The sequence below is a fragment of the Phodopus roborovskii genome, unplaced genomic scaffold, assembly GCF_943737965.1.
Source record: "Phodopus roborovskii unplaced genomic scaffold, PHOROB, whole genome shotgun sequence".
Classification (NCBI taxonomy): Eukaryota; Metazoa; Chordata; class Mammalia; order Rodentia; family Cricetidae; genus Phodopus; species Phodopus roborovskii.
Window position 1 is genome coordinate 9,357,793 of NW_026126636.1, and position 119,711 is coordinate 9,477,503.

General features: G+C 48.1%; 4 protein-coding genes across 4 annotated transcripts; 1 reads left to right on the forward strand and 3 right to left on the reverse strand.

Annotated features, from left to right (window-relative positions):
* Positions 1–262: 262 nt before the first annotated feature.
* LOC127238937 (zinc finger protein 226-like) lies at positions 263–16,125 on the forward strand. The gene is made up of 8 exons (XM_051207712.1): positions 263–1,558; positions 4,740–6,187; positions 7,847–7,968; positions 8,083–8,239; positions 9,744–9,870; positions 11,238–11,315; positions 11,488–11,571; positions 12,217–16,125. Exons 1-8 carry the CDS (start codon positions 1,525–1,527, stop codon positions 14,232–14,234), a joined length of 4,068 nt encoding a protein of 1,355 aa, XP_051063669.1. The 5' UTR covers positions 263–1,524; the 3' UTR covers positions 14,235–16,125.
* Positions 16,126–26,933: 10,808 nt separating this feature from the next.
* On the reverse strand, positions 26,934–37,142 carry LOC127238839 (zinc finger protein 235). Its single transcript, XM_051207589.1, has 4 exons — positions 36,807–37,142; positions 36,043–36,103; positions 33,304–33,430; positions 26,934–29,665 (listed from the first exon to the last, which is right to left on the reverse strand). Exons 2-4 carry the CDS (start codon positions 36,055–36,057, stop codon positions 27,768–27,770), a joined length of 2,040 nt encoding a protein of 679 aa, XP_051063546.1. The 5' UTR covers positions 36,058–36,103; positions 36,807–37,142; the 3' UTR covers positions 26,934–27,767.
* A 3,684-nt stretch (positions 37,143–40,826) lies between these two features.
* Positions 40,827–51,230, reverse strand: Znf112 (zinc finger protein 112). The gene is made up of 5 exons (XM_051207714.1): positions 51,138–51,230; positions 49,092–49,140; positions 47,087–47,213; positions 46,444–46,551; positions 40,827–43,680 (listed from the first exon to the last, which is right to left on the reverse strand). The coding sequence occupies exons 1-5, from the start codon at positions 51,173–51,175 to the stop codon at positions 41,177–41,179; spliced, it is 2,826 nt and encodes a 941-aa protein (XP_051063671.1). The 5' UTR covers positions 51,176–51,230; the 3' UTR covers positions 40,827–41,176.
* An 8,693-nt stretch (positions 51,231–59,923) lies between these two features.
* On the reverse strand, positions 59,924–96,602 carry LOC127238857 (zinc finger protein 180). The gene is made up of 6 exons (XM_051207611.1): positions 96,393–96,602; positions 92,897–92,977; positions 89,851–89,925; positions 85,427–85,547; positions 80,217–81,904; positions 59,924–62,714 (listed from the first exon to the last, which is right to left on the reverse strand). Exons 2-6 carry the CDS (start codon positions 92,945–92,947, stop codon positions 61,848–61,850), a joined length of 2,802 nt encoding a protein of 933 aa, XP_051063568.1. The 5' UTR covers positions 92,948–92,977; positions 96,393–96,602; the 3' UTR covers positions 59,924–61,847.
* Positions 96,603–119,711: the final 23,109 nt, after the last annotated feature.

Consider the following 119,711-nt stretch of genomic DNA (forward strand, 5'->3'; position numbering starts at 1 on the left):
GTTCTCGATTTTCCTTTTCTTAGAGCACACTTGTTATTCACTGTTTTGTATATAGCTTTGTATCAAGCCTAAATCTTTTCTTTAGACTAAAAGGGGAATTGTAGCAAGATATTCACATTGTCACACTGACCACACCCATTGGGGGTGGAGCCAGGGGCGGAAGTGACCTGGGGAACTAGGTCTGAGGAGGAGCCCAGGAGGGCTCTTTTGCTGGCAGGACATGGACAGGAGAGCATCCAGAGGCATCCTTGGGACCAGGAACCTGCTGATGTTCATCTGTCTAGGTTGTAAGTTATTTCTTCCTGAATAAACATTTATTCGGCCTATTTGTTTATCCTGATCCTTATTAAGGATATCTGGTGTCAGAAGTGTTCTGTGATGTGCTCCTGAATGAGGACATGTCATACACAATGTCATTGCCTTCCTCTGACCATGGGTCAGCCGTGAGTCAGTGGCACGCCCGCTCCGTGTCCTCTGACCTCTCTCTTTCCTATTTCTGCCTTCTTAGGCTCTGCATCTTCCCGAAGGAACTATAAAAAGATGAGCGCGTACAAGGTAAGGAGAGCTTGCCATTTTCGCCATCAGATCACGGAAGTCATCCTCAGGCTGGAGACTGAAAGCTCTTGAGGGGCACAAGATGGGGCAGGAGTCAAGGTGGTTACCTCCAGGCCTGATGACCTGAGTTTGATTTCCCAGGACCCACATGGTGGACGCAGAGAACCGACCTCCACGGGTCATTTGCTGTCTTTCACGTGAGCACTGTGTCACATGCATTCCCGTGTCTCACACACACACACACAGAGACACATGCACGCACACACGCATGCACACTCACACACACACTAAATGAATGAATGTAATTTTAAAAATTGGATGTATAAAAGCACTTGAGGTCCTTAGGAGATGCCTGTTTGTCCCTGTAAATTTAACCCCTCCCTGCCTTTCCAGGGCCATTGTGCCTTTAGTGGACATTGGACCCTTTTCCTGGAAAGACACAAACAAATATCCACATACCCCAAGTAGGGAATCCATGACAGACTCAGGGAACAATACCACCCAAGTCCAAGTTGCTGAATCTGAGTTTATTGGTTTTCACTCCAAGAGCGAGATATGTCACAGTAAGGTCAGCCTGGAACTTTATGTATGACTTGCAGATACCTCAGTAGGTAGAAGAGTTCCTCCTGGGAAACTCTGCTGAGCCAAGTCTCCTCAGCAGTCCTTACTGTTCATATAATCCTGTAACCAGAGGGACTTTGTGCATCTGCTCAGTTTCAGGGACTTCCTGAGACTTGTGAGTTGTTTATTTCCAGAACCTAAAGGAGCCTTCTTTTAGAACTTCCTGGGTCTTTCCAAGCTTCCCCCAGGATGGACTGTTTCAATGTTGCTAACAGCAATTGGTTGTAAGGTTGAGGTCATTTGTGCTTATCGTAGGAGACAGTGACATTCAAGGATGTGGCTGTGGCCTTCACTGAGGAGGAGCTGAAGCTGCTGGACTCCGCCCAGAGGAAGCTGTACCAAGAGGTGATGGTGGAGAATTTTAAGAACCTGCTCTCAGTAGGTGAGGACGGATGCTCTCTGACACATACCTTTGTGACCTTGGAGTTGGGAAGCTTTGGGGCTCAGAATTGTCCTCTGACTCTGCTTAATCCTATGGGTGGAGATAGGATGTTTCTTATCTCTTCTGAATAGGATATTTCAGGACATTTAATTCATTTATTTGTTTATTCATTCATCCATTTATTTATTTGTATATGAGTATGTTGTGTGGTGCCTTTGGAGGCCAGCAGAGAGTGTCAGCTCCCTGGAAACTGGAGTCACATATGGCTGTGAGCCGCCATGTGGATGTTGAAAACTAAGCCTGGGTCCTCTGGAGAAGCAGCCAGTACTCTTAACAACTGAGTTACTTCTCTAGCCCCACATTTTATTATTCTTAAAAATTATTACATCTTATTTGTTTGTGTGTGTGTGTGTGTGTGTGTGTGTGTGTGTGTGTGTGTGTCCACGAGTGTGGGTACCCTGTGAGGCTAGAAGTAGCCATCAGTACATCAGTAGTTATAGGTAGTTGTGAGCCACGGGATGTGGGTGCTGGGAACTGAACTTGGGTTTCTCTAGAAGAGCAGCGACCACTCTTAACTGCTAGCCCATCCCTCAGCCTCTATACTGGTGAGTTTTTAAAAAGATATTTATTTTTATGTGTGTGTGTGAGAGAGAGACACCTTGGTGTGGGAACCCTCAGAGGCTAGAAAAGGGCATTGGGTCCCATGGAGCTGGAGTTAGGGAGTTGTGGGTGCTGGAAACCAAACTGGTCCTTTGGAAGAGCAGCAAGTGGTCTTAAGCAAGGGCCATCTCTGCAGCATCTGCACTGGCAACTAATGAAACAATAGAAACACCAGCCTTCCTTAGAGAAACATACTACATGCTGTAGGGAGAGCTGGCCAGTTGCGTGAGTAGATGTAGAACCAGTATGGAGAGACTCGACTGCAAGTGTAGTCACTCAGACTTTGTTTTTGCAGTACGTTTATGGCGGCCAGAGGGTCACAAAATAAATGGGGTTTCTTCACTGGGCTGTTGTAAGTTTTGAAACACACTATTTTCATTGTGTCGATGAGCATTCAGTTGCCACTGAAGTTTGCAGTGCGTTTTCGCTGTAGCGTGCCCTTTTTACATCCGTGCACGTTCGCAGAGCATTAATTTTCCAAAGAGACAACTCACACACAGAAGGGAAATGAAGCCTCTAATGAAGACGCCAACCAGAGGGAGAGTGTTGGCCTGTTAACAGCATTTCTTATCGGCTAGCTCTGTCTTAAATAGTAACCCTTTTCTATCAATCTAAGTAGTTCCACGTGGTATCATCTTACCGGGGAGAGGGGCCGGCGTTCGGCTCTCCCCGTCCTCCTTCTTGAATCTCCTCCTCTTCTCCTTCCTCTCCTCTCCTTGTCTCCTAGTCCCACCTATCTTGCTTTCCTATTGGCCAACAGCGCCTTATTCATTAACGAATAAGAGAAACGTATTTACAGCATGACATCTCCCATCAGGAGAGAGACTTAGTATCGCGTGACTCACCCGTGGGACTCTCTGGTCACCGTCCCTGTTGCTGCTGTCATGCTGTACAAATGTCCAAACTTGTTCCTAGGTCCTTGCAGCAGTCTTGTGGCTCTTGTCCTCAGACTGATCCCTCGCCTCCTTCTGACTTCTCAGGAGTGTGGGTTCGTACAGGTTGACCCATGGATGTCTTAAAGAACCTGTAGTTCTGTGGAGATGACCCAGCCCAAGCAAGATTTCTCTGGCGTGGTTAGAGCAGGTGTAGTGCTTCACATTCACTTAAGTAGGAAGTACCGTTTAAATATGCTTTTCACCATCCTCATCCCCAGCACCGGCATCAAACCTTGGGTCTTGTGTGTGCCAGACAAGTGTTCTACCTCTAGGTTCTGTCATCATCCCGGGAGCCGCTTCCTGTGAGAATTCTTAGGATTAGTTCTTTGGCTTTAACCATAAGAAAAGTCAAATTCTGCCTCCTTATTCCTTTTGTCAGAGAAGAAGTCTAAGAAAATTGCCATAGTGAACTTTGCCTCTAACAGGTTTGCCCAGACATATTCCATCCATTAGCCTCTTCCAAAGTTCACATTGAAATTAACATTCCATTGTTAGCCAAAGAAATGTATGGGGAAAATAATGTGTGTGTGTGTGTGTGTGTGTGTGCGCGCGCGCGCGCGACGCGCATGCACGCTCGTGTGTGCGTGTTTATATATGTGCATGTATGTGCATATATGCATATACATACATACATATACACACACATATCCAGTAGATCTATTTAGTGATACCATTGTGGTGGTTCTCTGGTAGTTTGTAGCCTGTTTCTTCTAAATGTTTACCACAAGCTATTTCAGTTTCTAATTCACAGGTATAGCACATCTTATCAAGTTGGAAGACTTTTGTTTGAGAACAGGGTCTCGCCATATACCTCTGGGTGTGTCCTTCACCCTCGGGTTCCATTCTCGGCACTAACTGGATGCCATCCTATCTAAGATGCGGTTTTGCAATTTCTCAACAGAACTTTGGTCCAGATCTCTTCCGTATATTTACTTTACAACGATCTTTGCTTCTGTGACTTGGGTTTGGACTTAGAATGAACCGAGAAGCCACCTGTACATACTTAGCTGGAACACATGCCAGCAGGGCTCTGGGTAGTGGCTGGGAAACTGAGCACCATAAACAGTTCCTGTTGGCACTGCCATACGGTAGGGAAGATACATCATTTTAAAAAGAAAACAAATTTCAGAGAGCATGTCGGTAATTGATTTAAAATGGCTTTTATTAGTTCTCTCTTTTAAAATCTAAATTATTTATCCGTGTGGGTGTTTTGTCTGCATGTATCTATGTGTACCACATGTATGCCTGGTGCCCATGGAGGACAGAGGGTGTCAGATCCTCTGCGACTGGAGTTACAGACCGTTGTGAGTGAGATGTTGTGAATGAACCCATGTCCTCTAGCAGAGTGGTCAGTGTTCTTAACTGCTGAGCTATCTCTCCAGCCCTGGTGTTATTGGTTCTTAATAGTTGGGAACTCAGTAGACTGTATTGGTTTCTGTCAGTATTGAAACCAGAAAACTTTATTCATAATAAAAAAGATAAGCTACAGGATCATCTTGAGTTGCATTAAAGGCTAGTGTTGTGACCTAAGTGTGACCTGGAAGAGTGAACAGTTTTCACTTGCCTGTACCTCTCTGTCTTTATAGGAATTAACAATCAGAGTGAGTTGAGGGCTGTCCAAGATGGAAGGTCCCATGAAGCCCTTTCCTGCTGGCAAATCTGGCAACGCGTCATGGACGACTTAACCAGGTGTCAAGACTCAGTGGTAGCTTCTACTCAGTTACAGGGCGATTCCCCCTGCCAGGTCAGGCGCCGGTTATCTGCTCACATTTCTGAAGATGAGAACTATATTCAGAGTCAAAAAGCAAAGGTTCCCATTGATACTGGAAGGCTCCCGCTTCCAACACTGAGAAGCCAGGGTTCTTGGCAGAAACATTTCCTGACTGAGCCACAGCGACCTAAGAATGGATACCAACCCATTTCCATGAGCAGTGACTGGGATGCTGGCTCTGCAAGTCGAATTTCACATTCCCCCAATGACCACAGAGTACACAAAAGTAAGGATTCTCCCCGTCCCAGTGGTTATGGGAGAGAGAGCATAAAGGCGGCAGCATCCTTTGATGAGGGTAGAACAACTCACACTGGACAGAAAAACGACAGGTATAAAGAAGCCGTTACTGTTCTCTCTAGCTTTGCCCCTCGCCAACTGTCAGGCCGGGGACAGGGGTCTTGCGCATGTGTCGAGTGTCGGAAAGACTCCCGTTGTAACACAGATGGTTGCGTCGGCCAAGGAGCTCACATGGGAGAAAGGCATCAGGGACTCAGCCATAACCCTCTTCCACACAACCATACGATAGCGAAGCCGTACGAATGTGAGCGGTGCGGGAAATTCTTCCGCTGCAGATCAGCTCTTAATGTGCATTTTAAGGTCCACACCAGGGAGAGGCCGTACGCTTGCGAGGCGTGCGGGAGCGCCTTCAGTCAGGCCTCTCACCTTCAGGACCATCAGAGACTCCACACCGGGGAGAAACCGTTCAAATGTGATGCATGCGGCAAGAGCTTCAGTCGGAATTCACACCTTCGGTCCCATCAGAGGGTGCACACGGGAGAGAAGCCGTACAAATGCGAGGAGTGTGGGAAGAGCTTCATTTGTAGCTCAAATCTTTACATCCACCAGAGAGTCCACACGGGGGAAAAACCGTACAAGTGTGTGGACTGTGGGAAAGAATTCAGTCGCCCTTCGAGTCTCCAGGCCCATCAGGGCATACACACCGGAGAGAAATCCTACGTGTGTACTGTGTGCGGTAAAGGCTATACCCTGAATTCAAACCTCCAAGTCCACCTTCGAGTCCACACTGGGGAGAAGCCGTACAAATGTGATGCGTGTGGGAAGGTCTTCAGCCGCTCTTCACAACTACAGTCTCATCAGAGGGTGCACACAGGGGAGAAACCTTACAAGTGTGAGGTCTGTGGTAAGAGCTTTGGTTGGCGGTCAAACCTTCTGATTCATCACAGAATCCACAGCAGCGGTAGGGCTTCTAAGAGCACAAGAGACGGCAAAAACATCAAGGAATCTGTTCAGGAAAAACGTTCTATAAAATAACGTTTTAAAAGACGTGCGTCCCGTGCATTCTTATTTCCCTTGGGTTACATTTTAAAACAGTGTAGTGTGTGAGCTTCAGAGACGGCTCAGTAATGAGTGAGGAGCCCTTGTCGCTCTTGCAAAGGATCCAATTCCAGGAACCCATATGGTGGTTCACAACCATTTTTTTTTTTAAGAATTATTTATTATGTGTACAGTGTTCTGTCTGCATGCATCCCTGCAGGCCAGAAGATGGCATCAGATCTCATTACAGGTGGTTGTGAGCCAACATGTGGTTGCTAGGAATTCAAGACCTCTGGAAGAGCAGCCAGTGCTTTTACCGCTGAGCCGTCTCTCCAGCCAGCCCACAACCATGTTTAACCTTGGCTCCAGAAGATCCAACATATGGCACACATAGATGCATGTAGGCAAAGAGTTCATACACATAAAGTAAAGCAATCTCAAAAACAATTTAGTGTGTTTGGGGACACACACACACACACACATGCCAGTGCATGCCATAGAGTACGTGTGGAGAGCAGGGATGAAACTCAGGCTGTCCGGCTTGGTGGCAAACACTTTTGCCCATTGAATCATCTCACCAGGCTGTTGTGTGGATTCTTTTAATCGTTTTTTCAAGAGGAAATACAATTATTTCATTCGGGTTAGTGTTTCCGCACAGTCTTAATTATCCTAGAAGGCTTTGGTTCAACCCCGGCCATTTTCAAGTGTCACAAGAACTTGAAGAAGGGTGATTTACCAGGGCTTTGGGGGTTAATAGATGAAAATTCCTGCTGTGCTGGAAAGATACTCGATATTTTCCAGCAAGTGGGGGGCTGTACTTTTGAAACTGTTGAGAAGTAAGTTTGTGTTTGGAACGGGAACCCTAACAGCCTTTAAAACTAGGGAATAGCCAAAATACAGTGTTGGAATACAGGTCCTGGGTTCAATCCCCAGTGCAGACAAAAGAGAAAGCCACTCAATACGGTCACCTGCACCATCGACTTGATACTGTCCTATGGTATCTGTCCTTCCCCCCACCCTTCCCTGGGTGCTTCCTGTCTTCTGGGACTGTCTCCTGTTTCGTTTGCATTATGCGTTACAGACTATCCTTTCTGACGGTGAGTTTTGTTAACCCGGCAGCAGCGAGATGCTCCCGCACAGTGCGTGGATTCTTTGTCACACTACGGACTAGATGGGCAGTGACTCCAGACTCATGTATTGAACAATTGGCCCCCAGTTACTGAAACTTTGGAAATGGGGCCTCGAGTGCAGACCTTCGCTTCTGGTGCTAGCCGTCCTTCTCTGCTTTCACCAGATGTGAAAGTTATTCACAGACCGTAGTGATGTGATATCCCTTTAAAACTGGGCCAAAAAAAATTTCCTAAAGTTATTTCTGTCCGGTATTTCGTCCCAGTGACCCCAAAAATATATATATATAAACTACGTAATATTTCAGGGGAAGATTAACATCCACGGACTTCCTTTGAAAGTGACCGGAAGCTGAATGGGGCTTCTGGAAATTGCAGTGGGGGAATTCTGGGAAGGTCCTCCCGATGCTTTCTGGGAAATGTAGTTCAGGAGCTAAGAGAGCAAGGTCGCCATCCTCTTCGGGCTCAGGGGAATCGAGCCCACCTCGCATCCTCCTGGGCTGCTTCCAAATCTTTTTAGCTTGCGGGACGGCGGCTCCCGGAGACCGGAAGTGAGGAGACGGGAAGCGGGAGCCCGGGATTTCGTTTCCCACCCCGTCTCTTAGCCGCTCCAGTTTTCTCCCTTGGTGTAGTTAGTCGGAGGTTGGCAGTAGCTGGCTTGCAGTGCAGTTAGAATTTAAAGGCGGCGACGGAATAAGCAGCTGCCTTCTGCCGTGGGCCCAGCCCTGTCCTCGGCCTTCTTCTCCCTGGCTGCAGGACAGTGCCGGGCCCTTTCCGCCGCTCTCCCCGCATCCTTTCCCTAACGCATCCTTTCTCCAAGCAACCGCAGGAAGGAGGCACTCGTCACACTTGTCGCCGCCCCAGGTACCGCGCCCACGACGCTTTCTCGTCGGGGTGCCCCTTCAATTCATCGGCATCCCTAGACCCCGAAAATCGGCCACCGGAAACATGATCGCATTTTAAATATTTATTTATTAGCGCGTGTTTATTTGTGTATGGTGGGGGAGTCGGGGGAGAGAGAGAGAGAGAGGGAGGGAGAGAGAGAGAGAGAGAGAGAGAGAGAGAGAGAGAGAGAGAGAGAGAGAGAGAGAGAGGACGTGTGCTTGTCCCAGGGGAGGCTGGTAGGGGTCCGCGGAGCACGGGGTCCAGGCGGTTGTGGGGCTAGCATGGGTGCTGCCAGCCTAACTCTTCTGGAAGACCTGCAAGTGCTCCTTAACGTTCGAGGCATCTCTCCTGAGATCCCAAGTGCTGGGATTGAAGGTGTGTGCCACCACCGCCTGGCCTCTATGGTTAACTAGCGGCTGGCTCTGGTGTCCGGGCAAGCTTTGTTTGTTAGAGCCAAACAAAGTATCAGCACACAATGATTGAACTGAGCCAGGCATTCGGATCCTACTTTCCCCCCATTTCCTTCCTATCATCCATCCATGCATTCATTGCCTGTGTGTTGTTTTACTGGCTCTCATGTCCCGCCATTTCCAGAATCTGAAACTCTGTGGTAGGAGTGCTGAAGCTGGTTGTACAGGTTGCACAGGCTGTCCGCTACCCAGATGAGCTAAGAGGTCTGCTAGTCGCTGAAATCCGATGTGTGCTTCTGACTTCTGAGCTATGTGGTGGCGTGTGTCCGGAAGTAGGGGGTCAGTGTTTCACCTGGGCCAATGGCAGTTCCGACTTTTGTCTTAAGGTTTCTTCATCTTTCTTTAGTTGTGCCTTCTCAGGACAGTGACCTTCCTCCAAAGAAACAAGAGAAGATGGCTCAGTTTCAGGTCAGGCATTTCTCAGTAATTTTGTATGCCAGTTTGTCTTTTTTGGGGAGGGTGGAGTATTGGTAGAAAATAACAGATCAAGTATGAGTTAGGTACACTCTGTGTGTGTGTGTGTGTGTGTGTGTGTGTTATCATTTGTTACTGAATAACAAAATTGCTGACAAAAATAACCTGTTACTTTGGCTATGACGTAGCCATCGGTGGAGCTGGAGCTGGGTAGAGCATTTGCTTAGTATCCCTGTAGCCCTGACCTTGATCTCTGGCACTGTATAAACCAGTATAAACATGAGCAAATTAAAAGCCAGGCTTGGCATGCATGGCCAGAATTCGAGCACCGTGGGAGGAAAGCCAGGAGGAGCAGAGGTTCAAGGTTATCTTCTGTGATTCTGCCTTAGAGTACAACCTGGGCTGTAGGAGACCCTTTCTTACCTCACCCTCAAGAAAGGAAACACAGAGAGACAGAGAGGGAGGGAGGATCGGGGAGCGGAGTATAGTCAGAGTTTAGGGTGTTGTTAGGAAGCTTGTGTGAATGCACAACAGCTACTGGCTCAGTCTGCCCGGACCCCTGAGTCTGTGACCCCGTGTGGCCCTGTTCACACCGCTATTCCTTTTCCGTGGGACCCGGATTGAAGTTTCTTGTGTTTGGTGTCACAGGAGGCGGTGACATTCAGGGATGTGGCGCTGGTGTTTACTGCAGAAGAGCAGGGGTTGCTGGACCTCACACAGAGGAGGCTGTACCAAGACGTGATGGTGGAGGTCTTCAAGAACCTGGTTGCCGTGGGTGAGGACGGGCGTCCTGTGACCCCAAACCTCAGCCTCCCAGAGACTCCCTGTCCTCAGATGCTCAAGGCTCTGGACCATTTGAAGGGATTCCCGGGGACAAGAGGGATTTTTCTGGCGTTTCTGCTCAGCGAAAATCTTTTTAAACCACTGATTCTCAGCTAGGGATGATCTTTCTGTTGGGGGGCATTTGGCAATGCATATGTGGAGTTTTCCTGTTCCGGGAGCCTCTTCCAAATTACCACACAGGGGGTTAATATTATTTATAAACGCTTGGCCGATAGCTCAGGCTTTTACTGCTCTTACATTTAAATTAACCCATATTTCTTATCTATGCTTCACCACGCAGCCATGGCTTGCTATCTCGTTTTCTATAGTCCAGCTTCCTCCACAGCTGGCTGGCTTCTCCCCAATTCTGCCCTCCCTCATCCCAGTATCCTCTGCCTGATTGTGCCGCCTAACTTTATCCTGCCTTGCTATAGGCCAAGCACCTTCTCTATTAACCAATAAGAGTAGCACATATTCACAGTGTACAGAAGGAATATTCCACATATACCGCTCACAATTCAGGGATGGGTGCCACTGACATTTAATCGTTAGCTGCCAGAGACAAGTCAGCTCCCGCAGCAGGATGGTCTACCATCCAGAGTGCCCGTCCGTTTGCTGCCAGGAAGAAACCCTGTTTTATATGAGCCACAAATGAGCTTAACTTCAGTACTTTGGATTTTGTTGAGACTAGAATCTAGGGCCTTGTTCATGCTAGGCAGGAGTCTGTTGCTGAGCCACACTCCCAGCCTTCTGGTGGATTCTAGGCAAGTGCAGTACCACTGATTGACATCCCCAGCCCCTCACTGGGGGATTCTAGGCAGGGGCTCTACCACAGAGTCATGGCCCAGCCATGTACTTTGTCTTTCTATTTATGTCTGTGATCCACTAATAGGTAAACAAACATGGTTCAGTATAGTAGTATTTTCTTTTTTCTTTACAGACAAGATTTCTCTTTCTAGTCCTAGCTGCCCTGGAACTCTGTAGACCATGTTGGCCTCAAACTCAGAGATCCACCCGCCTCTGCCTCCTGAGTGCCGGGATTAAAGGCGTGCGCCTCCGCCACCCCCCTGGCATAGTATTTTCTTTGCAATAGAATAAATGAGGATAGGATGTCAGAATCTGTTGCGGAGGACCTGCTGTAGCGGAGCCTGATGGTTTCCATGTGAGAGAAGGTTAAAAGAGGATGAAACAGATTCTGCCTTACATACACAGTCGTGGCCTTGCTTTATTTTAACTTCCTTTTGAAGTTTCTTTCAAACCTTTGTGTGTGGAGGTGCCTGTGTGTGCACATGGAGCTCATCAGGCACCCTCCTTTGTCAGTCTCCGCCTCATTTCTTCGAGTCACGGCCCCTCCCAAACCTGTGCCATCAGGAGAGTGTGCCCGGCCTGCCCCCGTGGGTGCGGGGACCCAGTCTCAGCCTCCGAGCTGTCTGCCCAGCCCTTGACTTTTCTCAGCACAATATACGATCATAAACATTTCCAAAGTAACTTCACAGGCGCTGAGCATTGTGCCACAAGTGTGCTTTAATTTTGTGTTCAACTTAAATGTATGTGTCTTGACTTCCCTTAGGGTGCCTTCCCCCCAGAGCAGATATGCTGTCCCTACTGGAAGCAGAAGAACGGCTTTGGCTGAAGGAAACAGAAGCCCAGAGAGGTAGGTACCCTGGCGGAGCGCTTGCCACCAGCCTCTCAGGTCCGCTCCGCAGTGTGTCCCTGTTGTCACCCCTGCCCACTGTCCTAACAAAGTCTGATAGAACCCGTTTGCATAAGTACGAAGGAGAAAGGGGGGGCGTGCTTTTAATTGAGGTCGTTGTATTAGAGCACGGACGCTCGAAGTCTCTGTGCCCATAGCGCTCGTGGTTTGGTTTTTTTCGTTTTTTAAAAAAAATGTTTGTGTTTATATGCCACGTGTATATGGTGCCCGTGGGGTTCGAGTCCCTGCAGCCCGAGTTACCCGAAGTTGTAAGTCCCTTAATGTGGGTACCGGAATCCAAACTCAGGTCCTCTGGAAGATCAGCAAGTGCTTTTGCTTTCAACCACTGGGCCATCCATCTCTCCAGCCCTCGTGGCGCTCACGTTCCACACAGGACATAGTTCTGTAAATGGGTCACACCAAAACACTCGGGAGTCAGGAGCCTGTTGATCCCGCCCTTGCGCCCACCTCCATGGAAACGTGGGGAAATGACAAGCGATGTCGCAAGGTCTCTGGCTTGCTCTGGCTTGATTCCCTCCCACGCATGCCCTTAGAACGGAGTCCTCCCGTAACCTGTCTTCATCCCTCACGACTGCTCTCTTACAGGCAGCAGGAATCGACGCCACACGGCGACTCTTGGGAGAACTGCACTAAAACGCCTTGCCCAGGGAGAGCTGTCTTGCTGGCACATCTGGAGACAGGTTGCACGGAAGTCGACCAGGTGTCTTGAGAGGAGGCCTTGTCAACCACGGCAAGGTGATTCCATTCTGGCATCTGACAATCGGGGCAGTGCAAAGAGCCACAAAGGAGGTCGCTCCAGCTGCCTTGAACAGGAAAACTTTTCCACCTCAGGAACTCGGGATCCTTGCCAAAATGGGTCCCTGCATGATTCCCAGGACCGGAGCGGAAACGAGCCTGTCTGTGGGAAACGTGACCTGTGTGTGCTGGAAGATGTGACGAGGAAGCCATCGCCTTGTGAGCCGCTTAGGACCAGCAAGGAACAGAAAGCCTGCAGAGGTGAAGAATGTGACAGACCAACTAAGGCCGGCGTTGCCCCGGAACTGCCCTTAGGAGGGGAACCCTTTGTGCAGAGTGAGCGTGGCCCGGGGCCGCCTACTCATCAGACTGTCTGCGCATCAGCGAGCAGCGCCAATCAGCGCTCACACCCAGGCGAGGAAGTGGACAAACGCCACCCGTCTAGCGATCACTTCAACAAGAGCCCCGTAGGTCCGCATCAGGCCAGTTGCACAGATGGAAAGCCCTGCGGACATGATGGTTGTGGGCAGAGATGCGGCGGCGGCGGCCTCAACATTCACCACAGACGCCGCCGCAAGGGAGAGAAACCCTACGTGTGCGAGACGTGTGGGAAGGGCTACAGTGAGCCCTCGAAGCTTCGCGTCCACCATCGGGTCCACACCGGAGAGAAACCATACAGGTGTGAAGAGTGTGGGAAGGTCTTCCGTTACGTTTCCAATATTAATCGACACCTCTTAACACACGCCAAGGAGAAACCATCGAAAGGTCCGCAGGATGGGCAAGGCTTCAGCTGGAAGGCAGATCTTCACCAGAGAGTGCTCTCGGAAAAGAAGCGCTACACGTGTAAAGGGTGTGGCCAGAGCTTTAGCCAGCCCGGCGAATACCGGGCTCATCAGCGGGCTCACGCCGGGGAGAAGCCGCACAAATGTGAGGTGTGCGGGAAGGGCTTCAGCCGGCCCTTTGGCCTCCATTGCCATCACCGAGTCCACACCGGGGAGAAGCCGTACCGGTGTCCCGAGTGCGGGAAGACGTTCAGGTACAGCTCTCAGTTTATCTACCACCAGAGGGGCCACACCGGGGAGAAGCCGTACCGGTGTCCCGAGTGCGGGAAGGGCTTCGGCAGGAGCATGGACCTGCGCCACCACCGCCGGATGCACACGGGCGAGAAGCCTCACAAGTGTAAGGAGTGTGGGAAGGCCTTCAGCCTCCCGTCCAACCTGCGAGTCCACCTGAGTGTTCACGTCCAGGAGAAGCTCTTTAAGTGTGAGGAGTGTGGGAAGAGCTTCAGCCAGCGCTCGCGCCTTCAAGCCCACCAGAGGCTTCACACCGGAGAAAAGCCGTACCGGTGTGAGACGTGTGGGAAGGGCTTCAGCCGGTCCTCCGCCCTCCATTACCACCACAGGGTCCACGCCGGGAAGACGCCGTACAAGTGCGAGGTGTGTGGTAAGGGCTTCATATACAGCTCTCAGTTTACCTACCACCGGCGAAGCCACACTGGCGACAAAGCTCACAGATGTCAGGCGTGCGGGAAGTGCTTTGACAGCGGCACGGAACTCCAGGACCACCAGAGGATGCACACGGGAGAGAAGCCTCACAAATGTGAGGAGTGCGGGAAGAGCTTCTGCTTCCCCTCAAAGCTCCGGCTCCACCTCAGTATCCATGACAGGGAGAAGCTCTTCAAGTGTGACATTTGTGGGAAGGGCTTCAAGCAGAACTCGAGTCTTCAAATACACCAGAGTGTCCACACTGGAGAAAAGCCGCACAAATGCGGCGTGTGTGGGAAAGGCTTCGACTACCGTTCCCGCCTCCGAACCCATAAGAAAACCCACACCCAGAGCGAGCAGCAGAGTGGGGGCGGTGACGCGTGACTGTGAAGCCAGCCTTTGGGAGGCAGGCCCCGGCGGGAGGATGACAGGTTTGTGGCCAGCCTCGGCTCCAAAGCATACTTTTTGTTTTGTGGAATTGTCCGTCTTCGAGTTTCCCAGGAGTGCATCCCAGAGCTCATCTCTAAAAGACCATTACAAGCAGGAACAGACTTCTACAGACTCGAGACCTAGCATTCCTTAAAACTATAATACACCGGAGTGGTAACACCTAGGACTCGTCCTTCAGGAAGAAAGACAGGCGGCGGCAATCGCCTTTCCACGCTGAGCCATCTCACCAGCCCCGGCCCATCCGGCCAGCAACCGTCTTTCAGTGGACTGTGCCAAAAGAAATGGCACCAGGTAAACTGATACTTGCCCAATGCTGACTTAGCTCTCTATACTTACTTTACAGTGGGCATTATTTTACTAAAGCCTAAAGGTGTGGAAAGTAAAACTCCGGACTAAACACTTCCTGTAGCCGTGGACTTACCCTGTGGGTTTTTTGTTTGTTTGTTTGTTTGTTTTTCTTTTCATGCAGTGAAATAGGCGGTGCCCACAATGCATCTCTGACCACCAAAGGTAAATTGATGCCGGCTGGAACTGTATGTAAGGAGCTGTCCATTGTATCACGGGTTGGCTTTACAGTGGGTTTCATAGTTGGAACTTGCTGCTTTGCGGCCCAGTGGTGCAACCATCGAGAGAGAAAAGGCAGCATTAGCTATGACCACTGCAAGTTGCTCAAAATGTGTTACCCTGGAAAACTGTGAAAGTTAGATGTGTGTTTTCAGAGAAGAAAATGGGGCTGGAAAAGATGTTTCCGTGGGTAAAAGAGCTTGCCGGACACACGTGGGAATCCGACAAGTTTGAATCCCCAGTGCCCATGTAAAAAGCTGGGTTTGGCCGTGCAGGTCCATAATCCTAGTGTTGTGGGAAGTGGAGACAGGAGGGTTATTGGGACTTCCTGCCAGACCACGTCTCTAGGCAGCAGGGGCAGTGTGACAGAGGAAGAAGACACCTAAATCATCCTCCAGCCTCCAGAGACACGCACATGGACATACATACCTGTTCATGTATGAGAAACACAGCATACACTACACACGCAAACTACAGATGTGGGGCTGGAGAGGTGCTCAGTGGTGTGTGTGTGCTCTTCTTTCAGAGTTTGTTACCTGCACCCACATCTAGTGGCTCACAGGCACAGACGTGTGCATGCTCAATTTAAAGGTGAATCATTTTTAAAAGATACAGATGTGAAGGCATAGTTGCCTCTAGTGAGATTTTAATCATGTGTGTACATTAAACTTTTTAGAAACCTAGGTTTTAGAAAACCTATAAAATTATGTAGAATTTTATACCGTTAACCCAGATTCAACAGTTGTTAAATTATCGAGTCGTCATCCTCTCCAGATACATGAATTTGTGCACACTCAAAATACTGACACCTACGTACACAACTTTTCAGGCGTCTTTTCTCTTATGTCGAATACTTAAGTGTGTTTCCCTTAAGCAGCTGTAATTATAATATTCAACCAAGCCTGTTATTGATGTACAGCACTATACAATGGAAAGAGCTCATTTAAAAATATGTCACCAATCGGCCCGGCTGGTACAATGTAGTGTGTCCCAACTTTGAGCAGCCTCGCTGGGTGTCTTTGTTCTGAACCTCCCTGTTGTATCTAGCAGGTATGGGTTCACACAGGTCGGTGGAAAGAAGACGGAGAGGCACTCTAAGGGTGATTTTTTTAGCCTTTCCAGCTGTAGGGGGATCAGCCTATGACTGACTCACTCACTGCCGCTTTGATATTGTAGAGTATTATTTTAAGGTGCGTTGCTTTTGTCTGTACTGTGGAACACTTGTTTAGCTCTGTGGAACATTTGTATTAAAGATGTATCGCTTTTATTTATGCTGTACGTGTTTAACTCTGTGGAGCTGGGATTCCCTGTCTAAAACACCCGATGGTCTAATAAAGAGCTGAACGGCAGCAAAAAGGACAGGCGGGGCTGGTGCCCAAAGAGGGTAAAGGGGAGGGGAAGGGGGAGAGGGAGGGGGAGAGGGAGAGAACAAAGAGAGGAGAACATCAGGACCCAGCTACTGAGCCAGAGTGAAAATGAAATGCAAAAAAAAAAAAAAAAAAAAAAAAAAAAAAAAAAATCAAGAGAGAGCTAAAAGCCCAGAGGCAAAGGTAGTCAGGATAATCCAGTGGAGAAAGGCTGTCAAGAATCAAGCCACACCGCCTCACATGTGTGGTTTATTTAGGAGCTGCATGATGGCCCCCCAGAAAGAGGTAAAGAGTAATGAAAACCAACAATATTTTCACATCTAAGCTCCCCAAAGAGACGAAGCCAATGCAAATTTTCAGTTAAGAGACGCCTCAGTTTGCAAAGCACTCCTGCAACCACATTTTGTGTAGGCTTTGAACCTATAGAAAACTCTCAGATAGGATTCACGCACTTCAAACAGAAGTATGTGAGACAAAAAGCAGCCACAAATGCAAGATCAAAGCCAGGTGCTAACACTCAGGGATCAAACCAGCTGCAGAGGCTCTGCAGGAACTCCCCTAACACGCCCTCCTTTGTTTACCGTTTTCAATGACCTCCACGTTTTTTAAGTTGATTTGTAGAATATCTCTGTTTGGATTCGTCAGGCATTTCCACATAAATGTATTTTTTAAACTACTTGTACGGCATGAGTGATAATGTTCGTGGTAAAGCTTGTCCACCTGGGTGCCTTGATGGAGAAGGTGCCGTTGGGATGTTTTTTTCTCTTCTAAATTACATCTCCTCACTTTTAATCAGTTCCCTGTGGGGAGACATGCTCTACAAACTGCACGTGTGTAGTTCAAGTTTGCATCCGCTGGTTTTAACATCCAATACTAATTGACCCGAGCAGTCTAGTGCTCTGATGATGGCTGTAAAAGGGCGATTTTTCTGCCTTTGTTACATAGTTCCTCGGCTCTCAGGAAGGGTTTCCCTAATGTCCTGGCTGTGTGTTTCTCATAGTTTGAACATTTCCTTACTCTGACGTAATAATGGTCATTTAGACGCGTTTTGTTTTGTGCTCCCTTCCCTTTCTCGAAGTGAAATGTGCTAATAGCACAGCTGGGATGCCTCACATCTGGGCTGGAACAGACTGGGGAGGGGTAAGACTTCAACAAGCGGTATGCGGTTAACACTTAAGAATTCCTTCCTTCTGGAATTCTCCATTTAATATTTTCAGCCATGATTGATTGTTTTGTGACAAATCATAAAAAGCAGAATGGACGGTGGGAGGAAAGTACCGTGTGTTTGTGCGTGCCTCTGCAGGAGTTAATGTAGGTCTTGAGAGTGAGGGGCCCAGGCCCTCACCCAGTCACGACAGGCTGCAGAAAAGACCCAGCAAGATGTAGGCCCCTGACTCAGCCATGTGTGCTGAGCCCCCAGCCTTGCCCGGTGCTGCCCTAATTACTGGGAATGAACCTCCAGATACCCTCCATGTGGCAAGGAACCAAGCGGAAGTTAGCTGGTGGGATAACAGTAGAATGAAGGGCATAGCAACTGCCCTGGGTGGACCTCTAAGTACAGCAACCTTTCTGCAGCTTCAGCTGACCAATCAAGCAGGACAGATGCTCCAATCCTGAGACTGTTGCTATGCAACTATCGGGCCCCCAGACACTTCCCTTGCTCCGCCCCAGTATATGCCCTGCCCCACTCCTGCTTGGGGTCCCTGCTACTCCATCCATCCCTGTGTTGGACCGGAAGACCCGAGTTAACTTGTGTTAACTTGTAAGTTAAAAAGAGTCTTTGCTTCTGCATCAGATCGGGTCTCTTGGTGGCTTTGGAGGTCCAGAGTCCGGAGACAACAGTGGGATCTTGAATGTTATATTAAAGAGCAATACTGGTCCCTTCCTGGCCTCTGGCTTCTTGTCTTATCGTGTGATCTGTTCTTGTACTCATTCCCATAAGTGATGTTTTCCAACTTTGCTTTTTCAGGGTTATCTAGTTCTTCTTCTTGTTGTAAGATGGATAATAATTTTTGTTCGCTTTTAAAAATAGAGTCTCTATGAAAGCTCTGGCTTTGCTGAAACTTGCTATGTAGACCAGGCTGACCTCAAAATTTCACTGATCACTTGGGATTAAAGGTATGCACCTGTAGTGAGATACCCGTGCTGTCTGCACCTGTGGCACTGACCACGCCCATTGGAGCGGGGACGGGGGTGGACAGTGACCTGGGGGAGCTAGGTCTGGGGAAGGAGCCACGGAGTGCCCTCTTGCTTGCTGGACAGAGACAGAGAGCATCCGGAGGCATTGGGATCAGGAACCTGCTGGTGTTCATCTGTCTCTTGTAAATCATTTCTCTCTGAATAAACACCTATTCAGCCTGTTTCCCCCGTCCTTATTAATCCACGATTTCTGGTGTTAGACGTGGGATATAGATTTCCACGGATCTGGGGAATCAGGTCTCACCCAGGAGGTGGCACACGGCCTCGTTGCTGCTTCTAAGTGCTCACAGGCGTCTGTGCAAACCTGAGGACCACAGCTGCCGCGAGTCCCAGTTTCCTTCCACTCCCTGGCCCTCTGAGGCCGCCGAGTTGCCTTGCGCAGCGCTCTGGGCCACCACCTCCCGAAGCCACTGTGGGCACTATGCTGTGGGCACTATGCCGCACTCCGGGAGACTTCAGCCTTCCCCAAGTGACTCTGGCTGTGCAGATAACTGCGCTACCGCTGCTGCAGCTGCCGCCATGAGTTTGCGCTGTGGTTTGGCGTCAGTTACTCCACAACAGTCCCTCTCCCGTCCTCTCAGGTTGCGCTGAGACTGCACGCAGAGCTGTCTCTGCTTCTAATTCTAGCAATCTGCAGAAAGCTTGATTTTACTCTTCCACCTAACATTTTTTTTAGCTGGCTAAGACCTTACAGGGACCAAGGGCGGAGGTATCCAGCTACCGGACACCATTTGGTGATACACCTCTGCCACCTATTGGCCAGGTGTAATTACTGCAGGTTGAGATCTGCAACCAAACAGGACCCTGCACTAGTCAGTTCAGACTCACTGATGATATTGGAATTCTTCCATCTGTTCCAGGACAACAGGATCCTGATAAGGTAATTGCAACATCTTTCCCAATGTAAGCTGATATAATATCTGAGATCAATTGTTCCATACCTATGTCGGATAATCTTACGATGCAGGATGTTAGGAATCCTTTCATTTCATGTATAGATGGAATTTTAGCAGAAAAAAATCATGACTTAACCAGTATACACATGTTCTTTGTAATAGCAAGAGGTTTCATGATTAATATATTCTTAAAGAAATGGTTTGAGATTAAAGCAAAAATAAGGAACTTGTACAAACCATAGGGGACTTAGTAACAAGGATTCAGAATATTGAAAATGACAATAGAGAGCTGAAAAACAGAATGCAAAACACAGAATGCTTTAAAAACACCTATCTCTGGAGTTCCTACATTCTACACTGATGCAAACAATACACAGAGAGAGTCATCTTATACATTGAGACTGCAGAATTTATTCCTGATAATACAGAATTAACTTCACTGTTTATACAGGTGCAAGATACTATCAGAAATAGGACTCATCCTATATATATAAAACACACATCAGATCCCATATGGGTCTGCCAGGTCCTCTAGCACAAGGCAATTATAAAAGTGATCAGTTATTAATAGGAAGTGTACTACAAGCCTAGAAGTTTCATAAGAAACACCACGTGAACAGCAAAGGTTTACAAAAGGATTTTTCTATCACTGAGCAACAAACTAAGAAAGTAGTAAGGAAATGTCCTACTTGCTCATTCTATAACCAAACTCCTTTACCACCAGGCAGTAACCTGAAAGGGCATAAATAAGAATGAAATATGGCAAATGGGTGTGTTTCATTTTACAGAATTTGGGAAATTAAAATATGTGCATCACACTATAGATACATTTTCAGGGTTTCAATGGGTCACTGCTCTGAGCTCTGAAAAGGCTGATTCTTTTATCACACACCTATTAGAGGTAATGGTCATTATGGGCATACCTGCACAAATAAAAACCAACAATGCTCTGGCATATGTCTCCAGTAAATTGAAACAGTTTTTTGAGCATTATAACATAAAGCACATAACCGGTATACCACACAATCCTACAGGACAAGCAGTAGTTGAGAGATCCGATTGCACTTTTTAAAAAAATGTTCTATAAACAGGCAGGAGGAACCAAGACACCCAAACACAGATTACATAATGTTTTATTAACATTAAACTTTATTAATGCTACTGAGAAAGGAAAAACAGCTGCAGAAAGACACTGGACAATAGAAAAATCTTCCGAACTAAACCAGCCGATGTACTTCAAGGATGTATCGACCTCAGGATGGAAACCAGAATATGTGCTACATTGGGGTAGGGATTTCACCTTTGTATCTACAGGAGAAGGAAAGCTGTGGATACCATCTAAGTTGATCAAGATCCAAGTTGAATAAGAGAAACATCTTAATGAAGAGAAATGACAAGTCATCCACCAAAGTATTTCCCATGACTTGTGCAGAGACCTCTCAAAAGTAGGGGAAGTGTTCTTTACAGGAAAACAGAAAACACCCATCTTCAAACAGCCAAAAGACACTGAACATGTAGGTGCCCACAGAAGAGAAGATAGCTTTCCAGAAAGAACCATTTAACGAAGAGGAATCTAATTTAAGGTAAAAATATTTAATTCTAGTAAACTATTTCTCTACAGGAATCTATTTCTCTCTATTAGTCCCAGTTTGTGTAAACCAATGCTGGTTTTGGAGTTGGATGTGGCTTTCCTTCTCTAAATTCAAGCATGTTGTCATTTGTAAATTATAGGTTGAGTTAACTGTTTATGAATTATTTCTAATGGTCATTGTCCAAAATATTGGCACATGATCCTGCTGTTTAATATCCCTTGTGGAAGAATTTTCTATTGATATCTTTTTTTTTTTGAGACAGGTTTTCTCTGTATTGCTTCAGAGCCTGTCCTGGAACTAGCTCTGTAGACTCAGAGATCCACCTGCCTCTGCTTCCCAAGTGCTAGGATTAAAGGTGTGTGCCACCAACACCCAGCTTTCTATTGATATCTTTTAACAGACTGAGAGTTATTATAAGAAGGTACCATAAAGGCAAATTTTTCTTTATCCTGTACTTATAAAAGTATAGCCACAAAAAAAAAATCAGCCTTTTAAATCAATCACCATAATAGATCATCTTTTAGGAAATAAAGAATTTCCAGGCTGTCAAGAGCCCATTGGCTGAATTACTTTATTTATGGCTACCAAATCTGTTAACGTTCTCCATTTTCTAGATTTCTTTTGAGTGACAAATACAGGAGAATTCCAAGGACTGGTCGATTCCTCAATATGTTGAGCATTTAGCTGCTCTTGTACTGGCTGTTCTAAGGTCTGTAGTTTTTCTGATGCCAAAGGCCATTGTTCCACCCAGACATGTTTATCATGTAACTGTTTTAAAGGTAGGGCTGTTGGTAACTTCAAAAAATCAGCAGCTATTGTGCCCTGTGTTTGTACAACCTGACTGCTCTTTATAATACCTTCTAATATTTTTCTCAGAAACATACACATTACTTTATGGTTTGTTTCTCAGGCTGGAGGAATATTAATCTGGGTATTCCAATGCTGTAACAAATCACATCCCCATAAATTCATTGGTATGTTTGCCACATATGGCTTTAATTTTCCTCTCTGTCCTTCTGGCCCTGTACATTCAACCCATCTTGGGCTTTGTTTTACCTGAGATAAAGTTCCATTCTCCAAAAGCTGAACATGTATGTACCTTCTGAAGAGGCCAATTTTGATGGCCACATTTTGACACAAATATTGTTACATCTGCCCCTCTGTCTACCAAAACCCCAATTTCAATACCATTTAATTGCATTTTAACTTTGATCTTTGATCATTTATAGAAGTTTACTAAAATACTTTTTTGGTCCCCCCCCCCAGAAAATGTTTTATCAAGTGAAGCTGTTCTGTTCTGTCATTCAGAGCAGTACAGTTTTTCACAAAAGAAAGGCATTAAGCCTTTTAATTGCTCTGTGGAGGAGTTTCTGCATTGCTGACAGGGAATGATTGAACCAAATTTGACTCTGGGGACTTTGAGAGGCTCCCTAAGGTATTTCCTGATGGCAAAGTGTTTCCTTCCTGTGCCATGTTAATCTGCACTCATTAGTTCAGTGTCAGCCTTTGTTACACAATCTGGTATTCCAGAAGGCTGGAACCTTCTGTTTGGATTGTCTCCAGGAAAAAAAAAATGTTTCTAGGAATGCCTTGCCTACAATGCCTTTTCAGATGACCTTGTTTACCACAACTAAAACATCTGACCTATTATTTTTTTCTGAAATTTTTTAGAAATCACACTTCTTCTATCCAAGTATCCCAAGTATGAGATCTGATAACAGCTGTGTTTCTAATGCATTCATCTATTGGTGCTGATCTGGCCTTTAAAGGCCTAATCACCCCCTTTGTATTCTGAATTATCATTTTCAAAAGCCAATGGTTCAGTTAACATTTGTCTAACTTCTGGATCTGTTACCATTCTATTTACAGCAGAAGTCAATCTTTGTTTAAAAAAAATCAATGAAGGCTCATTTTGGACCTTGTATAGTTTTAGTAAATGAAGTATTCCTTTTCCCGATTCTTCAGTTTTGCCCCAAGCATTCAAAACTGATGTATGAGATAGAGCCAAGGTATGATCATGAAATGTAGTCTGTCTTTCCTTCACTGAGGAGCTAATCTTGGGAAGAAGTATCAATACCTCTAGCTGTATTTATTGGTTTTTGACCCTAGCTTCTTCTCTCTACCATGATTTCCATTGTAACTGAAGACCAGCTTCCAATACTGCTGCAGTTCTGAGTTGCCTATGAATTCGACATTGGCTTCACAAAAGGTGAATTCATACCATATGAAACTACTGCTTCCTTAAATCTCTTCAAATGTAACATTTCTACAGGATCCCAGTTAATTTCTGAGTAGCCTTGAGTGTGCCTGTCATTTGGTGATCATTCTCGAACAATAACTGGATAAATTACGGTTGTTTTTTAAGATAACTTTGGGCTGTTCCTCTTCAGTTTCGTAATGCAGTGGGATGTGTTCTACACTTCCCTGTCTTTGTGTGAATATTTTCCTTACTTTCTCCAGTAGGTCTTTCCAAGCATTGTGTCTTATCAGTCAATTTTTTCATATTTGGCATCAATATCAAACCACCTTCCTAAGGATAAGACATGAATTACCACACCGATGCTTATAATTAGTACTGTGCCAATCCCAGCTAAGTTGATTATCCCTTCACTGAATTTTTCCATTTTCAGAGCATCCATTGTGGAACCATACAGAGACCTAACTCCCTACATCACAATATTGTTCCCTGTTCTTCACATGGCTAAACACCCTTTCCAAAATAAAAAATAAACAAAACCCTGATGGGAGATGTCATTCTGTAAATATGCTTCTCATAGTGGTTAATGAATAAAGCACTGTTAGCCATTAGGAAAGCAAGATAGGCGGGACTAGGAGACAAGGAGGAAAGAGGAAGGAGGAGTCAAGATGGAGAGTCTGGAGACAGCAGAATCACCAGCTGCCTCTCCCCTCAAGTGGAAATACATAGACATGGGTTAATAATTAACACAGAGCTAGCCGAAAAGTACCTGGCCAACAGCATTATATCAAATACAGAGTTTCGGTGTGTTAATTGGGGCTGGCACGGCTTCGGGTCAAGACCAGCGGCGGGAGGAAAAACCTTACTCCTTACAAAACCCTAATCCCCCCCCTTAAGAATTCCCAGGTGTTCCACCAGATAGGGGCTGGCATTGCATGCAGGGCCATTTCAAAATCCACAGTGGGGTCATGACGGGATGCTTGTGGGTGACTGCTGGTGGGCGTGTCCCCTAGAAGACCTCTGGGCAGACAGACGTTCTCTGCTGCTGGGAGAAGTTGGCTCTGAGCTCCAAGTCTTCCCCTGGATCCACCCCTACCTTAGCCGCCCACGCAGTGGGGTTACAGGTGGGACCCATCACACCCGGCCTCCCTCACCACTTTATTTGTGTGTGTATGCTGGGGTGGGAACAAGCTCATGGAGACGAGAAAACAGCTTTGCAGGAAGGACTCTTGGATTTCACTCAACCAGCAGGTTCGGGCAGCAAGTGCTTTCCCGCTGAGCCCCCTCATCAGCCCTCAATCTTTTATCAATTCCTCTTCCTACCCCTCTTCCTTCTCTTTTTTCCTTTTGGGTTTCTCTGTGTAGCCATGGCTGTCCTGGAACTCGCTCTGCAGAGCAGGCTGGCCTGGAACACCCAGAGATCCCCCTGCCTCTGCCTCCCGAGAGCTAGATTAAAGGCGTGCGCCCCTACACCTGTGGTTTGTAATCTTTTTCAGTCTATTTTGTCTGTGGTTTGGATTGAAGTCTCTACTTCATTCATTTCTCTTTCGTCCACATCATATTGTTGAGCCCGATTATTTAATGTTTAATATTTTTTATGCTGTAATGTTTAGCTCTGAAATTTACATTACAAGATACTAGCTTCCCATCCACAGCTACAGAGTTATTCTGCTCCTAAAACTCAGACTTTAAATTGCAATCCACCTAACACCAGCAGAAATCAAGGAAGAATTTTTTTTTTTGTTGTTTACTTTTCATGCAGTGCCTTCAGAGGCCAGAAGAGGGCATAAGATCCTGGAACTGGACTTTAACAGGCAGTTGTGAGCGACCATGAGGGTGTTGGAAACCCAACCTGCATGCTCTACATTCTTCCTTTTGTTTTTCTGGGACTGTCTTTACTCTGGCCTGTAGTTTTACACACACACACACACCGCCTCACCCTCTCCAGTGCTGGGATTTCAAGTGTGGGCCCTCCCGCACCTGGAGCCTCTTTTTCCTTCTTTTTTATTTAGTTATTTTTTGATAAGGCCTTTAAAATTGTGAATACAGTGTTCTGACTGCATGTACCCCTTCAGGCCAGGAGAGGGCACCAGATCTCATTGTAGGTGGTTGTGAGCCACCATGTGGTTGCAGGGAACTGAACTCTGAACCTCTGGAAGAGCAGTCAGTGCTCTTGACCTCTAAGCCATCTCTCCAGCCCTGACAGGGTCTTATGTAGCCCAGGCTGGCCTCAAACTCTGCTTCTTAGCTGACGATGACTTTCAACTTCTGATCCTTCCCAAGTTGCAATAACGGTTGGGAAACAAAAACTGAAGGCCCCTGCAATCTGCTTGCCATGGCTTGAATGTGTTTGTCAACTTGACACAAACTACAGCCATGTGGGGAGAGGAACCATCAGTAAGAAGGCACCTCCATCAGACTGGCCTGTAGGGAAGTCTGTGAGACATTTTCTTCACTAAAAACTGATGTGAGAGCTCTCTTTGACGGTGCCTCCCTTGGGCAGATGGTCCTGAACTATGTAAGTAGGCTGGGCCAGGCAGTGGTGGCACACACCTTTAATCCCAGCACTCGGGAGAAAGAGGCAGGTGAATCTCTGTGAATTCAAGGCCAGCCTGGTCTACAGCGCGAGTTCCAGGACAGTATCCAAAGCTACAGAGAAACCGAATCTCAAAAAACAAAAGCAACCAAATAAGCAAGAAAGTAGACCGGGCCAGTTGGTGGCATGTGGCTTTAACCTAGCGCTCAGGAGGCAGAGACAGTGAGGTCTCTGAGTTTGAGGCCAGCCTGGTCTACAGAGTGAGTTCCAGGACAGCCAGAGCTACACAGAAACTCTGTTTAAAAAAAAAAAGAAAGAAAAGAAAAGAGGGAAGGAAGGAGGAAAGGAAGGAAGGAAGGAGAAGTTAGGCTAATTGAGCCAGAGAGAAGGCCACCAAACGTTGCTCTGTTTCAGTTCCTACCTCCGGGTCCCCGTCCTGACTTCTTCCCTCAGGGCTGGGCTGTGACATAGACCGTAGAGTAAGCCCTTCCTCTCCAAAGCACGAGACAGTGTCTATCACAGCCATTGGAAGCAAATTCCATCAGCAGTGGGATTTAGGAGGCAGGACGTGGAGCCATGATGGTCAGGAGGGCGCTGCCTCGCACTGGAGCTCCGGCTGTGGGGTCCTGCGTTCTCCCTGGGTCTTCATGGTTTTAGATTTACTCATGTGAATGAATGGTTGTGTGTATATGCACCATGTGTGTGTGCACCGTGTGTGTGTGCACCGTGTGTGTGTGCACCGTGTATGTGTGCACATTGTGTGTGTATGCACCATGAGTGTGTGTGTGTATGCAGTGTGTGTGTATTCACCATGAGTGTGTATGTGCACTGTGTGTGTGTGTATGCACCGTGTGTGTGTGTGTGTGTGTGTATGTGTATGCACCGTGTGTGTATGCACTGTGTGTGCGCACGTGCGAGCCCGTGTGTGTGTGTGTGTGTGTGTGTGTGTGTGCATGTGCACACCCTCGGCGGTCAGAAGAGGGCACCAGACCCCACGGAACTGCTGTTAGACATGTCATGAGCCACCCTGTGGGTGCCACCAGCCCCAGCCCCCCCCCAGATCACTCCTGCACACCTCCTGCTATCAGGTGACACAATGAGACCCTGCTTAACCTTTGACATTCGCCATCTCTGGAGCTGTAAGAAATAACTGTTCTTTACACCTGATCCAGCCTTGGAGACTCTGTGGGAAGGGCACAGATCAGTCTAAAACAGGGCAGCTCAGCACGAGGTGCAGGGAGGGCAATCTGACCTAGGACCAGGGGGAAGGAGGAGAAGCAACTTCTTAACTAGTCAAGTTTACTAAGAACCTATTTGTCAACAGCAAATACTTTGTAAAAACATCTGCAGTGTTGGTTACAGTAAAAATCCCATCCCAAGGAACTCAGGGCCCATAATTCCAATGAAATATGTTGCTGTTCGTGTTATTAGTCTCATAAATACAGATTTTTGTTTTTTAGAAAAAAAGCAGTGTTCTAGTCTATAAAGTACAAATATTAAGAATAACATAGTACAGACTTGTTATGCCTCACAAAGCACCATGGCTGGAAGGGGCAGGCCACACACTACAGATGTGAGTGGGAAGCTGGTGCTTTCTGGAAGATGATTTAAGGCTCCTTAAGGGATTACTGACGAATATGAATCAGTATGAACGCAGGGTTGAGGACTGGCTAGCGTTTTCAAACACGAGTCTTATTTATAGAGTCCTTCTCCACTTCAGGAACTCTGGGGCCTGAGCCACACAGCTCTGTATAGCAGAGGACAGAGGAGCATTATTTCCTACGATGAAGTGGCGCCTGTCAACACTTGCCAATCTCCCACTTTGGTTAAAGCCCTTCCTGTGGCCTCTCTGCAAAGACCTGGATGGACGCTGAGATTTCCCTGCTGTGTCAAATCCCGAGGGTGGCAACTCTTGTACGTGGCGATTACACATGGATAGGGCCATTTCCCTCTCATCTGTGACTTCCGACATTTGTAAAGAACCGATCTCCAAAACAGAAGCGCATCTCCCCTGTGAAGTCTCCAAAGGCTCTGTGTTCTGAGGAACCCTAAACAATCAGCAGCACGGGTTTCCAGGGAGACGAGATGCCTTGGGTGGGTTGGCAACACAGAGCTCCTAAGGGTTCCCCGCAGTATGGACCCGCTGGTGGTATACCAGATGCGATCTCTGGCTGAAGCCCTTGGAGCAGATGCTGCAGATGTACGGCCTCTCCCCGGTGTGGACCCTCTGGTGCGTGTGGAAGTGTGAGGCCTGGCTGAATCCTTTCCCACACTGCTGGCACGTGTAGGGTTTCTCACCGGTGTGCACCCTCTGGTGAGCGCTCAGCCCCGCGCTCCAGCTGAACTCCTTCCCACACTCCTCACACTTGAACGGCTTCTCCCCGGTGTGGATGATCTGATGCACTTGGAGGTTGGATCTCTGGCTGAAGGCTTTCCCGCAAGTGTCACACTTGTAGGGCTTCTCGCCCGTGTGCACCCTCTGGTGGGCCTGGAGGTGCGAGGCCTGACTGAACCGCTTGGAGCACGTGTTGCATTTGAACGGCTTCTCCCCGGTGTGGACGCTCTGATGCGCCTGCAGGTTCGAGGCCTGGCTGAAGCCCTTGCCGCACGCCTCACATTTGTAGGGCCTCTCTCCGGTGTGCACGCGCTGGTGGTTGTGGAGGTTCAGGCTCCAGTTGAAGCGCTTGCCACACACGCTGCACTTGTAGGGCTTCTCCCCGGTGTGCACCCTCTGGTGGGCCTGGAAATACGAGCTCTGGCTGAAGCCCTTGCCGCACACGCTGCAGCAAAACGGCTTCTCGCCCGTGTGCACGCGCTGGTGGCTTTGGAAGCTCGAGGCCGAGCTGAAGCCCTTGCCGCACGCCTCACATCGGTAGGGCTTCTCCCCGGTGTGCACGCGCTGGTGGCTGTGCAGGTTGAAGCTCAAGCTGAAGCGCTTGCCGCACGCGTCGCACCGGTAGGGCTTCTCCTCGGTGTGCACCCTCTGGTGCGTGTGGAGGTTCGAGCTGCAGCTGAAGCGCCGGCCGCAGTCCCCGCACGGGTAGGGCTTCTCTCCCGTGTGCGTCCTCTCGTGGGCCTGCAGGTGGGACCGCTGCGTGAAGCCCTTCCCACACGCCTCGCACTTGTAAGGCTTCTCTCCGGTGTGGACGCGGCCGTGGATGCTGAGGTCGGTGCTGCGGCTGAAGCCTTTCCCGCAGCGCTCACACCGGTAGGGCTTCTCGCCCGTGTGGATGGGCGCGTGGGCATACAGGTGCGAGCTCTGGTTGAAACTCTTCCCGCACTCGGGGCAGCTGTAGGGCTTCTCCCCGGTGTGCACCCGCTGGTGCGTCTGCAGATTGGAGCTCTGGCTGAAGCCCTTGCCGCAGGCGGGACACCAGTAGCGCTTTCTCCCCGGGGGGCCGCCTCGTTGCGCGGGGGCGCGGGGGCTGTGCTCGGCGTCCTGGAGCGTGCTGGGGACCTGCGGCTGGAGTCCCCGGCTGGGGCTGTGCCTGGAGGCTTCTTCGCCCTCGCTGCACTGGTGGGCTTTCCATTCAGTGTAAATACGGTGCAGGGTGTGTGGTAACACCGCAAAGCTGACTGGGCTGCAGTCGTCGCCACTGCTGTGGGCTTTGTCGCCTTTGTCGCTGCCGTGGTGGGGAGTGCAAGCCGTCTGCTGGCAGTGGCTCGGATGGGTCGGCCTCTCACTAAGGTGAGTTTCCCTCCAAGAGCCCCGAGCTCTCCCAGACAGGCAGGCTCGGCTTTCAGTCATGCTGGAATGGTCTCCCGTGAGCCTCTCACGACAGCCGTCACCCAGGCGACAGCCGTCACCCAGGCAGGCCCAGGGCGGCTCTTCTGCTCCCCTGTGGCAGAAGGAGTTACATTGCTCCAGGAAGTGAGGCTTTCCTGCGGCACCTGGGGTTCTGACCAGGTTCTTGACGTCATCGCTCATCGTTTGCCAGCATGGAAGCCGCCCCGTTAAGAGGCACCTTAGTCCTGTTTCGTGAAGACTCTGCATCTTGTTTGGACCCTGGCCTCCTGAAAGGATACAGATGGAAAGTGGCATCAGCAAGGGGGGTCGTCAAAGGGTCGAGGCCTCATTTCTCTCTGGAAACATTAATTAGAGACCAGCGCGGAAGACTTCACTTGCGGGAGCGCCGGGAATAAGGGTCTATAACAAAGAGAGCGTGCACTCAAGAGTGTGACACGGTGTGAGATTTGGGGTGAGCCCAGGAGCAAAGGCACCCTCCGCCTCGCACCAGCCTCACGCGGCCTGTGTGATGGATAGTGGGGGAGGGGAGACTTTCCAGCATCTTTTTACCCGAGGGATGGCCAGGGTTGACTCCTCCCTGAGACGGGAGGGAGCACCGGAGGGAGCAGAGAGGACCAGGCCTGCCTGGTTGACAGGAAGACTGATCTGGTTCACCCTGACTCGGAGTCGGGATGAGAGTGAATGGAGGCACACAAGGCACGTCAAGGCGGAGGGCAAGAGGTGAGGTACACAGAGGCTGAACTGAACAGCGGAGGCTCAGAAACCGAGGTCCCGCTTGAGGAAGGCTCCGCTTGAGCACTCGTGTGTGTACGAGGGGACTGGAAGGACTTCGCCACGCACGCTCCCTTGGAAACGCCTAGAAGACAGCTAAAGTATGGAAAGAGCAAGGCTCCAAACACGCGTGCTGAGTAGGGAAGGCCTCCTCTGGGAAAAGGCAGAGTGTAGGCATGGGAACAAGCGGGCTCCCTTCAAAGGCCTGCGCTCCTACCTAAGATGTCCGGGCTCTCAGAGGACTGGGGGGGGGGGGGAGAGGCTCGGAAACCACAGATCTCAGATGCCAAGCAGAGCAGCGGATGTCCCGAGGTAATGACAACGGTTACAGCGCTATCCAACCGGCCCCCAAGGAAGCCGGACAATGGCACACGAGCAAGCTGCCAGGACGGGAAATATAACCAAAGTGAACCAAGGAAGCCTGAGGGAAGCCTGAGGCTGAGAAAGGAAACGGACGAGTACAAGTTCCGGTGGTCCCGGTCCCGGGATGCTGCTTGGTGGCTCGTGTGAGCACTGGGAACAAAGGCAGTGGGAGAAAGAGGCAGAGGAATGGGGATGGGGGTCAGGAGACGATGTTCCTGTGAGGAGCACTGAAGGTCTTCCCAGGACGGACCACACTGCAGCTGCACATGCGGAGCGTAACTACAACTAAACCCTAAACCCATGGCAAGGAGTCCCGTGGTGCTCAGACCACAGCAGAGGCTACAGCAGAGCGTGGAGAGTGAGCGGGATCCCTGGGGACCTCGGAGTAGACCAATGCAGAGTCTCCAAGAGAGGGGGCATGACACTTCACCAGGGAAGAACATTCTGGCCGGGGAGAAGCAATCAATGGTAGCGCAGACAGATACAGGAAGGAAGATGGAGATTGGCAGAGCTAGAGTGTGGGTCTGTAAGGATGGGAAAATACAGCCTAGCTCTGCAATGACCCCCAGGAAGCCAGAAGTTTAAAAATACTAAATACCTTAAATTCCAGACCCTGTCCTCAGCCAGTAAATAGGGGAAAGGCCACACTCCTTGCCACTTATCTTTGTAAACTGCTTGTGAAACCCCGGCCCCAGTGACCTAACCTAACTGCCATTTGTCACCCCACCTAGGAACCACGCAAATGCAGACCTCCAGGGCTATAGAAAACTGATTGGTCTATAAAGCTCGAGCTTAGACGGTTTAAATTGATTGACCCGCACTGCGAGGGCTCTTGATGCTATGAGATGATTGGTTTACGATGTGCAGGCTTTGTTGTAACCCTATAAACGCTGTCTCAATTCTGTACTCAGGGTCCTCAGTCCTCTACCCCTGCGTGGCGTGTGACTGTGGACCCCAGTGCACTTGGAATATAAAGATGCTTTTTACATCAAGACTGCTTCTCGTGAGAGATTTGGGGTGTCGCCTTTCCTGAGTGGGAGCGTGAAGGTCCATGGGTCTTTCAAGCCCTGGGAAGGTGGACCCCAGCCAGGCACAGTGGACCAAACTATCACCCTAGTGCTTGAGAAGCTGAGGCAGGAGGATCACAAGCTTTGGGCAAACCTGGACTACATAGCCAGCTCTTGCCACAAAACCAAAGCACTCCAGTGATGGCGCACGCCTTTAAACCCAGCACTTGGGAGGCAGAGGCAGGTGGAGGCCAAGGCCAGCCTGGGCTACAGAGTGAGTTCCAGGACAGCCAGAGTTGTTAAACAGAGAAACCCTGTCTTGAAAAAAAACAACAACAAAAACAAAAAACCAAAACAACAAATAAACAAAAAACCCTCAAACCAAACCAACCAACCAAAAACCCCAAAGAACTCAAAGTAACAACTCGATTTTACCGAGTAAAATGTGAAGCCAAAGTTCTGAGGCATGAGCAGCACAATGGGACTCTCTGGCTGGGGTTGGAGGAGGGGGAAGCACCCCACACAAGAGCCCTGGTAGCTGCACTTACCTCTCTGGGCCAAAGATATAAGGGCCTGTGGAATCTCCCTCTGCAGCTAAGGAAAGTTGCGGAGGCCAGGCCTCTGTCAGGGTGTCCCTGAATGGAGGCCCAGAGAGGCCATTGCATGAAGCTGTGATAGTGAAGCCTGGATTGCATGGAGACCTCAAGACGTTAGAGGTGTCAGCGTGTGGGGCACCTGCCGACGAGAGCCGCTGGCGGGGAACGGAGGGAGAGAAGTGTGTTGCGTTGACAGCAGCTACGGAGATGCAGTTTGGAGTCTGCCCAGCTGGTTTTAGGAATTGCCTTTGTCCAGTTTTTCCTCACTCTGCTCCCTTTCCTTCCTCTTGGAATGGGAATGTATATCCCGTGCCATTGTATGTTGGAAGCACGTGATCTGCTTTTCCGTTTTGATTTTAAGAGACTGCCGCGCGTCTACAAGAGACTTTGAACTCTGGACTTTTAAATAGAATTGACTGTGATAGAGTATGGATAAGGGATTTTGAAGTTGGACTAAATGCAGTTTTGCATTCTGATATGGCTAATAACAGGGCCGGGGAGTAGAATGTGCTGGTTTGAATGAAAATGGCGATAATGGGCTCATAGGGCGTGGCACTATTAGGAGGTGTGGCCTTGTTGGAGTAGGTGCGGCCTTGTTAGAGGAGCTGGGGGCGGGGCTTGAGGTTTCAAATAATCAAGCCAAGCCCAGTGCTTCTCTCTTCCTGCTGCCTTCGAATGTGGATGTAGAGCTCTCAGCAATTATATCTGCCCGAATGCCGCCATGCTTCCTAATGACGATAGTGGACTAAACCTCTGAAACTGTAAGCCAGCCCCAATTAAATGCTTTCTTTTGTATACGTTGCCATGGTCATGGTGTCTCCTCACAGTAACACAAAGCACTAAGGCACACACACACAGTCCCCACATACACTGAGACACACACACACACACCCCTGCGTGCACACTCACATATACACACAGAATGCCTCAGAAAAATTTCTGCTCTTCCAGAAGGCGCCCACACGACGGCTCCAAACCGTCTACTACTCCAGTTCCAGGGGATGTGATGCGCTCTTCTGGCTTCCAAGGGCACCATGCAGAAACACAAAACGGACAAAACACCCAGAAATACATAAAATAAAAAATAAATAGCCCTGACAGGAAAGCTGGGAACGCAACCAAAGACGATGCCGGATGTAAACTTGGGACACAGGCCGCCATCCTCACCCACAGACAGAAGGTTCCAGAAGTTCTCCAACATCACATCTCGGTACAGCTTCCTCTGGGCAGCGTTCAGCAGCCCCAGCTCCTCCTCGCTGAAGACCACAGCCACGTCCTTGAACGTCACTGCCTCCTGTGACGGCAAACACATGCCACCTCAGCTACATAACCGGTGCTACTAGGACCTGGGCAACTGTGTGCCCAGGGGGCAAAAGAGGGGAACAGCGGTGTAAGGGACATTGGTGCCTTTTGCAAAGATGCATCACTAGGACCACTGCTGTTAAAGAGGAAGCCACAGACTTTAGAGTTGGAGAGGGCAAACCCATGTGGGGATCAACATGCCCTGTGCTGCAAACAGCTGGCAATGCCCAGCTCCTCACCCCCTTCACCCCCAAATCCAAAATGCTCTGAAACCCATTTCATGAGTGATGACATCATTTAAAAGTGCTTTTTGCCGGAGGAACATTATGGATTTCAAGTTCAGAATTCTTTATTTGCGAAGTCTATGCAAGTATTTACAAATCCAAAAATTCTCCGTATGAAATGCTTCTGTGTCCTGGGGTATTTGGCAGACGGCACTCAGGTCTGAATTGCTCGTTATCTCCTTAGGCCGGTCAATCTAAGAGGCCCCCGAGAACCTTCTAGAACACGCAGTTCTCAGGAACACACCTCTGCCAACAGCAGCTGTGTTCGGGGTAACAGGCGTGAACACAGGTTCTGCAAATCTTAAGGGCCGCTGTTCATCCCTGTGCATCCCTGGCCTGATGAGCTAGGGATACTGATTTCTCATCTTCTCAGCTTCCCCGTCTGTGTGGTAGTACCTACATCACAATGTCCCTGAACGGATTAAATGAAACCACAGAAATGGTCTAGGACCACGTAGGATACACATTAAGCAGCCAGTATATGTCGAAACACCACCAATATCTGTATTATGTCATTCACAGCCACATAGTGTTCCATAAAGGCTATTTTATATGTGTGTGTGTATATATATACATATATATATATATATATATATATAGTAAATGTAAAAAATTTTAATTCAGTGAAAGTTTCAGAAAACTGCTATTTTTAATCACTTAGCAAAGCACCCAGAGCTTTTAAAAGTGCCCAGGTTAAGCCAGAATACAGAGAATGAGGGGTACTCATCCCAGATTAACTGGGAAACCAAGCATCCACTCCTGGGAACTGATGGGAGGCAGCTGCAGAAATTGGCCCAGCACCATGTAAAATGTGCCCCTTAAATCCATATTTAAATCAACTGGGACATGCCTCAGCCTTCTGGGCGCTTGTGACAAATGAAAATGCACTGAGTTTCTGAGCTGCTGGAGTGTCTCCCAGCTTGTCTGTGCATGTGTTTGTGTGTCTGTCTTTCCTCATTCCTCCATCACCCCAGTTGGGTCCACCTCTGACTGACGCGATGCAGATGGCAGCAGCCAGACACTCCCTGCCTGTTCAGGAGATGAATGCTCAGAGTGCCAAATGAGGCAAGTGAATATGGTCAGTGCAGGAGTGTACCCGAGTATGCAGGCACACAGGTGACCATTTCTCTCCTGACCACCCGGCCCCAAACAACCGACTCAGAGGTGAATATAAATCATAAATTATAGCAGCTCAGGCTTGTCACTAGATAACCCCTACACTTAAGTTAACCCATATTTCTAGTTATGATTTGTCTCACGGCTCATGGCTTCTTATATCGTTTTTCACACAGCCAGCTGGCAGGCGTCTCTCCTGACTCTGCCCTCTTTCTTCCCATCGTTCTCAATTTGGCTTTCCCGCCTAACTTCCTGCCCAGCTACTGGCCTGGCAGCTTTTACTTAACCAACGAGAACAATACATATTCATAGTGCAGAAAAAGATTGTCCCATGGCATCTCCCCTTTTTGTCTAATTAAAAATGAAGGCTTTAACCTTATTGAATGCATGTCCACACACGTATGTGTGCATGTGAGTGTGCACATTCTCTGCTGTCCTTCCTCGGGTGCTAGCCACCTTTTCCTGTTTTTGAGCCAGTGTCTTTCGCAGCCTGGAACTTGCCAGTTAGGCTAAGGTGGCTACCGATAAGTACCAGGCAATCTGCCTGTCCCCGCAGAGTCACAGACACAGGAGTTGCTGCTTCAGCAAGGATGGAAGAAGAGGGTCCAGATCCCAAAAGCTGCCCTTTGACATCTACATGCATGCCTTGGTATACTCACAACCAACCCCCACACACACGCACAATACTAATAGTACAAAATTTTAAAGTAAAAAATTCGTAAACCACACCAATATGGAGAACCCATACTCACTTGCAAAATAAATGCAGCAAACCATGGGAAATGATGCTACTTTTTAAAATGTATATGAACTTAATTTTTTTTTTAGAGAGAGAGAGAGAGAGAGAGAGAGAGAGAGAGAGAGAGTGTGTGTACATGTGTGTGCAGATGCACCAGGAGGCCAGAAGGGGGCATCCTGGAGTTGGAATTACAGGTAATTGTAAGCTGTCAGAAGCGCGTGCTGAGAACTGAACTTAGCCTCAGGAAGGCCAGCTTGGCTGCTGAGCCATCTCTCCAGCCCTCTTTTTCCATTTCAAAATGTGTCCTTTTGCAATTTCATGTGTGCAGCGTGCTTTGAGCACATGCTCCCCCATTATGCTCTCATATTCAGCCTTTTCCCAAGCCGTTCTTCTCAGCAACACCCTCTAGCACTTTCAGTGTGGCTTGTCTGTGGAGCGCTTGCCCAGCCTGTCTATGCAACTCACCTGTAACTTGGTCATTGTTCTCTTCTCCTCTCTGGGACAAGGCAGGGCTCTGGAATGCAAGCTGGGGAAAGAAGGGCTTCGTGAGAGCATCGCTAGCACAGTCGCTCCACACGACTTCCTGAGCTTGTCCATCAGCCCCAAGCGCTGGCATTCCAAGTCTGTGCGCTTCGACCTGGCTTTCCTACCTATTTCGAACTGAGCTGCAGAGTAAGTCTCCAGGGTACCAAGCCACCGTGCTCCGCCTCACTCACTGCAATGGGCTAGCACAGTTCACATTCTCTATTTCCAGCAGCTTTGGGGCTGCTCATAACTCTGATGAACGCTGTGTCACCATCGCGTTCAGAAGGTCTATTCATTTGGACCAACTATCTTGATGTAATTGTTTCCATCCGTAGAAGTTAAATTGTCCTCCCTCTGACTCTGGCTTCCAAAAGGTTTTAATTACTGGTAAACACTGCTCATCTGCAAGAGCCTCCACAATGCCTCTTTCCCCTCGTGCATTAAGATAATGACCAATAAAAACCTAAAACTTTTCTAAAGAAAAGGGGATTAGGACCGATGAGATGTCTCAGGGGTGACTGCCATGGAGTCTGACCACCTTAATTCAAGTTTCTGGACCCCATACTGAGGAAAGAGAGCCCAGATTCCCACAAGTTGCCTTCTGACCTCCTTGGTACACAAGCTGTGTCACGCCCCCCCCCAGTAAGTAAATAAATAAATGCAAAAATATTGCATTAAAAAACAACAACAACAGGTTTGCATACCACTTAAGTCTTCAGGACACTGGCCATCTGTCATCACAGCTGTTCTTCCAGGCTCCCGTGGGAAGCTAGACTCCCCCTCAGCGTCGCCTCAGGCAGAGTCCAGCGACAGCGGACCCGGCCGCCGCCACCCCGTTTCTCCCCAGGCCGCAGACCTGGTCCCTGCGGGGACCTCCGGGAGCACGAACACATAGGATGGGGCACAGGAAGCTCCAGAACCTCAGCTCCCTAGAACCACTACCAGGCAGCCTCGCCTTGCAGCAGCGGAAGCGACCCCGGACGCCGCTGGGGCCGGAACTACAATTCCCAGAATGCCTCAGTGGAGGCCGCCTAGCTCTGATTCCTCTCCCGGACTACATTCCCCAGAACGCTTAAGTGCCCACAAGTTTCACGCTGTTTTAACTAGAGTGAGCTCAGTGGAAATCGCTTTTCAGGAACTCGCTTTCCCGATTGCTTTTTGTTTTGATCATTTCTGAAGTGCCATAAAAGATTCTTGGGTTTGTGCCACAATTACTATCCCTCTTCCAAACACACACACACACACACACACACACACACACACACACACACACACACACACTAATTAAGAAACTACACATTACAGGAAGGCACCTTCTAAGTTTCAGGAAAACTCCACTTCAAGCAGCTCCATGCTGAAGCAACTCTGTTAATAAGCCTCTTGCCCAAAGGACAGTTCAACTCCGTGCCACTCTCTCATTCACACTCTGTCCCCTCTCCATAGATGGCTGCCTGACTTGCAGTCTCAGAATCTGCCCTAACTTGCTGCTGGGTTATTGAGCCAAGTCTGGAGGAGTGTATTGTAGAGGCAGAATATACACTACCAAATCCACTGTTACACACTCATTCAATTCTTTTAAAAACCAGACTCATTTGTGTGCTGAGACAGTGTTCTTTACTTATCATTCTGCCATCTTGTGAGCAACCCAAAACCAAGAGTTTGCATGAAGACGCCAGGCAGCAGCGGTGGTGTGAAGATGGAGGTTTCTGTCCTGCCTGGTCCCACAGCCACTTCAGCCCCAAATAAACACACAGAGACATATTAATTATTAAACTGTTGGCCGAATGTTGGCTGTCGCAGACTGGGGTTGTGGGTCCTCTATCGGAACCAATAAACACACAGCCAGCCCTAACAGTGAACGGTAGAGAGGAAGACCAACTATTTCAAGAATTCCACACCTATATGCTTAGGACAGGGTTAGGGTTTCTAATGAAACTGCTGTTATTTCAGATGAGACTATTGCTTGATGCCCTTCATTTCAAATATATATATATGCCTAGTCAGATCCCGTCTGATCCATTTTGAAATAAACTTTCAAATGTTGTATCTTTGCATATTTTTACATATAGAACAAAAGTCATTGAGTGATTACTTTGAGTCAGGAAAGATCATGGCTGCAGTGTACAATCTTTTTGCACGCTATGAATATGTATTACTCTCATTGGCCAATAAAAAGCTTATTGGCCAATAGCTGCACAGGAAGAGATTGAGTCCAAGAAACTGTGAGAATTCTGGGACGAGGAATGGTAGAATCTGAGTTGCCCTCATAGGCAAAGGAGCAAGTTGAGGATGTTCTGTGGTGATATTTTGTTTGTGTTCTAACAAATAAAGCTTGTCTGGCGATCAGAGTTCGGAACTAGCCACCAGCTAAGATAGAGGCCAGGCAGTGGCAGCACATACCTTTAATCCCAGCACCTGGGAGGAGGGGAGAGGAAATAATAGGGCTGGTTGGAGAGAGGATGGGATAATGCAGGGAGCAGAGGAGCTTGACCCTTTTTCAGCTTAGGAATTGGTGAGGTGAGAAGCGGCCTGTTCCCTTGTCTCTCTGATCTTTCAGCCTTTACCCCCATACCTGACTCTGGGTTTTTCTTATTAAGACCAATTAGAATTCTCACTACATCTGGCACTAATTCATAAAATAAATAAATAAATAAATAAATAAATAAATAAATAAATAAAATAAAAGCTTGTGGCTTTGCAGGCACTGGCACAGGCTGGAGCTACACACAGCTAGAGTCACTGCCCCTCTGGCTAGGATTTCCTTCCCTCTTTTCCCCAAGCCCTCTGGGTGGGTCTGACTTTTTCCGTTGCAGCCTCTCTGCAGCAGGTGTTTGGGCTCCAAATGCTACAGGTGTTAGCTGTATTTGCAAGTTTCCCTTGCCAATGACGGCTCCTTGGCTTCTTTTCTCTCAGTGGGTTGTGGGCTTTCCCAGGATCCTCTTCTCTGGACGATGCCAAACTAGGTGGCTGCCTTGAAACCTGCTTGGGCTTCTACTGTTCTACACAGCAGCAGTCAGTTTCACATTTCACTGTCATCTGAATTGTCATCAGCAGCAGATTTGGTGAGACAGTTTGGAATTATTAAAGGGCAGAGGGCAGAATTAAAGGAGAGAGTTTTCCCCCACATTAAAAAAAAAAATCCATTATAATGGAGTTAGGTTACACGATGCATGATTTAAATTTTGGAAGAATTAAATGAAGAGATAATCAATTTAATTGGGATTAACATAATGTTAACTATCATTTTGATCATCTTTATTGTTGGTTTGACAATTTTTGGTTTACCCTTTTAAAAAGTTGATGACTGCCAAGGTACAGGCCTTAGAAAAACTTAATACAGAGGTGTTTAAAGGAGAACTAATTTCAGCACTGCATTATAAGGTAAGAGAGGAACATCATAAGGTTTTCAAACAACCAACTTAAAAGAATTGCCAAATGACAGATATTCCCAAGGCTGTGCAAGAGCTGAATGGACTCCTGTGGAAATGTTAGATTTAAGGAGATTCAAGGAAGAAATAGTCTCTTATGGCATGTGTTCACCTTTTGTGAAGCGGAATTAAACGTGGTCAACTTGTAATAGGATCATCCCTCAAGATTGCAGAGACTTGCAGGGCATACTGGGACACACCTTTAATCCCAGCACTGGGAGACAGAGGCAGGCAGATCTCTGTGAGTTCCAGGCCAGCCTAGCCTGGTCTACAGAGTGAGTTCCAGAACAGGCTCCAAAACAATACAGAGAAACATGTCTCAAAAAATACCAATAAATAAATAAAAGATTGGAGAGACTTAGTTATAGCAGTCTTGGAACCTAGTCCTCAATTATAAGGGTAGAAAGATGTGTGGTGATATCTTATTTATGATTTATTAAAGCTTGCATGGGGTTTCAGAAAGCAAAGTCAGCCATAAGCTATAGAGATCAGGCAGTGGTAATACACACCATTAATCCCAGCAGCCAGAAGCTAGGAGGTGGTGGTACACACTCTAAATCCTAGCATTCAGGATTAAGAGGTAGAGACATTAAAAGATAGTCTTGGTAATACAAATTAGGGTAGAAGGTAAATTAGGGCAACTCAGACTCACCAAGATAGGATAAATAGTGGAATATCTTTGCTGAAGTTGTCAAATGCATTGCTGATGTATTTCCTGCCTTGTATAATGTATATAGTTATTGTACTTATTGTATATAGTTTTTCTTTTATGACAAAAAAAGTAAAATGTGGTGATATTTTATTTGTGCTTTAACAAATAAAGCCTGTCTGGAGGTCAGACTGAGAAGCGAGTCCCTGGTTAACAACAGAAGCCAGGCAGTGGTGCAGCACAGATTTAATCCCGGCGCCCACACTTGGGGGGAGGAAACAGACGTGGTATATATGACTGGATGGAGAGAAGTGAAAATGCAGGGCAGACAATGGACTTGGCCCTTTCCAGCTGAGAAGCTGGCATGCTGGGTAAGTCTGTGGCTTGTCCCTTTGTCTCTCTGATCTTTCAGCCTTTCCCCTGACATCTGACTCTGGGCTTTTATTATTAAAACCAATTAGAATGCCATACTGAGAAAAGGTACCAAGTCATGTAGCTAAACATGGACAAGTATTATGGGTTAATTTAAGTGTAAGAGTTAGCTAGTAACAAGCCTGAGCTATTGGCTGAACATTTGTACTTTATATGAGCCTCTGAGTGATTATTTGGGACCAGGTGGTCTGGAAGGAAACATACGACTACACATGCATGGTTTCATTCATTTATTTTCATGTATATGAGTGATTTGCCTGAACATATGTCTGGGTCCCATGTAGACAGATTCCATGTGGTCTTCTTCAAAAGCAGCCAGTGCTCATCATAGCTGAGCCACATATCTAGTCACGGTCTTACGGCCTTGGCAGTAGACAATGTCTCTATCATGAAGGTTATGTTCTAGTGGACAAGGACATTGTACTTAATTCCTGCTGGCACGCATGTTGAGAAGTTCTTGATCCTCTGCAATAGTTTGTTCATTTTGAAAAACTCTTGGTATAGCTCTAAACCATGTTGTTTCCCAACCACACCTGACATTCATGTGTGGGTATGAACACTGTTTTCATTGACAAAAGAGAACAGCATTTGACAGATCTGACAGGCCTTCATTTCTGTATAGGTCATCAGAAGAATGACTATTCCTACACTCTTCCCTCCGACAGAACTTTTTGCTGCTATGGACTCTTTGGTGGATCAGAAGGCCTGAGCTCCAACGGAAACCCTTACCACACACATCACATGTGTAGGGTTTCTCTCCCGTGTGGACTCGTTGATGAGCTTGAAGATTTGATCTCTGGCTGAAGCCCTTCCCACACACCTCACATTTGTAAGGCTTCTCCCCGGTGTGGACTCTCTGATGGGCATGGAGACTGGAAGACCCACTGAAGCCCTTACCACACTGTTCACATCTGTAGGGTTTTCCTTCTGTGTGGATCCTCTGATGTGCTAGGAGACGGGAACTCTCACTAAATCCCTTCGCACACGCCTCACATTTGTATGGTTTTCCCTCCAAGTGGACAGTGTGATGTGCTTGGAGGCGGGAACTCTGGCTGAAGCCCTTCCCACACGTCTCACATCTGTATGGTTTCACGGTGGTATGGACTCTATGGTGACCCTGTAGATATGCTCTCTGGCTGAAGCCCTTGCCACACTCCTCACACTTGTATGGTCTCTCTCCAGAATGAACACTCTGGTGGCTTTGAAGGTATGATTTCTGACTGAAGCCCTTCCCACACTCCTCACACTGGTAAGGCTTCTCTCCAGTGTGGACTCTCTCATGGGCCAGAAGAGTTGAGGCCTTGCTGAAGCCTTTGCCACATTCTCCACATCTATACGGTTTTTCTCCAGTGTGAACCCGCTGATGAATTTGCAGATTAAAGCTCCAGCTGAAGCCCTTCCCACAAACCTCACACTTGTATGGTTTCTCCCCGGTGTGAACTCTCTGGTGGCTTTGAAGGTGTGAACTCCGACTGAACTCCTTCCCACACTCCTCACACTTGTATGGTTTCTCTCCGGTGTGAACTCTCTGGTGGCCTTGCAGGTAGGAATTCCGACTGAAGCACTTCCCACACTCCTCACACTTGTATGGTTTCTCTCCGGTGTGAACTCTCTGGTGTGCATGCAGGTAGGCACTCTGGCTGAAGACCTTCCCACACTCCTCACACTTGTATGGTTTCTCTCCTGTGTGCACCCTCTGGTGAATGTTAAGAACCCATCTGTGACTGAACCCTTTCCCACAGGTGATGCATTTGTGTGGCTTCTGTTTCTGATGATCTTTGGGGCTGGAACTCCAGTTACATCCATTCCTACCCTCTTTATTAAAAGGTTTCTCTCGGGGGTGAAGTTGCTGATGGCCTTGAACACACACATTTTGACTGAAGCTGGTACTGCATGAATGTTTATGTGGCTGCTCCCTGGTATGCACTCTTGGAAAGTCCTGGAAATGTGGGGGCAGACTGTAGTGGTTACCACACTCAGAGTTATAGAGAGTCTCTTCCACATCAACTCTGAGATGAGGGTTGAAATTTAAACACTGTGTGAAAGCTTTCCCACCCTCCACACCTGGATATAGCTTCTCTTCAGCATGGATGCTCTGATTAACTGGGAGATATAAACTCTGGTTAGAAACATTCCCATTCTCCTCATATTTGTTGGGCTCTTCCCTAGTGTGGGCCCTAAAACCACTATTACAGTGTAAACAACAATCAGACGTTCTCTCGGGGATGCTGCAGTTCTGGGAGGTGCCGCCTGGGCGGGCACACCCACAAGCGTTAGGAGGGGAGTCAGGGTGGATGTTCTCACTGGACTGGCACAGTGCTTGCTCCGCACACGCTCTCAGAGGGGAACACAGAGGAGGACCCTCAGCAGCACCTTCATCTCCAGTCTCCACACTGTGATGGATGTGAAGGGCTGACCTGTCGTGACAGCTCTTTCCACGTGAACTGTGTGTCCAGGCCTTCCCTCCTGAGAGGAACTGCTGATGTGAGAGACAGCTGTGGTCCTCACTGTTGCCATGACTCCAGGCTTTTCTACCCTCGGGACCCGGGCAGGGCTCGGGCCCTGGTTTCATCAAGTCCTGCTTAAGTGAGGGCACCTCCATGGTCTCTCCTCTGTAGTCATGGAAACTATGGCTCTCCCCCTTTCTGTGTAACCCCTCATTGTCACTGCGGCATGGGAACCAGCTGATGATGTCACACCTACACAAGTGGTTTCTCGTGAACGTGTGCTGACCTTCCCATGCACAATTACACGCCCTACGGAGATGTGACTCCCACAAAGACTGCTTGGCGCTCAGTGAAGGAAACCCTTGATTTTTCATAGAGGCAGACTCATCATCTTCAGGAGGCAGCACGTAGTTCCCATCTTCAGAAATCTGAACTGGCATGCCTGCACACACCAGGCAAGGAGAATCTCCTTGGTTCTGAGACTCAGTGTTCCTCTCTGGACATCGTTTCATGGAATCCTGTCCCCTGGGTAGCACGCCTGCACCATGTGGCCAGGTCTGACAGGAGCAGAGCACTCTGGGGCAACAGGAGTTAAATTCCACAGCATGCCCGTACTTGCTTCCTATGAGGATGAGAATCCAGACAAATGCACAAGTGAACACTTTATTGAAAGACTTTGGGATTTAGCACTTGCCTCACAGCAGGAGACTGACACATCATACTGTTTCTATGGTTACTTACAAAACACCTGATACACACACAGAAGCCACAAAATCATGGCTCTCTGGGTACCTTAAGATCTTGCCTTCAATCACAACATTCAGGAGGATCTCTGGAGGGTTCGATGCCAGTCTGATTTACAGAGCGAGTTCCAAGACAGCCAGGGATATACAAACAAACAGTCTCCAAAACAACAACAACAACAAAGGATATGGGTTTTTTCTTTCTTTTTTTTTTTTTTTTTTATTCTGTTTTGTGCAACAGCCATAGCTGTCCTGGAACTTGCTCTGTAGATCTGGCTGGCTTCAAACTCACAGAGATGTGGGTTTTTCCTAACAGAATCTGGATATCAAATATGGCCCCATTCAAAATGTCTAGTGAACTCTAAGCATGTCATGGTCTCTTTATCCTCGACTGTGGAGTGATCCAGAGAGGAAACAAAAGGGGACATTCCCAAAGCAAAAAAAAATTTCTTTGTCTTCTGTGAGCATGAGTGTGTGGTGTATGTGGTGTGTGTGTGTTTGTGTGTGTGTGGTGTGTGTGAGTGTGTGTGTGTGGTGTGTGGTCTATGTGTGTGGTGTGTGTGGTCTGTGTGTGTATGATGTGTGTGCTTGTGTGTCTGTGTGTGTGTGGTGTGTGTGTGGTGTGTGTGAGTGTGTGTGTATGTGGTGTGTGGTCTGTGTGTGTGGTGTGTGTGGTCTGTGTATGTATGATATGTGTGCGTGTGTGTGTGTGTGTGTGTGTGGTCTGTGTATGTATGATGTGTTTGCGTGTGTGTGTGTCTGTGTGTGTGTGGTCTGTGTGTGTGTATGTATGTGTGTGCGTGTGTCTGTGTGTGTGTGGTCTGTGTGTGTGGTGTGTGTGGTCTGTGTGTGTATGTATGTGTGTGCGTGTGTCTGTGTGTCTGTGTGTGTGTGATCTGTGTGTGTGTGTATGTATGTGTGTGTGTGGTCTGTGTGTCTGTGTGTGTGTGGTCTGTGTGTGTGTATGTATGTGTGTGTGTGTCTGTGTGTGTGTGGTGTGTGTGGTCTGTGTGTCTGTGTGTGTGTGGTCTGTGTGTGTGTATGTATGTGTGTGCGTGTGTCTGTGTGTGTGTGGTCTGTGTATGTATAATGTGTGTGCGTGTGTGTGTGTGGTCTGTGTGTGTGTATGTATGTGTGTGTGTGTGTGTGTCTGTGTGTGTGTGGTCTGTGTGTATGTGTGTGTGTGGTCTGTGTGTGTGGTGTGTGTGTGGTCTGTGTGTGTGTATGTATGTGTGTGCGTGTGTCTGTGTGTGTGTGGTCTGTGTATGTATGATGTGTGTGCGTGTGTGTGTGTGTGGTCTGTGTGTGTGTGTATGTATGTGTGTGTGTGTGTCTGTGTGTGTGTATGTATGTGTGTGCGTGTGTCTGTGTGTGTGTGGTCTGTGTGTGTGTGTATGTATGTGTGTGCGTGTGTCTGTGTGTGTGTGTGTGTATGTATGTGTGTGCGTGTGTCTGTGTGTGTGTGGTCTGTGTGTGTGTGGTGTGTGTGGTCTGTGTGTCTGTGTGTGTGTGGTCTGTGTGTGTGTATGTATGTGTGTGCGTGTGTCTGTGTGTCTGTGTGCGTGTGTCTGTGTGTGTGTGGTCTGTGTGTGTGTGGTGTGTGTGGTCTGTGTGTCTGTGTGTGTGTGGTCTGTGTGTGTGTATGTATGTGTGTGCGTGTGTCTGTGTGTCTGTGTGCGTGTGTCTGTGTGTGTGTGGTCTGTGTATGTATGATGTGTGTGCGTGTGTGTGTGGTCTGTGTGTGTGTGTATGTATGTGTGTGTGTGTCTGTGTGTGTGGTCTGTGTATGTATGATGTGTGTGCATGTGTGTGTGTGGTCTGTGTGTGTGTATGTATGTGTGTGTGTGTCTGTGTGTGTGGTCTGTGTGTGTGTGTATGTGTGTGTGTGGTCTGTGTGTGTGGTGTGTGTGGTCTGTGTGTGTGTATGTATGTGTGTGCGTGTGTCTGTGTGTGTGTGGTCTGTGTATGTATGATGTGTGTTGCGTGTGTGTGTGTGGTGTGTGTGTGTGGTGTGTGTGGTCTGTGTGTGTGTGTATGTATGTGTGTGCGTGTGTCTGTGTGTGTGTGGTCTGTGTGTGTGTGTATGTATGTGTGTGTGTATGTATGTGTGTGCGTGTGTCTGTGTGTGTGTGGTCTGTGTGTGTGGTCTGTGTGTGTGGTCTGTGTGTGTGTATGTATGTGTGTGCGTGTGTCTGTGTGTCTGTGTGTCTGTGTGTCTGTGTGTGTGTGGTCTGTGTGTGTATGTATGTGTGTGTGTGTCTGTGTGGTGTGTGTGGTCTGTGTATGTGTGTGCGTGTGTCTGTGTGTCTGTGTGTGTGTGGTCTGTGTGCGTGTGTCTGTGTGTCTGTGTGTGCGTGTGTCTGTGTGTGTGTGGACTCTATGAGTGTGCTCCAGCCCTGCCATGACTGAGGTGGTCAGATGACAACCTGAGAGTTAGTTTTCTCCCTCTTTCCACCACATGGGATCTAGGGATGGGAGCTGCGTCTCCGGCTTGGTGACAAGCACCGTATTCATGAAGCCATCTCAGGGCCCTGCTCTGAGTGCTGTAAACCCCATTATCCTACTTATGAAGTGGGGATCAGTGGAGAGTAAGGGGAGAGATGAATGCCCTGCCCTGAGTTCTGGAAAGTCCTCCCACCCGCTGACCCAGCAGCTCCCACCTGAGAGCCCACCTCCCCGGGCCTCCACCATGCCAATCTTCTCTTCAGTCTCCAGCTGGGCTATCAGACCCGGTTTGAAGGGCTCATGTGCTATGGAAGAAAACAGGAAAGCAAACAATTGATCACGTCTCCTTTGTCAAAACTACATAAACAAAGAGCTGGGTATGGAGGTGTATGTCTGTCATCGGTGCACCTGGCAGGTAGAGGCAGGCGGAGCAGAGGTTCCAGACCACCCTCACCTACACAGTGAGTTTGAGAACGGTCTAGCCTGGGCTATAATGGAGGGTGCTACTGACTGGCTTGCTCTTCACACAACTCGGAGCCACCTGGCAGGGCCAACACCACCCACAGGGGCCCGGGCCACAATCACAGCAAGGACTGGTCAAGAAAATGCCAGAGAGACTGCCCCAGGCCAACCTGACAGATCTGTCTTCTCACCTGAGGTCCCTTGCCCAGGCGACTCTAGCTTGTGTCAAGGTGACAAAACTCTCATGCACAGCTCAAAAGAAGGTGGACGGAGCCACGAGGCACCTCCGGTGCTCAGAGAATGAGGCCAGGAGGCCCTGGGCCCCCACACAGCCGGTCCCTGACCCAGTCCTCGGGGAAACCCAGATCCCAGCCTCACCCACTGACAGCAGCGTCCTGAAGGTCTCCAGCATCACCTCCCGGTACAGCTTCCTCTGGGCAGCGTCCAGCAGCTCCAGCTCCTCCTCGCTGAACACCACAGCCACGTCCTTGAACGTCACCATCCCCTGAGACACCAAACACATGGGTATGACTACACAAGCGGTGGTGCTGAGAAGATGGGCAGGGAGAAGCTGTGTGGGACTCAGAGCCTCTCAGGCAGAGGTACCGATCTCTGCCTTCCATCTGCTGGATCCACCCATGAGGACTGCAAAGAAATCCTTGTGTGTACATGTGTGCGTGTGCATAGGTGCATGGTACACATGTGTAGATGCATGCATGTGTGCATGTGTATGAATGCACACACATCTGAGTCTGTGAGTGTGCATGTGTCCATACCTGTGCACATGACATGGGTGTTTATGGAGGTGTTTTGGGAGTTGGCCCGGCCCTCACCCTCGCAGAAGCACACATCAGGGTAGTGTTTTGCAGAGAGCTGCCATCGAGTATACAGCAGGTGACAACTCGTGTTTAACAAGCTGATGATTTGCTAAGGACAATTTCCCAAGTGTCTGTTAAACCAAAACCATTAAGAAGTAGCTTTCCTGCAGCGGCTGGCTTTCTGATCGCGCTCCTAATGACAAAAGGCTTGAGGTTCAGCCAACCGCTGAGTATGCAGCCGAGCGTTCCTCCCTGGCAGTCAGTGTCCCCTACGGAGCCTGAAAGAAGCCACGCAACTTATCATGCGTTATGTGAATGGACCGGGCCCTGGGAAGGTAACATGTAGAGCCTGGGGTTTGGTTGGAGGTGTGAGTGTGGATGTGTGTGGTGGAACCCAGACGTGGCCAAGTGTGACGGAGACACGCGAGAAGAACCGTGAAGGAGGTAACCGTGTGGAGGACGTGTGGCCGTATAACTATGTGAAAACAGACGGAACTATTTGCAGAGGTGTAGGGCTGAGCAGGAGATGTATGTGCGTAAAGAGAGATACGTGGCTGTAGGTAAAAAATGTAACTATGTGAAGACTGATGCTCACAGAGGATGTTTGAAAGGAAGTAAAAGAGAAAGTGTGCCTCAGAAAGGGAGTGTTTCCTTATTTTCCCCTGGGACAGAAAAGGCCCTTGCCACATTTGCTGATGTTTTGTATAGCCTGAGTGCTGTCTGGACACTGAACTTCCTCCAGGCACTGATAGCAGATGATGCAGCTAGCCCACAATGCAGAGTGAGACCCCCATTCAAAGAAGAGAGGGAAGAAAAGAAAACTAACTTCCCCCACACCCACAAAGGGGACTGACTCAAACTGAACAGATGAGATATGAGGGCAGCTCGGAGGTAAAGCACTTTCCCTGAACCTGACCACTTATCTTGAAAGTTGCTCCTCTACCTTTGACAGGCACACTGTGGCATAATGTGGTCTAATCCCCACGGATAAACAAATATATTTTAAAATAACTAACTAAACACAGGAAGGTTTTGTTTTGTTTTGATGAGCCTGACATATACATGGAGTAGTACCTGCTGCCACTCCTCACCCTGGCCTGAGGGGAACTGTGCACCCGCACTGAGACATGAGGAAGCATGGTGCTTTCAGTAGGTCGTGGCCCCCACAGACTCATGTGGCACTATTGGGTGTGGGGCCCTGGTGGAGGAAGTGTGTTGGTGTGGAGGCGGGCTTTGAGGTCTCACATGCTCAAGCTACACCCAGTGTGACACATAGTCTCCTGCTGCCGTTGGATCAAGATGCACAACTCTCAGGTGTTTTCATTTATAAGAATTGCCAGGGTCTCCCAGCACTCAGGAGCCAGAAGCAGGCGGATCTCTGTGAGTTTGAGACCAGCCAGGTCTACAAGAGCTAGTTCAGGACACCCTCCAGAGCCACAAAAAAACCCTGACTGGAAAAAACAAAAAACAAACAAATAAAAAAATAATTGCCAGGGTCGTGGTGTCTCTTCACAGCAACAGAAACCATAATTAAGAGCATATAACACAGATGAAAATCAACTCACCTGAAATTCGGCCATTTTCTCCTCCTCTTTTCTAGGAAATGGTGGAGGCCTGGGAAGGCAGGACAGGACAGACACATGAGAGGGGAAATACAACTTGGTCCAGGGGGAGGTCAAGATGCCCCTCGCCTCCAGGGGCAGGCACATACATGTGCTGCAAAGTAGGGCACACGGGCCACGGTCCAGCTCCCCCGGGATGTCCACCCTAGGCTATAGGCAGGAAAAGCCTTCCCAAATGTTCACACCCATCCTGGGAAATGTGGTGAAGGGGAGTAATGAAATGTATTGGCTCCAAGTAGCATCAAGGGACAAAATGCCAATGCTCAGAAACTGGTAATGGGCTGAAATGGCTCAGCAGGTAAGGGTGCTTCCTGCCAAGCTAGATGACCTGAGTTTAATCCCCAGGGCCCGCATGGAAGGAGACAGCTGGCTTCCACAGGTTGTCCTTGGACACCTGCTTCTGTACACACAGACACTAAATAAATATTAGTCATTTTTAAAAGGTGCATGGTGCTAGTATGCCCCCACTGAGTAACCTGAGCCTTAAGCCCATTAACCTTCTACGTTTCAATTCTGTCATCTGCAAACAGGCTGTTACAGTGCTGGCACTCAGGGTTGAGGGCTGCTGGGATTCTGTGCCCCAGGAGTGGACAGCTACTGTAAGGAATAAAAATCCCTATGTGCCTATGACTGCACAGAAATGAATTCTACCCTGCATCAGAGAATTGCCCCTGCCCTCTGACCCTGCTAAGGGGATGGAGTATATTGCTCAGTGGTAGAACCCCTGCCTAGAACCCCCCAGTGAGGGGCTGGGGGCGTGGCTCAGTGGTAGAGCCCCTGCCTAGAACCCCCCAGTGAGGGGCTGGGGGCGTGGCTCAGTGGTAGAGCCCCTGCCTAGAACCCCCCAGTGAGGGGCTGGGGGGCGTGGCTCAGTGGTAGAGCCCCTGCCTAGAATCCCCCAGTGAGGGGCTGGGGTGTGGCTCAGTGGTAGAGCCCCTGCCTAGAATCCCCCAGTGAGGGGCTGGGGGGCATGGCTCAGTGGTAGAGGCCCTGTCTAGATCTCCCATTAAGAGGCTGGGATTTGGCTCAATTTTGTGTAGCAACGTCTTTCAAGATGAAATGTTCCATCCTGCAGGGACCCTCCTTAGATGGAGGTAAAACATTCCATCATGCAGGGAACCTCAATAAAATTATGGAAGAAAACAATTAAAAAGTTTCAGGAAGTTCCTGGAATTGTGCAGGTTCCCTAGCCCTTTCCCTTCGAGCGGCAGCGCAGCTTAGAAGAGGGTCAATCAGCTGAAGTCCCCAAAGAAGAGATCAGCTGAGCTGAAGAGAGACTCAGACCAACTGAAGCACCAGGGAGGACCCTCTATACCTGGCTGAGCTGCCTGTGCCACGTGCTCCAGGTTCACAGCTTTCGAGCTGCCACTCGTACAAGGGTGGGCTTTGGTGATGCAGATGTCTTTGAGTCATTTCTGCTCCTGTAAGTAATCCCTCACCCATACTTGTTGCTGGAGCTTTCTGTCCCGTCTGGTCTCACGGCCACTTCAGCCCCACATAAACACATGGACACTATATTAGTTATAAAACTGTTGGCCGATAGCTAAGGCTTCTTACTGGCTAGCTCTGTCTTAATTATTAACCCATTTCTATAAATCTATGTATTTCCACGTGGTCTTGGCTTACTGGAGAAGGGTCTGTACCTGTCACACCTTCCTCTACTGCATGGCATCTCTCCACAGTCTCTCTCTGCCTATCTTTCCCAGAATTCACCTCATCTCCTAGTTCTGCCTATCTTTCTGGCTCTGCTGGCCAAACTGTTTTATTCATAACAAATAAGAGAAACATATATACAGACGAACATTTCCCATCACATATTCATGTAAGTAACCCCAATAAAAGTCACTGGGTCACCAAGTTGGGTTTTTTGGGTTGTCACTGGATCTCAATCTGGAACTAGTAGACATTTGGCTATGTCTCCCCAAGAATAGTATCCCATAATTTTCAATGGTAGAGGCACAAAAAAAAAAAAAAAAAAAAAAAACTCACCAGCGAGGGTTGTGGGTGCAGCTCAGTGGTGGAGTCATTGAATTCTACCCCCAACACTGAAAAATAAGCAAACAATTAAGTGACTAGACAGTGGTCGGTAGATAAGCATAGAGTACCTGAGGTCAACCCTTAGCGCGCATGTGAAATGGAACTCCATGGCTGTGTGTTTCTGGGAGGTGGAGACAGGGGGCCTGCTGGGGCTTGCTGGCCACTGGTCTAGCTCCAGGTTCAGTGAGGGATTCTGTCTCAAGAAAATGAAGCAGGGATAGAGCCGAGCAGAGCACCAGATGTCCCCCTCCTGGACTTGCATGCCCTTTGTCCCCCAAACACACAGGCATGAACTGCACAAATATGAACATGAAAATCAACATTACAGTTTGAAAAGAGAAACAGGGGCATGGGCTGTTGGAGAATCCCTGTGGGCTACGCCTCCTCCAGCTCCAGAATGACAGCACCTAGCCCTAATCTGCCTTTGGTTTCTCTTGTTGACCTCTATGTGAATCTGGTCTGAATTTCCCACAGGTTCAAAGCCTGTGCACAACTTAGTAGAACAACCCAGAGAACTGCCATATTTTCTTATGGAGAATAAGCATCTGACATTGTCCTGTGGAGTCCCAGTCAGATTGTTCTGAGGATATGGAAATCAACTTTCTATGGTGTTAACTAGAGGATAATAGAAGCCCTGGGAGAGAATGGTTCAGTCCCAAGAAAGCAGAGCCCCCTGCAGCCAGGGAACACCAGATTCATTCTTCAGGTGTCTGAGTCTTCTTTCCACGGACCCATCATGAACCCACACCTGCCTCAGAACATTTGGTGCCCAATGCGGGGCTTGAAAATAGGCAAAGGATCTGCTGAAGGACAGAGGAGCCAGCCACTTTATTAATGGAAGAAGAATGCCCTCAGGCTAAGGGGACTCCAGGATCGCCAGGGTCTCGGGAAACTTCCCATGTCAGGAGCAACGGTATGTGGGGTTATTAAAATGCCTGCTAGGGGAACAGCTCACAGAGCCTTTGGTATTAATGAAATGGCCTTGCCAATGGTTTCAGGCAATTCCTGCTCAATTGAAAATGAGGGTATGGACACAAAGGTTGAGAGCTTCAAGGAGAGCTCATCAGAGAGGAGAGTCCATGCCATTAAAAAATTGGTCTTTATGTAATTTAATATGAAATGCTCTGGAGCCGTTGCAGAGTGAGGCGTCACATGAAGCTGTATCTGTTGGAGAACAGGAAAGTAAAAGAGAAGACTCTCCTGCTAAATGTCTCAAGCAGCGGAGGAGGTTCCTTCACAGTCGACAGGAATGCCGTTTCACAGGACAGTGAAAGTGAGTGAAGACAGGACCTGGAGAAGGCTCTCCTCCTTCAACGGATGAGACAGATTTAGACATTTAAAAGGCTGAAAGGCTAACTGCACAAATTCTAAAGGCAGAAAGATGTCTCCCTGAGACAAAGAGTAAAAAAGGAAACTTCCCAGTAGAGAAGAGGAAAAGGAAGGAAATAAGAGGAAACTTCTCTATAGAAAAGAGGAAATGTTTTAATCAAGGATTTTCCTGGTAAAAAGGGGGGAAATATTGAAACAAGGACTAAAGCTTAAAAGGTCCCATAAAAGAAAGATAAACAGAGGAAGCCTGTTCCCAGTAGGAACAGTGGAAGGGTAAAGGGCTCTTTCCTATATAAGAAAGAGACCAGTTAAAACTCAGAGCTCTGTGTCTGGCTGCTCGCTGCCTCCCGGCTTTCACAGAACTGCCCCTCAGCTCAGGGCAGTGGCATCAATCACAACGAACTGACAGGTGGCGTCATTGCCACAGCCTGAGCAAGAGCTTAGGATTTTGTTGTCTGTTTGCTTAACTTTGGTTAAAATTGTGTTACTGTTTTTCCCCAATAGTGGGAATAACTCATTATAAGTGATCTCTTCATGGGAGAGAGAGAGTTAAAACAAGCCCAGCTTCTAGTAAAGAATAATTAGAGAAGGGCACAAAATATTAAGTGAAATGCTGTTTGATTTCCAGAGATACCAGCAATTCATTGTATAGAGGATGTTCTCTTTTGATTGTCTAATTAATGCTTAGATGAATGTTTGATTTTCATAGTGAATGAACTTAAAGAGCAAACTTCATGATTTTGAACTGGATCATTAGGTATATTCCTGTCCGTTCATCATCACTGAGAATTTGCCTCTGCTCTTTAAGTTACTTTCTAGAAATTCCTGGTTAAATTCTATAAAACTGTAACACCTGAAACAGACTGCATTGTTAGGTTATCAGATATGTGGCTACTAAGGTAAAAGCTCATAAAGAATAATCTCTTACTGATAAAGAGCTTACAAACATTATTTCTCCACTAAATGAAATACAAGTAAATTGTTTGACCCACACTGTTAATAATTGGCAAGTTGCATGAACATGTTATTTGGAATCTATGAAAATCTATGACCCTCTTTTTAAATTATTATGAAAGTACTCTATGAGTATTGCCTAAAGTTGCTGCTGCAAATCCCACAGATTGTTATCACGTTTTTATAGATGGCCTGTGTGTAAAAGTCCATGCAGATACAAGCTGGTGACAGAATTGCTCAGTTGTTGTCGTCACCATATTTCAAAGTAAAACAGCTACAATTATAGGACAGAAGGTTTTGAAAATACTAGGAAAAGGTGTTTTGACGAACTGTTATTAATGACGAGAGGACAAAGTGAAAATGACGTTGTGATTTCAGGCCTAGTGGACACTAAAGCTGATGCATCTATACATATCTACACATGCATATGTAAATCCATCCATACATACATATATGTAGAAAAAGAGGGAGAGTTTGATCTTACTTATTTGCTTATTCACTTACTGAGTCAGGGTCTCACTATGGCTGACCTGGAACTCACCATGTAAACCAAGCTGCTCTGGAACTCACAGAGATCTGTTTGTCTGTTCCAAGTGCTGGGAAAAAAGTCAAGTGTGCTGCCATAACTATCCCTAGCTCCAATCTGCAATCTTTTTAAATAATGGGGTTGGCCATTATGTTTGTCTGTTAGTTTATTGAGACAGGATTCCATTGTAGCTTTGGAGCCTGTCCTGGAACTCGCTCTGTAAACCTGACTGGCCTTAAACTCCCCAGTGCTGGGATTAAAGGCCTGCACCACCAGCACTCAGCTGTATATTTGGTGTATTAGTGTGATAGTTGGCTTTTATTACAAACTTCACACAATCTAGACTCACCTGTAAACAGATTCTCAAGAATGGATCATCGAGCTTAGCCCGAGGGCATATCTTCTTTTCTTAATTTTATTTATGGTTTTGTTGGTTTTTGTTGTTGTTATTGTTGTCTATTTTTAGAGATGAGTGCTCTATCTGCACATAGCCTACAAGTGAGAAGAGAGCACCAGATCTCATTACGGATGGTTGTGAGCCACCATATGGTTGCTGGGAATTGAACTCAGGACCTCTGGAAGAGCAGCCAGTGCTCTTAACCTCTGAGCCATCTCCCCAGCCCATCTGTGGGGTTAACTTAACTGATGGATGTGGGAAGACCCAGCCCACTGTAGGAGGCACTATTCCCTAGGCAAGGAGTTCTGAACTGGAAAAGAGCAGAGAAACTCAACTGAGCAGAAGTCAGCAAGCAAGTAAGCATGAATGCATGCATGCATGCATAAATTTCTTCTCTTGACTCTGGGTATGATGCAACCAGCTGCTTCAAGCTCCTGCTGGGATTTTCCCACAATGATGGCCCAGAACCTGGAACTGTCAGCTGAAATAAACTTTCCCTTCTATGCTGCTTTTCCTCAGAGGATTTTATCACAGCAACGTTGTAAAACCAGAACAGTTGGCGTCCTGTAACTACTGAGGTGGCTGGACTTCAGCCCACCAATGTATTCTTCTTGTGATTTCTCCTCCCAGATTTTATTTCCCTTACTCACTGTCTGCTTCCATTTGGGCTGGTATGTGTGTGTGTGTGTGTATGTGTGTATTTTTTACAAGTTCACTCATTTCTTAGCTTCAGAATTTGTTTGCCTTTAGTGGTCGATCTTGGATTGCAACAAACACATCTACTTGTTCACAATGTGTATTTTAGAATAAAATTTTATTTACTTATTATGTGGTCATGTGCGTCTACAGAGGACAGAGAACAATCGTTGAAGTTGGTTCTCTCCTTCCAACATGTAGGTCCCGGGATTGAATTCACGTTCGTAGGCTTGGCCGCAAGTGCATTCTCAATGGCCCTTCAGCAAGTTTAATACTACCATTTAAAACCTACTTGTGAAGTACAGAAACTTCTTGGGTTGCATGTGCTCTGCTGTGGACAATACATTCTACAGCTAAGAAAGATGCATGTTTTATGCCTTCGGCTTTCAGGTTCCAGAGGGTTCCCTGACGGTAGGGACAGTATGACAACAGGTGGCAGGCGTGGCATCAGGAGCAGGGATCTGGGAGCTCCCATCTTGAACCCAAAGCACGAAGTAGAGAGAGCAAACTGCGGCGAAGTAAAACCTTCCGTCCTCAGAGCCTCACCAGCCCCTCGAGCCCATGACTACTTTCCCCAGCAAAGCCAAACCTCCAGAAGCATCCCCTTCCCCTACCTCTGGGCCACTTATTCAAAGGCCTGAGACTACGGGATCATTTCTCACTCAGACAACCACGCCGCGTTCTGCTGCCTCTCTCCCCTGAGTCTTTTTCAAATCCAGGGTTACGAAGGCAAGATGTGGGGGGGGGGGGCACCGGGCTCCATCAACACCCGCCCCCCAGAAGTCACAGTGGGCACTGGAGGCAACAGCTGGGGACGACTGTCTCCACGAGAATCCACACCCGAGTCGTTTAGGGTCTGGCAGAGGGCAGGCTGGGGCCGGGACCCTGCAGCAGGAGCTCTGGGAGCATCCGTGGGTCCCTGCAGCTCCCGGGGACCGGGGTGCTTCTCCGCAACGGGGCAAGCACTCGGAGCACAATGTCCCAGGCTGCGAGATGGCACCGCTGGCAGTGGCCGGGGCTGCGGGAGGGGGCGCGGGGCTGCGACGGGGCCGGGACCCGCACCATCCTGGTGACCGCCAGCCCCTGCCAGGCCCGAGTCAGTGTGCGCAACCGCGGCGCGCTCGGGCAGGCTCACTCAAAGCCCACCCGCGCCCTGCCCTTCGGAGGCAGAGTTCCTTCCCCAGGGTCCACGCCTCGTGGCCACCGCCCGCGGCGACCCGAAAAGTCCCCGGCACATGCGGCAGGGGACAGCGCAGGGACGGCTCACCTTTCCGAGAGAAACACAGGCCGCGGCCTCGCACACCTGGGGCGGAAGCGACTCTTCCCGCACAGGCCGCTGGACTACACTTCCCAGAATTCCCCGGGGGAGCAGGTGCGACACAGACTGCTGCAGGTTATCCTAAAAACTGTGGAATCTCGGACTACATTTCCCAAAATTCCCGGCCTGAATAGGGCGTTCCTCTTTGCCTCCTGCAGGGGAAGTCATCCTAGTATCCAGGCATGCTAGAGTTGTGAACTACATTTCCCAGAATTCTCTAAGTTCCTCTTTGCCTTTCCAATGCGGATTTGCCTCCATAAGAAAACTAAATTAAATGTCACAATTTGTGGCCCAGAACAGTGTCCTCAGCGTTTCTTAAAATAAAAATCTTCTAACCACAAAACTCTCCCTCCTTTCTATGGAAGGCTGTGTTAAATGGCGCCTTTCTAGAGCGTGTCAGAGGAGGCTTGGGTCTTCTGGCCTACATTTCCTGGCATCTGCAGGAACTCCTTCCAGGCAGTGTGCTCCCTTCGAGACCATTTGCATGAGTCACCGAGTTTAGGGGATTCTTAGTCTGCATCACTCCTACCGAGCGCTGTGATCTTCAGCGCTCCAACCTTCACTCCCCCCCCCCCCTTATAATCTTGGAAAAGGGAAACTTTTCAAATGTGACATTCAAGAAAACTCAGGCAAAGCAAACTGAACAGAGCTACCATGCACCCAGTGTAATCAGCTATTATACAGAAAGTGCATGGAGGAACTTGAAATATAGAAAGAAGGGGTAGAAAACCAGGTTTTACAAAAGAAACTAATAATTTTAAATAGTGTGTTCCTGTGTGCTTGAGGGTATGTATATTTACCATGAGAGTGTAGTGCTTAAGGAAGCCAGAAGAGGGAGTCACATCCCCGTAAACGACTCATAATCATGACTCATGATTATGACACTTGGTCAATTTTACTCTTTACACCTCCCAAATAAACACGCACAGCGTTATTATGTATAAATGCCTGGCAAAGGCTTGCCTTGTTTCTTGCCAGCTTTTCTTAACTTATCCTGTCTGCCTTTTGCCTTACCCTGCTCTATTTCTGTGTAACTTTTCTTTCTTACTTCATGTCTGGCTGTGTAGCAGGGTGACTGGCAACTTCTTTGCTTGCCCCTTCCTCTCTTCCCAGATTTCTCCTTCTATTTATTCTCCATGCCTGCCAGCCTTGTGAAGCATGATCCTAATTAGGTTTATCAATAAAAACCCAGAGTCCAATATCACGGTAAAACTGGAAGCTCAGAGAAGCCGAGCATCAGTCACCAGGGACTTCTTACCTCTCCTATTCCTCTGATTGAAAGGGCTGAGATACTGTCTTTGCCCTCTCCTTATCAATTCCTCTCTCCACCCAGTCTTATCACTTACTCCCTGTGTTCTCTCTGTACAAACCTCCAGACCTCTATGGTTAACTAGTAGTAGCTCCACCCTCTGATCTCCAAGCAAGCTTTATTTGTCAGAACACAAAATATCACACATGTCCCTGTTTTTGTCTAAATAAAAAGCAAAAGTCTTAACTAACATAGAAAAACTATATACAATAAGTATAATAACCATATACAATGTATACAGTCAAGAATTACATTAACAATGTGCAGTCCATTTGCATTGGACAAATTCAGAGAAAATACTCCATTATCTATTCTATCATGGTGAGTCCAAAGGGTTGTTTGTATCCAATTCACCTTCTAACCTAACTTGTATTACCAGCCCAAAACTAGCTTTTTGTCGCTCGACCTTATGCACTTCTTATTCCTCTTGAGAGATTCTCTTCTGAATTTGTTAACAAGAAAACTAGAACGATCTAATCTTCAACTCCCGATATCTGAGAAGAAACTATTTATTACCTGAGTAATCATGAAGTGCAAGCAAGACTTCCAAGAAATTGCGGAAATAGTTAGCTGCCTGGACAGTCATCGAAGGCTCCCCTGGGAAACCCATCTTCAGGCCCCAGGCCTAACATATCTGACAGACATTTTTGTGAAGCAGGATATTCTAGAAAACTGTCTTTCCTTGTCTTGACAAGGTTTGGCAGGTGCTTTTTATGTGTGTCCTGCTGGTCCACTTTGGACAACAGTGTGAGCAAGGAGACTTTCTTGCCCAACGGTTAACTTTTGCCACAAAGAAAGTAAACTCCATATGGAGTTCCTTCAATGCCCATCGTCTTCTCTCACGTAGATTACTGCTGCCAGGAGCAACCATGTCTCATTAAAATAAAAAAAAATTAAATAAAAACCCATCTTATTAAAACATCCTAAATGCCATAAATAATCTGAAGATATCTGAAGTACTTGAAGTCCACCTGCCTATTTAAAATACATGTTTGACCTTGAACGCATACCCTAACATGACTATGAGTTCAACTGTAATATGTGACTATTTACCTGCATTTGTTTATCCTAGTTTGTAATAACTTTCAAGGACTAAAGATTTGCATTGCATTGGTAAATGAGCTGTATAAGTACAATACTTCGAACAAGAATGTATGTACAGTATGTTCTAACAAAAATAACCTCAAAATTGTATCAATATACAAAAAATCCATATCAAAGTAAAATATTTAAGATTAGTAGTTGCTTTTTTTTGTTTCAAAGGAGATTCAATAATCTACCCTATTATCCTATCATAGCTATATGTCCCCTTTTTCTTTTCAGAGTCTATTCAATAGTCAACCCTTTATCCTATCATTTCTATATTCCTTCTTTTTCTTTTTTTAGAACAGAACTCTGAATCTAATATCCTTTGTTCTTGACTGTTACCATTAACAAGTAATAAGCAATCACCTTAAACGATGACAAATATTCATAATCCAATGAAAGACCAAAAAACCAGATGCCCCACCTTTCAGGAATGTGGGCATCGTGTTCTTAAAATTACTTCCTGCTATCTGGGGGCATCGGCATCTTTAAGGGACCCTGAAAAAAATGGGAAACTGTATTATCTGCTGTCCAGTGTCTGTGTAATGGGAAAGTGCATGGCTTGTCTCAAGTCCAGGCGAGAGTAGTCTGTGGGGCTGGGCCATCTCAGCTAGCCACCTTGAGATTGTCCTCAGCCGTTTGTAGTCCAAGGCCGAGTTTTGGGTGCTGTTTGCCAGTTTAATGGGATCACCACAACCCAGATGGAAACACTGTAGGGCCCCATCCTCCTTTTGGAGACTTCAAAGGCTAGGCATGGTATTGGTTCAGTGCAGAAAACTTAAATGTTTATTTTAGAAGTCATATGCAGCAGATCTCGAAAAGGATAAGGGATCATATTTTCTTATATACATCAAGAATACAAAAACTTAATTCCTAGTTACCTGATAGAGACTCTAATGCGCAATCATGTACAGGAAGCTGGATGAAGCATTTTTCTAGAGATAGTTAGCCAGGACTCTACATGATCATCTATATGATCATTTATGCCATGAAAAAGTTTAACACATATATATTAATCTTATTAACTTGGAGATATTTATACCTTAAGAAAAAATTTCAAAAGTTAAAATAAAACCAAAGACTTAAGAGATTAGTGGCAATTCAATGGTCCATTAGTTTTTGCTTTTTCTTCTGTCCCATACCAGGAGGCTCTTCTGACAAAGGACAGAGATTTTAGATTTTTCTTTAACAAGCATGCTTGGGTTTAGAGGAGGAGAGAAGTATACTGCAACTCTGAAGCCAGCTTAATCTCTAATTGGATTGGAACTACAAAAAGACCATATGCATTATATGTCTGTGGAGAACAGCAGAAACAAACATTTGGGCAAATTTATAAAATTTATTCTGTTGGAAATGTGATATACCGATAGGACAATTCACTCTTTTTCTGGATCATTTGTCCTTACTCTTTACATGTCTCATCTGTCATGTGGCCTTGAGATTCCTTAACTGGATTCCTTAAACCCTTGAAAAGACAAACACAAATCCTTTCCTCGACCCTAGCTTTGGGGAGGTTCCCTTTTGGCAAGTTATATTTGATCAAATGAAAAGCATTTGTTAGTCATGGTGTTTGAAGAACTATCACCTCTTCTGATTAAGAGGTCTGTCTTGTTCAAATCAAACCTTTATCAATTTTGATGGTATCCATAACTTTTCTTCTCCTGTAGAAACAAAAGCAAAACCTGTTGTCCAAAATAACACATGTCCTGGTTCCCACTTTGAGGTCAACACATCCTTAAATATACAGGCTGATCTATTTCAGTGGCTTTATATTATAATATGAAGAAGCATGTGCTAGAGCACTGTCAGTCATGACTGTAGTAGGATATTCACTTTGTCTCCTTCTGTGGCACTGACCACACCCATTGGGGGTGGAGCCAGGGGCGGAAGTGACCTGGGGAACTAAGTCCCAGCTGTGGGACAGTGCTCTCTTGCAAGCCGCACAGGGAGAGGAGGACTTCTGGAGGCATTCTTGAAAGCAGGAACCTGTTGGTGTTCACCTGTCTATGTTGTGAGTTATTTCTCCCTAAATAAACATCTGTTCAGCCTAATTGTTTATCCTGATCCTTATTAAACTGCGATACATGATGGCCATAAATTCTAACAAATGTGTGACTACACAATCAGCCATTTAAGAACTCAAAGCAGTTGCTCATTGAAATACTTAGTATCTATGGCATGCTGTACGTATTTTAACTTTCCAAATTCTGCTAAATGAAACACATCCATCTGCCAAATTTCACTGGGTAACTTTTAGGTTCCTTCCCACAGGTCATGGAGCTTCGCTATATCAAAGGAAGTAGGGCATTTCTTATAATTTCCTTGGCTTTCTGCCAAGTGATGGAAAAGTCTTTTTTCAAACACTTGCTGTTGGCATGGTGTTTTTTTTTTAAATGAAATTCTGAGGCTTCTAGCATATTTTCCTACCAATAGTTAATCATCATTCCTTGTGCTGTATGTGGTAAATACGTGTTATATATTTCTATTTCTGATTATTTCATGTAATTGAATAAGTAATAAAGTCAATTCTATATCATCACACCTTCCCTTTTAATTAGACCAAAAAGGAGAAATGCTGTGGAATAATCTTGCACACAGTAAAGATTTGTCACTCAAATTGGTCAGTAACCAGACATGAAGTATACACAGAGTGTTGAAACTAAGGATATTGGGAAGGAGGGGGGCAGATTCAGGAGAGACGGGATAGAGGGGAAGTGTGAGATGGGTATAGCACACTGAGAAAAGGTACCATGATGTGGCAGTGTAAATACGGAGTATGGTTAACCTGAAATGTAAGTGTAGTTTGTAATAAGCCTGAGCTATCGGTCAAATGGTCATAAGTCATATTAAGACTCTGAGTGGTAATTTGGGAAGCACCTGCCTGGTAGTTGGGATGGACAGGCTACGAGACATGAAACTCCTGCCTACAATCGTGCTTTTGTTAATTCCTGCTCATGCGCATGTTGTTGAGATTTTTGGAAATCTCTAGTTAGGTTGTTTCCCAACCACCACTGACATTCAAACGAGATACAGGAACTACATTTTCATTAACACAACAGGACGGTATTCGGCAAACCTTCATTTCGGCATAGGTTCTCAGAAGGATGACCACTCCTGTACTCTTCACTCCTACAGAACTCATCACTGCTATGGACTCTTCGATGGATCAGAAGGCCTGAGTTCCTACTGAATCCCTTACCACAAGTGTCACACGTGTAGGGTTTCTCCCCCGTGTGGACTCGCTGATGAGCTTGAAGATGTGACCTCTGGCTGAAGCCCTTCCCACACACCTCACATTTGTATGGCTTCTCCCCGGTGTGGACCCTGTAATGGATCTGGAGACTGGAAGACCGAATGTAGGCCTTCCCACACTCATCACACTGGTAAGGCTTCTCTCCCATGTGGACTCTCTCATGGGCCAGCAGAGTGGAGGCCTTGCTGAAGCCTTTGCCACATTCTCCACACCTATACAATTTTTCCTCTGTGTGAACCCGCTGATGAATTTGCAGATTAGAGTTCCATCTGAAGCCCTTCCCACACTCCTCACACTTGTATGGTTTCTCTCCAGTGTGGACTCTAAGGTGGCCTTGAAGGTTTGAACTCCGACTGAAGCCCTTCCCACAAACCTCACACTTGTATGGTTTCTCCCCGGTGTGAACTCTCTGGTGGTCTTGTAGGTATGAATTCCGACTGAACTCCTTCCCACACTCCTCACACTTGTATGGTTTCTCTCCGGTGTGAACTCTCTGGTGGCCTTGCAGGTAGAAACTCCTACTGAAGCACTTCCCACACTCCTCACACTTGTATGGTTTCTCTCCGGTGTGAACTCTCTGGTGTGCATGCAGGTAGGCACTCTGGCTGAAGACCTTCCCACACTCCTCACACTTGTATGGTTTCTCTCCTGTGTGCACCCTCTGGTGAATGTTAAGAACCCATCTGTGACTGAACCCTTTCCCACAGGTGATGCATTTGTGTGGCTTCTGTTTCTGATGATCTTTGGGGGCTGGAACTCCAGTTACATCCATTCCTACCCTCTTTATTAAAAGGTTTCTCTCGGGGGTGAAGTTGCTGATGGCCTTGAACACACACATTTTGACTGAAGCTGGTACTGCATGAATGTTTATGTGGCTGCTCCCTGGGATGCACTCTTGGAAAGTCCTGGAAATGTGGGGGCAGACTGTAGTGGTTACCACACTCAGAGTTATAGAGAGTCTCTTCCACATCAACTCTGAGATGAGGGTTGAAATTTAAACACTGTGTGAAAGCTTTCCCACCCTCCACACCTGGATATAGCTTCTCTTCAGCATGGATGCTCTGATTAACTGGGAGATATAAACTCTGGTTAGAAACATTCCCATTCTCCTCATATTTGTTGGGCTCTTCCCTAGTGTGGGCCCTAAAACCACTATTACAGTGTAAACAACAATCAGACGTTCTCTCGGGGGATGCTGCAGTTCTGGGAGGTGCCGCCTGGGCGGGCACACCCACAAGCGTTAGGAGGGGAGTCAGGGTGGATGTTCTCACTGGACTGGCACAGTGCTTGCTCCGCACACGCTCTCAGAGGGGAACACAGAGGAGGACCCTCAGCAGCACCTTCATCTCCAGTCTCCACACTGTGATGGATGTGAAGGGCTGACCTGTCGTGACAGCTCTTTCCACGTGAACTGTGTGTCCAGGCCTTCCCTCCTGAGAGGAACTGCTGATGTGAGAGACAGCTGTGGTCCTCACTGTTGCCATGACTCCGGGCTTTTCTACCCTCGGGACCCGGGCAGGGCTCGGGCCCTGCTTTCATCAAGTCCTGCTTAAGTGAGGGCACCTCCATGGTCTCTCCTCTGTAGTCATGGAAACTATGGCTCTCCCCCTTTCTGTGTAACCCCTCATTGTCACTGCGGCATGGGAACCAGCTGATGATGTCACACCTACACAAGTGGTTTCTCGTGAACGTGTGCTGACCTTCCCATGCACAATTACACGCCCTACGGAGATGTGACTCCCACAAAGACTGCTTGGCGCTCAGTGAAGGAAACCCTTGATTTTTCATAGAGGCAGACTCATCATCTTCAGGAGGCAGCACGTAGTTCCCATCTTCAGAAATCTGAACTGGCATGCCTGCACACACCAGGCAAGGAGAATCTCCTTGGTTCTGAGACTCAGTGTTCCTCTCTGGACATCGTTTCATGGAATCCTGTCCCCTGGGTAGCACGCCTGCACCATGTGGCCAGGTCTGACAGGCGCAGAGCACTCTGGGACAACAGGAGTTAAATTCCACAGCATGCCCGTACTTGCTTCCTATGAGGATGAGAATCCAGACAAATGCACAAGTGAACACTTTATTGAAAGACTTTGGGATTTAGCACTTGCCTCACAGCAGGAGACTGACACATCATACTGTTTCTATGGTTACTTACAAAACACCTGATACACACACAGAAGCCACAAAATCATGGCTCTCTGGGTACCTTAAGATCTTGCCTTCAATCACAACATTCAGGAGGATCTCTGGAGGGTTCGATGCCAGTCTGATTTACAGAGCGAGTTCCAAGACAGCCAGGGATATACAAACAAACAGTCTCCAAAACAACAACAACAACAACAAAGGATATGGGTTTTTTCTTTCTTTTTTTTTTTTTTTTTATTCTGTTTTGTGCAACAGCCATAGCTGTCCTGGAACTTGCTCTGTAGATCTGGCTGGCTTCAAACTCACAGAGATGTGGGTTTTTCCTAACAGAATCTGGATATCAAATATGGCCCCATTCAAAATGTCTAGTGAACTCTAAGCATGTCATGGTCTCTTTATCCTCGACTGTGGAGTGATCCAGAGAGGAAACAAAAGGGGACATTCCCAAAGCAAAAAAAATTTCTTTGTCTTCTGTGAGCATGAGTGTGTGGTGTATGTGGTGTGTGTGTGTGGTGTGTGTGAGTGTGTGTGTGTGTGTGTGTGGTCTGTGTGTGTGTGGTGTGTGTGGTCTGTGTTTGTGTGGTGTGTGTGTGGTCTGTGTGTGTGTATGTATGTGTGTGCGTGTGTCTGTGTGTCTGTGTGTGTGTGGTCTGTGTGTGTGTATGTATGTGTGTGCGTGTGTCTGTGTGTCTGTGTGTGTGTGGTCTGTGTGTGTGGGGACTCTATGAGTGTGCTCCAGCCCTGCCATGACTGAGGTGGTCAGATGACAACCTGAGAGTTAGTTTTCTCCCTCTTTCCACCACATGGGATCTAGGGATGGAAGCTGCGTCTCCGGCTTGGTGACAAGCACCCGTATTCATGAAGCCATCTCAGGGCCCTGCTCTGAGCGCTGTAAACCCCATTATCCTACTTATGAAGTGGGGAATCAGTGGAGAGTAAGGGGAGAGATGAATGCCCTGCCCTGAGTTCTGGAAAGTCCTCCCACCCGCTGACCCAGCAGCTCCCACCTGAGAACCCACCTCCCCGGGCCTCCACCATGCCAATCTTCTCTTCAGTCTCCAGCTGGGCTATCAGACCCGGTTTGAAGGGCTCATGTGCTATGGAAGAAAACAGGAAAGCAAACAATTGATCACGTCTCCTTTGTCAAAACTACATAAACAAAGAGCTGGGTATGGAGCACCTGGCAGGTAGAGGCAGGCGGAGCAGAGGTTCCAGACCACCCTCACCTACACAGTGAGTTTGAGAACGGTCTAGCCTGGGCTATAATGGAGGGTGCTACTGACTGGCTTGCTCTTCACACAACTCGGAGCCACCTGGCAGGGCCAACACCACCCACAGGGGCCCGGGCCACAATCACAGCAAGGACTGGTCAAAAAAATGCCAGAGAGACTGCCCCAGGCCAACCTGAGGGAACTGTCTCCTCACCTGAGGTCCCTTGCCCAGGCGACTCTAGCTTGTGTCAAGGTGACAAAACTCTCATGCACAGCTCAAAAGAAGGTGGACGGAGCCACGAGGCACCTCCGGTGCTCAGAGAATGAGGCCAGGAGGCCCCGGGCCCCCACACAGCCGGTCCCTGACCCAGTCCTCGGGGAAACCCAGATCCCAGCCTCACCCACTGACAGCAGCGTCCTGAAGGTCTCTAGCATCACCTCCCGGTACAGCTTCCTCTGGGCAGCGTCCAGCAGCTCCAGCTCCTCCTCGCTGAACACCACAGCCACGTCCTTGAACGTCACCATCCCCTGAGACACCAAACACATGGGTATGACTACACAAGCGGTGGTGCTGAGAAGATGGGCAGGGAGAAGCTGTGTGGGACTCAGAGCCTCTCAGGCAGAGGTACCGATCTCTGCCTTCCATCTGCTGGATCCACCCATGAGGACTGCAAAGAAATCCTTGTGTGTACATGTGTGCGTGTGCATAGGTGCATGGTACACATATGTGTTTCACATGTGTGGTGCATCCTTGTGGATGCATTCATGTGTGCCTGCGTGTACATGCAGTCACGTGTGAGTCTGTGAGTGTGCATGTACATGTATCTATGCACACATGGGTTGTATGTGGAGGTCTTTAAGGAGTTGGTCCTGGCCCTCATCCTTGCAGAACCAGAGTAAGCTACAGCTTCTCCTGCTGCTTCTGCCGGGCTGTGTATTCTAGGCAGCTAAGCTGCCAGCTTCCTGCTGGTTCACCTGCTCCCTCCAGAGTGGGGTTACAGATGTGCACACCCACATCTGTCTTTTTACATTCATTTCAAGGACTGAATTCAGGTCATCGGGATTGTGTGCAAGAAAGAATTCTTGCTGAGCCATCTTCCCAACCCTTTCCACCTTGCTTCATAAGCCAGTATATCCTCACTGAATCTGGAGCGCAGCAATTAAGTCTATTGAGTAATAATTATTCTTTTTCCGCATATTAACCATTTCTTTTTAAAATGTACCTGTGTGTGTGTGCCCGCGTGTGCATGCATGTGCACACGCGTGTGTATGTGTGTGTGTGTATGTGTCCCCAGAGTGTCAGAAATTGTCATGAAAGAACCAGGGAGGGGCTCTGTGGTTAAGGGCACCGGCTGCTCTTGTAGAGGACCCAGGTTTGGTCCCTGGCACCCACATGACAGCTCACAACAGTCTGTAACTCCAGTTCTAGGGGACCTGATGCCTTCTCTGGCTTCCATGGGTAGCAGGCATACACAGGTTGCACAAATGTAAATGCAGGCAGGACACTCACATATATAAAATAAAAATATACAAATCTTAAAGTAAAATAAAAAGAATGAAATAAAATAAAAAGGCAATAAAGTATCTCAGCTGTCACCTAAGGGACATAGGTGCACTGGTGTATATGCATGTGTGTATACACACACACATACACACACACACACAGTTGAGTCTCTAGAATGTCACTTAACTGTATGTATATATATACACACACATATATATACACACACATATATATACATACATATATGCACACACACACACAGTTGAGTCTCTAGAATGTCACATAACTGACAGGTCTCTCAGACTGCTGTTCATGACTTCACTGGCATCACTTGGGATGCTAGGGTCTCTGCCGAATGACAGGCCAGCCTGCCTGTGTTTTGAGTCAAGGTTCTCCATAGGGAAATGGACATGGCAATATCAAACTGTGGGGTGCCCCAGGAAAGTCCACGTTTGTGGGTGGGGAACAACTCAGTGCAAATGGTGGGGTCATCTCAGCTCCATGCGACAGCGTCGGAAGACTTTGAATGAAGACCATTGCGCGTGGAAAGTTTGTCCAATCCCATGTTACATCAGCAGATAGTGCCCATAGGCAGGGGCACTATGAGGGGTGTGGCCCTGGTGGAGGAAGTGTGTCGTGTGCAGGCGGGTTTGAGGTCTCACATGCTCAAGTCACGCCCAATATGGCACAGTGTCCTGTTGCCTGTGGGTCAAGATGTAGAACTCTCAGCTCCTTCCCAGAACCATGGATGTAAGGATTCAGGCAGCATGCTGGCCTGCCCCTACCACCTGGCAGAAAGCACTCACTTTAAAAGGAAGGCCCCTGCACACTTATTCTATTTTTCCCGCTGCTCCCCTGGAGCAGACAGGACTTTTCCTGTCTCCCTCTTCTCTTCTGTCCTCTCTCTGTGTCCATGTCTCTCTACCTCTTTCCCCGTTCCTCCCCTTCGGAATAAAACTTCTCACATAAGCTCTGTTTACCTGGCATATTTGTCCCTCTGCCTCGGTCAACCTCACCTGTCATATAGGATCCGCCATGATCCACCATACATGGTCCCCATACATGCCTTACCATGACAGTGACTGACTGCCACCCCCTCATAATGAACCAAGCTTTGAACTGTAGTCACCCAATAAAATGTTTCCCTTGATGAGAGTTGCCAGGGTCGTGGTGTCTCTTCACAGCAACAGAAACCATAATTAAGAGCATGTAACACAGATGAAAATCAACTCACCTGAAATTCGGCCATTTTCTCCTCCTCTTTTCTAGGAAATGGTGGAGGCCTGGGAAGGCAGGACAGGACAGACACATGAGAGGGGAAATACAACTTGGTCCAGGGGAGGTCAAGATGCCCCTCGCCTCCAGGGGCAGGCACATACATGTGCTGCAAAGTAGGGCACACGGGCCACGGTCCAGCTCCCCCGGGATGTCCACCCTAGGCTATAGGCAGGAAAAGCCTTCCCAAATGTTCACACCCATCCTGGGAAATGTGGTGAAGGGGAGTAATGAAATGTATTGGCTCCAAGTAGCATCAAGGGACAAAATGCCAATGCTCAGAAACTGGTAATGGGCTGAAATGGCTCAGCAGGTAAGGGTGCTTCCTGCCAAGCTAGATGACCTGAGTTTAATCCCCAGGGCCCGCATGGAAGGAGGCAGCTGGCTTCCACAGGTTGTCCTTGGACACCTGCTTCTGGACACACAGACACTAAATAAATATTAGTCATTTTTAAAAGGTGCATGGTGCTAGTATGCCCCCACTGAGTAACCTGAGCCTTAAGCTCATTAACCTTCTACGTTTCAATTCTGTCATCTGCAAACAGGCTGTTACAGTGCTGGCACTCAGGGTTGAGGGCTGCTGGGATTCTGTGCCCCAGGAGTGGACAGCTACTGTAAGGAATAAAAATCCCTATGTGCCTATGACTGCCCAGAAATGAATTCTACTCTGCATCAGAGAATTGCCCCTGCCCCCTGACTCAGCGAGAGGATGGAATATGCGCCAATGGGCGAAGACCTTCTGTATATATTTTTCTCTTATTGGTTGATGAATAGAACACTGATGGCCAGTAGGCAGGCAGAAAGTGTAGGCCGGGCTGCCAGAGGAGGAGACTTGTGAGGAGAAGAGGTGGAGAGAAACCGTGGAGAGACGCCATGTTGACACCAGGAAGATACAGCGCACCAGGCGTTCTCTGGTAAGATAAGGCCATGTAGAAATACATAGATTACTAGTTATGGATTAATAATTAAGAGTTACCCAGTGAGAAGCTCTAGCTTTGGCCAAGAGTTTATAAATTAATATAAGCTTATGTGTGTTTATTTTGGGCAAGGCGGCTATAGGCCCAGGATAGAAAGAAATTGCCTAGAATCCCCAGGGAGGGGCTGGAGGCTCGTCTCAGTGATAGAGTACATGCCTAGAATTCCCAGTGAGGGACTCCGGATGTGCTACCATGACTAGCCCCAATCTTTACTCTTTTTTACAAAAAATTGTATTTGGTTTATTAGTGTGACATTTGATTTTAATTACCAACTTGAAACAACCCAGAATCACCTGGAAACTGAATATCAATAATGGATCATCTAGCTTAGCATGTGGGCATCTTTTTCTCTTAATATTTTTGTATTGCTATTGGGTACGAGTGCTCTATGTATACACAGTCTACAAGCCTGAAGAGAGTATCAGTATTATACATGGTTGTGAGCTGCAAAGTGGTTGCTGGGAATTGAACTCAGGACCTCTGGAAGAGCAGCCAGTGCTCTTAACCTCTGAGCCATCTCCCCAGCCCATCTGTGGGGTTAACTTAACTGATGGATGTGGGAAGACACAGCCCACTGTAGGAGGCACTATTCCCTAGGCAAGGGGTTCTGAACTGGAAAAGAGCAGAGAAACTCAACTGAGCAGAAGTCAGCAAGCAAGCATGAATGCATGCATGCATGCATAAATTTCTTCTTCTCTTGACTCTGGGTATGATGCAACCAGCTGCTTCAAGCTCCTGCTGGGATTTTCCCACAATGATGGCCCAGAACCTGGAACTGTCAGCTGAAATAAACTTTCCCTTCTGTGCTGCTTTTCCTCAGAGGATTTTATCACAGCAACGTTGTAAAACCAGAACAGTTGGCGTCCTGTAACTACTGAGGTGGCTGGACTTCAGCCCACCAATGTATTCTTCTTGTGATTTCTCCTCCCAGATTTTATTTCCCTTACTCACTGTCTGCTTCCATTTGGGCTGGTGTGTGTGTGTGTGTATGTGTGTATTGTGTATGTATGTATTTTTACAAGTTCACTCATTTCTTAGCTTCAGAATTTGTTTGGTCCATCTTGGATTGCAACAAACACATCTCTTTGTTCACAATGTGTATTTTAGATTGCTAAAATTAAATTTTATTTACTTATTGTGTGGCCATGCACATATTATACCACATCTACAGAGGTTAGACGACAATTATTGAAGTTGGTTCTCTCCTTCTAACATGTGGGTCCTGGGATTGAACTCAGGTCGGCAGGCTTGGCTGCAGGTGCCTTTTCCTGTCAAACCATCTCAGTGGCCCTGCACCGTGTTTAATACTACCATTTAAAACCTACGTGTGGGGCAGGAGAGTTTAAGTGCACTGGCTGCTCTTCCAGAGGTTCTGAGTTCAATTCCCAGCAACCACATGGTGGCTCACAACCATCTGTAATGAGATCTGGTGCCCTTTTCTTGTGTGCAGGGTTACATTCAGACAGAGCATTGTATACATGATAGATTTAAGAATAAAAATCTTCCTACTTGCGAAATACAGAAACTGTTTACATTGCATGTGCTCTGCTATAGACAATACATTCTACAGCTAAGAAAGATGCATGTTTTATGCCTTCGGCTTTCAGGTTCCAGAGGGTTCCCTGACGGTAGGGACAGTATGACAACAGGTGGCAGGCGTGGCATCAGGAGCAGGGATCTGGGAGCTCCCATCTTGAACCCAAAGCACGAAGTAGAGAGAGCAAACTGCGGCGAAGTAAAACCTTCCGTCCTCAGAGCCTCACCAGCCCCTCGAGCCCATGACTACTTTCCCCAGCAAAGCCAAACCTCCAGAAGCATCCCCTTCCCCTACCTCTGGGCCACTTATTCAAAGGCCTGAGACTACGGGATCATTTCTCACTCAGACAACCACGCCGCGTTCTGCTGCCTCTCTCCCCTGAGTCTTTTTCAAATCCAGGGTTACGAAGGCAAGATGTGTGTGTGGGGGGGGGGCACCGGGCTCCATCAACACCCGCCCCCCAGAAGTCACAGTGGGCACTGGAGGCAACAGCTGGGGACGACTGTCTCCACGAGAATCCACACCCGAGTCGTTTAGGGTCTGGCAGAGGGCAGGCTGGGGCCGGGACCCTGCAGCAGGAGCTCTGGGAGCATCCGTGGGTCCCTGCAGCTCCCGGGGACCGGGGTGCTTCTCCGCAACGGGGCAAGCACTCGGAGCACAATGTCCCAGGCTGCGAGATGGCACCGCTGGCAGTGGCCGGGGCTGCGGGAGGGGGCGCGGGGCTGCGACGGGGCCGGGACCCGCACCATCCTGGTGACCGCCAGCCCCTGCCAGGCCCGAGTCAGTGTGCGCAACCGCGGCGCGCTCGGGCAGGCTCACTCAAAGCCCACCCGCGCCCTGCCCTTCGGAGGCAGAGTTCCTTCCCCAGGGTCCACGCCTCGTGGCCACCGCCCGCGGCGACCCGAAAAGTCCCCGGCACATGCGGCAGGGGACAGCGCAGGGACGGCTCACCTTTCCGAGAGAAACACAGGCCGCGGCCTCGCACACCTGGGGCGGAAGCGACTCTTCCCGCACAGGCCGCTGGACTACACTTCCCAGAATTCCCCGGGGAAGCGGAGGCGACACACAGACTGCTGCAGAGGAGGTTCTGCGTGAATACCGTGTCTTCTCGGACTACATTTCCCAAAAGTCACGACAAGAATAGCGCGGCCCTCCAAGCCTCCTGCAGCGGAAATCATCTTCGTATCCTGGGAATGGGAGTGTGGTGGACTACATTTCCCAGAATTCCCAAGGTTCCTCCTTGCTTTTTTTTTTTTCGATAGGGGAAGTGCTACTATGAGAAAACTGGATTAAATGTCACAACTTCCAGGTCCGTTTCTGAAGATAAAAATCTTTTCACCACAAGCTTTTCCATCTTTTTGTGGAAGGCTGTGTTAAACGGCGCCTTTCTAGAGTGTGTCAGAGGAGGCTTGGGTCTTCTGGCCTACAGTTCCTGGCATCTGCAGGAACTCCTTCCAGGCAGTGTGCTCCCTTCGAGACCATTTGCATGGGTCACCGAGTTTAGGGGATTCTCAGTCTGCATCCTACCGAGAGCCATGTATCTTCAGCGCTCCAGTCTCTACCCCCTTTGTAATCTTGGAAAAGGGAAACTTTTCAAATGTGACATTCAAGGAATCTCAAGCAAAGCAAACTGAACAGAGCTACCATGCACCCAGTGTAATAAGGTTTTCTATTTAAAAAAAAATAATAAAAAATAGCGCGGAGGACCTTGGAATACAGAAAGAAGAGGAAGAAGAAATTTTAAATAGTTGAATATATGTATATTCACCATGTGATTGTAGTTCCTACGGAAGCCAGAAGAGGGTGTCACGTCCCCTGAAATGACTTGCAAACAATTGTGAGGATCTGGCATAGGTTCTTGTAGTTGGCTGATTTTACTCTTTTCACTCTTTGGGGGCAACATCATCCAGCTCCCAAATAAAAACTCCCCAAATAAAAGCTCCTAGAATCTTACTATTAGTTATAAGTGCCTGGCTTTACTGGCCTGTTTCCAGCCAGGCACTTATTTTCTTTAATTATTCAGTCTTCTTTTTGCCCCTGGGCTATTGTCCGTTCGGCTCTTTATTTGACCATCAGATGTTTTAGACAGGCAAAGTGGTGCAGCTTCACAGAGTTAAACAAATGCAATGTAAAAGAATGCAACATATCTTTGCATCTTTAAAGACAAATGTTCCACTGCATAAACAAATGTAACACACCTTAAAATAATACTCCACAATACGTCCCCCGTTTGTCTAAATAAAAATGAAAGGTTTTAAGTTTAACATAGTAAAATAAAATTCAACAAAACGTCATCAAGTAAGAATTACGTTTGTATTTAGCAAATTCAGAGAAAGCACTCCACCAGGGAGCTGGAGAGTTGGCTCAGCAGTTAAGAAAACATTCCACCATCCATCCCATCTTAGTGACTCAAAAGTTTTATACCTAATTTACTTTCTGTCATAACTAAGGAAAACTATAGCTTTAGTTCAGTCTTTAAGTCCCTCAAATACCCAGAAGGATGTAATATTTGCAAGTGTTACAGCTCTGGAGGGAAAGACTTCCTGGATAACTGAAGTTCTGGGGGAAGAGTATCCTGAGTTGTCAGAAGTCAGGTTATACCTACAGTTATGAAGGGAGATATCCTGGATAACTACAGCGGTGAGGTACCCTGACTTTTCAGGGTGTTAAGCTATACCTGAAGTTGGGGTCCAGTGGGGTTGTTCTCCCCGAAATATGTGGCAATTCTGCTCTTTGGGAGATAAAGAGCTGTTACAGCTGAGCCCGGCTCTGTACCTCATGGGAGTTTCCCAGCAGATCAACCTCTTTCTTTTCAGCTCCAGCCTCAGATGTTGCTACTTCTGCCTCACTCTGCTAAAGCGGAAACCCCTGCAGAAATGTAGCAATCTGCTCTGGGTTGATAACTTCTGCTCTGCTCCTAAGGGACTTTCCCAAGAGAGGTGTCATTTATTTTATTCATTTATTTATTTATTTTTTCTCTTAACAGCTAAGGGAGCTTCCCAGAAGATATGCAGCTCTACTGCAGGGAAAGAAGGCCTTCACCCCAATTCAAGAAAGATTTATTTGAGAAGGACGAATCAGAGAGAGTGGCTGCCTTTGCCAGGGTGGAGGAGGGCACCTGCTAAATGAACAGGCAGAAGGGCTTCATTGATTCTGGTTTCAGGACCAAGGTGTTTCTTTCACTGGCTCTGTGTTCAGGCTCAGGGTGTGTTCCTTTGGTTGGCTCTGACTTCAGGGTCAGGATGGTTTTCTTTGACTTTACCCTACAATATTACATAACAAAAGAGACATCTTGCTGCCTGGACAGTCGCCCAAATGGATCATCCATTTTCAGCCTACAGGCCCAGAATACCTAGCAGACTTTTTAGTGGAGCAGGAAATTTGAAGGACTCTCCTAACTTGTATTGGCAAATTCTGTGTCCTGCCGAATGTCTGGCAGACTCATCTGTGAAGCAGGGGTTTTGAAGGACTGTCCTGTCTTGTTTTGGCAAAGTTCAGGAGTTCCTTTCCTGTGGGTCCTACATACAAAGTTTATACAGCACACTGTCAAGCAGTCAAGGCAAAGGCAGTTTGTTGCCCTAATGGTTCACCTTGCCACAATGAAAAAAAAAAAAAAACAAAACAACTCCTTTGTAGTATCTTCAATGCTATCATCCTTTTATGAAATAAATTGGTGCTGCCAGAAGCTGATGTGTTTCATGGTCTTGAAAAACATTAGGTTATTAAATATAGACACTGTAGTCTATAGGTCCCTGAAGTGTCTGAATATAAGCTGTCTAAAATACGTCTGTCTATCCATGAAAACACACCTAATGTGACTAAAAGTTCAAATAGTATAAATTAGCCACTATTCTCATTTCTTAATTGTACATTGCGCTTTTAAATCAGTTGCATAACACAATACCCCACACAAGAGTAGAAACATATATACAGTGTAACAAAATTAACTTCAGTTTTGTATCAATATACTAAAATGCAGACCAGTGCAAAATATCTCAGATAAATAGTTGTCTTTTTCTCCTGTATTCCCCTAAATTCTAACATCTATTACTATTGTTTTTGCTCTTTTGAGCCTTTTTTTTTTTCTTTATAAGTGCTTGGCCTTAGCTTGGCTAGTTTCTTATTTCTAATTTACCTCTTCTACCTTTTCACCCTGGGTTTTTATCTTTCTTACTTCTGCAACTCTTACTTCATGCCTAGCTGGGTGGCTGGCTGGCTGGGTGGGTGGCTGGGTGGGTGGCTGGCTGGGTGGGTGGCTGGGTGGCTGGGTGGCTGGGTGGCTGGCTGGGTGGCTGGGTGGCTGGGTGGCTGGCTGGCTGGGTGGCTGGCTGGCTGGGTGGGTGGCTGGCTGGGTGGGTGGCTGGCTGGCTGGGTGGGTGGGTGGCTGGCTGGCTGGCTGGCTGGCTGGCTGGCTGGGTGGGTGGCTGGCTGGCTGGTTGGGTGGCTGGCTGGGTGGTTGGGTGGCTGGCTGGGTGGGTGGCTGGCTGGCTGGTTGGGTGGCTGGCTGGGTGGGTGGCTGGCTGGGTGGGTGGCTGGCTGGGTGGGTGGGTGGCTGGCTGGGTGGGTGGCCCCTGACACCCTGCTCTCCCTGTTTTCCCAATGCTCTCCCCTCCTTCTTTGTCCCTCTCTGTATCCTCTCTGCCTGACAACCCACCTACACTTGCTCCTGCCTTGCTATTGGCTGTTCAGCTCTTTTTTAGGACCATCAGGTGTTTTAGCCAGACAAATAACCGAAGCTTCACAGAGTTAACCAAATGCAGCATAAACAAAAATCACACACCTGAAAATACACAAACATCCATGACCCATCTGAGAACCAAAAGCCTCCCACAATCCAATTCTTGCCAAAGTGGATGTCATTTTTTCTAGACTACTTCCTATTGACTTTGGGTGAAGGCATTTGGGGGGGGGAGGTCCCTGATAAAACAGATTATGACCAAGTCCTGGGAAGACCAGCTATATAACCTTTGTTGATAGATATCTCCTGTCAAGATTCAGGAGGTCTATAGCCGGGTGTCAGTGGTGTCTTTAATCCCAGCACTTGGGAGGCAGAGGCAGGTGGATTTCCGAGTTCCAGGCCAGCCTGGTCTATAGAGGTAGTTCCAGGACAGACTCCAAAGCTACACAGAGAAACCCTGTCTCAACCCCCCCCCAAAAAAAAGATTCACGAGGTCTCACTTGATCAAACCTGATCCATATTATTCCTGAAGGAATCTACAGTCTCTTGTCTCCTGTGGGAGCAAAATTCCAAAGCCTTTTTTATTTCCATTTGACAAATATATGTTTTGATTTCTTTTTTTAAAGTTAAGATAGCCCTAGAGCATCTAAATCAGTTCAATTTCACAGTCCTGTTCACAATCCCACATCTCCCTGAATCTGCCTTTTGCCCATTAGCATTCCAGTACTTCAAAACCAACATAACAGGATTCAGATTCCCTGTGTGTTTCCACCTCTACCGGGGGTAGTGGGGCGCAGCTGGTGGATGGACGGTAGGTAGACTCCTGGGCGCAGCTGATGGATGGACGGTAGACTCCTGGAAAGCCGCTTCAGCACTTTGCTACCACCTCAGGGGCCCAGCAGAATGTGGGGCAGATATTGAGCCTCTTCCTTCAAGCAGTGGAGCAGTTCCTGCCTCTGAGGTACAACAACATTCTGCTGAATCGGAACCAGCATCTCCTCTGGGCTCAGGAGGGTCTTGCTGACCGAGTTTTCCTTGATGAGAAGCTGCTGTTGCTTGTCCTGCACCTCCGGAAGCAGAAGTTGCCAGTGGCCAACCTCATTCAGCAGTCCCTGGCTCTGGGCATGAAAAGGCTTGAGCTCTACCCACAAGCCACTGCACCAGCAGCAGTACTTTCTTCACGCTGGATCCCGTAGCGCATCTCTCCACCTCCTCCACTAGGCTCTGGAGGCGGCCAATCAGGACTTATCGCACTCTCAAGAGTGCAGTCCTCTGGGTAAATTGCCAGCCATCCCGGATGAGATGAGCAGTTGATGGCAGGACCTGGCTGGAGTGCAATGGGTCTGGGTCCTGGATATATCTTGTTTGAGCCCATCCCCACTACACAAGGACCAGATCTCCATCTCCCGCTCTGCAGCCAAGTACTTCCAAGGCAGCCAGGGTGTGGCCTGCGGGGTGGTTCGTCAGCAGTGTCTCAACTGAGCTCAGCCATTGTTGATAGGAACGTCCTAAGTGGTTATCAAGAGGGCTTAGGATGCTGCCTCCCCTGGCCTGGGGAATGAGAAGGTTCTTCAGAAACTTGAGTTCAGGAACACCTCAGGCTCTAGAGCTGGTGCTGCTGACACCGAGGTCCAAAGGTCATGGCTGAAGGCACCTAAACGGATTCTGCAAGGAACCTTGCAGCCCAGGTTGCTGTCTTCGCACAGCCCGGCCCTGGGCCTGAAGAAGAGTCCGACGATGAGTTTCTTTCAAGCTCTCAGGGACTGTGCTATGGCAATGTCCTGAGCCCCAGTCTCTCGTCTAGCCCCTGGGTCTCTGCACGCAGGCGGGCCACAGTGGCTTCTTCTCCATCTTCGAATGGACCTTCGGATTGTTATGATGGCCACACCAGAGGACGTTTCCCTGAATGGTCTTGATACTCTTTGAATATGCACATGTTGCACAATGTAGGCCCGGATGTCAGCCCCACCCCCTGACCCACACACAGCCTGCACAGTGTCGACTCCCCGGGGCGGGCCGCGTGAGGCCCTGCAGCCCTGCAACTAAGTTCCCGAGCATTCTGCGTTAGTTCCATGGCTGTCAGAGAGCTCAGCGGCATTCTCAGCTTCCGGCACTCTTCAAGCATGGCGCCCACCTCTGACGTCACGAGTGCGACCCTGAGACGTCACTAGTTGCCAGGCTGACTGTCGGTCTCTGGTTTGGGATGGATTAAAAACAAACAAACAAAAAAAATTTTTTTGTTGTAGAAAATTATCAGGATAGGCACACCAATCTTTAAAAATCAAGGAACAGTAAGATGGCTTATTTTGGTAAGGCGCTTGCCGGGAAGTCTGATGACCTGAATTTGATCCCCTAGAAAGAGAACTGGCCTGGCCTCGAATTCAGAGATCTACCCGCCTCTGCCTTCCAAGTGCTGGTATTAAAAGTGTGCAACACCACAGCCCAGAGCGAGTTTGAGGACAGCTAGGGCTAAACAGAGAACCCCTGACTTGGGGAAATCCCACCAAATTTAAGTTGCTGTATTAGTCCATATGTGCACAATGGCATGTGTCCCTCCACAATAAACAAGAGAAAAACACCTCAATGTTGTCTACTAAGCTTGCCTGAGTAATTCAGTCCTGGATTTAAAAGTGTGTGTGTGTATGAGTGCTTTGCTCACATGTAGGTCTATGCATATGTGTGCTTTGAGCCCACGGAGGTCAGAAAGGGTGTGGGATCCTGGAACTGCTGCAATGGGTGGTTGTGAGGCACAATGTGGGTGCTGAGAACTGAACCCAGCAAGAAAAGCAAATGCTCTTCCCCACTGAGCCACCTCCCCAGGCCTCATTGCCTCACTGAAAATTCTAGTGTTGATATCCCTGCTTCTCCCTCTCCCTGGGTCCTGGGCAACCTGGCCCTGTTCCTGCTCCCAACTCCTCTCCTTCTTCTGCCCCGTGGTTTCTCCTCAGCACCCACCTGTCACTCCTTTCCAGGATCTGGGCCCGCGCCTTCTCTTTAGGGAACGTTCCTGGTCTCCGGGACTCTCTAATCCTCGGGTTCTCTCCCCACCCTGGGATCTCTCTTCCCGGGGTGACCTTCCCTGGCCCTGGGATCCATCTTTGACAGGTGATCGCTCCTCACTGACAGCTGTCAAAGGTTGCACGGCTTAGTCCTGCAATCCTTAGGTGGCTGTCTAAGGGCTCTACATGCAGAAACCATGTGGAATTGGGTCCGCATGGAGCTGGGCCAAGGGCAGCTCCATGACTCCAGTTTCAACAGACCCCACTGCTGAGACTCGTTCCAAACCGCTCCCATTCCTATATAAGCACCTCCTGCCTGATTTCTTCCCATTTCTGCTCCCATCACTTTGCTCCCTTTCCCAATAAGCTCCATGTGGGTTTGTTGAGTTTGATGGATCGTGTTTCACTGCCCAAAACTGCACCAAAGAACATCTACTCCTGGATACCAGGGGTCACAATACCACAGGAGGGGAGAGAGCAATACCATTGGGAGTATACTAGAAATATGCTAGGGAATACTAGGAAATATGCTAGGGAATATACGCAGGAGAGCCCACTTCCCTTCTATATTGCCCAGGTCCTCAGTCTTCAAACAGGATGTTGCTGATGGAAATTCTTGCCAATAGAACACTTTCACTTGGAACATTCCATGGAATCTGAGCTCTAGAGAGTGACTGGCTCAGGCTGAGCTTAATGGAAGCCACTAAGCATATGGTTAGCCATTCTTTAAACGCTCAAACAAGAAGGTCTGTTTCTTTTTAGCTTCTGCTCAACTTTTATTCCTTGTACAACATGCATCTCCAAAAGATGACAACATAAACAATATCAAATAAATAGACCCATGATCCCTTTTCAACTTCAAACTATACACATTTTATCAAATTGGTTCCAGAGATTCTCTATATTCTTGCCAAGTATTTCATATCAGCCATTTTAACACAAATCTTTACTTGTAACAGAAGTATACAAAATAGTTTAAAAACTAACAACTGGGAAACTTTGTGCAGATTGACATGGTCAAATTTTATTTTCCAATATTGTTATAACTCAACCCGATGAGTCACGGGGTCAGCATTTCATTTAGTCTTTAGACTTAGTTTATCTGAAATTCAGAGCTCAGTGCTTCCTGAGGTAGGAAAGCAGCATGTGCATCAGGACAGGAGGGTACACCAGAGTGAGTTTACCACTGGGCTACGACTGAACCCTGAGCTGTTAAGCCTGTGTAAATGAGGGATGGAAAAGCTGGTCCACCTGCAGTGAGAGGGCACAGGGGTTCTGGGGGGAGATGAGGAGGGAGGACATGGCACAGGGAGCCAGTAGCATGAAGGGGAAGACACAGGGAGCTGGAAGTGCTTCTTGGTGGCCAGTGGCTACCTTCTGAACGCAGGCTGTTCTAAAACTAGAACAACCTCTGAGCTGAGGGCCAGCTTTACTATAGGGAAGCCATGTGTCAAGGTTCAGCCCAGAACAATCAAACACAGGGGTGTCTGAACTAAGCTTGCCATATCTGAACTAAACTCAGCTTTTCTGGGCCTAGTTCCTCCTCCTCAAGTGCTCTGGGAGGCCGCCTCTGCCAGGTAGCAGGCAGCCTTCTGAAACCAGTTTCAGGATGACGCCTGCACAGAGCCACGTAAGAAAGTACCTCTGCTGGGTGTGTCACAGCTTTTCATCCCCAGGGACCTCTTATCCTCACCTGTCAAACTAAAGACCCTACTCTTCTCTACTGGCGACACAGGAGCAACCCTGGGTATAATGGAGAGGGCTAGGCTGACAAGTGTGAACTCAAGCTCAGACTCTGAACTAATCAGGACTTACAAGACTCGTCACTGTGAGTAGCCTGGTGCCTACTGCGCTTAGAACTGCTAATGAATGCTTTCCCACACTGGCCGCACTTGTAAGGTTTCTCCCCGGTGTGAGTTCGCTGGTGGACGATGAGCCGAGCACTCAGGCTGAACGTTTTCCCGCACTGGTTACACTCGTAGGGCTTCTCTCCAGTGTGGGTCCTCTGGTGCTGAGTGAAGCAGGAGCTCTGCCTGAAGGTCTTGCCACACTGGCTGCACTCGTAGGGCTTCTCTCCAGTGTGGGTCCTCTGGTGAACCACCAGAACATAGCTCTGGCTGAAGGATTTCCCACACTGCTTGCACTGATACGGCTTCTCTCCAGTGTGTGTTCTCTGATGCATGACCAGATGTGAACTGCGGTTGAATGATTTCCCACACTCACTGCACTCATAAGGTTTCTCTCCTGTGTGTGTCCTTTGGTGCGAGACGAGCTGGGAACTCCAGCTGAATGATTTCCCACAGTAATTACACTCAAAAGGCTTTTCTCCAGTGTGAGTCCTCTGATGTGCGACCAGCTTATAGCTCTGACTAAAGGACTTCCCACAGTGATTGCATTCATAAGGCTTCTCTCCAGAATGAATTTTCTGATGCGCAATAAGCTTGTAGCTCTGGATGAAGGATTTCCCACACTGAGTGCACTCGTACGGCTTCTCTCCGGTGTGAGTCCTTTGATGCGCAATAAGTTTGTAGCTCTGCCTGAACGACTTCCCACACTGGCTGCACTCATAAGGCCGCTCACCAGTGTGAGTTCTTTGATGCACCACAAGAACATACCTCTGGGTAAAAGATTTCCCACACAGATTGCATCTGTATGGTTTCTCTCCAGTATGAATTCTCTGATGGGAAACAACATGAGAGCTCCGGGTGAAGAACTTCCCACACAGGTTGCACTTGTACGGCTTCTCCCCTGTATGAGTTCTTTGGTGTGCAATGAGATGTGAACTCCAACTGAAGGACTTGCCACAGTATTTACATTCAAAACGTTTCTCTTCAGGATAGTTTCTCATGTTCTGAGGAAGAGATGGACTTGGGGCACTTTTACTACATTTATACTGGCCCTCTTTAAAAGGAATTCTCTGTTGTTCATTGAGGGATATGTTATGGTTCAAAACTTGTCCACGCCCTTTAAAGCCAAAGGTTTTACCTTCTATACGAACTTTTTCATGGAGATTTAGGGGTGTGCCATGGCCAAATGATGAAACGCGGCCATTAAATTCATAAGACTGACCTCCTTTTGGGGCTCCTGTAAACTGAGTGAGATGAACACTCTGAAGGGCGTTTCCGTAGTTGTCATCTTTAGAGAGCTCTGCATTATCACCACCCTTCTGATGACTGTCTGCATCAGCGTCATCATGCAACTTTTTAACACGTGGTGCCTGTTTATGAAAATGGTTTCTGAGAGGAATCATGGGGAAAGAACACCGGCTGGAACTCAGGCAACTCCTATCAAGTTCAGCGCTCCTGTAGACCGTCTCAGGGGTACCAGCTCTTGCTTGGGGAAAGGCCTCTTCCTCCTGCTTTTCTGGTTGTTTCTCCAACTGCTCCTTAGACGCACGGCCTTCTTCACAGGAGGAGACCGAAGGATCCTCCCTTGCCAATCTCTCTATCTTCACTTCATGGGATGCTTCTTCATCAAAGACAGTCTGCTTTGAGGTTTCTTCTATTCCATGCACAGCTGGCAAGTCTGAAAGACAGTATAACATGACATCTGTGTTGGTCACTTTTAACACCACTGTGACCATATGCCCAACAGTAACAAGCCTACAGGAGGAAGACTGACTTTGGCACATGGTTCAGAAGTTTCAGTCCATAATCACTTAGCCTCAGACTCAGGGGTTTGTGCAGAATGTCATGTCAACAGGAGTGTGTGGAGAGGGTACAACTCAGAGCTAGAAATCAGGGAATGATGGAGACCAGAGAGCAAGTATAATCTGCAAAGACACACAAAGGAAACGACCCCTTTCATCAAGGCAGACCCCACATTCTGGTTTCTAGAACCTTCCAATAGTGTCACCTGCTGGAGAGCAAGCATTCAACACGTGAGGCTGTGGGGTACACTTCGTACCTGAACCACAACAACACCCTATACACTCCTGCCCCTAAAAACTGAGCTACAACAGTGGGGGAAAACTTACAAGAAATGACACAAAATGCCCTGACTTGTACACCTATGACATGGGCTGAGAAGGGAACACGAAGATGGCTACGAGCTGAGAGGCGTCACAGCTTTGGTCAGGCAGTGGTGGCACAAGCCTTTAATCCAAGCACTCATGAGCAGAGGCGGGTGGATCACTGAGTTCAAGGACATCCTGGTCTACAGAGCAAGTCCCGGGACAGCCAGGGCTACACACAGAGAAACCCTGTCTGGAAACAACAAGAAAAAACTTTCAATTCTTGTTAGTCCTAGACACAGGTTCACTGAAATGCTACATTTGTAGAAATGTCTGGAGGCATGAAGCTAACTAGCAGAGTGTATATCAACAAGCCATCTGTGAACCCAGAATACAGGTACAGGGCAATATTATCTCAGTTCTCCAAACACCTGACCCTGGATTCTTGTGACATCAACAGAGTCTAGAAGTTTGTACAGAACCTGAGTCTGAGTGATACATGAAGAGCTGGCGCAGAACAAGGGGTCACACACATGGTCCATAAGACAAGGAAAGTAGCAACTACCAGTGGGGTTTGGAAACAGACTTTCTGCACATGCAATGACCCTATGTGCCTGGTTCTTAAATGGAACTAGTACCTCCGGGTACAGCGTCAACTTTCCACCATAACGAATGAGAGCTATCATGATGTCCAGAGCACCCTCCTCTGTAAGCATGGAAATGAAAGTATGGCGACAGTGGGGTCTAGGCTGCTAGCAACATTCCCTCTAAACAAAGCGGTGGGGAGGGCCACTACACAGTCCCCACCTCCTCCTACCCACCTACCCGTGTCTTCAAGAGGAGCTAGAGGAGAGTGGGAACTCCTTAGTGGTGCCTAGGCTTTTGTAAGTTTTCTCCATGCTGGGTGTGCTTTCGATGATCTAGTTGCCTTTTAGTGACCTCTGCTCCTGTAATTAATCCAGAAAACTCAGTAGTTACCAAGCTGGATGTGGTGACTTGAATAGGAATGACAACGCTCCAGCCCCAGCAAACAGCAGAACTTGGCAGCTTCAGCCACATAATTCTTTAGCGTCAAGGATAGAAGGAAGGGTTATGGAACCTTCCTCTGAGACTAAACCGCTGCTGAGGCCAGGCATGTGTTAGGATGTCCCTGAATGGAGGCCCAGAAAGGCCATTATATGAAGCTAAGGTGAAACCTGGATTGCATTGAGACACCAAGATGTTAGAAGTGCCAGAGTCGTGGAGCACCTGCCAAGGAAAGCTGCTGACCACAAGAGAAAGGTGTGTTGCAGTCCACAAAGCTGATAGGACTTGGAGCTCTGAAGAGTGCTTGACATCACAGACAGCAATGCCGAGTGTGGAGTCTGCCCAGCTGGTTTTCACTTTGCTTTGGTCCTGTATTTCCTCACTCTGTGCCCTTCCCTACGCTTTAACAGAATGCTAATGTATACTATGCCCTGTGCCATTGTATGTTGGAAGTATATGATCTGCTTTTTTATTTCAATTCTACAGGAAATTACAGTTAAGAGACAGCAGTAGGACTGAATGCATCTCCACATTATGTGATGGCTTCAAGCCTACGACAGCCAGGGAATGCAATGTGGCAGTTTGAATAGGAACCACCAAAGACTCGTGCGTTTGGATGCTTTGCCCATAGGGTCTTGCACTAATAGGAGGTGTGGCCTAGTTGGAGTAGGTGTGGCCTAGTTGGAGAGGGTGTGGCCTAGCTGGAGTAGGTGTGGCCTTGGAGTAGGTGCATCACTGTAGAGGACTTTATTTAAGGTCTTATGTGCCTAAGCTACTCCCAGTTTAGCACAGCCTCCTTCTGCCGCCTGTGGATCAAGACAGAGGACTCTCAGCTCCTTCTCCAGTGCCACCTCAGCCTGTGTGCTGCCATGTTTCCCGCCATGACAATGGGCTGAACCTCTATAGGACAGTCCCAACAAAATGTTTTCCTTGTAAGAGTTGTCATGGTCATGGTGTCTCTTCACAGCAACAGAAACCCTAACCACAACACGGGGCTTGAATGTGATTGTCTGTTGGAGCACCATCAAAAGTAGACAGACATTCTGTACATCTTCCCAGGAAAGGTCAAATGCACTGGTAAATTCTTAATATTCCTTACCTTGCTTTAATTAGGAGACTGCATGGTTTGAAAAGCTGGTGGAAGAAGATACTGGATTTTGGGTATTCAGGCTGAACACAAAAGAAATCACTGCTAAGTTTAGTCCCAAGCCTTGGCCTTTAGAAGCTGTGAAATCTGAACAAAGTCAAACCCAATGAAATGTGTGTGTGTGTGTGTGTGTGTGTGTATGCATGTTTATAATTATTTTTAGTTTATTTGACAGAGTTTCTCTGTGTAGCCTTGGCTATCCTGTAAACCAAAATGACCTAGAACTCACAGTGATCCGCCTGCCTCTGCTTCCCAGGAGATGGGATTAAAGGTGTGCACCACCACCCAGCTAATAAATTATATTTTATATAAATTTTTATTCCCAGAGTGGAGTGAGGTCACCTCCTTTAAAGGTTCTACAAGGCTGAAGAACTGACTGCAAGAGCATATTAATGGTCGGTGTTTTCCCACTCAGGTTTTCAAATGACCGCTGGTCTGCCAATGCCCCCAGATCTTCAAGCACCAATATTGCCCTCCCCAGAACATCCAGGTCTGCAAATGTCCCCAATCCTTCCAATGCAAGCAGGTTTCAAGTTTTCCTGTGATCCTCAGGCCCTGGATTCCCCAGCCTCTCCAGAGTCAGCAGCAGTCTCTTTGCCCTCCCAGGGAGCAGCACAGGGGTGCCCTGAGGGTAGCTAACAGGAAAGGACTGTGAGCTAGAGGACACCCAGAGGTTCCTAGGGTTGCAGAAAGAATCGATGTGCAGGAGCACCAGGCCCAGGTCTGGTTTGAGAATATCAGAAGAAATTTTCTCAGCAGCGTCTCCAGGAACGTCAGGAAGGACTCCTGGGTGCTCTGCCAGGGAGCCAGCACTGCAGGCTGTCCTCTGACCTTCCCCTGCATGCTACAGGGAGTTCATGAGCCCACAAGAGAAACACACATAAAGACATCCATCTGGCTGTCGAGCCGGCTAAGTACTCACCCCACAGGTCCCTGGGGCCCTCCAGGGTCACACTTCTCTCTGGGGTTCTCTGGGCATTGTGCCAAGTGCTCTGTTCCTCCTCAGTGAGGTCCACGGTCACAATCTTGAAATCTGTGCTTTCCTGGAACAGCACACACACTCCTGCTTAGGTAGGCATTGTTGTTTGTTTTCCAGAATTCATGGACAGAGACTTTAACCAAACAGGCAGTTATCCTTAGAATATCCGCACCCAAAGTGAGGTCAGAAGCATCTCAGAGAGAAACATCAAACAAGATGTATCCATCCCAGTATACAGACTGAACCCAGACCCTCACACAATAGGCAAACACTCTACCCTTAAGTCATGTTCCCAACCTTTAAAGATGCTATTTAAAGATTGCTGGAGAGGCGGCTCAGTGGTCAAGAGCACTTGTTGCTGTTGCAGAAGAACAGGGTTCAATTCCCTGCACCCCCATGGTGGCTCACAAACACCTATAACTCTAGTTCCAGAGAATCCAATCTCCACAGCTAATAAGGAAACATATAGTGTGCAGACATACAGACAAAAACACATACATAAAATAATATAAATACTTTTTAAATTTTATTATTATTATTTTATGTGACTGGATGCCATGCCTGCTAGTATTCATCTGTGTTGTATGTGTACAGTGCCTGCAGAGGCAAGGAAAGGCATCAGATGCCCTGGGATTGGTGTCGTGTGGGTGCTGGGAATTGAACCTGGGTTCTCTGGAAGAGCAGCCAGTGCTCATAATCATTGGGCCATGTCTCCAGCCCCGAGATTTTTATCTGTTGGTATCATCACGTGTACATGACAGAGATATGCCCAGCGCAGAGAACAATCTCAGGCCGACTCTTGCTTCCCATCCTGAGGCAGTTCTGTTTCTACCATGCTGCATACTCCAGGACAGGTGACTTGGCAGCTTCTTTGGCAAATATCCTGGCAGTTGATTGCTGGGGTTGGTGAGATGGATAGGAGGGGGGGAGGCACCTGCCATTAAGTCTCACAACTTTGGGGCCCACAGGGGGGGAGAGAAAAGACTCCCAGGAGTTGTCCCCTAACCTCCACAAACATGCTATGATCAGTTTTTGTGCATGTGTGTATACATATGTCAGCATGCGCACACAGCACACACACACAAGTTAAAATTCTTGGTGAGGCTCTTTATGCTGACCCAGAAACTCAAGCTGCACATGATGAACACATCTTGACTCTATGCAGTACAGCAGCTTTGAATGCTTTGGATAAGGTCCATGAACCGGGGGAGATAATAGAATCCTTTACCAAGGTGGGGCAGGATCCTAGAGAACACTTTAGCATATTTCTACAGATTGTCTAGAGCAGTACAATTAGAGGTAGCAGACCCAGATTCTAGGTGAACACTCTTAGAATCATTAGCTTATGAGAATTCGAATCCACAATGCAAACAAGTGCTTTGACCCTTAAAAATCAGATCAGCACCACTGGATGAATGGGTCTTGTATACAGCTAACATTGGGTATAACGACCATGACACTGAAGCTTGGGTAGAAGCCATATCCAAAGGTTTGAGAAGACATCAAGATAACAGATGTCTTAACTGTGGTGACACAGAAGCTTGGGTAGGAGAAGCGATCTCCAAAGGTTTAAAAAGATATCAAAATGCCAGATGTTTTAATTGTGGTAGAACAGGATAATCTAAGAAGAAATTGTAGGTAAAGCATTCCTAGGAATAACACTTCTAGGAATGAATCAAACAGAAGGCCTCAGCCTCAGCCTCAGCCTTCTGGGTTATGTGGCAGATGTGGCAAAGGCCGACACTGGACCAATGAATGTCAATCGACCAGAGACAAGCAAGGAAACCCTTTACAACTGGGAAACTCCTTGTGTTCAAAAGTGGTTCCTCCCAGTACTGCGGAGGACAATCTTCCTCAGGACAATTAGAAAATCCAGTGCCTATCGTAAAAAATCATACCACTCTAGAAGACAGATTAGCTATAGAAGGTGAATCAAACATAAATTTCGACAAGTTTCTATAATGATCAAAGGCCCAAACTAAGGGAACAAATAAATAACCAATTGATTGAGGGGATCCTCGACACTGACCCTGATGTGACCATTATAACTCAAAAATCTTGGCCTCTAAGATGGCCCTTGGAAGAAGTAAATGTCCAATTCTTAGGATTAAAACCCTATCTCAGGTAAAACAGAGCACAAGATGGGTTAAATGTGTAGGCCCAGAAGGATAGAGAGGAAGGTTGAGATCATATGTGGCTAATATAGGAATATATTTATGGGGCAGGGGAAATGATCTGTTGCAGCAATGGAATACACAGATTAACATTCCTCCAGTATTAGACGTGAACCATAAGCAAACTCATGGTTGCAGAAAAATATTGTAAAGTACTATACAAGACAGACACCAACTATCCAGGCTGTACAAAAACAGAATACAAGGGCCAAACTAACAGAGGAACCAAAAGCCCAAAATGGCTAAAAGATGAACCTGTCTGGGTAGGGCCTTGGCCTATGACCTCTGAAAAGGTAGAGGCTTTAGAAAAGTTGGTTCAGGAACAGCTAAATGCGGGATACATCGAAGAATCTATCAGCCCTTGGAATTCTCCTGTATTTGTTATAAAAAATTGTCAGGACCACATATGGAATCCATTCCATCTTGCCCCATGTTCAGAGCATTTCTATTGTCCTTAAGACATTGAGTTTATGGGCTATAGGATGCTTGGGCCTTGTTGGTGAATGGCTCTTACCTAAATAACAATAGGCTTGGGCCCAGACAGCTTTAAACTCATCCTGAAGGCAGAGTATGGGTGGTTAAGGAGTGCTTTCAGGATTAGGGGAAGTAATTGCTATTTTTCCTTTATACATAATAATAGGAGTCCTCTGCGACTGACCCCTCCTTTGGTTGATTATGTAAGTTTGGAGGTATGAAATAATTGGGACATTCAGTATAGACTGAACATGCTTTCCTGAGGACTATCCCATGTTTCTGTCTCTTAATTCTATTAGCTAGCCTTTCCCTCATCTACACTCCCTGATTCATGAACAGAGATGGGGTCGCTCGGCTGGTTCCGATTGCAGCCCTCCAAAGACAGCATCTAACAAAAAAGAAATCTAGAAAATGGAGAATGCTCACAGACTTGAAAGCTATCAATTAAGTAATCCAGTCTATGGGCTCTCTACAGCCTGGAATGCCCTTGCCTTCTCTGATACCTAAAGAATGGCCCATTATAGTTATTGATTTAAAAGACTGCTTCTTCTCTATACCTTTACAAGAAAAAGATAAAGAAAAATTAGCCTTCATGGTACCTAATTAAAATTCTCAGCCAGTCAAGAGATATCAATGGAAGGTTTTGCCATAGGGAACACTAAATAGCCCCACCCTGTGCCAATATTTTGTGCAAAAACCCTGTAAGCACACACCAAGGACTGGAGAAGGCTACAATCAGAGTTTGTGTGATAGCATAACAGCTGGCCCCAGGACATGCAAGGAAGGAAGACAGGAGAGGGACATTTTGTGGTCTGCTTTCTGCACTGATACCACTGGTCCATTTGTTGAAGTAGGTTAGTGGATTAGAACTGATATTTAATATCTGCCTTGATTATGCTCTCCTGCATTCCCTCGACAGGCTCGTTCACTGGACCCGAGGCTCACTGTTTTGGTTGGGCTGGCCAGCCAGGAGGTTGGGGGATCCACCTATCTATCTCTACCTTGTAGCCTTCACAGTGGCGCTGGAGATTTGAACTTGGGTCTTAAGGCTTGTCTTAGCCACTGGGCCATCTTGCGGGCCCCTAGCCTTCTCCACTTTCATCAAGTATCTGCAATCAAGCCCCTCCTCTTCCTGACACACCACTTCTTCCCTCTAAGTCCTGAGAGCCCAGTCTCCCCCCACTGTGTGGCACTGGGGATAGAACCCCGGGCCTTGTGCTAACAAATACCACACTGAGCTCCACGTCAGCCAGGCCTCAAATCTACCCTTTGAAATCTCAACTCCTCGACCTGCAGAATCCTCGTAGCTCTGCACTTTGCACCTTTCTCATGACAAAGTTTCTCGGATAAGCTGCTCACTCTTGTGTGTGTGGAAGGGCGCACATGTGTGAATGTGCCTGGGCTGACCCTTTCTCAACTGTTCTGCACCTTCTTTGTGTCTCTCACTGAACCTGGTGCTCACCCATTTGGCTAGACTGGCTGGCCAGCAACCCCTGGGCCCTTCTGCCTCCACCTCCCTATCCTCCCGAGGCCCAGTTTTTCAGAAATGTGGGATGGCCCTTGGGCCTTCAAAAATGTTCAAGGAAGACCTCACTCACTTCTCACCAGCCCGTCCAATCTTGTTTTCATCCCCCCTCTCTAATCTTGTCCCAGCTCCCTTCAATTTGCTTTTACCACTCACACCTCTCCAGGTAACGGAATGGGCCTTGCCCAACTCACCTGGGGCATGGTGTCCAGTGGCCCAGCATCTTCTCCCTCCACTTCGATGATCATCTCTTGGGGTAGAACAAAGTTCTGAGAAACCAAGCAGATGAGACAAAGGGAACCCATCAGAGAACAAAGCAGAGACCGGAACCCCCATGATGGGTCAACAGGATCTGACCCGAATCCAACTGCCAAACTCTGCTCCTCCACATAAGCAGCAGAGAAAAGGGACCTCCAAGGAATGAGGCCCCACTCGGCACAAGACTGTTGTGAGCGCTTCAGGATGGCCCTGCTTGTCAGCTGAAGGTGGCTATGGATCCCAGGAATCATACGGAGCAAAGCAACTCACTGTCCTGTCCCCCGGGCCCTGCCTAATCTCCTATATCACGCAGAAGTAAGGAGCAACGCAGACTCTAACATGACCCAAGCCAGAAGCAATTCAGGAACAAGTCCCCAGACCGCAGAGTGTCTTTTGCTTCTGCTGCGCCTTACATGCTTGTGCTGTCATCTTCCTCTGTATCTGGCATGGTGTGAATGGGTGTGGGACATCCCCACTGCCAGTAATGTAGTTTTCGAGACAGCATTTCTCTGTGTAGCTTTGGAGCCTGTCCTGGAACTCGCTCTGTAGACCAGAGAAACCCTGTCTCGGAAAAAAAAAAAATCTTCGGCAAGTCATCTCTAAGCCTTGATGTTTTCATTTCTTACTCTCCTCCTACAGAATATTATTAAACTTTATATTATTAATATACATGATTCCCTGGTTTGAATTATATGTCTAAGTGATGAAAGATGATGGTACCAAATAGTCCTGAAAACATAAATACAAGTAACAGCATTGTATTGAGAGGTTATATTTAGAAATATATGTATGTACATATACACATGTAACAACAATTAATGAAAAAAGAGGTCTGCAAGAGAGTAAGGAAGGGTATGTGGAAGGGTTTGAGGACAGCGAGGGAAGGGGAAATGATATATTATTATAATCTCAAAATTAAAATAAATTTTTAAAAAAGGGAAGCATATTCTCCTTTCCCCTTCATATCATCTGTGTTCTATACCCCACCTTCCTTAAAGAGAAATGAAGACAGGGACGTTTAAGTGAAGATGAATGGGAGGTTAGGAGAGAAAAATGGAAGAGGGAATAATTAACACAAAAATACATGAAAAAAAGCTATTTTAGACCTGATTTTTATAAGCTTCCTAAATATGCATGCACTTATATATATAAATTCATACACATACATAAATACATGTGTCTATGTATGTAAATGAATTTGATCAGCATTACCCCATACAAGTACACAAGGACTAATGCTCATTCTGAAAAACGTAGGTTCCCAAATAAGAAACCTCCCTCCAGCTATTAGAAAAGGGGGTGGGGGGATTGGTTTGATTTTGTATCTGCTTTTCAAAACAAGGTTTCTCTGTGTAACAGCCCTCCCTGGCTGTCCTGGAACTTGCTTTGTAGACCAGGTTGGCCTTGAATTCACATAGATATGCCTGCCTCTGCCTCCCAAGATATGCCCACAGGTATAATAACGACATGAATATGATGAGGTTAATCAACTGCTTTTCTACTGGAGACAGGACCCACTTTCAAGGAGGAAATGCAACCCTCGTACTGTAAACGTGACTAAAAGGCTGTGGTTTAGAGCCAGCATGCCCTAGAGGTGGGCCTATTACTCTAACTTCTAACTGCTGAATGAGCATCATAACAAACTGCCCTCTCAAAATCTCTATGCCACTGATTAGTGCAGCTCTCCGACCTCAACAAAGGTTTTGTTTTGTGCAGTGTTGAGGGTTGACACAGAAACTCACAACTGATCAACCTGCAGAGAATAAGTCTGTGCAAGGCTCGCGTTCCACCCCAGGCTCAGGGACGGCTGATGAAGAGGAGTGAAAAGACAGTTAGAGCCACAGGTCAACGAGACCAGAACGAAACACTGTCTTCTGAACAAGACAATCGCTGCACTCACAATCACAGCAGTTGTGCTATCTGCATAAGGCCTGCACGTCAAGCCAGCCAACACTGCAGCATGGTGGGTGGAGATGGCGCATGAGCCACTTCTCCTACCTGAGAAACTATTGCTAGTAAGTGTCTTCTACGAGAGGGAAATGTAGTTTTCTTTAAAGGTGTAGCTTTTGGTAGGCTCACCGCATTCCTGTGGATGGCTCCACACTCAAAGAGTATGGTAAGCACAAATTGGGCTGGGTGGATTATTTAAAAATTAAAGAGGACACAAAGCTGGGAAGGAATGGGGATGTGGCGGTGAATCTAGGAGTTAAGGGGAGCACTGGGAGGTGAATATGATCAAAATGGTATTGTGCATGTGTATAAAAGTCTCAACAGAAACATACAAACATAGAAGCAGATTGGGTTTCAACATATTTATAGGAAACAGAGACTCAAGAGGGCAAGGAACTGGAGGTGATGTAGGCATGGAAGAAGCTAGACAGGTTAGAGAATCGAGGCGATGAATTCATCACTAAGAACCTTTCATACGTAAGATTTTAAAACCTATTAACTGTACAATTTTTTCCTTGCCATAACATAAACACTTAAAATCGTCACTAAATTGTCTTCTCCTAAACTGACTGGTTGAAACCTATAGAGATCTTAGTGATTAACCGGAATATAGTCTGATTCAAAAGTTCTACTTATCATGGTAACACGTTGTGCTAGTCTGGATGTAATTGGCCCCATAAGCCCAAAGGGAATGGCACTATTAGGATTTGAGGTCATATATATACATATACATATATACATATACATACATATATATACGCACAAGCCACACCAAATCAGACAGTCCACTTCCTGTTGCCTTCGATCAAGATGTAGCTAGCCACCATGTGTACCTTCACACCACCATGCTCCCTCCCATGATGACAATGGAATGAACCTCTGAACTGTAAGCCCTACCTCAATTAAATGCTTTTCTTATACGAGTTGCCATGGTCATGGTGTCACTTCACAGCAACAGAGACCCTAACTTAGATACATATTAATAGGCAGAAATGAACAGAGGCCGCGGGGGGAAAGGGTGGCTGCACTCACCTCCACACAGGCCTGCGGGGACTCCAGAGACTCATCATCTTGCTGCTCCATGTCTCCTCCAGATGCAGCCAGGTGCCAGCTCTACAAACAAAAGAAGCTCTGAGCACAGCCTGCATGGCCACCCTCCAGCCCAGTCTGCCCCCTAGGTCATCTTCTACAAGTTAAAGCCACAATGGGCATTAATGAAGAATCCCTCAGTTCTTCCTCCAGGCTAAATCTTCCAAGATCCCATTGGTTCCTCCATTCTCCTGACCCGGTAAGCTCACCTCATACTCAAACACGGCCTTCTGCCCACTACCAATATGTGCGGCTTCAAATGGAATCTTCACTGAATCCTGGGAGCCCCACAAACACCTCCCACACAAAGAACTCCTTATATTGTGTACATGATGCCCTGAGCATGCAACCACAAACAGGCGGCTCTTCCCAGGGCTAGGAACCAAAGCCACCAGCCACATGGACAGAGCTCAGGAGACAGCCCAGCCTTCCCAAGGCGAGGGACCATAGCCACTGATCACATGTGTGCAGCTCATGTCTTCCCAGGAGCTGATGTCACCATGGCCCTTTCATCAACCAGGCCAGATCTTCCAGCAAACATCCCACAGTCTCCGCCGCCTTCCTATGCAAACAGGAACCCAGTCCCTTCCTCCACCATCTAACCTGAACCTGGCTCAGATTCTTACCCAAACCCTTAGGCCTTCAATTTGCAGCTTGAAGCTGATTCCTCCATTGATGTGGAGGGCTCTGGGGCCTGTGGCAGGCACAGCACATACCAGCCTCTTGCCAGGCCCAGAACCTGTACCTCTGTAGCCATCAGATTGTGCCAGTCTGATGTCACAGACTCTGAAACCAGGGCAGCGCCTGGCCAATCCCAGCTAGGCACCCAACCCCCCGCACCCCCTTGCTGGCTTATGTGGTGCCGAGGATGGCTCCCAGGGTTTTGTGCATGCTGGCAGTCTACCCACTAAACCACATCTCCACTCCCCATCTGTCTCTCTCACTCCAGCACTAGTGTATAGCCCACCTACTGCCCTCCACCCACTTCTGCAGGGCCTCAACCTGCCCAAATTCCTGCTATAACACTGTCCTCAGCGCCTGAATCCCTGTCTTTCCCCAGACTTGGGCACCAACTGGTTGTGATTACAACAAAATCCACAAAGACCCAGGCACTGTGTATCTACAATCCACAAAGACCCAGGCACTGTGATTCTACAATCCACAAAGACCCAGGCACTGTGTATCTACAATCCACAAAGACCCAGGCACTTTGTTTCTACAATCCACAAAAACCCAGGCACTGTGATTCTACAATCCACTTCTAGCAGGGCATGGTGACATACCTTCCACCCCAGCAGATTCTCACCCAGGATCTGAATTCAGACCCTGAGCTCTATGCCAATCTGGGGTTCTATTCTGCTTTTATTTGATTTTGAGTCCTTGGGATTTTGAGACAGGGTGTCGTGTAGTCTAGGCTGGCCTCACCATCCTTCTGACTCTACCTCCCCAGTGCTGAGTTTATAGGCATGTGCCACCAGACCTGGTTTATGAAGTGCTAGAGATGGAACCCACGGCTTTGTCCATGCTATAACCAAGCACCTAACCACCTGAGTTACATCCCCAGATCGGGTCCCCTTATGCCTGGAGGTCACAGCTGCCACAAAGGCCGTGCAGGCACCAGTTCTGCATGCCTGTAGTATGCAGTATGACTGATATCTGAGCACAGAGTGCCCAAGCCACTCTTAGCACCCCAGCACTTGGCTCCCTAGGTTTGCAAACCTGTGCTGGAGCCTTCCCATCTTCCACCCACCCCCCTACAAACCCAGGCATTCTATTGCCTGAAGGCAGAATCACCCAAAGCAAAGGTTCCAGCAATACCAACTCTGTAAAGATGCTTCCAGCATCCATCTCCTCCCACAGTAGTCAGAAGGCAGCTGGTGTGAAAAGTCCTTCGAGATACAGAGTGCTTAAGCCCAAGCTCTCCGGAGTGTCTACCCAACCTGAACACTTAAGACCCTGCATTATTCTACATGGGTGCCAAGATTCAGGTCAAGATCCTCTAACTCTGGTATGAACAAGGGTGCATTCTGCCTAGAACCGTCTGCTAAGCCCTGGGACCCTCAATCCAGTACTTGGCTGTCTAAAGGATTGATTGACTCAAGCAACATTGCCTTATCTTATGGTAAGAAGCAGGAACTACAGCCTGCTCTGTGTACCCATTTTCTCCAAATCGAAATGATCCCTTGTAGAGGGAGGTGGAAGGCTAAGACTCAGTAAGTAAACAAAACTTAAAAATCCCAGAAGCTGAAACTTTTGAGTCTCTCTCTCTCTCTCTCTCCATTTCTCAAGGTTATAGAAGCAATAACTGGGGAAGAGATACTCAGCCCAGGTGAGCCGCCTTTGAGTCTTGCAGGCAGCGATGCAGCTTTCCTGAGTCATCACCCATGGGCTTTTCAGTGAGGTAGCTGAGTCATCCATACTCCTGTAAGTAACCCCTCACCCGTGCTTCCGTAAGGACCAGCAATAAACCTACTGGCTAACCAGGCTAAACTGGGGTGTGGCCATTTCTTGGGTTGGTTGTCATGCCTGATCTGGGAACAGAAGACACGTATCTCCAACAAGCAGGACACCCTCGGTTTGCAAGACCAGTCTCTACCCGGGGTCCTAGAACCACCTTCCAAAGTGTTCGTTGGTGCTTCCGACACAAACACTTCCCCAAGAATACACCAACAGTGACAAAGCCCTTCTCTCTAGGAAAAAGAACCTGGGCATCCATCGGAAGGCTCTCCGCTAAACAGGCATGCGAGGAGGCGGCTTCTCGGTACTTTGGGACGCAGATGAAATTGCTCAGGTCGCAGGCACCTCTGCACCAGGGTCTCTCTCTATTGTCAAAGCTGACCCTGCATTCACACCTAAGGCCACCAAACTGTTCCGAGGAGCTATAGGGGACACACCCCATCATGGACTCAGTAGACTAAATGGGTGCATACTCCCCACACCAAGGTCACAAACACCCCCTCCAGGTAATACAAGACACTGTTCCCCCGTGACAGGCAGGACCCACGAGGCAGCCTGACTCCACACGGGGACAACTCAACTCCCTCCTTCCCCCGAAACTGGTAAGGGACCCTCCTGTGCCACGCAGACCTGAACTCTCCATACCTCAGAGGCCCCACCCTGTCTTTCCGGGTCGAGAGCACCTCTTCTTCCAAGTATCTCCCCCGGAGCCATCTACGCCTGTGGCCTGTCTTCCATCCTTCTGGACATCTTCGGTCCGTCCCAAACAAGCGCCACCACGCGCCCGACCCTCCGCGCATGCGCGCACTGCAGTCACAGCTGCCCCGTCCCCCCCCACCCCGACGTCCGCGACCCACGGAGGCCGGGACTGAGACGCAGGACCACCCCACCACTCACGGACACAGCCGCGTCCAGCTTCCCGCCCAGACCTTGCGCATGCGCAGGCCGAGCCCCATGAGCCGTGCCCTCAGCTCCTACCAACCTGGGTGTCCGCGAGCCCGCAGCGTGTGGGCCGCCCGGGGCGGGCCTGAGCCGCGCACGACTCCGCGTCGGGGCAGAGTGGGGTTCACAGCGTCCTGGCCCTATCCCGACGCATATCCGACATAGCTTAAGTGGCTTTAGTTTGGCATCCACGGGGTCGCTCCGTTCTGGCGGGGCCCCGCCACGAAGCCGGGCCACAGCCGGCGCCCACACACGCACACAAATGGCTGCACTGCCGGCTAAACCCGGAAGTGGGTGGTATCGACTTAGAACTACAATTCCCACAAGCCTCAGCGCAGCGCGCAGCCTCTAGAAGAGGCTCGGCACCAGGAGGCGGGCCCTCGAGCGCGACGGACTGGAGTGCGGCTGCGCCGTGCGTCCGAGCGTTTGAGAAGCGCTACCGGCAGTTCCGGGCGAGGCAGGGACGCGTGGAGGTCGGCCAAAGTCCTCCTCTAAACCAGGACAGAACTCCTCTAAACCAGGACAGAAGCTGGCTTGGGCACTGCCAAGTGTGGGAGACTGGCGATGTGCTCATTTTACAGTTCAAAGAGTACTAAGTGAGCGGTTGGGGTAGCTTACTGGATAAAGGCGCCTGTTGCCAAGGGTGATGGCTCGAGTTGGAATCCTGAACCCATCCGATGCCATTTAAAGAATTGATTTCCACAAGTTGCCCTCTGACCAACACACCAGCACCCGCGCAAATGCATGCACGCACGCACACACACACACACACACACACACACAAATAAATAAGCAAATTTAATTTTTTTTCCTAATAAAAAACTCTGGCTGACCTGAAATTCATAGAGAATCACTTCCTTCTGCTTCTCAAATGCTGGGATTAAAGACATTCACCACCACACCCATCTTATAGATGTGATCTTTTTAAAAATCAGTTATTTTTGTATTTGGCAATTGTCAGTGTTAGGTTTTAAAGTAACCTGGGACGAAAGGCTGTGGTGCTGGGACTGACCTGGGGTCCTCTGAAAGAGCACTGTGCATCTTAAGCGCTGAGCTGTCTCTCCGGCTCCTTCATCACTTGCTCTGTGTGTGCTACTGGAGATTGAACCCAGACTCGTGTGCCTGCCAGGCAAGCGCTTGGCCACTGATTTGCCCCCTCACCTCCATCTCCATCTGTGCTTTCGTTTTTAAAGACTACTTTAGAAGTGAGGGTGGTGGCACATGCCTTTGATCCCAGCAGAGGCGTGAGGATTTTCTATGACTTCAGGGCTATTCTGGTTTCAGGCCAGCCAGGGCTACATAGTGAGACACTGCCTAAAAAATTAATTAATTAATTAATTTGAAAAGGATATATTTTACTTTTTTTTTTTTTAATCTATATGCATTCAGGTGACTGCAGTAGCCAGAAAGGGTATTGGATCCCTTGAAGCTGGAGTTAGAGTAGGCCGTAACTCTCCCCACATGGGTGCTGGGAACTGAACCCAGCTCCTCTGAAAGAGCTGCAAGTACTCTTAACCACTGAGCTATCTCTCCAGCCCAGCTCTGTTGCTTTAAATGAAATGTGAACCGGTTGTCCAGAGCCTGACCCACTCAGAACATCGTGAGGTCCACAAAGAGGGCAGGCAATGGCTGGATTCTGATGTGCACACCCAAGGCCATGGAGTGTGTGACCCAGCATGGCCTGTGTAAACTTTCTAGGGAAAGGAGCCTGGCATCCATTAGGCTGACCGGCTAATCTTGCAGTAAAGGCTGTGGGCTGGGTTCACCAGTTTCTGTTAAACCAAGGGAGATTGGTTTATCTGTTAAATGTACACTCCGGTCTACTCGATTTATAGACAGTCTATGGCCCAAACAGCCTGGTGCTGCTCCACACCCTTGGAAATTCCTCCTTTTCATTGCCCTATAGCCATAACAGTGCCTCCAAGAATGGGCCATGGACCTGCCCGCTGTGGTAGACGGGCTCTACGGCAGCCCCACAGTACCCTGCCTCTTGCATTGTTGCCCTCATACAGTCCCCAGCCCTGATGAAGAAACCCTGATTTTGCATCGAGAAAAATAGGACAAAGACCGGGATGTGGGTGATTACCTGGCTATTGCAATTTGTCCCATGAGATCACGACTTCTACTTGACTTTGAAAGAAACATGAATCGGTGTTGTGAGCTGCCCACGGAGAGAGACACATAGGAAAACGTTGAGGGTCACTTGACAATCAGTAAGAAAGCAGGGACGCACTAGTTTGAAAACTGACCCTCCCCAAGTGGACTTGAAATCTCAGTGGTCCAGCGCCTCCCTTCCAACCTTGCGGGAAGATGATGTGGATGATGCTGGCTGACTGACCATCTGGGAAGTGATGAATATGTGTTATCTTCAGCCTAGGAAGCCCTTCCCCAGAACAAGAAGGACCGTGATGAATGGGAGGAAGCCTGCAAGGGGAGGTACCCAGAAAGAGTTTTTTTCTCTACAGATAAAGGGAATTCCCATGGCTCCCCTCCTTAGCCCCTGATGGAGGGTGATTTGAGTTCCATTTGTGGCCATATGTGGTGGTGCACACCTTCGATCCCAGCACTCAGAAGATAGAGACAGGCAGATCTCTTTGAGCTTGAAGCCAGCCTGGTCTACAGAGCAAGTTCTAGGACAGCCAGGCTACACAGAGAAAACCTGTTTCAAAAAGGAAGGAAGGAAGGAAGGAAGGAAGGAAGGAAGGAAGGAAGGAAGGAAGTCCATGGCTGACTGGAGGGCTCACTAAACTGAATATAAGACACATGATAGAGACCTGGAATTTAGACGTATTGAAGTTGCTTGAGCATAGTGATGCCAGTCTGCGATCCCCGTGCTAGGGAGGGCAAGGTGGAAGAACTGTCAAATGATGGGGTTGTCCTTCTGTGTGTGTGTTTCTCTTATTGATTGATGAATAAAATACTATGGCCAATAGAGGCAGGGAGATAGGTGGGACTAGGAGATGAGGAGAATTCTGGGAAGTGTAGGCAGAGGACAGATGCCATGTGAGACAGGGAAGGTAGGATGTGCCGAACCCTTCTCTGGTAAGACAAGTCCACGTAGAAATACTTAGACTTATAGAAATGGGTAAATAATTAAGACAGAGCTAGTCAATAAGAAATCCTAGTCCCCGGCCAACGGTTTAATAACTAAAGTAGCATCTGTGTCAGGTCAGCTTATGAACAACCACTGCCATCTTCCTTGACATGATCACCGTGGAGAGAAGCTTCCAGACTAGGCTTGACATAGGGAATGGAGGCAGAGAACATGTGCCTGGAGACATGGACTCTCTATTGGCAGAGTCAAGGACAGAGACGTGACCACAGGAATGGGTTGGCCCAGAAACATCTTTAGGGCAGAAAATTAACTCTGGAGGCCCTTCTTGAATTTTCTGTGGATTCTTCCGTGTTTACTTAGCAAGTCAGCTCTTGAGCCTGATCTGGAAACACAAAGAAGGCGTCAAAAGACCTGTGTGCCCAGGTGAGCAGGCTGAATGGAAATCATGGCTCTTGCAACAACCCACGTCAACAAAAAGGTCTGGGGCTCTAAAAGGAGGAAGGAAGGTAGGATTGTCCGTGATGTGACACAAAAGGACTAGGCGTGTCCTGAGACCCTGCCAGGGTGGTAATATAGCTCCACATAGCTGCAGAGATTGAAGAAGAATAACCAGGTCCGGCCATGGATATGAATAGGTCCTCCTTCCACGGCTATCCCAAACTTGACCACGCATACAGGAATCACAGAGAGGGCGGGAGTCTGATTAGTGTTCTGGCAGTGGGAGAGAGGGACAAGAGAGAGAGAGACCTGGGGACCATCCTCAGTCACACCAATCGTTACTACCACCCACATGAGTTGCTCCAAGCTTCTGTACATGAACTGCACAAAATGTTCTTTGAAGAGGCGTCTTTGTTCCTAGGAGTACATGGTGTGTTCATCCCTTGCTTCCTTGGATCCTCAAGGTGAACTTGCTAATCAGCACATTTTTCTGAAGGAAACAAGGTGTCAAGGGAACCCTCACACCAGAACTGCAGAGGAACTTGAGGGCATCAGGTGCACAGATCACATTCCTGTTCTTGGGGGACCTGGATGCATGGGAGACTTGCTTTCATTGATGATCCTGGGAACCCTTGAGTACCTAGTGCCTTCCTGTACGGGAGAACGTAGGAGGCAGGAAACAGAGTAGCTCCATAATCCCCAGGTTTTATTATTTCCACATTTATTCCCTACTTCTTATGTAGCATGGATGACTGTGGACCTAGCCTTTCTATCACCCTTTCATGCAGTTTCCCAAGATGCTAAGGGTTCTAAACAGTGAACTAAACATACAAACAGCTACTGTGTTAATACAAAAGTGTCAGTCCAGGACAGCTGCCAATGGAGAGGAGGCTTGCCCAGAGTTTACAAATCCCAGGGCGAAGGGAACCTGGGCAGGCAATCCCAGTTGCCCCTGCTAACCCTCCTCACCACTAACACAGAAGCCTTTGTGGTGGGTTCACCTTGGACGTCAGCATGCATTCCCACCATCACCAGAGCCTTCCTGGTGATGGAACCTGACCTTCAAAGATCCTCCCACACTGCTGCCCCCGCCTTATGGTTCCAGATGAGTGCATCTTGCTTCACTGGGCAGATACACTAACCGCTAGTTTCCTAGGGAGGTGGCGAACGAAGCGGGTCCTGGCGGAATCGTTGGATCCCTGCCCTCTTGGGTCCCCATCGCAGAGATACACTGACGCGCCAGCGCGCACGTGCTGCTGTCCCTTTCATCCCCTGTGACTCCGCTCCGTTCGTTACCCGAGGGTCCTCCACGCTCCTCACCGTCCACACTCCTCACCGTCCACGCTCCTCACCGTCCACGCTCCTCACCGTCCACGCTCCTCACCGTCCACGCTCCTCACCGTCCACGCTCCTCGCCGTTGCTGTCATCCAGTCTTTCCACCTGGATTACTTCCTGCTTTCCTCCTTCCTTTCTTCTTTCCCTCCCTCCCTCCCTCCTTCTGTAACGAGTACGGTTTTTCCGCCTGCCACCGCTGGTCTTGTCCCACCGCCACGCCGCCAGCCCCAAATAATACACAGAGACTCTGTATTTGATACAATACTGTTGGCCCGGTTACTTGTTTTTTATCGGCTAGCTCTGCCTTTAATTATTAACCCATTTCTGCTGATCTATGTATTTTTCTTACTAGGGAGCCAGCGGCATACTGCTTTCTTCAGACTCTCCATCTTGACTCCTCCTTCCTACTTCCTATTTCCTCCTTGTCTCCTCGTCCCTCCTATCTTCCTTTCCTATTGGCCAACAGTGCTTTATTATTAACCAGTATGAGAAACATATACAGAATGACATCTCCCATCATCCTTCCTTCCTTCCTTCCTCTCCTTTTAGCTTGCTTGATTGCTGGCAATGACTAAAGGCATACGCCTGATGGTGCATTAGCTCCTGTTCACAGACTGGCCCTATGCTAAAAGGGCATTCAGTACCCAGGGCTGTCGTCTCTGTTAGGAACTGACCTGCATTTATTCGGTACCAAGGAAGCCTCAGTTTGCTTCCCAGGGTCCGACCACCCTCGGCTATAGAAATTCAGAACCTCCTACTAAGCTTTCACATGTTCAGGGAGTCTGTGTCAGGGAAGACCCCTGTATACTGGGCCAAGTCCCAGGGAGCTTTCTTGACTTGTACAAGGGATTTAAATTAACTATTAAATCAAATGCAAAGTTAACCAAGTAGGCCCAGGCAAGGCTTATTGGCAGAGTACTTGTCCAACTTTTTGAAAGTTCCATCGTTTGGTCAATTTAAATACTACTGTACACACCAGTTTGGTATAGAATGCCCGTATTGCCGTAGAAGTGGAGAAAGGAGGCTCAAGACTCGCAATCCAGTCAAACTACACATCACCTCCATCCAATACTGCCTGGGTTACAGGAGAGCCAGTCTGAACAAAAACAAAGGAACAAAACATCAAGAAAAAAATGGACATTATATTTATGTGAGTATCCAGGTGTTCAATGGGAAGAATTTCCATAAACTCTTTTTTGTTGTTTTGTTTTTGTTTTTGTCTCTCTGTATTACTTTGGAGCCTGTCCTAGAACTCATTCTGTAGACCAGGCTGGCCTCGAACTCAAAGAGATCCACCTGCCTCTGCCTTCCCATAAACTCTTAATGTTATCAGAGGTTACTGAAGTGTCAGGCCCGGGGCACAGACCTGTTATGACAACTTCCTGGTAAGATGTGCTAGGAGAGCTGCAAATCCAAACATAGCAGGCTTCAGGGTGACCATGAGGTCAACCGGGGCTATTCGACCAGAACCTTTCATTTGAGAAGAGAGGGGACGGATGGAGACAAGAAATTGACATGAGTCAATTTTCCGTTTTCCTACGAACAGGGCCCCAATTCCATCTCCAGTCTCCATTATCTGCCCTGTTAAGAGCACCAGCTGCTCTCCCAGAGGACTTGTGTTCAATTCCCAGCACCCCACAGTGTACTTCACAGCTGTGTCATGGAACACACCTGGGATCCCTGGAAGGGGGGGGGGTGGCGCTGAAGCAGGAAGATCTCAGGAAGCAGGAGGATCTCAGGAAGTTCCCAGCCCAGGAGGATCTCAGGAAGTTCCCAGCCTACCTAGTGAGACAGTTTTAATAGTATCCCTTCTCTGAAACAAAAAGATAGCTACCTGCTATTCAGCCTTCTTGGGCTAGCAGGATTTCACCTCAACCTTTGAATCCAGACTTCTGTAAAGGCACAGACATCTAGATAAAGGTCCCTTTAGCAGCTGTGACAGAGCCGGTGCCTAAGGGAACAGAATTCCTGTCTGGCTAAGACCAGTGCAGCTGAAGGGCTGCTGGTAGCTTCAGAGTTGCAACTGCTGCTTAGGACAGAAATTGCTTAAGGGACAGCTACTGAATTTAATGAAAAAGCCACAAGCCAGGGCTACATAGTGAGACAGGGTCTCAGATATAGACAGACAGACAGTACAAAAAAAAAATCCAATTTTAGCCTTTAATCCCCGCACTTGGGAGAGACCAGCCTGGTCTACAGAGCTAGTTCCAGGACAGCCTCCAAAGCAATACAGCGAAACCCTGTCTCAAGAAAAAAAAAAGAAAGAAAGAAAGAAAAATCCAATTTTACACACACACACACAATGCCTCAGTTATGAGAGAAATAGCTTAAAATAACTGTGCCATGGAGCTGGAGAGATGGCTCAGTGGTTGGATCCGGATTCAATTCTCAGCAACCCCATGTCAGCTCACAACTGTCTGTAACTCCAGTTCCAAGGGATCTGACACCCTCACAGAGACACACATGCAGGAAAAACACCAATGCACACAAAAACAAACAAACAAGTGAATACATAAATAAAACTGCCTGACTCTACCGACTGCTCAGTAGTATAAGTGATTCTGTGACTCCTGTCAGTGTGATGACCAACGGGCCAGTGTGATGACCAACGGGCAATGGGACACAGGTGAATGTGTGCATGCAACTGGAGAGAGGCCAGTGCCTCTGGGAGGTTACTGGAGGCCTTGCCCTCTGTCCCCACAGACAACCCCAGCCTGGTCCCGCTGATGACCTTCCCAGTGGCTTCGAAGGGTGTGATCCACAGCGACCTAAACTGCTCTGTGATCCTGGAGTGGGCGGTGAGCATGAACCCAGAGCCTGTGCTGAGCTGCACCTTGAATGGAAAGACGTGCAGAGCTGGGGAGAAGCTATGTATCCGTGACTGTCCCCAAAGAAACTGTGCCTAGCCAAGAACGCAGACAAAGAGCTCGTCTCTGAGCAGGTGACTGTCTCGCTGAGGCTAAGTGTCCCGCAGATCTCCGTACCCACATGGGTGTGCGCCTGGCTTCCCATAGCCACCCTAGATCTTCCTAGCCAAATTGTCATTCCATCTCCATCTTTCCTTCCCATGTGGGCTGTGGCCTCTTGCCCCCCCCACACCCCGCCCCATTTCTCACATACACATCTGTGTGAACGTTTGCATGTGTTTCCCTGAACATATGAAGGCCCGGGACTGACATCAGGGACCATCCTCAATTGCTCCCCTTCTTACTGCGGGTTTCTCAGCTGAAGCCCAGGCTCAGGGACAGAACTGGTCTGGCTAGCCAACTTTCTCTAGGACAACCCCTCCCCATCTTCCCACTGCGCCACACATGGACACTTTATCCACCGGGCCATCTCCCCAACCCTACACCAGCCCAATTTGCAGATGACAGTCTGTGGTTCAGAGATGAATTCTACCCCTGCCACAACCCCTTCGCCTCTCACATTCACCCCAAATAGGGAACTGACTATAGACCAAAGTAAGGACACTGCGGAAGTCCAGCTCGGTGGACTGATGAGTTTTATTGGGATTACTTACAGCAATGTGGTTCGGGAATTATTTACAGAGGCAGAAATGACAACAAAGCCCACCCCAGCATGAGTGACAGCTCAGGAAGCAGGGAACCTGGAGCGCACTGCACAGACAGCTCAGGAAGCAGGAACCTGGAGGGCACTGCACAGACAGCTCAGGAAGCAGGGAACCTGGAGTGCACTGCACAGACAGCTCAGGAAGCAGGAACCTGGAGCACACTGCACAGACAGCTCAGGAAGCAGGAACCTGGAGGGCACTGCACAGACAGCTCAGGAAGCAGGGAACCTGGAGCGCACTGCACAGACAGCTCAGGAAGCAGGAACCTGGAGGGCACTGCACAGACAGCTCAGGAAGCAGGAACCTGGAGCGCACTGCACAGACAGCTCAGGAAGCAGGAACCTGGAGCGCACTGCACAGACAGCTCAGCAGGGCGGGGAGTGGCCCTGAATGACAAGAAAGACGTGTTCTGAGCACAAAGGAGGTGTATTTGCCCCAGGGGGGCAAAGGGCAGGGAAGGAGAGACCCAGACAGCAGACAGAGGACAAGGGAGAAGAGAGAAGAGAAAGAGGACAGGGGACATGGGGAGGGATATTTGTCCCAGAGGGACAGAGGACTGCCTCTGGGTAGAGAGGAACGAAATGGCAGTTTATAAATGTAAAAGGGGAAAGCTCGAGTTCGGATGAGGTATTTCATTTTAATTGGGCATATTAATTAAGGCGGCCAAAGGGGGCTTCTGATTGCTGGCCTACTTTGATAGCTGGACCTTGGTAGTCAGTCTCGGGGAGAAGTGACCAAGTAAGGGACTGGACCTTGGTGGCCAGCTTTAGGAATGTAACCCAATGTTTTGTTTGTTTGTTTGTTTTAGCAAGGCAGAAGGAATGGGGAGGAGGGTAAAGCCTGCCAGAGCCGGGTTTGCCATGCTGGAACTTTCCGTCCTTTCTGGCAGCTCCCTTTGCCTGAGTGCCTGCCATCTTCTCGGCTGGGCTTGTCAGGGAGGGAGTGACTTTTAGCAGTCATTACTCTGACCTCAAGCTGTTTGCGCTGTTTGCTTCCTGTTTGAAAAGGTTTCTCTCCAGGACGGAAGTCATAGGGACACACACACACACACACACACAATCCTGTTGTTTCACTTTGCTTTTACAGCCTGTGTCTTAAGAAATGTCCAAGCCAGAGTGTTGGTGGCTCATGACGTTAATCCCAGACTCGGGAGGAAGAGGCAAGCAGATCTCCGGGAGTTCCAGGCCAAACAAAGAAACAAAAAAGTTTCCCTCCAAAATGGAAGGCTCTAATCTCCACGGAAACAGGGAAACATCCACACATCAAAGTCAGAGGTTGACATTGGACATCTTTCAATTGCTCTCCATCAAAAATAAAACTTAACTTTATTCCTTGAGAATTTCATACTGTATGCAGTGCATTTTGGTCCTATGCTCCCTATGCCCTCCTCCGACTCCCCGGGTATCTCCCTCCTGCCTTTCCCCTCCCCCCCCCTTTGTAACCTGCTGTGTTTGTAACCGGTTACTACTCAATGAAATATGGACAGCGAACCAGCGTACATCCCAAACTCAACTTTACTTTTTGAAGACAAGGTCTGTTCCCGCACCTGGGGCTCACCAGTTCAGCTAGAGCAGCTGGCCCATGAGCATCACCTGCCTGCCTGTCTCTGCCCTCTCCCCAACCACAGCACTGGGGTTACAGGCAAGTGCTTAGCTTTTTTTTTTTTTACAGGAGTTCTGGGGATCTGAACTTGGGCCCTGGTCCTGCAGAGCCGTCTCCCCAGCCCCAAGTCCCTTAAGTGTGGATGGCACTGGTAGCCCTTTAGTCTCTGCATTCACTCGACCACCCAGAAGGTGTTTATTGAGCAATTAAATCATGCTCATCCCTTGGCAGGTCAAGCTGGGGACACTTCAGTGACCAAGACCACTCCAGACTGGGAGCTAACAGGGAACACCACAGACCAACCCCCACCCCAGGGACGGGACAGGCAGGACTGGGATGAGGGGGTCTTGGGAACTAAGCCTGGGAGTCAGGGAGGGCTCCTGGAGGAGGGGCAATCTGAGCTAGTTCTAACATATATAAGGGTTATGCAGGGCCCTGGCAAGGAAAGGGACAGAAATGGAGGGGTGGGGTGGTGGAGGAAGAGCCTTCCCTTGGAACAGAACGGAGAGAAGGGTGTGTGAAGAACAAGACACAGAGGAGCCTGGGTTATGAAATGACCCCATGACTGGACAGTGAGAGACCCCAGACCCTGGGGAACCACGGGTCCACGATTGTGCGAAGTAGAAGAACAGGATCCCCGGAAGTTCATTCGAAGGTGGAATGAAAGGACAGGGGTGTGGAGGAGGGAGGTGGGTCCTTCAGTCTTGTTCCCGCCCCTTAACTCCCAGAAGCCTCCCGGCTCCCACAGCCGCTCAGCGGGTGAAGCCCGGCGACGCCCTGTCCCTGCCCCACACGCCCACCAGAGGACACCCACTCCAGACCACGTTGCGTCACTCCACCAGGAGGATGAATGCGCTCGCTTCTATTCCCAGCTTTATAGATGAGAAACAGAGAAGTCGGGACGTTAGTTCCAAGTCACACAGCCAGGGAGTCGGATGCTAACAAAACTCCCACCGGCCCATGGGAAAGAATGACTGTGATCCCAGAGGTGACCCTCTGACCTTCCAGTCTCCAATGTGACAAGAGAGGCTCTGAGCGCCGGGCTGTGGGTGCTCACATCTCTGTTTACCCAAGCTTTGGGGAAGAGGCGTCCCCTTCGGGCTCAGTGTGCCCATCTGAGAAATGGGGACAGTCCTAGCCGCACCCAGCCCACAGACTACAGCCCTTATGCAAAGGTTTCTCTATTGATCAAGCTGGCCAGCTTGGCTCTCACTCCATGGTGGGGGAATGAGATGCCAACCAGCCATAAAGGGAAGCTTTTAAAGGGAAGACCACGAGGTTGAAGGCCACAAATTCCAGAGTTTCCATGGTTACTTAAGGTCATACAAAGTACAGAGTAAAGCAGTAACTATATATTTTAAGGAAGATACATTTGAGTAAGATAAGACAGGGTACGGGTTGGGTTACTGGGTCACAGGGTCTATCAGGTATTCCCTGGGATCTTTACAACCATCAGGGGACCTTTATGACCAGCAATTAGCAGACACAGGAATGTTTGACATAAGCGGTGGCCAGTCACCTCCCTTTCTCTGAGAGTGAATGCCAGCCATGACACTCCTGATTTAAGGAGTTAATTTTTCCTTTACCTTTCATTAATGTTAATTTTTGGTCCTTCAAAGAGTATTTATTAGATTAAGAATTCTGGCCGGACAGTGGTGGTCCACACATTTAATCCCAGCACTCAGGAGGCAGAGGCATTGGTGTCTCTGTGAGTTCAAGGCCGGCCTGGTCTACAGAGAGAGTTCCAGGACAGGCTCACAGCAATACAGAAACCCTGCCTTGCAAAAACAAATAACAACAACAACGAATTCTGGGAACTCATCTATGCTTCCTGATCATCACTTAGTATATCTGTCCCTGTGAATGCCAAAAAGGAGTGTTTGCACTGATTAGTGATGTCTGCCCCTGTGAATGCCAAAGGGATCACTTGTATTGCTTAGTGATGTCTGCCGGGAGTTTGGACCAGAAGGTAGGGGCTCTGTAATTCTGTTTCTCAATCCATCTGCAGCAGTGTGTCACCTCTCTAGTATCCCCAGAGGGAGATCAGAGCTCTCTTGGCAAGTTCAGGGCCTGCTCATCGCCTGCTGTGATGAGGGAGACACAGAAGGATTTCACAATGATGATTCATTCCAACTGTGACTCACTGGGTACCTCCCTCAGAGACTTCACACAGGACTCTCAGCCCAGCCCCCTCCCCCGTCTCCCAGCCTTTTCCCTATCTAACTCAGCCTCCTTTTCTTGACATCTCTTTCCATCAAGTTTCTCTCTCTCTCTCCCTGCCCCCTTCCCTCTCTCTCTCTCTTCCCTTCTCTCCCCACCCTTTCTCCATCATGAGAAATTTTTCCCTATGGGTGTGTGTCTGTGTGTGTTTGGGTTTGTGCCAGTGAGTGCCTTGCCTCGGAAGTGGGCGTCAGAGCCTCCTGAAATTGGAGTTACAGGGGTCTGTGAGGCCACCTGACCTGGGTGCTGGGAACTGAACTCGTGACCTTGGGAAGGGCAAGGAGTAATCTTAAGGGCTGTGTTGTGTCTCCAACCTTTTTTTTAGTCAGATTCTCAGGTACCCCCAACCAGCCTTAAACTTGCTGTGGAGGCAACAGTGACCTTGAACTCCTGACCCTCCTGCCTTCACCTCCCGAGTGCCAGGATTGCAGGCACTGTCCCCACCTTTGTGTCGGGAGGGAGGGCTTCCTGCAGTCTAGCCTCTGTGTGAAACTATCTGTAGCTCCTACTGCCCGGAAGATGCCTTGGGTGGAACTGTAGTCCGTTAAGGTAAATACAGAGTCACTCGGGTTTCGAAAGGTTTGCTCTAAGCCTTTTCCCCATAACTGGAGTTTCTGGGGTGTGAAATGGAGAATTTCACAGGTGTCCTCGGTCCCCTCAAACTTCCCCTGCCTTTCCCGTCCTGCCTCAGGAAGGACTGGAATAGGAAAGCCCAGCGGCTGTTGGTACCCAGCCAGGAGCCTTGAAGGGTTTCCCAGAGGAGGCGCTGTGACCGCTATAACCAACATCTAATGAGTCAGAAGGGAAGAGGAGATTCCCAGGAGGCCACGGAGGGGTAGTGAGCACCAGGAAGGGAGAGGCGGGAGTGGGACCACATTTCATCACGCAGTCTGTGGGGGGGGGCAACTGGACAGCTGGCAGCCCGAAGGCCCTGGTTAGTCATCAAGGGCTTAGACCTTAAAGAATGTGTTCGTATCCCCCACCCCACCCCACCCCGGGCTTTCAAAGGAAAGGAAGCATGGGGAGAAAGGGCAGTATGGCTGAGAAGGGGTGTGGAGGAAATGAGTGGGCTCTTCGGAGCTGGCCGCCTTCCCAGAGGATGTGCAGGGGAGCTGTTCACCTCCGTCTGCATTCTAGAACTTTCCTCCTCCACTGCAGAAGACAAAAGCTATGTCCTGAATCTGCCACCCCGCCCTCCACCCATCCTCCCAACGGAGCCAAGGAGAGGGACACAGCTGAGTCCGGGGAAAACTGAAAGAGTTGGCAACAAGACGGTCCCTTGTGTTAAGTGGACCTCTCCTCCCTTCCGTTGTTTTATTTTGGGACTGGTTCTCAGTAGCCCCAGCTCAGGATGGCTGATCTCCTTCAGGACTTTGCAAGCCTCTACAGCTGAGCCCTATCCCCAGCCTCCGTGCCCCTCTCTAGAGCCCACAGAAGCAGATGCTAAGGAGGCGTGTCCAGCAGGGGGCAGAGTGAGTGACAGTGGCAGCAGAGCATAGGCTTTTTCCACCCGACCCAGCTTCCACTAAAGGCAGCCAGGAGTGTTTCTGGTTTTTCACTATTTATTTGTTTATTTATTTTTGAGACAGGTGTCATGTAGTCCAGGCTAGCCTTGAACTCCCTTGGTAGCCTGAGCCACCACCACACCCGAGTAATAAAGCTGAATTTTTATTTATTTTATTTTTTATTTTCTTGTTTTCCGAGACAGGGTTTCTCTGTGTAGCCCTGGCTGGCCTGGAATTCACTCTGTAGACCAGGCTGGCCTTGAACTCACAGAGATCCGCCTGCCTCTGCCTCCTGTGCTGGGACTAAAGGCGTGCGCCACCAATGCCCAGCCTTTTTTTTTTTTCACCTTCATTTATGAAGCAAGATCTCTCTCAGTTGAACTCTGAACTGAGCAGCCCCTCTAGACTCCGTAGCCAGCATGCTGCTTCTGCACATCGGGATTTCAGGCCGGCTCCCACAGGGAGGTTCTGGGGCTCCAAACTCCAGTCCCTGCACCGTCTTGCTGGCTCTAGAAAAGACTTTTTAACAGCTTTAACATGGCCATGAGGAGAGAGAGCCACCCAGGAAAAAGATAGCATGTGCCCCAGGTAAGGGAGCAGGCTCAGGAAAAAGGGGTTGAAGGCCTCAACAGTTATCATATAACTTCTAAGACACTTTTATTTTTATTATGTCTGTGCAGGTGGCTTGCAGGGGCCACAGGTGTCAGGTCCTCTGGAGCTGGAGTTACAGGCAATTGTGGGTCATGTGACATGGGTATTGGGAGTCCGGCTGGGGTCCTGTGGAAGAGCAGGAGGGTCTTCACTGTTGGGTCATCGGATCAGTCCCCATATCACAAGGTTAAGGTGGCTTCTGGAACCCCATGGTTTAAAAGGCATTTTGGTTCCGGTTGGGTTTGGGTTTTTTTAAAATTACATTTAGTGTGTGTGTGTGTGGCGTGCATGTGTGTGTGCACGCACACGTGTGTACATGTGTGTGTGCATGTGTGTGTGCGCGGTTTTGTGTGTGAGTGGTATGCGTGTGTGTGTGCGCGCGCGGTTTTGTGTGTGAGTAGTGTGCGTGTGTGTGGTTGTGTGTGTGTGTGCGCGCGGTTTTGTGTGTGAGTGGTGTGCGTGTGTGTGGCTGTTTGTGTGTGTGCACGCGGTTTTGTGTGTGAGTGGTGTGTGTGTGTGCATGTGTGTGTGCGCGCGGTTTTGTGTGTGAGTGGTGTGCGTGTGTGTGCACGCGGTTTTGTGTGTGAGTGGTGTGCGTGTGTGTGGCTGTTTGTGTGTGTGCACGCGGTTTTGTGTGTGAGTGGTGTGCATGTGTGTGGTTGTTTGTGTGTGTGCGCGCGGTTTTGTGTGTGAGTGGTGTGCGTGTGTGTGGTGTGTGTGTGTGTGGTTGTTTGTGTGTGCGTGTGTGCGCGCGCGTGTGTGTGTGTTTACACATGTGGAAGTGAGAGGACTTCTCTCCTTCCATCGGGTGGATCTCGGGGAGCGAACTCGGATTGTCAGCCTTGGCGACAAATGTCTTTGCCCACTTAGGCACCTCGCTGGCCTTGGTTTTGACGTTTGAGTCTCATGTAGGCCAGGCTGGCCTCGTACTGACTGCCCCGCACTGGCTTGCTGTGGAGTTTGAATGAGAAGGCCTCCGGCACACAGGCTCCTGTGTTCGAATGCTGGCCTGGCTGACGAGCTGCTTGGGAAATGGTGGGGACCGCACGTCCACCACTCCATGTTAACAAAGTTCCAGCGTTCAGACGTTGTGATCACAGCCCTCCACCCACCCCCTTTAACTTTCATTTTTAGCGGTTCTCACTGTGGGTTATTGATGCAAGTGACCTTGTGCCTTTTCCATTGGGAAATCTGTGCGGACTTTGGTAAGGGATGCAAAGGGATGCAGTGGCAGTCTCTTTCCTGGGCACCGTGGAACTGCATTGATAGCTCTGCTTACCCCTCCCCAGGGCTCCTCATTGTGCCACCCGCTATTCCACCAGGAAAGAGAAGTTTTGTTAACTGGACACACATGGTCCCAGGAATGAAAAACACACAATCGAGTGAAACGATAGCTGAGAGCCAGAGCCTGAGGTCAGTAAGGGCAAGGGTCCAGGTAATAGCTATAAAACCGTGCTCAGGATCCATGGATGAATGGCAAGATCTGGTGTGCTCCATGGGGAGTAGATTCTGTTGAGAAATTAAGTCTGGCTGGAGCCCCCTCTGCCACGTACAGGAACATACCTTGACGGACTCAGAGTGGTATTTAATGAAAAGAGAAAGATATCAGGATCTTCTCTTTGGGAGTGTAATAGGGGAGCAGGCCCGTATTACAAGACAAAGGCACAAAGAAATACAATTAAACAGCTCAATGAGCCGGGCGTCGGTGGCACACGCCTTTAATCCCAGCACTCAGGAGGCAGAGGCAGGCGGATCTCTGTGAGTCTGAGGCCAGACTGGTCTACAGAGTGAGTTCCAGGACAGGCTCCAAAGCTACACAGAGAAACCCTGTCTCGAAAAAAACCAAAGAAAAAAAGAAAAGAAAAAAAAAAAAAAAACAAAGAAAAAAAAAGAAAAGAAAAGAAACAACTCAGTTTGCTGTGCTACATGTTACAAACACTGCATCATGCCCGTTGAGAATAAAACTGCTCTTAGGGTTTTTTTGTTTTTGTTTTTTTTTTTTTCTGAGAAACCATCTGACACCTCCTGACCACAGAGGCAGAGACCGTGCAGCAGGAAGTGTAGGAGGGCATCTGCAGGGTTACTTAACCTTAGAGGACAATAGACATTTAGATCCTTGTTAAAATTATGGTTTTCTTGCTTCAAGAAAAATGTTAGCCGGGCGATGGTCACGCACGCCTTTAATCCCAGTACTCGGGAGGCAGAGGCCAGCAGATCTCTGTGAGTTCCAGATCAGCCTGGTCTACAAAAGCTAGTTCCAGGACAGGCTCCAAAGGCACAGAGAAACCCTGTCTCGAAAAGCCACAAAAAAAAAAAAAAAAAAAAAAAAAAAAAAGAAAAAGAAAAAGAAAAAAAGAAAGAAAGAAAAGAAAGAAAGAAAAGAAAAATGTTATAATGACATTGGTGACTGCTTTCACCCCAGAGTCATGAAGTCTGCTTTCAATATTGCTTGTGGTTCAACTGTGATGTAGTTATGGACCACATGAGGCTTCGCCTATTATCAATAAACAGACAGCCATCCTGATTCATCCTGAGTGTCAGTCTCCTCCCCTCCACACTGACTCTACAACTGTTCTTTGGGACCTGAACCCCCCTGGAGCTGAACTCCCAGCAGGGAAGGACTAGGAACTGTGACCTTGTTAAAGGAGGTTTCAAAAGCCCATCCCCAGCCCATCTCTCTGCCTGCTGCCTGAGGATTAGGAGGTAAAGCTCTCAGCTCCTGCCTCAGCACCATACCTGTCTGCTCCCACCATCATGATCATGGACTGACCCTGAAAAACTGCAAGCAAGCCCCCAGTTAAATGCTTTCTTTTATAACAGTTGTCTTGTCGTGGTGTCTTTCCTTAAACTAAGACACACACACACACACACACACACACACACACACACACACACACGGAGTTGAATAAGTACATTTTTGAAAAAAATTTAAGTTCTTATATGCGTGGGTGTTGTGGAATACGATTTTCAGATGTGTTATATTTGTTTATGCGGCAGAATATTTAATGATACAAAGGTGTGTTGCATCCTTTTATGTTGCATCTGTTTAACTCTGTGAAGCCGTGTTATTGTGCCTGTCTAAAACACCTGATGGTCTAATAAAGAGCTGAACAGTCAATAGCTAGACCGGAGAAAGGAGAGGTGGAGCAGGCAGGCAGAGAGGATAAAGATGAGGAGAAATCTGGGAAGAGGGCATCAAGGAAGGAGAAAAGAAGAAGAGAGCACACCTCAGGCCAGCCACCCAGTTACACAGCCAGCCGTGGAGTAAGAAGTAAAGAAAGGAATATAGAAAATACCAAAGCCCAGAGGCAAAAGGTAGACAGCATAATTTAAGAAAAGCTGGCTAGAAACAAGCCAAGCTAAGGCTGGGCGTTCGTAAGTAAGAATAAGCGAGGTATGATTTATTTGTGAGCTGGGTGGTGCCCCACCCCCACCCCAGCTATTCAGCAGGTAGCCTGTGGCAGCTCAGGTACTGGCATTCCATATCTGGGAAGGTTTAATACACCTGTTGGTCATGTACCTCCAAGCTTGGTTTTGCTTCCCGACCCAAGAATTGGGCAGAGCCAGCCATCAGAGTCAAAAAGAGGACCCAGCTGTGGCTTAGCCATTTAAAGATTGTTCACAAGGCCAAAAAAGGCTAAAATATACGTAATAAAGAAGTCCAGACAGAAAAAGCAAAACAAGACAAAAAAAAAAAAAAAAAAAAAAAAAAAACAAACAAACAAAAAAAAAAACCCTCTAAATGGGTTCCAGTGTGTTTTACAATGTGCATAGGCTTAAGAAAAGAAAATGGGGTTGGACAGCTTAAAAAATAATAAGGACACCTAAGGAAATGTTCAACTTCCTTAGTCATCGCGGAAATGCAAATCAAAACAACTCTGAGATACCATCTTATACAGATCAGAATGGCTGAGATCAAAAACACCAATGACAGCTTATGCTGGAGAGGATGTGGAGAAAGGGGAACACTCCTCCATTGCTGGTGGGAGTGCAAACTTGTACAGCTGCTGTGGAAATCAGATGGCAATTTCTCAAAAAATTAGGGATCAACCTACCTCAAGACCCTGCAATACCACTTTTGGACATGTACCTAAAGGAGGCACATTCACACTACGAGGACATTTGCTCAACCATGTTCACAGTAGCATTATTTGTAATAGCCAGATCTTGGGAAACCGCCTAGATGCCCCTCAACTGAAGAATGGATCAAGAAAATGTGGTACATTTATACAATGGAGTACTCAAGAGTAAGAAGCAATGACATCCTAAAATTGGCAGGCAAATGGACAAAACTAGAAAAAAAAATTCTGAGTGAGGTAACCCAGACCCAGAAAGACAAATATAAGGTGTACTGACTCATAAGTGGATACCAGACATAAAGCAAAAGATACCCAGCCTACAATCCACAACCCCAGAGAAGCTAGAACCCTCTTCCAGAAACAGATGGAAGCAGATGCAGAAATCCACAACTAACCAATGGGCTGAGCTCCTGGAGTACAATCGAAGTGAGGGAGGAGAGATAATATAAACAAAGGAGTCAAGACCATGATGGGGAAACCCACAGAATCAGCTGACCTGAGCTAGCCAGAGATCACTGACTCAGGTCTGACAGATGGGGAACCTGCATAAGACTGAACTAGAGTCCCTGAAGAGAGGTGACAATGGTGTGGCTGGGACAATGTATGAGGCCACCAGCAGTGGGCCCAAGATCTAACTCTAATGCACAGACTGACTTAGTGGAGCCCATGCTGTATGGAGAGATAGCTTGTCAGCCTAGACACAGGGGTGTGGGGTGGAGAGGTGCCTTGTCCCGCCTCAGTGAGATGATGGGACAGACTTAGTAGACTTCCTAGGGGAGGTCTTACTCTCTCCAAGGAACGGATGGGAGTTGGGGGGGGGTGAGGAGTGGAGGGAGCAGGAAGAGAGGAAGGAGGGGGAACTGGGATTAGAATATAAAAATAATAAGTTTTAATTAAAAAATAAATTCTTTAAAGAGAAGAAAAGTAATGCAAAAGAAAAGTAGAGTGCGTGAGATGGGACACACACAGGGAATGTGGATCCTATACAGTATTGTGTTGAGTTTGAGTTTTTTGATTGCTGCAAATGACAGCTGCTAAGAGACCTGGAATTGAAAGAGGGTCTGTTGAAATAAATCAGCCCACGTACATCAGGGACGCCTTCACTTTAAAACGGACGTGTGACATTTGTATATGCTTAGTGGTGCAAAGATGTGTTGTAAGTGGGGGTGGAGTTGTTCTTTCGTCTCGACTGCCTGGTCCCCAATAAACATACAGAAGCTTATATTAACTACAAAAGCTCGGCTGTTAGCTCAGGCTTATTATCAACTAGCTCTTACATTTCAATTGACCCGTTTCTATCAATCCATGCATTCCCCGTGACTCATGGCTTTGCCTGTCCTTAGCATCTTGCATCCCTCCAGACTCCACCCTTCCTCATCCCAGTCCACAGTTTGATTGTCCCGCCTAACTGTATCCCATTCCGCTATAGGTCAAACAGCTTTTTCATTAACCAATGAGAGCAATACATACTCACAGCGCATAGAAGCATCATCCCACAGCAATGTGTTCCATTCTGTTCTTTCATGCTGCATTTGCTTAACTCTGTGAAGCTGTGTTGCTTTGCCTGAAACACCTGATTGGTCTAATATAGAGCTGAATGGCCAATAGCTAGGCAGGAGAGGGATAGGCAGGGCGGGTGGGCGGGGAGAATAGGAGAACTCTGGGAAGAGAGGACGGAGAAGCAAGAACAGAGTAGGGGACTCTAGGGGCCAGCCACCAGACAGGCCACAGAGTAAGAAGTAAAGAAAGGTTATGTAGACTAGAGAAAGACAAAAGCCCAGAGGCAAAAGGTAGATGGGATCATTTAAAATTTAGAAAAGCTGGTTAGAAACAAGCCAAGCTATGGATGGACACTCATATGAAAGGGTAAGACTTGATGTGATTTACTTGGGAGCTAGGTGGTGCCCCCCCCTCCACCACCTCAGAGAGCTAAGTGCAAAGAGAAAAACAACCAACAAACTTGGGTCTCCCTATTTTACTTTATTTCTCCTTCCTTTTAATATTTACTTCTTGTGCCAAGCAGTGGTGGCGTTTAGTCCCAGCACTCAGGAAGCAAAGAAGCAAAAACAAAACAAATTTTACTTCTTACAGCTTTCGAGGCAGGGTCTCATATAGTCCAGGCTGGGCTCAAACTTGCTATGTAGCTAAGGGTGATCTTGAACTCTTAATCCTCTGCCTTGTGCTTCCCAAGAGCTGAGATGACAGGACTGGGGATACCACACTCCTTGTTACACTGTGTAGCCCTGGCTGTCCTGGAACTCACCCTGTAGACCAGCCTGGCCTCAAACTCAGAGCCACCTCCCTCACCTCCAAGTGCAGGGATTAAAGATGTGTGCCACCACGGCCCGGCTCTTAGCTTGTTATTTTAACAACCTTGTTTGAAATATGGGCAAGTCCTGTCTCTACATAGGCATTTTCCACCGCTTACTGTTTTAGTTTAGTAAAAACTTTCAACTCTCAGGTATTCGGACTTCAACAATACTTCCTGGTCACAGCCCCGTTTCCTGTCTTTCCAGCCCCAAGACACCAGAATTACCACTTGATAAGCATCTATGTAGAGGAAACTTTTAAAGTATGTGTGTCTGTATGTGTGAGCATGTGCATGTGAGAATGTGTATATGTGTGTGTGTGTGTGTGAGTGAGTATGATTGTGTGTGAGAGAAAGTGTGTGTGTGTAACTATGTGTATGTGAGTGTGTGCATGTGCGAGTGTAAGAGTTTGTGTGTATGTGGATATGTGTTTATGAGTGTGTGGGTATGTGTGTGAGAGAAAGTGTGTGTGTATGTGTATATCTGTGTGTATGTATGAGCGTGTGCATGTGTGTGAGTGTGTATGGGAGTATAAGTAAGTGTGTGTATTGTGAGAGTGTGCATGTGTGTCTATGACTGTGTATCTGTGTGTGGGGTATGTATGTGAGTGTGTGTATATGTGTGTGAGAGAGAGAGAAAGTGTGTGTGTGTGTGTGTGTGTGTGTGTGTATCAGAACACAGCCTTTGCTGCCCTCGCCTCCCTCCTGGTTTTCAGGAAGTCTCCTGTTTGGTCTCTATGCCAGCCTCGCTCACTCCTGAGCCCGAGGGCTGCCCCGTGTCTACCTCTGTCTCTCTTACCACAATTGTGCTGGGATCACAGACACACACCCCTGCCCCCCACCTCTCTCTTACCACAATTGTGCTGGGATCACAGACACACACCCCTGCCCCCCACCTCTCTCTTACCACAATTGTGCTGGGATCACAGACACACACCCCTGCCCACCTCTCTCTTACCACAATTGTGCTGGGATCACAGACACACACCCCTGCCCCCCACCTCTCTCTTACCACAATTGTGCTGGGATCACAGACACACACCCCTGCCCACCTCTCTCTTACCACAATTGTGCTGGGATCACAGACACACACACCCATGTCTAGCCGATCTTCACCCACAGAACCAGCACCCCGGCCTGCCTCAATGATGTCAGCACAAGGTTACCATCCTCTAGTTTATGGATGGGGGTGAGTGGCGAGAAAACTGTTTCTGGTTGCTTAGACCCATCCGCTATTAAAGGGTAGAGGCAGACTTTGAACAGAGAGAATCACACCCTATTTCTTCCTCTTCCTCTCTCTCTCCCTCCCTGAAAAGGGGTTCCATTCACCCATAGCCCAGCAAGGTCGGTGTTCTGAGAAAGGGGGTCACTCCAGGTTGTAACCCAGGCTCTGAGGCATTTATCTGAGAGGTCCATCCTCGATGAACTCCAACAGCCATGCAGAAGCATATTTTCGGATGTTGCACAAAAGTTGTTTTTTGGGTACAAGTTCCTCATACCAAAGCCACCCCGATCTGATTCATGCTTTCTGAAGCAAAACATCACACACACCACCACCCCCGCAACCTCGGTCCTTACAGAGCCCTGGTTGCAATACCCAATAGAGCAAGACAAGCCAGGCTCACCAGGACCAGCCTGTGACTGAAGTCAAGTTAAGGCTATTTAGCGGCTTCAGAAAAACAACTCTGTAAATAACAGAGAACAATGGTTGTTCTCCACCAGGATTTCCTCAAGGTCTAAGTACTTCTAGAAAACAACTATTTAATTCTAATGTTTACCCTAGGCACAAGGAGTCTTCTAGAGTTTCACTTCCCAGGACCCCCCTGCCTCAGCCCCTGGGTGCTGGGGTCGCCGCTCATAGCTTCCATGTCTTTTCTCCTTCTCTTCCCCCTCGTCTCGCCCACCCTCCCTTTCTTCCCGTGCCTTCCTCCATTTCTCTTCCCTGAATCCTTCAACCCCTACACCTTTTGGGGGGAAAAGATCAGCATCTGAATTTATTTTAAAAATGAAAATAAAATGACATTTCTTTAGTTACTTTATGGTATATGTGTGTGAGAGAGAGAGGAGAGAGAGTCAGAGAACAGCTGGCTGGAATCTGTCCTTTCCTTCCACTATGTAGGCCCCCAGGGATCAAACCTGGGTTTTCAGGTTTGACTGCAAGCTTACCTTTACCTGCTGAGCCAAGCATCTGACACTTTTTTTTTTTTTTTTTTTTTTTTTTACAGATCTGATTATGGATGGTTGTGAGTTACCATGTGGTTGCTGGGAATTAAACTCAGGACTTCTGGAAGAACAGTCAGTGCTCCTAACCTCCGAGCCATCTCTCCAGCCCCACATCTGACATTTTTAAGAAAAGCGCTCTGTGCCAACTTTGAGCACCGGAGCACAAACCCGGGTCTCACTTGCTTTGCCAACACAGGCTGCTCCCGTTAGCAACTCAGCAATATCTTCTAAAACCACAAACTTGCACACTCTTTCACCCGCTCAGGAAGCCACAGGGCAGACACCATCACGTCGGAGGAAATATGTGCACTGTCTCTCAGGCCAGGACATTTTACCAGTTTGCTTGGTTTTATCCGGGTGCTAGGGAGCAA

What these genes read in the sequence shown, in the direction of transcription:
- LOC127238937 (XM_051207712.1), top strand. Translation starts at nt 1,525, where the DNA reads ATGGTGGAGAATTTTAAGAACCTGCTCTCAGTAG. An exon ending in GGTGCCCCTTCAATTCATCG is followed by an intron (nt 8,240 to 9,743) that starts GCATCCCTAGAC and finishes TTGGTGTCACAG; the next exon opens with GAGGCGGTGACATTCAGGGA. An exon ending in GGAAACAGAAGCCCAGAGAG is followed by an intron (nt 11,572 to 12,216) that starts GTAGGTACCCTG and finishes GCTCTCTTACAG; the next exon opens with GCAGCAGGAATCGACGCCAC.
- LOC127238857 (XM_051207611.1), bottom strand. Translation starts at nt 92,947, where the DNA reads ATGGAGCAGCAAGATGATGAGTCTCTGGAGTCCCCGCAGGCCTGTGTG. An exon ending in CCCCGCAGGCCTGTGTGGAG is followed by an intron (nt 89,926 to 92,896) that starts GTGAGTGCAGCC and finishes TTGGTTTCTCAG; the next exon opens with AACTTTGTTCTACCCCAAGA. An exon ending in GGGCCCCAGGGACCTGTGGG is followed by an intron (nt 81,905 to 85,426) that starts GTGAGTACTTAG and finishes ACTGTCTTTCAG; the next exon opens with ACTTGCCAGCTGTGCATGGA.
- Znf112 (XM_051207714.1), bottom strand. Translation starts at nt 51,175, where the DNA reads ATGACTCCACCACTGAGCTGCACCCACAACCCTCGCTG. An exon ending in AGAAAATGGCCGAATTTCAG is followed by an intron (nt 47,214 to 49,091) that starts GTGAGTTGATTT and finishes TTGGTGTCTCAG; the next exon opens with GGGATGGTGACGTTCAAGGA. An exon ending in AGGTGGGAGCTGCTGGGTCA is followed by an intron (nt 43,681 to 46,443) that starts GCGGGTGGGAGG and finishes TCATCCTCATAG; the next exon opens with GAAGCAAGTACGGGCATGCT.
- LOC127238839 (XM_051207589.1), bottom strand. An exon ending in CTGGAACCTTCTGTCTGTGG is followed by an intron (nt 29,666 to 33,303) that starts GTGAGGATGGCG and finishes GTATCCTTTCAG; the next exon opens with GAGGCCAGGGTCCAAACAAG.